The following is a 105,389-nucleotide window of genomic DNA, read 5'->3' on the forward strand; positions in this document are numbered from 1 at the left end:
TCAGTGGACTGATGGGTGAAATTTAATTTTTAAAATGTTTTACTGTTGTACATTCTTCAGTTTAAACTACTTTGAGAGACAGTCTTGCCTGAAAAGCTGTAGAGTTGTATAGCAATCTTTTAAATTTTTATTTTATATACATGCATATTTATGTATAGGGTAAAGGGTAAAGGGACCCCTGACCATTAGGTCCAGTTGTGACCGACTCTGGGGTTGCGCGCTCATCTCGCATTATTGGCCAAGGGAGCCGGCATATAGCTTCCAGGTCATGTGGCCAGCATGACAAAGCCGCTTCTGGCAAACCAGAGCAGCACATGGAAACGCCATTTACCTTCCCACTGTAGCGGTTCCTATTTATCTACTTGCATTTTGACGTGCTTTCGAACTGCTAGGTTGGCAGGAGCTGGGACCAAGCAACGGGAGCTCACCCCGTCACAGGGATTCGAACCGCCGACCTTCTGATTAGCAAGCCCTAGGCTCAGTGGTTTAACCCACAGCGCCACCTGGGTCCCTATGTATAGGGTACATAAGGATAATCCACTGGCTCTTCTTTGCTCTTTGCTAGTTTCTGGATTATACGATACTACACTGCACTAGCTAACACGATGCGTAATCAATCTATCACATGTTCTCTTTAAGAATCATTTGGTTACAAATCTGCTAAATATGCAACTGTTCCGTGAATTTATGCAGATAATTTTTTGCAAAGCACTTTCTTGTGACTGGGTCTTCTGCTTAATTCATACATATAGCAGTATGACAGCCCCTTTCAACACTGTATACAAACTCCTGTCAGAGCATTGAGTTGCCACTTGAAACAAGCTACATCCAGGGAGCCATTCGGAAATCAAGGAATTCCTAAGGGGCTTCAGAAAGAATCCATTACCCATAATACAAAAGTATTTTCAATGCTACTGCAGCGTTCTGACATGTACAGAATCACCTCCCCAAGTCAGATTATCTTCCTTGCTTGAAGATTTCACCAACACAATGAGACAGATTGGACAGAAAACTCGAAATCGAGGTGTAGAGGATGCCTGTTGGATATTATTTGTCAGGTACTCATGTCAAGCAATACAATCTCATGTGCCATTTTTAAAGCCTTTTGTTGTTGTTTTCGAATTTTTGCATGGTTCTCCTGCCCTTAAAATCATTGGTGGCTAAAAGGGCGTAGCCAGGATTTTGGGGGGGGCAGAACCCTCAGATTTCTATTGATTTTTATTGATTTAGGGAGGCGCCCCCCCGGCTACGCCCATGGGAGGCTATCCATTTTTAAACTCTCTCCCCCCCCCTTTTTAAATAGGGCATATCTAGCCTGATAAAGGAATGGAAAGTGTAGAAGAGGGGAGGACTTGGTTTTTGTACAAGGAAGTTGGAAGGTGTGCCCTGATCAGGGGAGTAGCTCATGAAACAAAGCAAAGTAAGACGAGCCAAGGAATAATCCTGACATAACTTGGTAGAGGCATAAAAGTGTTCAGGAAGGCATGGCGGCAGGTTTGTGCATCATGAAGAGGAGCAGTATTACTTACGTCACAATTTATATATCTACCGTATAGTCCGGCATATAAGACGGCTGGGCGTATAAGACGACCCCCAACTTTTCCAGTTAAAATACAGAGTTTGGGATATACTCACCGTCGACAACCTAAGGCCCATGGGCCACAACTGGCCCATGGGGGTCGTTTAACCGGCCCATGGACCCCTGCCGCCCGCTCGGTTGACTCCCGTGCACCGCGCTAAACCGGCGCGGAGCAGAGCGGGGACCACCTTCCGTGATGCTGGCCAGCTTCCCATTGGCCGCAGAAAACTCCTGCAGCCAATGGGAAGCTGCACACGCCTCCTCCGCGCCGGAAGCAGCGCCGGAAATAGCGTTTGTGTGTGCATGCGTGTGTGCGCACACACACACTCCAGGCCACTGCGCCTCTGCGGGACTGTGAACTGGCCCAAGCCACAAAAAATTTGCCGATCCCTGACTTAGGGGATTCAGTCCCTTGGGGAGTTGGGCAGCAAAGCCAACCACCCCCATTTTCTATATCACTAGGCATGGAAGAAATGGAAGTGTGGGCGAGCCCATAAGAATCCAAATGACTTTCCCCCTGCAGTCCCCGGATTCATTGAAAAAAATCTGGTAACCTTAGATTAGGATACTTGAAATATCATCTCACTCCTTATATGTTGTTGTTGTTTAGTCGTTTAGTCGTGTCCGACTCTTCGTGACCCCATGGACCATAGCACGCCAGGCACTCCTGTCTTGCACTGCCTCCCGTAGTTTGGTCAAACTCATGTTCGTAGCTTCGAGAACACTGTCCAACCATCTTGTCCTCTGTCGTCCCCTTCTCCTAGTGCCCTCCATCTTTCCCAACATCAGGGTCTTTTCCAAGGATTCTTCTCTTCTCATGAGGTGGCCAAAGGTTTGATCTTCTTGCAGTCCATGGGACTCTCAAGAGTCTCCTCCAGCACCATAATTCAAAAGCATCAATTCTTCGGCGATCAGCCTTCTTTATGGTCCAGCTCTCACTTCCATACATCACTACTGGGAAAACCATAGCTTTAACTATACGGACCTTTGTCGGCAAGGTGATGTCTCTGCTTTTTAAGATGCTGAGTTTGTATTGTATTATTTTATGTGCTGTGGCTTTCCGTTGTTTTATTGATTATAGTTTAGAAATTATTTATTGTAACTGTTGAGTGGATTTCTGTTTAACTTTTATATTTATATTTTATATTTTGATATTATTATTATTTTATACTGTCCTAATGATTGTTGCTCCTTCATGGCAAAGGGGCTTGAATAACTCAGAGAAGCTATGAGCTATGCCATGCAGGGCCACCCAAGATGGACAGGTCATAGTGGAGAGTTTTGACTAAACGTGATCCACCTGGAGAAGGAACTGGCAAGCCACTCCAGTATCCCTGCCAAGAAAACTCCATGGACAAAGACAACAGGCATATAAAAGTTATGACGCTGGAAGATGAGCCCCTCAGGTCAGAAGGCATCCAACATGCTACTGATGAAGAGCGGAGGACAAGTACAAGTAGATTCAGAGCTGATGAAGCGGCTGGGCCAAAGCCGAAAGGTTGCTCAGTTGCGGATATGCCTGGAAGCGAAAGGAAAGTCCGATGCTGTAAAGAAAAATATTGCATAGGAACCTGGAATGTAAGAACCATGAACCCTGGTAAGCTGGATGTGGTGAAAAATGAGATGGCAAGAATAAATAAATACTCTTACAAATCCCTTATAGGTGTAGAAAATGGGACACACTTCATTCAGCTTGGCTGGGGGGGGCAGTTGAATGGACCCAACTGAGAAGCATTGCATTTGGATTGGCTTTGGGGTAATATGAAAGTCATTCCTGTGTGCATATCCCCACTGAATCCAGCAATGATCAAATGAACATCAATACTAAGAGGAGCATGTTATCAAAAGTCAAAATCAATGTATTACATCCAGGACCAGAAGAGAAAGCTTTCTACAAACAGTGAACAATGCATACAGATAACATTGTGAAAGAAGACTGAAGAACAGAAAGCATTTTCTCTCATTCTTTAAGATGTGAAGATAAAATGATTGTGTGCTTCAGAATACCTTCCTACTACTTTTTTTGGTAGTAATTCCTATAATTTTGACAGAATTACAAGCCTGGTAGATGAAGGGAATGCTGTGGATGTAGCCTATCTTGATTTCAGCAAGGCCTTTGACAAGGTGCCCCATGATATTCTTGTAAAGAAGCTGGTAAAATGCGGGCTAGACAATGCTACCATTCAGTGGATTTGTAACTGGCTGACTGACCGAACCCAAAGGGTGCTCATCAATGGCTCCTCTTCATCCTGGAGAGAAGTGACTAGTGGGGTGCCACAGGGTTCTGTCTTGGGCCCAGTCTTATTCAACATCTTTATCAAGGACTTGGATGATGGGCTTGAGGGCATCCTGAGCAAGTTTGCAGATGACACCAAATTGGGAGGGGTGGCTAATACCCCAGAGGACAGGATTGCACTTCAAAATGCCAAGAAAACTCCATGGACAAAGATCACCTTGCCGACAAAGGTCCATATAGTTAAAGCTATGGTTTCCCCAGTAGTGATGTATGGAAGTGAGAGCTGGACCATAAAGAAGGCTGATCGCCGAAGAAATGATGCTTTTGAATTATGGTGCCAGAGGAGATTCTTGAGAGTCCCATGGACTGCAAGAAGATCAAACCTCTCCATTCTGAAGGAAATCAGCCCTGAGTGCTCACTGGGAGGACTGATCCTGAAGCCGAGGCTCCAAGACTTTGGCCACCTCATGAGAAGAGAAGACTCCCTGGAAAAGACCCTGATGTTGGGAAAGATGGAGGGCACAAGGAGAAGGGGATGACAGAGGACGAGATGGTTGGACAGTGTTCTCGAAGCTACGAACATGAGTTTGACCAAACTGCGGGGGGCAGTGGAAGACAGGAGTGCCTGGCGTGCTCTGGTCCATGGGGTCACGAAGTCGGACACGACTAAACGACTAAACAACAACAACGATTCTTGAATGTTACTTTTTTATGTAGGTTGCTTATTTTAAAGTTTTATTATTTTAAAGTTTTATTATCACATTTACTATTGCATTAGATTGTTATAAGATGTACATTTTTTGTTTCTTCAGCTTGTAAACCGCCTAGAGTATTGTAAGATAGAAAGACGGTATACAAATTAAAAAAGGAGGAGGAGGAAGGACAGGGTATAAATTTTAATAACAGCAATGGTAACAATGATGATGGTGATGATAGCCGCAACTGCCAGGGTGTTTACAAAGCTGGATCTTGAACGTAGTTAATTCCACTCTGGGGGGGGGGGGTTCTCCCCACTCCTCAAAGTCAGTGGAGAGAAAATTGCTTGGACCCATTGATTTGTGATAACTATAATCAAACCTGCCATTCTCTCAACTTAAGTTGGTCTTGGAGAACAGTGATACTTGGATCCATTCCAATCTAGTTTGTGGCCACAGCACTTTTAATATGCTCAACAAATTATTCAGGTTAATGATTTTTGGGTTTTCTTCCTTCAGATTGCTTTGTGCATTAACTGATTTTAAAAACCCACACGAAACTTAATTCAGTAGGAAGGTTTGCACAAGAGACCCTTTCAACAAATTGTGGCCAATTAGGAGTTTTGCAACTGTCTGGAATGTAAACCGTATTATGTTAAATTGAATAGCATAATGCCTATTCGTCATTTGTTGTGGTTGTGTGTGTGTGTGTGCACATATTAAATAATACCATTTCCCCTTTCAGATAAGAGGATTTTATTCCTTTTTTTCATACCTTTAAGGGCAATGCCTACAGCATACTCAAAATGTCTGTAACTTTACGATGACTGAACACTGAGATAAATGGCACTTTAGAAGGCTCCAAAATGGCTCTAATGAAGCATCATGAGAAATACATCTGGTGTCAGGCAAAGTAAAGGTTTGGAGATATATGGAGAGTTGACTTTATGGCACTGTATCTAGGTTATAGCTAGCTTTCTGGTTATCAAAACATGAGTGACAGAATGAAAATAGCTATTCAGGGAGCGAACCTGCCACAGTTAAGCCATGGGTAGGCAACCTAAGGCCTGGGGCCCAAATCTGGCCCCAATCGCCTTCTCAATCCTGCCCGCGGACGGTCCGGGAATCAGCATGTTTTTACATAAGTAGAATGTGTCCTTTTATTTAGAATCATAGAATCGTAGAGTTGGAAGAGACCACAAGGGCCATCCAATCCAACCCCCTGCCGAGCAGGAAACACCATCAAAGCATTCTTGACATATGCCTGTCAAGCCTCTGCTTAAAGACCTCCAAAGAAGGAGACTTCACCACACTCCTTGGTAGCAAATTCCACTGCCGAACAGCTCTTACTGTCAGGAAGTTCTTCCTAATGTTTAGGTGGAATCTTCTTTGTAATTTGAATCCATTGCTCCGTGTCCACTTCTCTGGAGCAGCAGAAAACAACCTTTCTCCCTCCTCTATATGACATCCTTTTATATATTTGAACATGGCTATCATATCACCCCTTAACCTTCTCTTCTCCAGGCTAAACATACCCAGCTCCCTAAGCAGTTCCTCATAAGGCATAGTTTCCAGGCCTTTGACCATTTTCGTTGCCCTCTTCTGGACACATTCCAGCTTGTCAGTATCCTTCTTGAACTGTGGTGCCCAGAACTGGACACAGTACTCCAGGTGAGGTCTGACCAGAGCAGAATACAGTGGTACTATTACTTCCCTTGATCTAGATGCTCTACTCCTATTGATGCAGCCCAGAATTGCATTGGCTTTTTTAGCTGCTGCATCACACTGCTGACCCATGTCAAGTCTGTGGTCTACCAAGACTCCTAGATCCTTTTCACATGTACTGCTCTCAAGCCAGGTGTCACCCATCCTGTATTCGTGCCTTTCATTTTTTTTGCCCAAGTGTAGTACTTTACATTTCTCCTTGTTAAAATTCATCTTGTTTGCTTTGGCCCAGTTGTCTAATCTGTTAAGGTCATTTTGAAGTGTGATCCTGTCCTCTGGGGTATTAGCCACCCCTCCCAATTTGGTGTCATCTGCAAACTTGCTCAGGATGCCCTCAAGCCCATCCAAGTCATTGATAAAGATGTTGAATAAGATTGGGCCCAAGACAGAACCCTGTGGCACCCCACTAGTCACTACTCTCCAGGATGAGAAGGAGCCATTTAAAATGCATCTCAGTGTTGTTTGTGGGGCATAGGAATTCATTCATTCCCCCCCCCCCAAAAAAATATAGTCTTGCCCCCCCAAAGGTCTGGGGGACAGTGGACTGGCCCCCTGCTGAAAAAGTTTGCTGACCCCTGGTTTAAGCCCTTGTAACTCGTAATTTACATCAGTGTAATCATACACATTTTTCTGGGAACAAATGCCCTGAACTCAATGGAATTTACTCCTGAGTAGACATGTATAAACTTGGTCTGCAAGTTATGCTGTACAGTATAGGATTGCACCTTGATAATGTTTAACTCAATGTGGATCATTAATTTGCAACAGTGTAACTTAATGCAGAATTGTTTCCTTCCTTCCTATAATAGTGATGAACAAACCTTTTAAACTACAGTCATACCTTGGGTTACAAACACCTCGGGTTACGAACTCCGCAAACCCGGACGTATTTTCGCCGTGCGTGCATTCTGCACATGCGCAGAAGCGATGCGCGCGGTTTGTGCATCTGCAAACCGCGAAAATTGCAGAAATTGTGCTTTGCGCATGCGCAAAACGGCGCTTCGGGTTACGGCCATTTCGGGTTGCGAACCGCGTCCCGGAACGGATCGTGTTCATAACCCGAGGTACCACTGTAAAGGCTGTCTCCATAATAGGAAGTATAATCTATTCCTATTTGCAATGGCCTGACTAGTGGTAGATCAAAGGAGACCTGAATCCCTTAGTCAATTAAAAAAATACAAATATAAAAAATAAGTAGATTATCCCCTATTCATTATTATTCCCAAAATTCATAATACTATGTGTTCTGGAGTGTCTTGTGAAATCAGGTGATTGATATTGCTGGAAGTCTTTCTGCCCTAACCCAAATTTATTGGCATAATTAAAAAAAAAACGAACCTGACTCTTCCTGGGTATCTAACAAAAACTGCTTTCTCAAGCCTTTGTTTTGCATAATACAAATAGCAAATAAGAGGCACTTAGGTGTGTGTGTGTGTACAGAGTCAGGTTTTATTGATGAATAGCAAAAAATACATGTTTTGATCTTCTTTATTGCTATCTCCTTATAGAAACTGAAAGCAATACAAAGGTATTTTAAAACTGTTGAATTGACTGACTCTGCTCCCGATACTCATGCAACAAATGTGAGAAGCTTCCTGACAACAAGTTGGAAGGCATCAGATTAGAAATCAATGGCTACATCTCCAGTCAGGTAAATTATTAGGCCTTGAAGTGCACAGCCATTCTGAGAGTTAATTGTATTCTTCTATAGTATAGTGTGTACTGCATTATGCAAGTCAGCTGACCCAGCCAGGCAGCGGAGTAGAACTGAATATTTTGTTTGACATCTGGCTCCTCAGCTTTTCTCAAAAAGCCCATACAATCTAATTGGAGGCAGTTTTGCTTTTTCAAATATATATTTTTTTCTGTACTGTTTACATGCATAACTGATGCTCTAGGGAACACAAAAAGTATTCTGATTAGTTGTCCTGTAGTCCTCTTACTAGTTGTCTTAGTACAAAAGCAATCTCTTACTTAGAACATTGTAGTTGCCTTAATAATAAAAATAAATGAAAAGACTGCACTTTTAGCAGAAAATATAATTAGAATCTAGTAGGGTGATTTGAGCAGAGGGCTCCCCCACCCCACCTTTTTAATTTGGAGCTGGTAAGACTGATATATTTTTATGTGTAGACCTTATACCCCCTCCCCTACCAAAGCACTTTTTATATTTCTCAAATTTATCTCTTTCCCTTAAATGACCTATAAGTGGTTCCTTAGGAATATGGAAAGGAGTTTGCTTCTCTTTTAGAAATTTCTATTACCAGATGCCAACTTTGTGGCATTGTCCAGTATTTGGCTTTTTGTATTTGGTACACCCATACAATTGCACTGATTTCAAACAAGGGAACGGCTAGGAGAAAAAACACAGAGGAGTGGGCAGAGAAAGGCCCAAGTATGCCCTGTGCTGTTTTTAGGGGGAAATGCAACAAGCTTATTTGCCCACTCATCCGTTGCAGTGTCAGCTGCATCCACTTGCCAATTCTGCCAACTACAATTTACAGTGGGAGACTGTGTGTGTGTGTGTGTGTGTGATTATTCAAGGCACTGTTGACTCAAGTCCTGCTGAAAGTAAAGGAGGTCGTAAAGGTAAAGGGACCCCTGACCATTAGGTCCAGTCGTGACTGACTCTGGGGTTGCGGCGCTCATCTCGCGTTATTGGCTGAGGGAGCCGGCGTACAGCTTCCATGTCATGTGGCCAGCATGACTAAGCCGCTTCTGGCAAACCAGAGCAGCGTACGGAAATGTTGTTTACTTTCTCGCTGTAGCGGTACCTATTTATCTACTTGCACTTTGACGTGCTTTCGAACTGCTAGGTTGGCAGGAGCATGGACCAAGCAACGGGAGCTCACCCCGGCGTGGGGATTCGAACCGCTGACCTTCTGATCGGCAAGCTCTAGGCTTAGTGGTTTAATCCACAGTGCCACCTGCGTCTCACAAAATACAGTGGCAATATTCCCTGTTCCCTAATATGCAGGACTTGACCGCCAATTCCAATTAATTCTGAAAATTATCAGGGGTAGGAAAGACTCGCCCACTCTGCATGTGACCTCCTCCTTCTTCTTTGGCTCACTCGTAGCCGGGTAAAATTGTCTTCCATAAACACAGTTTTAACAGTGAGTGCCTAAGTGACTCTGGAGGCCAATTCTGGATCCACACGTCCTTCCACAGTGGGGACATAAGTTTCCGGGCGGGAGTTGATTATGGTGAAGGTTTGCCAAGCATGCCTTCCTCTTAGCACATTTCTTCCTTTTGTCCTGAGTTCGAGTGTAGTCAAAGTCCAGGACACCTTTGATAAAGGCTGTTCTCCACTTGGAGCACTCACAGGCCAGCATTTCCCAGTTGTCGGTGTTTATACTACATTTTTTAAAGATTTCCCTGGGGAGAGCCCTTAAACCTCGTTTGTTGACCACCGGCATTACGCTTTCCATTTTTAAGTTTGGAACAGAGTACTGTAGTTGCTTTGGAAGATGATAATCAAGTATCCAAACAACATGACTAATCCAACGAAGTTGATGTTGAAGACTCATTGCTTCAACACTGGTGATCTTTGCTTCTTCCAGCACACAGATATTAGTTCGCCTGTCTTCCCAAGTGATGTGTACAAATTTTCGGAGACACCGTTGATGGAATCTTTCGAGGAGTTGGAGATGGCGCTTATAAGTGGTCCATGTTTCACAAGCATACAGCAAGGCTGGCATAGCTTTGTAAACAAGCGTTTAGGTTTCCCTGCTGCGAATGTCGTGGTCTTCACCCCGCGATTCAATCGGGAGAAAAGCTGCACCCGCAGAGCTCGGGCGATGCTGGATTTCGGGGTCAATGTCGGCCCTTGTGGGAAGGAGAAGTATATGTGTGACAGCAACCGCGGCGAGCCTCTTGTGCTTGCAAACGGGATGCTTGAGGTCGAAGAGCGCCTCCCCGCCGCGCGCTCCCGCCTTCCCGCGCTCCCTCCCGCCCCTTCTGCTTTTCGGGCACTTTCGCCAGGCAGGAACCAGAAGACCAACGCCTGCCTGGAGCTCCTCCCGCGCCTCCTCCTCCTCCTCCCGGCCTCCGTTCTTGGCGAAGCGTCTGGGCCGCTTCGCGAGCGGGGAGAGCGACGGCGCCGCCATATGCGCCGCACTGCGCCCCAGACGCCGCCGCCGCCGGAGGAGCCGTGCCCCTGACAGCGCGGTTCAATGGGCAGCTCCCACCTCCTCAACAAGGGCTTGCCGCTCGGTAAGGACCACCCCCCAACCCGGCCTGGCCCTGCCTTGCCTTTGCCCGCCGCCCGGCCTGCCTGCCTCCCTCCCTCCTCGGTCGTGGCGCGGCCGGCGGGTGCTTGGAGAGGCCGGCGAGGCTCCCTTCCCTTCCCCCCCTCGCCGCCGCGGCGCGCGCCCGCCCGCCGGGCTTTGTGCGGCGCGGCATTGTGCGTCTCGGGGCGCCTTTCGGAGGCTGGAGCCAGGCCCCCCTGCGTCTCCTGCGGGCGCGCAAAAGGGGGCATTCGGAGGCCGAGGGGGGACTTGGAGAGGCTCCAGCGCGCGCGCGGGTCTCGTCTGTGCGGTGAGAGGGAAAGGCGGCGAGGAGGGGCGGCCCTGGCTTCCCCGAGGGCGGGCGAGGTGGTCGGGGCCGCGGCTGGAGAGGGAGAACAAGGCCCACCCGCCGCCGCCGCCGGCGCCTTGCCCGGCCAGGTTCCTTCCCCGCGCGCGCAGGAAAGGCCGGCTGCCGGGCGCGGCGGAGAGGAGGAAGGAAGGAAGTTGAGAGGGGACGCCGTGTCCCTGCTATTACAGTCTCACGAATGGGAAAGGGTGGTTTAAGGCCTTCGGGGCTGCGTTTGGGGTGGCCTTCTGGAGTGGGCGGGCGGCCCCGCGTGTGCGTGTGTATGCGTGGACCCGGGTGCAGCTGGCGGGCTTCTGGTCCGCCGACGTTCCGGAGGACGCGTTTGTTGCGGAGAGCGCTGGCTTGAAAGGGCCGCGATGGGAACCTGCGCCCCAAAGCCCCACTGGCTGTGCTTGCCTCCGTCTCTGCTCGGATGCTCCGCTGCTCCTAACCCTGCAGTTAGGATGAGGTGTTGACACCACATGGATGGAAGGAGGCTGTAGAAAGGAAAGGGGTACAATTCCCCTCCCCCCCCCGACTCGAAACTCTTTGTAATAGATGGCATGCTGTATAAGGCAGTGAGGGGCTGGTGCTGCCCTTTTGGTTAGGGAATAAGGCAGGAACCATGCTTTGAAAATATTGTTTTTTGAGATACTTTTAACGATTGCCAGAAAGACATTCGTTTAGTTAGTTTTTAAAAATTAAGCATGATGAATCGGGTGGAGGGATTTGTTGTTGTGTGCCACCGTCCCCTTCTATTTTTTGCAATGAAGCAAATGAAATTTGGTGATGGCGGTTTTGAAGCTGAGCGACTCTGCTGCACCATCGCTTATGAAATGATTCATGCACCTTATACTCAGCAGGGCCTGTGTTCCGTGATATTATCGAGTTCAGCCTATTCGCAAAGCGAAGGAACAGAAAGAACCACGCCGATTTAAACAAATAATTCGCAGCAGTTTGGAAAGATCTCCTAGCATGGCATACTTTCAAGCTGTTCAGTAAATAACAGTTGAGGAACTCCTCCAGCTGACAAGAGAGAGCTTGTCTAATTCTAATCTGATTAAGTGGTGTATCTGCACTGTGACACCGCTAACAGTGGACAAGGCTAATATTAGCAACACAGCATAGCTGCTTTAAAAATACTGTGCTCTATAAAATATTCTGATCAATCACTACAATGAACGTATTTTATACTTTTTGTGTGTTAACAAGCTTTGATGTTTACTATATAAACTGGACAGATTTATCTACTACCTTTTTGCACAGCAGCTTCCTATATCAAATGATGCGCTTTTATTTATTTATGTTCTAATAGGGAAAGTAATCTTCATGCAGTGATTTAAAATTCAGACTTTGCCCGCTTGCTTTATTTTCTAAAATGTAGACAGTTGTTGCTATATTAGGTTGGGTTATTATTGATTAAACATAGCCAGTATCTCCACAGAAGCATCTGATCTGATGCTTATAACTGCAGTTATATACAACTTCATTTTAAAAGCACATTTCAAGAACTTTTTTTAAAAAAAATACATGGCATAGTAATACTGTACAGTAAATGCCTAACACAACAGTATCAAGCTGCTTCTTAGAAATTCTTGCTCCAAGATTTTTTAAAAAAATTACACTTGAAATGTGGATTCTGATCTTTTTTTTAAGGAGATACATAATGATTGCTCCTTTTTATATGGAATATGGTATCTAGGATTAAAATTATTAATATGCAGGTGCCATGGGTAAACTCCTAATGTTTTTTTGTGTTGCAATCAATTTGTCACATTCACAAGAAGAAAATCTGTCTTCATTTATGTTTAAGCAGTGCACCCCAAGAATACCTTAGGAAAGGATTCCATATATGTATGTTATTATTTAGTGGGTAGGTGTTACCTAAATACTCAACGTTCCCATTTATTTTGTAACTTACAAGAACAAGTTAATAGAGTTTCATATTTTAATTAGTGCATTAAATTACAAAGGGAAATCCCCTATTCACTACAGTAAAATGGCCTGGAAACAATATATGAATGCTAGAAGAACCAATCCAGGATTGTATTAGCTGATAAAGTTGTCTAGAATGATCGAGATATTAAAGGATGACAAAGCATCTTGTATAAGGTACGGTAGCATTAAAAAAGGAGGAGGAAACAAATGCAGAAAGGGTAAGAAATATAGTTGGGTATAATAAAGGAAATCTAAATCAATGCAATGAAAAACATTCTAAGAAGGGCGACTCCACTATTTTTCTTAGAACAGGCCCATAGATTCAGATTCAGATTCATTTATTATTACGGTCGAGGACCAGCTCTTAGAAGTAAAATAAAATAAGAATAAAATAAGAATAAAACGGATCCCTTTGAAAAACAGTTTCCGGGAGCATAACGTATAAAAGTTGCTTTGAACAAGATTTAAAAGAAAATTATTAATTATATAACAGTGCTAAAAGTTTAACCCTTAAAAAAGTGGCTGCAGAAAGCTGAGCCTAGCTCGCTCGGGGTGCCATTGAGGAAAAAATCAGATGGGCTGGGAAGAAAGTCTGTGTCTGCATATTTGGGCACAGAATCTGGCGACCGCCCTGGTTGTTTTCAGGTCTTTGCCTAGCAAGAGCAGGTTGTATAATTGCTTTTCCGGGAGACTTGCTAAGCTCACCAGTATGGGGTCCAGGATCTCCCTTCGAGCTTCTTCATAGAGGGGGCATCTGAAGAACAGATGCTCAGGGCTTCCTACTTCCCCCAATGGGCATACGCAGAGTCTTTGGGCGTATGGGGTTTTTTTGTAAAGCCCCTCCAGCACAGGCGTGGGCAATGCCGCGCTTCTGGCAAGTGTAAAAGCCCTTCTTGTGTTTTTTGACAAGAGATAGGAGAGGTAAGGTGCCGGGGCGGCTATGTATCTCTCGATTTCTCCAGTTCTGTATTCAGGGCATCTTGAGCGAACAGGCCCATATTTTCTTTACAGCTAAGGCCAGTTCTTCTAACTAGTCAGATATTTTGATGATGTGCAGAGCATGAAAATCTTGATTTCCTTTAAGTTATGTTCAGCCACCCTTTTACACAACCAGGCTCGATGCAGTCTGCCCCTAGAATTAAACTGGCATATCTAACTATTATAGCCAAAAGAAATTGTTGAACATTAGTTTCACACCTGAATTGGTTTCACACCTTTAGCACTGATTAGAAGATTACCTGCATCCTTTTTAGTTGCTGAATTAGCTGAAGTTGGATGCATCCCCCCCCCCCAAAGAGACTGAATCAATCCTAAGGATGGCTTTCACTGCCTTGATGTAATGATTCTAGACATTGTGCAGGGTTTTGAAACCATGGATCTGGAAAGGCGGGCAGAATTTCTAAAGCAAACCAGATTGGGAGTAGAGTAGCTCTTGCATCAAATATATTAACTAAAATTGCATTTGCAAGATTACCAGTCCTACTTTAAATCCACGCTCTTGTCCTAATGCAGAAAATGAATTATTTGACCACTTAATAAGTTGGACACTGGTGGGTTTCAGACTCTGCTCCTTAGAAGCTTATCAAGGGTTCTAAATTGGCAGTGACAGACAAGTTGCCCAAAAGAGAGCTTTTCCGTCATTACCAATATTCTTTGCAATGTGCAGTCATTTGGGGGGGGGCATGGGGTTAGGAGCAGAACACCCTCTCAGTTATGTGGAACCACAGTTGTGTTGAAAAGGCTCCTGGAAAATACTTCAGAAACTTTACAAGCAGGGATTCTGTGGGGTTACTCAAACATGGGTTACCCAGCAGAAGAATTACTGTGGAAAGATTTACTTGGTCATTTCAGTTTTGAAAGCCATTTATGCAGGGCATGGATGTTTTTCTAGCAAAACCTACAACAATATTGTTCCAAGTCGAGGTCAGTAGATCCCTAGTGGACTGCCATGAAATTTTGTGTAAAACAGAATTCTGCTTGAAATTTGGATTTGCAGTGGGGCTGGACTAGTTTTCAAAAGAGCTGGCCAACCCAGCTGAATTGTAAATTCCCAACAACAACAAAAAAGAATTTCCCCAAGGGGCAAGGTGAACTGCACAGCTTCCAAGAGGAAATGATTATTTTGAAAGCTTACAGTTCCTATGGAATTTCTGGATAAATCTGCATTAGAGTGGAGACTATAGTTCCACAGAAGTCATACATCATTTTCTAAGCTCTCCTTTTTGCCAGGCACTCCCAGCTGTGGCTGCAGTTAGAGAGCTCCAAAAATTAGCAGCAGGTGCTGAATAGCTTGAGTTGGGACAGATGGGACAGATAATTAATAATAGTCCATTTTTTAAAAACTGCATTTTTGTGCTGATAGTCAGTTGCGCACCAGGGGACCTTAAGTCAAGGATGATAACGTTTGGGCTTTTATTTCACGGTCTAGAACACTGAAGTGGTGATGCACTCGGCTTCTGGGCTTGCAGCATTTCAAGATTGTAAAATCCTGCAGTAGTTGGCAGTGCAAGGAGCACTGCAGTCAAAACCCAGAGCTTCTTAAAACCTCCTGTGCCCGGCCAATATTTGTTTAATGAAAATGTAGTAAAGCATTACACAAGCAGGATGCAGCAGAGTCTAGAGCAGGAGGAGAACATGAAAATCCACAGTTATAAAGTTGGAACAATAAGAGTAGTCAGTTGATTTCTATATTGCAAAACAATGCCATTTGCATTTGGGACGGCTTCCAGCTGAACATGAAAAATGAGTATCTGATAAATCTTCATAAGCCTTATGGGGAAAAATGTCTTTAAAACGTTAACATAATAAAAGTACTAAGAATTATTCCCATTCCTGCTCCTGTTTTGGGATGGAGGAAGTGGATGAATGCCTTACGTTGCCAAACCTTTGTTAGGCATTACAAATACAGGCCATCATAAAACATCCATATATACAATTTTAAAATATATGTAAATAAACAGCCACATAAAATATGTAATAACAAGGATTTTCATTGGAGTGGAGGATGAAAACCAACTTTTGAATTTTTTTTTTGGAGTCATAATCTTGTTTTTAAAGTGTTTAGGAAAATGAATGAAGGCCTGGATCTAGATTTGAAAAGCATTTCTTTTATCCTGGCATATTATATAAAAGATACTTTGTATTGGATATGAACTTTTGTATATCTTTGGATAAGTATTATTAATAATAAAAGGTATTTAAAATAAAAAGGAAAGGGACATGATACAGGTCTATGCAGTTATGCACGCTTGGGAAGAAATTGGCAGAGAGAGACACACCCACCCACCTTGTCAGATAATACCAGAACTTGGGGTCATCAAAAAACATCGATTGACCACAGTTTCATAAAAAAGGAACAACTTTTTCTCACAATGCAAACTTAAATTCTGGAAATATTTGCGATAGGATGTGATGATGTCAATTAGCTTAGATAACTTTTAAGTGGGAACTGGGCAAGTATAGCTGCAGCGTGCAGTTCAATTGCTGAAGAACAACAGTCGGACAGGGCTTTTGCCATTCTTCAGGTTCCTGAACGCATCTGCTTGGGCCACTGTGGGAAACAGCAAGCTGGACTGGCACCAGCAGGGGTTTCCCCCACATTCATGGCATGTGATGTGACATGGGGTTGGGAGAGGCCTGCCATTCAAAGGAGGAAAATCTATCCATTCTACTTGGCACAGCACAAACCTTGACCATGTCTGAAGTAGCACTCTGGGTCCTGTAAAAAAATGCAGAGTCCTTCAACAATTATGGCTAGTACAGTGGTACATCTGCTTACGGACTTAATTCATTCCGGAGGGCCGTTCTTAAGCTGAAACCGTTCTTACCCTGAGGAGCCTTCGGCTGCGGCATGCAATTTCCGTTCGCATCCTGGGGCAAAGCTCGCAACCAGGAGCAGCTACTTCCGGGTTAGCAGAGCTCGTAACCAGAAGCGTTCGTAACCAGAGGTACCACTGTATCACAGTGCTTTGATTCCCGACTGGGATGTGTGTACTGTATGTACTGCCATCTGATAAGACGGAGATTGATTCACAGCCTGGCAGTAATTTCAGCTCATGATTTCCGCGGGTGGCGTGGCCGTTGGTGATGCATGCAACCTTGAATGCCGCTTCATTCATTCCCTGATCCATGCAACATGTTTTGCGCTCTATTCATAGCTCAGTGGCTTTTGAACCTCAACAGATTTCCAGGTAGCATGTGCGCCGTGCCATATTCTTTTCATCAGTATTTTAGCCAAGAAGGCTGAGTGAGCCATGTCCAAGAAAAAGAAACCATATCTGCATAGCAGTCTTTTGTTATCCATCATTAGTTTCCTCTCTCTTAAGATGGAGGGATACATGGGGAAATCCAGATTTCTGGGGCACAATGCTGGGATAAAACTGCCACAATAATAAGTATTTGTTCTACCCAGATTGGCATCTGTCTTTGGGGGGAAATGGTGCCCACGGCAGCATCAGCTTGCAGTAAAATGTGCTGTGACTCATTTTTAGAGCAGCTGACGGAGAGCAATCCGCAGCAGTGTTGCTGCTGGTCCGTATCCAATGCAGCAGCTGGCACAGAGAAAACGCAACAGCATTGCATCTGTCCTATGTGCTCATAGAGCAACTGCCTTGGATTGAAGATGCAACATGTTGGCCTGCATGAATTCTGGTATCCGTTTTTGCATGGAGTTTCCAAACGAGACAGGTTTCCTGGTTTGGCACTGATAAAAAGCCTGTCTTCAGATTATTCCGACATTTAAAATATCATAATTAAATTAACAGGGATTAAATGTGTCATCTTCATCTTAACGTCGTACATTTCTGCCATTATTACCAATTCCCTTCATTCGTTTAATCTACTTTGCAAATAACTTTAATGTTTGCTGCTGCATATCTCTTCTCATATCACTGGCTTTCCTGTTCATAAGATGAGATAAATAATTGGATTTGCTGGTATAAATTTTATGTGTGTTTTTATGCATTTCTGCACCTGGAGGAATATTCAGACTGGTACAAATGGAGGTGATGCCAGCTGGTCACTAGGTTTGGAGTTGACGATTGCTGCTGCTTTCTGATGGTGGTAGTTTTATAGGTGCGATTTGGTTTTTAGGGCTTTAAAACCAAGAAAGTTACTTGAATGCAGCCCAATGTATTTTAAATCCACCTGCTTAGATAAAGAGAACATTTGAGAATTCCAGAGGGGAAAGCTTAACGATAATGTGTTCATTGTACTGTTTGTGTAGGAAATAACTAATTCAGTACAGGGGCGGTTTGGGAGTGCAGTAGATAATCTTCTTGATTCCCCAGTGTACTGTAAAGTTTCTGAAACATTCACAATGGGATTAGATTCACCTCAGCATTTTCAAAGGATCACGTATTAGTTTCCAGTAGCTTTACCTTTCTTCTGTTTGTCTGTTCTGACCAAGATGAAACAATTTATTTTTTTAAAAAACTGCTTTCTCTGTAAACAAAGGAAAACTCTCCTGTGAAAGTGAAAAGGTGAGAACTTGGCTATATATCCACACATGCCTGCATTCATTCATTCATTCATTCATTCATCTATTACAATAATATAGCACTTTTCTGCCAAGTCTTCATCTCAATTTCTGCAAGCTATTCCATTCAGGAACATTTCCCTTGTTTTAAGCATCCCCTGAGAGTAAAATTGACCAGATCAAAAACTTGTATATGGTCTAGTCCGGTAATGGCCAAACTTGGCCCTCCAGCTGTTTTGGGACTACAATTCCCATCATCCCTGACCACTGGCCCTGTTAGCTAGGGGTGATGGGAGTTGTAGTCCCCAAAACAGCTGGAGGGCCGAGTTTGGCCATCACTGGTCTAGTCAACTTTGCACTCTACTTAGTACTTATAATGGACTGCAATGGGATGTTAAGATAGGAACAGTCTCTTTCTGACGGTTGGTATTCATCTGTCTCAAGAGACAATGGAGGGGGGTGCCTTCAGGGATTGAGAGTTTGCAGGGCCTGCTGCATAGCTGCCAAGTTATCCCTTTTTTAAGGGATTTTCCCTTATGCTGAATAGGCTTCCTCGCGAGAAAAGGGAAAACTTGGCAGCTATGGCCTGCTGTGGCTGTAGGGCCAACACAGAGGAGACATGCTTTGTTGCAGTGGGGCAGGTGAAGTTTGTGCTGGTGCAGGTGGACTTTTCTTGGTTCTGTGCTCCTCCCAGTGGTCATTTCTCCTCTGGTCAGTTCTGTGGATACACAACATGACATGAGGGAGGCACTAATTTCCTGCATAATGTCTCTATGGTTATTACGTTAAATTGGAGCATTAAGGAGGAATTTGTGCCTGTTGCCTCGGTCCTGTATTCCACCCCCTTGTTCAGCCTGGACACTGAGGTCCAGCTCTGAGGGCCTTCTGGCGGTTCCCTCATTGTGAGAAGTGAAGTTACAGGGAACCAGGCAGAGGGACTTCTCGGTAGTGGCACTCGCCCTGTGGAACGCCCTCCCATCAGATGTCAAGGAAATAAACAACTATCTGACTTTCAGACGATGTCTGAAGGCAGCCCTGTTGAGGGATGCTTTTAATATGTGATGTTTTACTGTGGTTTTATAATTTGTTGAAAGCTGCCCAGGGTGACTGGGGCAACCCAGTCAGATGGGTGGCATATAAATTATCATTATTTATGGATGGAATAATAATAATAATAATAGTTTTTATTATTAATCTGTGCACAACCAGGTGGGAAGGTGACTGTCCTGTTTCAGTGATGCTCAGTGTTTCTTAAGCTGTGCTTTCTGTTACTTTACCGAGAAATGAGAGCACATACACGGAGCCCATAATTAGCTGATACTTAGAATAATAAAATTGTAGAGTTGGAAAGGGCCATGAGGACCCCCTGCAATGCAGGGAACACTTCAAAATCCACCCAACCTCTGCTTCAAAACCTCCAAGGAGAATCCATCGCCTCCCAAGTGTGTCCAGTTCCGCTATTGAACCGCTCTTACTGTCAGAAAAGTATTTCCTGACGTTTAGTCGGGAATCTCCTTCCTTGTAACTTGAATCCATTGGTTTGGGTCCTACCCTCCAGAGCAAGAGGAAACCAGCTTGTTCCACGTGACAGCCCTTTTGGATATTTGAAGATGGCTATCGTGCATGTTATTCCCCAGCTAAAGAAACTGGCAAAACAACCACGATGATGTCATCTTTCCCCATATCTTTGTAGCCTGGGGCCATTGGTAATTAGCCCAGGAAAAGATATGAATGATGATTGCATGGTTGTAACAGTCGGTTTGAACTTTTTAAAGTATGCGTGAGAGATGAGAAGGCTGGGGGCAGGGCTGGGATTCATTTCCTGTGGCCGGGTTTATTTTTTCCTTTGCTGGAAGAGCCCAAAATTGCTTCTTCCTTTTACAATCCACGTTTTTGATGGCTCTGAGACTGGTTGTAGAATTGTAGAGTTGGAAGGGACCCCAAGGGCCATCTAGCCCAGCCCCCTGCAACCCCCTTGATACTTTGGAAATACATACAGTAGGTGTCGTACCCAAGTTACACTGAAGTTATACTGTGGGGTGGAGAATCACTTCGACCCTGAACAGATGGCTGGTTTCGAAGTCTGATAGTGTCAGTCGTGTCTGTATAGATGCATGCTTGAAGTTGCTCCATTATTAAACATTCTTCTCATAGTCTTAATAGATAAGAACTATGGGTGGGGTGGGTGAACGCTGCAAATTCAAAGGAAGCTATGCATATTGGGAGGGGAAGGGGGCCTTTATGATTCCAGAGAAGCTGAAGTGGTCAGTGCTGCAGTAGTTATCATTGATGCTGATTCAGAGCCTTCCTGAAAAGTATAGCAGGATGGAGGATGGCCCATGTACCGAGTCAGATTTTGGCCTAGCTAGCCTAGGGACGTCTGTTCTGCCAGGCAACAGCTCTAAAAGGTCTTAGGCAGAGCTTGATAGTGGCAAAATGTGTAGTAGACCTAGAATCATAGAGTTGGAAGAGACCACAAGGGCCACCCAGTCCAACCCCCTGCCAAGCAGGAAACACCATCAAAGCATTCCTGACATATGGCTGTCAAGCCTCTGCTTAAAGACCTCCAAAGAAGGAGTTTCCACCCCACTCCTTGGTAGCAAATTCCACTGTCGAACAACTCTTACTGTCAGGAAGTTCTTCCTAATGTTTAGGTGGAATCTTCTTTCTTGTAGTTTGAATCCATTGCTCTGTATCCACTTCTCTGGAGCAGCGGAAAACAATCTTTCTCCCTCCTCTATATGACATCCTTTTATATATTTGAACATGTCTATCATATCACCCCTTAACCTTCTCTTCTCCAGGCTAAACATACCCAGCTCCCTAAGCCGTTCCTCATAAGGCATCGTTTCCAGGCCTTTGACCATTTTGGTTGCCCTCTTCTGGACATGTTCCAGCTTGTCAGTATCCTTATTGAACTGTGGTGCCCAGAACTGGATACAGTACAGTACTCCAGGTGAGGTCTGACCAGAGCCAAATACTGTACAGTGGTAACCTCTGTGTTCGTTATGGGGGGCTGCAGTCCTGTGTTCTGTAAGGTGCAGGATCCCCTGATTATTTGTAAAGGGTGGTATATAAATTTAATATATAAAATAAATGGAACACTGGTGGGCTTACTCTGAGTAAAAATGCACTGTTCTGTGCGTAGTCGGGGAAATTTAATAATGTCTTAACACAAATAACATTTAAACTATAGCTAAACTATTCCTAAAATTTGTTCTACCAGGAATCACTTTTCTGGTGTCCATCCTTTGCAAACCACCAGATTTTCCCCCACTACCACACAGGAGGATGTCTGAAAGCCTGTCGAACAAATACGCTGCTTTCTCTTCTGGTGCAGCTTCACTGTACAGTGGTACCTCTGGTTACGAACTTAATTCGTTCCGGAGATCCGTTCTTAACCTGAAGCCGTTCTTAACCTAAGGCACCACTTTAGCTCATGGGGCCTCCCGCTGCCACCAGCGCGTGATTTCTGTTCTTATCCTGGGGCAAAGTTATTAACCCGGGGTACTACTTCCGGGTTAGCGGAGTCTGTAACCTGAAGTGTTTGTAACCCGAGGTACCACTGTACACCAAAAGAACAAAATGATTGGAAAGTGAACTATGTTGCTGTAGTTAGTCTCGTGACAAACTAAGTGGATGCTTGCTTTAATGGCCTCTAGGCGATACCTATATTCCGGTGGCCGGAAGTGCTGGAAAAGAAACCTTCAGACCAACAGCATCGTACCACCTTTGTCTTTTAAATAAAGTATTGTAGATCATCTGAAAGCATTCTGAGGACACTGATCTGAGCTAAACAAGAGATATCGACACTTGGTCTTAGCCAAAAGACCGAGAAGCGTTGAGTAACCCAGAGCAAGTCCTTAGAGCAAACAGATACCTTTGTGGTCTTTCTTTGAAGATGCTGCAGATTTTCCTGATGTTTATGAGACACTTTCCTCCCTTTATGTTAAGCCTCTCTCTCTGCCCTCAGGGAAAAGATGGCCAGCCGAGTTAAAATTTTGCTGGCTTTTTTTTGGCAGCAAAATATTAATTCCCTGACAAGCTTTCTCATAGCTAAATAAATCAGTTCCTGCATTGCAAGGGGGGGGGTTCGCTAGATGACCTTTGGGTCCCCTTCCAACTCTACAGTTCTATGATCCTAAATTTCTCAAAAGGAAACTGTACTGTAATTAATAGCAGGGCCTTAAGAGGTTTTTATAATGAGCTTGCGTTTAGATGTCAGGTTGAAGTTAACTGGCAGTTCTGTAATGCAGCGGCTGATGGTTAGGTCTCCACGTACCAAACTAAGCTACTCTTCAGCCACCGCAACCGGCAAGAAGAAAGTAACTAAAATAACTTTAAAGCTCACTTGTAAATGGGTAAATAAACAACTTTTGCAACCAGAGTTGCCCTCTTTTTATACGTCTACAGTGGTGCCTTGCAAGACGAATTAAATTCGTTCCGCGAGTCAATTCGTTTTGCGAAAAATTCGTCTTGCGAATCGCGGTTTCCCATAGGAATGCATTGAAATTTCTTTTTTTTTGCCCATAGGAACGCATTAATTAAATCTCAATGCATTCCTATGGGAAACCGTGAATCGCAAGACGAATTTTTCGCAAAACGAATTCGTCTTGCGAGTCACCATCAGATCGCAAGATGCATTCGTCTTGCGAAAAATTCGTCTTGCAGGGCATTCGTCTTGCGAGGTACCACTGTACTAAGAGGTTAGCAGCCCGCATTTCCACAGCCAGAATGGAAATGTAGGATAGCAGCTTTTTAACAGGCAAAAGCCTTCTACTGAGCAGTAGAACATGGAGAACCCAAGTTGACTGATGCCAGTGGAATGGAGAGATCCAGCCCTCTTTCACCAGCAAACTCGCTTGCATGGAATTCCTTGTTGCCTGTGGCTACCAGGCAAATGGTTAAGCAAGGGTGTGTGTGTGGGGGGGAATCTCTGCTTACGTGGGGCTTCCGTTCCCAACCACTGCACATGTCAGCAGGGCGCATGCAAGTCTGTCCTGTCCCCTTTTCAGTGCTGAAAACAGTGGTTGTGCCAGCGGTTGTGCTTGTGTGCTTGTGCTGATCGGGCACAAGTGGGGAGGTGCCTATGGAAGTCTACGTCTACACTGAACCAAAAGTATCTGAACGGAATATGGAGAAGCCAGACCTTCTCCAAATGTCCATCGCGTGGGGATGAGGATGCATAATCCCATAGAACCATAGCTGTTTGTGCAAAGGCAGGGCCAGTGCAGTAGATGTGACAGGATGTGGTCAGCAGCGGTTCTCCCCCCCCCACCTTCTTTTACATATGGGAAATTGTTGATCGGGGCTCATGCAGATCAAAGAATTCCAATTTAGCTTTGTCTAAAATGGCCCGACTTACATCTTTGCAGCTGTGCCGTATTTGAATAAGCACACAAGCTGTCAAGTTTTTTCAGAGTTTAGATTTTAACAGTGTATTAAAATCTTTGGAGCGTCTTAGCAAATACGACACAAAATGTTCAGTGTGCTGCATCTTGAAACCCTCCCATCGAAACATAAGTACGTTTTGATGATTGCATAATCATAAATGGTGCACAGAAAGTAAATAGGTCAGCACTATATGCAGGGTTGGCTGATTTTAATCAAGGAGCCTTAAGTTGTTATTTAAATAAGAAAATAGAATTAAATAATGAATTTAAATCATTTCACTTACAATAATATTTATTTATTAATTGCTTGCTAGGACAATGAAAATGTATTAGTTTACTTGTGTATTGCACAATTATATGTGATTTAGAGAAAGGAAGCAGGTGTGAAATGGAGAGCTTTCTGTCTGGTTTTCTTTGAACGTACAAGGACATCAAGCTGGATCACTGACTTGAAGAGCCAGAACATAGCACAGTTAAATGTGTTGGATAGTGCTTTGAGTGCCCATAACTTCCCCAGAGGGCGGCTGGTAATTTCTAGTTAAAAGCCGTTCTTCAATATGAAATGCAATTGCTTGGAGAAATATTTCCCCCACAGTGTTTTCCCCCCTTGTGCGCAAAGCAAGCATTAATGCAGCATGTTTGATAGAGCTTGGTTCAAGAGATGAATTGTGGATTTAATAAAGGGTCATGAGCCCATACAGCCAAATGGATCCAAACATGTCTTTTCTGATGCTCTCTCTTACCTAATGGATTTACGGTGGTTTAGATTATGAGTTAAACATCTGGCCAGTTCAGATAACAACTTTGAGCTAGGCTAAGAACTTTGAGAACTTAAAGAAGAAAAGTCACTTGATCCAGGGACAGCCCACATATATATTGACGTCAATTCCGACCACTTTTTCGTAATGGCGACATGAACCGTTCATAATGTAAGAATATTCTTCATAACTGTGACCAGGGCAGTGGGGTGGGGTAAGTGAAGAGAAGTGACGACAGTTAACTAGAATGTTGTTCACCACTCTTGCCCAGACTGGCCAGAAAAAGCATTTTGGTTCCTGAAATTCATCCTGGTGCCCAGGCATCATCACTTGGCTGCAAATGGCTGATAGCCAAGTGGGAAATGCGCCTGGCGCCTGGCTAATTGTGAACAACGATTAGATGGCACATACGACAGTAGCCTCCGTCAACCTGGTGCCATCCAGATGTTTTGGGCTGCAGCTTCCTTCAGCCCTGACCCTTGGCTGTGGTTGATGGGGGAAGATGGGAATTACAGTCCAAAACATCTGGAGGGCACTGCGCGTACAAAGGCTGTTCCATAGTAAATTCTGGTGCGTTTCCATTTTGTACATGGTTGTCTGACTCTACCCCACTTCCTTTGATTTGCAGGATTGTAGGGCCCAGTTTCACAAGAATAACATCAAGCACTTAATCACAGAAAGTGATTTTAATAGGCTCAGATGGCATCAGGGACTAACGGTGGGGTTTGCTAGATGATTTTAAATGTAACATTTTTCTTTTTATCTATTCTGCCACAAATAGCAAGTTTAGCTAAGGGGGAGATGAATCACAGCGAAAGCTTTGCTACAGAGAAAACCTTCATAAGTTGATGTCTCAAGAAAAGGAAAGTGTCTCCTTCAGATCAGATGAATTAGCTGAATGTGCCACTCGAAATCAGAAGTACAAAACAGGTTTGATTTTGGGAAAACGCAGATGAAGTACTCAGCTTGTTTTTGTTTTGTTTTTGTAAAACCAGCTGGGATTGGATTGTGTAATAATAATATGATCCTTCCAGGTGCCACTCTGCTGCTCCCTAACATTTCTGCTTGAGTCATGGATGTAGAAACCCAGATATAGACCCTGATCGAACTGTACAGCTCTACAACCAGTTTGCATGTCTGAAACCATTTCAGGCATTACAGTGCAGCCGTAATTATTCAAATCAGCTGATTGATGGGAAAAGTGTTGAGCAGGTGGGGACTTAATCCCCCTCTCTGAATAGTTGGTGGATGCCATTATTCCTCACAGTGAAGACAAATACAGTGGTACCTCTACTTACGAATTTAATGTGTTCCGAACTCACATTCGTAAGTCGAAAAAAATTGTAAGTTGAATCCCATAGGAATGCATTGGGAGAAAAAATTCGTAAGTCGAAGCAACCCTATCTAAAAATTCGTAAGCAGAAAAAATCCTATCTAAACCACATCCAAGATAGCGGACAGAGCTCCATTCGTAAGTAGAAACATTCGTAAGTAGAGTTATTCGTAAGTAGAGGTACCACTGTAGTTCAATATGTTTAAAGTTATTCATTAAAGGGGGAAAAAAACCTCTGTTCAAGGTGTGTTCAAACTTGTTCTGAGGTGATAGGATGAGCGCCGCTTTTTAGGAAATGATGTCACCAGAAACAAAACGAGTGCTGTGATTGACAGTTGATGTATGAAGGTCATGCCCCCTTCTTTCATTGGTAATAGAGGGGAAACCTTTGCTTCCTTTTATTTATCTCTTTTTGGTTCTTTTGTGCTATTTATCTGAAAATTTTGGGAAGGAATTTGGAATGTCCTTGAGGAGACCCTGCTTTCATGTGGCCTTATGTTAGCCAAAACAATAAATGTAAGAAAAATCATACTCGTGCTTTTCAGGCTTTTATCCATAACTCTGTGCAAGTAGATTGGAGATCTAAGCGGAACATTCAAAGGATCAGTTGACCATGACTTTTCCTTACCTGCAGTGATAAATGCCTTTGTAGTGTTCTCCATATTTGAGTGGGATGGCAGAAGAAACCTTACAAGAGTGTCAGTGGTATTCTCCTGCATGGTATTGTGTGTTGCGCAGCTCTATGTTGGGAGTCGCAAACGTTTTTTGGACCGGTGGGCACATTGTGAATTTTGAAGGTGCTTTGGGTGCCAGTCAGAAATGGGGGGCATGGCCTATCTAAATTAGATAAGAGTACAATCATTGAACTACCTCATGCTTGTCGGGGGAAGTAGTCTGTCTCCTACTGTTCCTGATTTGCATACATCACACAATACTGGTTTTGCACACACACACACACACACACACACACACACACACACACACACTTATGCTGTTGCTCTCAAATAACAGGGAACATTCTCCAGTACCAGGAAAAATAACACACACACAAACCCAGAAACACAATCTCTCTCACACACTTATACAGTGGTGCCTCGCTAGGCGAATTTAATTCGTTCCATGGGTCAATTTGTATAACGAAAAATTTGTCTAGCGAATCCCATAGGAATGCATTGAATTTATTTATTTATTTATTTGCCCATAGGAACGCATTAATTGAATTTCAGTGCATTCCTATGGGAAACCGCGATTCGCTAGACGAATTGTTCACAAAACGAATTAGTCTTGCGAGGCAACCTCCGCTAGAAAAATATCTTCGTTAAGCGAAAAATTCGTCTTACAGGGCATTCGTCTAGTGAGGCACCACTGTACACTTTGCATAGTGACAAACTACACATCCCCCTCTCCCTCTCTCTGCCCAAGCGAATCCCTCTCAGTCATGCACACACAGAACACCCACCCATTGACAATTTCAGAAAAGTGTGACGGAAGCAACTTCTAGTTCCAAAAAACAACAACACAAGGGCCACCAGCCTGGCACCTATGGGCATTCAGTTGGAAGTCTCTGCTCTGTGCTACCCTCTTAACGTTTCGTTTTAAATCGCAGGGGTCAGCACACTTTTTCAGCAGGGGGCCGGTCCACTGTCCCTCAGACCTTGTGGGGGGCCGGACTATATATTTTTTGGGGGGGGGATGAACAAATTCTTATGCCCCACAAATAACCCAGAGATGGATTTTAAATAAAAGCGCACATTCTACTCGTGTCAAAACACGCTGATTCCTGGATCGTCCGCGGGCCGGATTAAGGTGGTGATGGGCCCAGATCCGGCCCCTGGGCCTTAGGTTGCCTACCCATGAAATAGAGCCATAGACTTGTAGAGTTGAGAGTTGCTTCCAGGGATCATGAGGGTGAACCCCCTGAAGTGTGTGATGTTGTGTAGATACAGAAATGATCCACCAGGCAGAGAATTACATTGGATCCTATGCAGACATACAGTACTGTACTTAGAATGCGTTTGCACGTTAATCCAGGGGCACTCCCAGATGTCTGCTTTGTCCAGTCATTGAGAGTCATTGAGGTGCCTTTGGAGACAACTTGCAAGACAGACACTCACAAGACAGGTGTCAGCTGTGCCTGTTGCTCTGCTTACTTGCTGCTAACATGAACACAATGACAGGGTCAGTGTTGGGGCAAAACAATCAAGTACCTCCTAGGCTCCGTAGCAATAGGTATCCTGCCCGTTAGCTGTTTTTCTACATTTTGTGGAGCTTTTGCAAAAGAGGAAGCTAACATCTGGAGCACTTTAAATAACTACTTAGAATAAGAGATTCACCAGGTTATCATTGTTTTTAAAGCACCCAGACATATAAGCAGTAAATGATACTGTAAATGATTTACAATCTTCAGGTGCTTGGAAGAATTGGTAGCCTAGTGGGATGGAATTAAGGGATCACAGGGAACATATTACAAGTAGGACTGCAAGACTTTTCTGAGTGTCTAGCATATGTTCAGTGCCAGCAATGCCATCTCTAAAAAGTATTTGTTTTTAAATGTTTGAATAATGCATGTTAATTTCAAAACAAAAAACCCCATAGTTCATTGCATGTTAAAGCAAAAGTAAACCTCTGAAAAAGGCAGTGCCCACAAGGAATTTATGAAGATTAAGAATCCTAAGACATTTGTGCAAGATAACTTCTATCGAAGTGAAAACATGGAACTCTGTTCTGTTATGTTACCCTTCATTTCACACACTTGCTGGCTTGTAATTTATAGGGTTACTCATAAGTGTTGTGCTTTTTTGGCATTTATATATTTTTCAGAAAAAGGAGAATTCAAGCATTTGTTTTGAGGAAAAAAGAAAAAAATACTTTGGACTTTGCAAACAGATGTTAAAAAATGAAAGGTAGGTCAAATGTTGGGCCTACAGATCATGAATCAGAGGGATGCAGTGAGCAATGTAATTATAGTGGTCTGTGGAGAAGTGGCATACAAATCAATTTTAAATTTAACTCTAAATTGTGCATTTCATTCCATGCAGACATGGGTTGAAATGATATTGGCCAAATCCAGAGAAAGTTACTCGAAGCAATAAGACCAGTGAGTTGCAACTAATTTATGTCCCATTAATTTCAATGGAACACCATATACCGGTAATCCTATTCATATTTACTTAAATAAGCTCACATATTTCACACAGAAGGCGCCACTACTGAGAAGGCCCTCTGCCTGGTTCCTGCTTCTCACAGTGAGGGAACTGTCAGGAGGCCCTCAGAGCTGGACCACAGTGTCTAGGCCAGGGGTCCCCAGACTTACGGAGCGGCGGGCCGGTGCCCGCCGCGCCGACCGCGCGGTGGGCTGGACTGCAGGGGAGTGCGCGCGCAGCGGGCCGGAGGGCGGGGGAGTGCTCGCCCGTGCGCATGCGCACACGCACACGGGCGGAAAAAAAATCGGCGAAAATCGCTTGTGCGCATGCGTATGGGCCTCCCCCGACCCGGAAGTGCACCAGAAATGACCTCTTCCGGGTCGGGAGAGGCCCGTACGCATGCGCACAAAGGATTTTCGGCGATTTTTTGCCGATTTTTCAGATCGCCGCTGCGCCGCGCGCCGTGAGAGCGGGCGGCGGCAGCGGGCGGCGGGGGTCGTCGCGGGCCGGATTGGAAGGCCGATTGGGCCGCATCCGGCCCGGGGGCCGTAGTTTGGGGACCCCTGGTCTAGGCTGAACAATGGGATGGAGATGCTTCTTCAGGTATACAGAGCCGAGGCCATTTAGGGCTTTAAAGGTCAGCACCAACACTTTGAATTGTGGTCAGAAATGTACCGGGAGCCAAAGTAGATCTTTCAGAACCTGTGTTATGTGGTCTCGGCGGCCGCTCCCAGTCACCAGTCTGGCAGCTGCATTCTGGATTAGCTGTAGTTTCCGAGTCACCTTCAAAGGTAGCCCCACGTAGAGCGCATTGCAGTAGTCCAAGTGAGAGATAACTAGAGCATGCACCACTCTGGCTAGACAGTCTGAGAGCAGGTAGGGTCTCAGCCTGCGTACCAGATGGAGCTGGTAGACGGCCGCCCTGGACACAGAGTTGACCTGCACCTCCATGGACATCTGTGAGTTCAACATAACCCCAAGACTGTGCACTTGGTTCTTTAGGGGCACAGTTGTCCCATTCAGGACCAGGGAGCCCTCCACACCTGCCCGCCTCCTGTCTCCCAGAAACAGTACTTCTGTATTGTTTGGATTCAGCCTCAATCCATTGATCACCCTCCAACTGTCTCCAGGCACTCACACAGGACCTTCACTGGTTCCAACTGAAAAGAGAATTAGAGCTGGGTATCATCTGCATCCTGATGCACAGCTAGCCCAACCCCCCTGATGATCTCCAACAGCAGTTTCATCTAGATATTTAAAAGCATAGGGGAGAGGACGGAGCCCCGGGGCATCCCATAAGTGAGAACCCAGGGGTCCAAACACCAATCTCCCAGAGGAAGCACTGTATAGCAGTGCCTCCAATTCCCAACCCTCTTAGATGGTCTAGATTAGGATACCGTGCTTGAAGTGTAGTAGGATTGCAGCCTATCTCCCTCTGGATTTGTGCTATTGTTTAGAGAAAACAACTTTTTAAAAAATAGTAATATGATTTTCAATATTCAAATTTTTAATATTTAGAATAGCACCTAAAACATTTGCTGAAGAGCCTTGCAATTATGCCTTCAATGCACTGCTCAGAATTTAATCAGAATATAATAAAATATAATACCGGTAAAACCATCCCGTTTAAACCACAGTGTGTTGCATTAAAACTAATCAATAGCAGGGTATAAGGGGTGCTATCGTCAGATCAAGGTGTGATGGGAATTTTTGTGTGAAGAGGTTTTGCTTCAGGAATTTGTTGATTAATCTGTTCTGTATCAGAAAACAAAATCATTGTTATGAGCCCACGAAATTTATTGTGATTCCACTCACCCTTAATTCCCTGGCGGGGGGATGGGGGGGGCACAATTTTGTGGTTTATCTCTGGTGCCAAAATGTTTTGGGCTGGCCCTGTATATTGGTGAAAGATTGTTCTTGTCCTTGATTTCTACTAAATATCACATATCAAGAAAAGTTTTTAATGTTTCAAAAATCTGTTAAATGGTTAACAGTAGGATAGTTTGCAGAATATCTTGAATGACAAATATACCCACAATGTAACTGGCTGTGTTTGACTCTATAAATTCCTTTATACAGCATATAAACATAACTCACACAACTCTTTTCACATTATCTAATTTAGTAAATGCAAATGCAGATGTGGAACATTACAAAGAAAAGTTCATCTTTTGCAAGTACTGCTCCTTAAAGTTGTTACATTACTTGTATTCGCTAAGACATACGTGGAACACAAAAAGCTTTTATTTGGACACTACGTTAAAAAAAACTGATTCATTTGTACATACGTGGTACACAAAAGCTTCTATTTGGACATTACGTTTAAAAGAACTGATCTGTTTGTATTTCCTGTTCTAAATGTTGGTCCTTGATTGCTTCTACTCAATTAGATAATGTGAAAAGAGTTGTGTGAGTTATGTTTATATGCTGTATAAAGAATTTATATAGTCAAACACAGCCAGTTACGTTGTGGGTATATTTGTCAGTTGAATTTACGTAACTATTGGTTTGATAGTGTTGTGTAAGAATATCTTGAATGGGCTGACAATGCCCTAAATCCCCAGCATTTACCACTGCAAAAGAATGTGGGAGTGGTTAAATATTATCCTTGGATCATATATACATGCCTGGTAGGGTTATGCTAGTGGTCTCTTTCATCAGTGGTCAGTAGACCAAAAGCAGTTTAATAATTGCATTCTTAGATACATAATTAAAAATACATTTTGAAGACATTAAGGGTTTAACCCAGGCATAGGCAAACTCCGGCCCTCCAGATGTTTGGGACTACAATTCCCATCATCCCTAGCTAACAGGACCAGTGGTCAGGGATGATGGGAATTGTAGTCCCAAACATCTGGAGGGCCGGAGTTTGCCTGTGCCTGGTTTAACTTCATTCCCTGTGTACAGGAAATTCAAAGTTAAGCCTTCTCACTGGATCTTTAGTTCCTACAGCTGCAGCAAACTTACTAAGGTCATGTGCTGAATCTTCACATGCCTCCCAGTTCGTAAAACATGTTTCAATGCATTTATAAAATATCTACCGAACCCCTCCAAGTACTGTTGAGTTGTATATATTTATAAACGTACACACAGGCACACACGATGTCATTTTTAAACATCGCTATTGCCTCTCCAAAATGTGTTCTACAGATCTTACAAAGAAAAAGCTTTTCAGTTGATAACATAAGCTAATGCCACCCTCTGCTGTCAATCACAGTTTGCTCCTCTCAGTGAGTGTGGGCCATTCAGCGGTTCTTGCACTATTTTCCTTTCTGCTTTCCTTCTAGAACATGCATCCCCAAACTTCGGCCCTCCAGATATTTTGGACTACAAATCCCATGTTCCCCAAGCACTGGTCCTGTTAGCTAGGGATCATGGGAGTTGTGGGCCAAAACATCTGGAGGGCCGCAGTTTGGGGATGCCTGTTCTAGAAGGTAGGCTCAAGTGCACTGGCAACAATCTTCAAGCAACATGAAAAAGTGTGTGTGTTGTTGTTTCTAACTTTTGTGTTTAATAATAATAATAATAATTCCCGGTTTAAAAACTGGGCTCAGGGCGGCTAACAGCAAATATAAAACATTGATTAAAATGTGACTTAAAAACAGCATAAAACAACATAAGTTACAACATAAAATGCAGAATCAATATCAATAAAGTTAAAAAATTCAGGGGTCATTTTTTTGGGTGGGGGAATTAGCTCACTCTATGGATAGGTGTTAATTTAACCTAAAGTAGCAGGGGCTAAACCAGGCATAGGCAAACTCCGGCCCTCCAGATGTTTGGGACTACAATTACCATCATCCCTGACCACCGCTCCTGTTAGTTAGGGATGATGGGAATTGTAGTCCCAAACATCTGGAGGGCCGGAGTTTGCCTATTCCTGGGCTAAACAATGCCATGTTTCCATCAGCACTTAAATTGTCTTCCTGTTCTGCTCATTTGCAGCTGGAAAGTGGATTCAGTGAGAACTTTTAAAGTTTGAACTTGCTGGCTTTTGCAGTTGTCAGACCCTTAATGTTGTCTTACTGTATTTTGTTTGTTTTTTAATTTTTTAGTAAAAATTTGAACTCGAGCCCCAAGATACAGAGCTTGCACAGTGGATAAGAAGTTTTAAAAGCTTTGGTTCAAGATTGCAGGAGGCTGAAAGAAAAATTAAAGACATGAGAAGGAGGATCAAATGACAGGTTGCTGTGTTGACTTCCAGTACTGAAGATTGTAAATAGCTGAGAAGTGGAATTAATGACTCTGGAACTGAAACCCAGTTTAAGAAATGTCAGGTTGGTTGGGGTTCCTAGAACTCTGGAACTAGTTTACAACTGTTTTTAATCAACTTTGACTTTGTTTTTAAGGAAATGCTTGTTCAGCTATGGAAACTTAAATGCTTGCTTGTGGCTAAAGTTCTATTCTTAATTTAATTTAATCTTCGGTTCTTGCAAGTTGTGTTGCAGTGAGGGTTTGATCTGCATCATATTTATGGCCATCGTTGTGTTTGGGACTTTTCAGACACAACCCTAAGCTTCCTGGAGTTCCCTGCTACGTCTGAACGTAGAGGAACTCTGGTTTGTTCAAACAAATGAGGATAAATCCATGGTTAATTATCCTCACTGGCTATAATTGAAACCAGCAGTGGGAAATAGTTTTTTGTCCAGCACCACAGTCCCTTGGGGTAATTTTGTTTGGGGGCTTTGGAGCCAAAAGTGATTGAGCACCCCATTTCCTTTCTCTTAACAAATAAAGAAATTTATTGATACTCATTCAAAGATACACACCTATTACAAATTATCTTTGTATGATATACCGAGATAAAGCGGCTGCTTAGTCTAAAAGAGAGCAAAGTCAGAAGGAAGAAAAGACAAGGAGAGGAGAATGCTAAGGAAAGAATGCTAAGGAAACAGAAAGCAAGAGAAAAGGAGAAGAAAGAAAAAACAGATATTCAGGGTTCCTCACTGTCAGAGGTGGGATTTGAACCTGCATTTCCCCATTTTTCACAAGTCTGCAATAGCAGTATTGCTGGTCTTTGACTGGTGGGTCACTCTGATTGACACCACAACCTCCTTTTAGAGCGAGAGGAAGACAGAGGGGAGCATCATTCTAATTGGGTTCTGTATTTCAGATTTGTTTGTTGGCCGTTAAAACCCTGGGTTTTAATTTTGAATGTTTGCATTGTGCTTCTGCTTCTGAAGGCAGCTGTTTCTAAGGCAGCCTGTATCCTCCATGTTCCTATTCGTAAGTTTAATGTGTCTGGACAGTCCTAGACTAGAGCCTGTGATATGCAACTTTCCAGGATGCTGTCTGTTCCACAGATCTTTGTGGGATTTTTTCCCTGAATGACTGGGAACAAAACTCAGTAATTGTGTGTGTGTGTGTGTGTGTGTGTGTGTGTGTGAGAGAGAGAGAGAGAGAGAGAGAGAGAGAGAGAACGACAGAACCATCTGGACAAATAATGACAACTAAATAGCAAAATAACTATTAAAAACTTCTAGGGAAGGCGACAAAGCACCCAAGTTGCAGTACCCACCGCTGCCCCAGTCCCTTTACCCATCCCACAGCAAGAGCAGTGAGCTAAATGATGGCGAGAGGGGTGGGGAGATACTGCTGAGGTGGGGAGAACTCTTTTCCAGCTCACCTTTCCATAATTTGAGTCGTTCTCATTGCCATTGTCACAAGGGGAACAGCGAGAAGGACCGGGCTTAGCCTATTCCTAACCCTGAGCTTGCAGGGAAGTTTGTGCTCTCTTTTAATTGAATTTCAGCGAAGCCAGGGAGAGCGAGGTTGTGTCCACCAGGCCACCCGGTAGTCTGAGAGCACGCAAAAGATTTTACTTCCCCTGCGAATACTGTGTCCTGTGCGGCTCCCCAAGTGAGCACAGCCCTGGGAGGTATGGTGGCAGAGGCTCTGTGCCCACCAGGAATGTCCACTGCTTGTGGAATGTGAGGCTAACCCTCAAGACCTTCCCCAGGGCGTTGGCTGGGTGTCTTTTTCGCTTTTAATGGACTGTAATGCTCGGGTGCGGGTGGCGCCATGGTCTAAACCACTGAGCCTAGGGCTTGCCGATCGGAAGGTCGGCAGTTCGAATCCCCCCGACGGGGTGAGCTCCTGATGCTCGGTCCCAGCTCCTGCCAACCTAGCAGTTCAAAAGCACGTCAAAGTGCAAGTAGATAAATAGGTACCGTTCCAGCGGGAAGGTAAACGGGGTTTCCGTGTGCTGCTCTGGTTTGCCAGAAGCGGCTTTGTCATGCTGGCCACATGACCTGGAAAATAGCGAGATGAGCGCCGCAACCCCAGCGTCGTCCGCAACTGGACTTAACTGTCAGGGGTCCCTTTACCTTTATCTTTAATGCTTGGAAGAGAAAAGAGCTGCAGCACTTTGTCCCCCCACCTCCCCTCGTGCATATCCCAGGCATTAGCCTATATTGAGTCATAATACGTCTTTATTGTAAATTGAACTCTTGGGATATTTGGGAAATAGACATGCTTTTGACAGAAGGCTTCTTGGTCAGGTCATTCACATGTGTTACGCATCCAAAAAATGACAAATTGCAGAATACGAATTGCATTTACAAGGTTTGCGCAGGTATCTTAACAGCCGTCAAATCTGGGCTGCTAACTACGGTAGGTTCCGAAAGCACTGTTAAGAATCCATGATTAGCTCTGCTTAACTGAAACTATGTTGAAAAAATTCCCCATACCTAGCACTGGGAGAGACAGATTGAGGAACAAGCTCCATTCACTTGGCTTCATGTCTGGCTGATAATAATAATAATAATAATAATAATTATTATTATTATTATTATTATTATTATTATTATTTCTATGCTGCTTTTTATTCAAATAAATCCCAAACAGCTTACAAACAAAAGATATAAATAACATAATGGAACATCACGAATACAGCATAAATTGCATAGAATACTTAACAAATCATCAGTAAAACATTCACAAATCACAAATAATTGCCATCTATATAACACTATTAACAACGAAAAAATAAGCTAAACATCACAGTTACACCAAAAATCACATTATAGGATTCACAAAGCACAACAGCGTTCATATCTATAAAACAATATTAACAGCATTAACATAATAGCAAACAAACAAAGCCCTGTTGAATTTGTACACGTGTGTCTTCCTCAGTTGGTTAGAGCTTGGTGCTGAGAACGCCAAGGTTGCAGGTTCGATCCTTGTATGGGACAGCTGCATATACCTGCATTTCAGGGGGTTGGACTAGATGATCCTCAGGGTCCCTTCCAACTCTACAGTTCTATGATTCTGTTATTCTCAGGAGCTCAATGAAATTGGGAAAGTTGAACGTGGTTGGGTGATTCTAACCAGCTGTTGCCTCTGGTTCCGTAAGCTTCATCAACCATACCTGCTTTTTCCCTATCAGTGTGATTGTAGAAGACTCGTAAAATGCTTGTGCCTGGAAGTATACCTTACAGTGGGGGAGTATTATTTCTTTCTTTTTACAAAGGGCAAAATAAATTTTGTTCTTATTTAATTAGACTGGTTTTTATATCGTAGTGCCACAGATCAATGCATTATAGTACTGCAGGAAAACCTCCCCTCTGGTCATTAGAATTCAAAATGAAGCTTTTAAACTGAATAGAATTCACTAATTAAATGCAATATAACCACAAACAGGAATATCGCCAATTGCCCTCTTTGGTTATTCATTTTTCTTCATTCTGTCATGTATGCCAGCTTATTGCGCAGCAAAGTATGTGTGGGGTTTCAGGGGGGCAGTGTGTGTTAAATAAAGACTAGGTAATCTCTCATGACAGGGATCCTACTAAAATATCATTTCAAAGCATTGAAGCGTCACTTTATTGCGCTGCTTGTAAATAAGTCCCCCTAAGTCCCTAGCCTGCTTGCCCGCATGTGCCATTGTGGGCAATGTGGGCAATGCCTTGTCACCTGAAGGGGATTTTTTAGTTCCCCAGGTGTTGGGGTGAGCAGGGCCGAATTGAGGTTTGATGAGGCCCTCAGCTCCTGAAGGTAATGGGGCCCTTTATATGTCCAGCTGTCCTTTGTCAACAACAAATTGTCGCTGTTTTTGTGTGTTGAATATATGGTAATTTATGGACCTAGTAAAGGTAAAGGGACCCCTAACCATTATGTCCAGTCGTGACTGACTCTGGGGTTGCGCGCTCATCTCGCATTATTGGCCGAGGGAGCCGGCGTATAGCTTCCAGGTCATGTGGCCAGCATGACAAAGCCGCTTCTGGCAAACCAGAGCAGCACACGGAAACGCCGTTTACCTTCCCGCTGTAGCGGTTCCTATTTATCTACTTGCATTTTGACGTGCTTTCGAACTGCTAGGTTGGCAGGAGCTGGGACCAAGCAACGGGAGCTCACCCCGTCACAGGGATTCGAACCGCTGACCTTCTGCTCAGCAAGCCCTAGGCTCAGGGTTTAACCACAGCGCCACCTGGGTCCCTAATAGGTATTTATGGACCTAATAGGTATCTAAAGCCATTTGCACATAACAAAATATGTATTTTATCAAAGTAATTTTATTTTATTTGTTATTTATCTTACATTTTGGAAATGTACACCCAGGGTTTTTTTTTTCCTTTAAATTTTTTGGGACCCCCAAGGGTCTGGGGCCCTAAGCTTTAGCTTATACGTAAATCTGGCAGGGGGGGGTGAGTGGCTTTATACATGTAATAAGTGCAACGAGAGAATATTCTTGGTGACTCTTTGTATCGTGTCTTTGCAATTTCACAACCTGAAGTCCATAGTCTGGGATTTGAGGTGATTCTCTTATTATTTCCATTTTCTCATATGACTTCAAAAGAAGTCTGTTTTTAAGGTCTGCCAGCCACTAAATACCTTTTTCTTTGCTTCAACCACTCAGAATTCAGTCTCTCTGCCACCCCGGTCATTACTTCTGATGAGCTGTAAGCTGTTGAAGAAAGATATTTTGTTTACATGATTTCCCTTGGAGATGTAATTGAGCATGTGGTATAAAGCACCGCTTCCCCTTTTCGTTTCAGGCATTCGACCACCAATCATGAACGGGCCTATGCATCCACGTCCTTTGGTAGCACTGCTGGATGGCCGGGACTGCACGGTGGAAATGCCAATCTTGAAGGACGTCGCCACTGTTGCATTTTGCGATGCACAGTCCACGCAAGAAATTCACGAAAAGGTGCAGCTGAACATTTACAGTCATACCTTGGGTTACAGACGCTTCAGGTTGCTTCTTTTCAGGTTACTTCCGGGTTTCGGCGCATGCGCATAAGCGCCGAATCACGACCCACGCGTGCGCAGCTGCAGGTTGCGAACGTGCCTCCCGCACGGATCACGTTCACAACCCGAGCGTCCACTGTAATTTAGTTACCCGTCTAGGAAGTATTGTGAACACCGTGTACCACTACCACTTTCCCCATTTTCTGTGCAGCACCTGAAAGGATAATCTAAAATGGCAGGCTGTTTTACAGATAATGGGCAGAGGAGTATACAGCCCTGGGCAGAATCTCAAAAATCCTGGCAAATCTCAACAACCTTAAGCAGGTTTCCTCAACCTCGGCCCTCCAGATATGTTTGACCTACAACTCCCATGATCCCTAGCTAGCAGGACCAGTGGACAGGGATGATGGGAATTGTAGTCTCCAAACATCTGGAGGGCCGAGGTTGAGGAAGCCTGACCTTAAACTTAATTAATACAGTCGTACCTTGGAAGTCGGAACAGAATCCTTTCCGGAAGTCTGTTTGACTTCCAAAACATTTGGAAACCAAAGCGTGGCTTCTGATTGGCTGCAGGAAGCTCCTGCAGCCAATCGGAAGCCCCATCGGACATTCGGCTTCCGAAAATGGTTTGCAAACCGGAACAGTCACTTCCGGGTGTTGGGGAGACAAAATGTCCCAAGTACCAAGGCATTTGGGATCCAAGGTACGAGTGTAAATATTTAGGAGACTCAGATATCCTGGCACTGGTGGCATGCTCTTTCAGACTGGGGAAGCCAGCCCTGGCTACGAGCTGCTCTCTTTCCTGGTTGGATGGTTTGGTGATTGCTCCGACCAATTGCAATGATAACAGGAGAAGGAGGAAGAGTCAGGGTTCTAAACTGGGCGAGGGTTTATGAGTGCAAACCCAGAAATTCTGCTTTGTTGATGATCCCTCTAGGTCTTCCAAGAGCCATGCACATGCTTAATGATTTCAGGGAAGGGGAACCAGAGGCCAAATGCTCCCCTCTGTACCAGTTCCTGGCCTTCTCAGCTCTCCTCAGGCCACAGCCACTCTCAGCACCCTCTTGTAGTGCGTTTACTTGCCTGCAATGCATTGCTGAACTATGTTAAGGGCCTGTTACTCGCCTGGATGGAGGATAGAGGATGGAAATGGGGTTTTGTGTTTATAAACCTATGACTTCTGTGCGGCTGGAATATAGCCCACCCTACAAATATCAGCGCCAGGTGGGGCTTCTGTGCCCCCTTTTTGCCTTTGGCACTGCTGACCACTAGCATGCAACTCCCAGAAACTTGCCTTTGAGGAAGAAAGTTGAAAATAAGGCTGGAAATAAGACCCATCCCGATTTATAGCAATGCTGGCCTTGCAGAGGGTTTCTTAGAGGCTGTTGGGACAGTGTACATTTTTAAACACATGAAATGTGCTGCAAGAACGCTAAACATTTGCTTTTTTGAACAGCCCAACACATAAATGAAGAAGTGTGCATGCACACAAAAGCTCATACCAAAATATAAACTTAGTTGGTCTTTAAGGTGCTACTGAAGGAATTTTTTATTTTACATAAATGGCTAGTCTCTCTGCAGAATAAATGTGAACTAGTATTGAACTATAGATCTGGATCTATCTGTGAAGTCTCATAAAAAAAAGGTTCCCCACCAAACAAATTAGTGTAATTTCTATAAACTGCTAATGGCTGACCTTTTCAGAGAAATGTCAGGTTTGTTTCCTCTAATAGATGGAAGATTTCACCAAAGATGTTGGCAGCATCTCACAGGATAACTTGCTTCAGATTGTAGCTCGTCAGAAGCACTCAAATGTTTCCACTCCAATATGGGCGACTGACCTTTAAATCCAAGGTTACCATAGGTCAGACCTCATTTTTCCTAAAGATAAGCACATTCAGTTTTCTAATTCAGTGAAGGGAGGATGTTCGGCATTGCGCTATTTCTCCTACCTAATTTTTTTTATTGGGGCGGGCAGGGAATCAGGGCCTCTCAGACGAGATGCTGCTTCAAAGTCGTAGAATTGTAGAGTCAGAAGGAATCCCATCTAGACCAAACCCCTGCAATGCAGGGCTGTAGACAATAGACTCACTTTCAGCTCCCCTAACACGGTTGCCTGTTGTCTTTGTCCATGGAGTTTTCTTGGCAGGGATACTGGAGTGGCTTGCCAGTTCCTTCTCCAGGTGGATCACGTTTAGTCAAAACTCTCCACTATGACCTGTCCATCTTGGGTGGCCCTGCATGGCATAGCTCATAGCTTCTCTGAGTTATTCAAGCCCCTTCGCCACGACAAGGCATTGATCCATGAAGGCATTTCAAGGCATTGATCCATGAAAGCTAGAGAGTTCCAGAAAAACGTCTACTTCTGCTTCATTGACTATGCAAAAGCCTTTGACTGTGTCGACCACAGCAAACTATGGCAAGTTCTTAAAGAAATGGGAGTGCCTGATCACCTCATCTGTCTCCTGAGAAATCTCTATGTGGGACAAGAAGCTACAGTTAGAACTGGATATGGAACAACTGATTGGTTCAAAATTGGGAAAGGATTACGACAAGGTTGTATATTGTCTCCCTGCTTATTTAACTTATATGCAGAATTCATCATGCGAAAGGCTGGACTAGATGAATCCCAAGCAGGAATTAAGATTGCCGGAAGAAATATCAACAACCTCAGATATGCAGATGACACAACCTTGATGGCAGAAAGTGAGGAGGAATTAAAGAACCTTTTAATGAGGGTGAAAGAGGAGAGCGCAAAATATGGTCTGAAGCTGAACATCAAAAAAACCAAGATCATGGCCACTGGTCCCATCACCTCCTGGCAAATAGAAGGGGAAGAAATGGAGGCAGTGAGAGATTTTACTTTCTTGGGCTCCTTGATCACTGCAGATGGTGACAGCAGTCACGAAATTAAAAGACCCCTGCTTCTTGGGAGAAAAGCAATGACAAATCTAGACAGCATCTTAAAAAGCAGAGACATCACCTTGCCGACAAAGGTCCGTATAGTTAAAGCTATGGTTTTCCCAGTAGTGATGTATGGAAGTGAGAGCTGGACCATAAAGAAGGCTGATCGCCGAAGAATTGATGCTTTTGAATTATGGTGCTGGAGGAGACTCTTGAGAGTCCCATGGACTGCTAGAAGATCAAACCTATCAATTATTAAGGAAATCAGCCCTGAGTGCTCCCTGGAAGGACAGATCGTGAAGCTGAGGCTCCAATACTTTGGCCACCTGATGAGAAGAGAAGAATCCTTGGAAAAGACCCTGATGTTGGGAAAGATTGAGGGCACTAGGAGAAGGGGACGACAGAGGACAAGATGGTTGGACAGTGTTCTCGAAGCTACGAACATGAGTTTGACCAAACTACGGGAGGCAGTGCAAGACAGGAGTGCCTGGCGTGCTCTGGTCCATGGAGTCATGAAGAGTCGGACACGACTAAACGACTAAACAACAACAAACACGGTTGCTGCTAAATACCCTTTCCTACACGCGACTCATGTGGCCTAAAGAGGAGCTGGGTTCAAGGAAGCAGCATAGACAACAACTGGAATGCAAACATTAAAAAAGCTTTGGTCAGATTTCATTACAAGTTTCTGGACTGGTGCAACCCATTGCTTTCAGGAAGTGGGTGACTTTGGGACGGCTGAGAGTGGTGGAATAGCAAAGGCCATAGGTGGCAGAGTGCCCATATTTGCATAGAGCTTCTGGGCGAGATCACCCGTGTGATACAGCGTGTGATAGCTTTGATATGCTGATGACAATATATTATTACCCTAGGAACGCGGGTGGCGCTGTGGTCTAAACCACTGAGCCTCTTGGGCTTGCCGAATGGAAGGTTGGTGGTTCAAATCCCTGCGATGGAGTGAGCTCCCATTGCTCTGTCCCTGCTCCTGCCAACCTAGCAGTTTGAAAGCACACCAGTCCAAGTAGATAAATAGGCACCGCTGTGGCGGGAAGGTAAACGACGTTTCCGTGCGCTCTGGCTTACGTCACGGTGTTCCGTTGTGCCAGAAGCAGAAAGAAGGCACATGGCCCGGAAAGCTGTCTGCGGACAAACGCCGGCTCCCTCGGCTTGTAAAGCGAGATGAGTGGCGCAACCCCAGAGTCACCTTTGACTGGACTTAACCATCCAGGGGTCCTTTACCTTTGCCTATTAATACCCTGGTATCAGTGAATGCTGCCTATTGTTATTGGACAATAACAGCTTATCCCCCCCCCCCCGGTGTGTGTTTAGAAAATCAATATTATGTGATTGTCACAAACACAGGACATAGAATTGACTTCCCATGGTAAGCATGAGATTGGGCAAAGGCAGTCAGCAGCAACTCTCTAATTTTGTGCAATGCTTTGCCTTCACAGAAGATGCACCCCGCAGTGGCCTTTTTGTGACCGGTGCCGTTGGCACTATTCACAGTTTTTATTTTGTATTTTTATCAATGTTTTAATTAAACGTTTGTCACAAGTTCAGTAGGGAGGGGAAGAGAGGCATTTTATAATTGATCAGAATATGAGTACAGTGGTACCTCGACTTACGAAGGCGATCCGTTCCGCGGCGCTCTTCGTAAGTCTAAACCTTCGGATGTCGAAGCGTCCATTTTGCGCATGCGCAGACCGCGCGCCCCGCTTCTGCACAGGCGCAGAACGCGCACGCGGCGAAAATACTTCCGGGTTTGGCGACTTCGTAAGTCGAAACCTTCGGAAGTTGAGGCATTCGGAAGTCGAGGTACCACTGTACTGGTACCCACACCTACACCCCAAAAAACAATGCCCTTAATATGGTACATTATTTTCATTTGCTTTGTACCCCATCTCAAGAGCTTTTAGTGAGCCATCTGGAAGCTTAGGGCTAAAATGTAAAGAGATGAGGCCTGTGCAGAAGATAATGAATGATTTGGAAAGTGCTTCTTTAATGCACGTCCCGCTGGGTGGGAGTCCCTGGGGGGAAAGAATTTATATTTGGGGGAGCTCCCATGCTGTGCTTTCTTTTGCTTTTCTGAAACAAGCTGTAGGCTTTCTTCAGCCTCCTGGGTGCAGGTAAAGTTGGCAGCCGAAAGAAGAGGCTAAGGGGAACCTCTGCTGAAGAATGGAGAACAGCCATATAGGTGTGCATTAAGCCTAGCAGCCAATCCTCTTCATCTCTTCTGTATCTGTGCACAGTGGCTGTATCAAGAGTTTGATGGAAACAAGGTGGAATGGGAGATGGCAAAACCCTAATTGGTGCCAGTTGTGCCATTTGATATGCTTATGGCAACTTTGATCCTTGTACCGTAGAGGTGGTTTGTTTTTTGTTTGTTACTCTTTTCGAGAAATAAGGAAACTATTGACAGCAAGAGAACATCTTGCCAGACGTCCACTTATTGGGGAGCTGATGGGAAATTCTTCATGACCTTAGATGCCTCTCGTATAAATTGACACCAGATGATGTTTTCGGAACATAAAATCTTGGCTCGCTTTGGAGCTCTTTGCATAATGCCTATCTCCAGAGTTAGTTTACTTTGAAGGATTGGTGGGATAGGTAGGAATGACCTTTCCCTACCTTTCGGTAGTTTTATTTGTGTTACGCTTTTTAGAAAAAGTTAAAGGATCAGAAAGGAACAACCATTCTTCACAGTATTAATAGCTCCACAAGAAAACACTTCAATTGCTTTGCTCTATTTTTCTATTTTGCTTTATTTTCCCAAAGGCTTTTTTTCTTCTTGGCTTAAACAACTAGGGTACAATCAAGTTCAGTGAAACCTGAAAAATGTCTTGAGATTTGCCACGATACTAAAATCGAAACCTGCACCACAGACCGTTGGCAGGCACCAGGCCCAGAGCAGTCAGATTACCAAGTACAGTACATAACATCTTAATCCATGGTATTTTGCCAGGTTAAAACAGCACAAAGGAAGTAAGTGTAAATCCTGTGCTCTGTGTCTTCAGAAGTCAGATCCATTGCATTCAGAGGGGCTTACTCTGACATGTACGAGCACATTGCATTGCAGCCTGGTTTTCCCACTGAAGTGTCAGGGCTGAGAATGTGTTCAGCCGTCGGCTAAACTCTTATGCTTCAGTGTTACTTGGTGATTAACAATGAATAATAAGTAAGGGCCCATTCAGACTGCCATTTTATTATGGGTGTATTGCAATGACATGCCGTTGATGGGCCTGCATTATTACACCCACACTCTGCCCATTCCATAGCCCCTGTTCCTGCCTGGTTCACCTCCCAGGTAAAGGGACCCCTGACCATTAGGTCCAGTCGCGGACAACTCTGGGATTGCGGCGCTCATCTTGCTTTACTGGCCGAGGGAGCCGGCGTACAGCTTCCAGGTCATGTGGCCAGCATGACTAAACCACTCCTGGCGAACCAGAGCAACGCACAGAAACACTGTTTACCTTCCCACCAGAGCAGTACCTATTTATCTACTTGCACTTTGATGTGCTTTCAAACTGCTAGGTTGGCAGAAGCAGGGACCGAGCAACAGGAGCTCACCCCGTCGCGGGGATTTGAACCACCGACCTTCCAGTCGGCAAAACCTAGGCTCAGTGGTTTAACCCACAGCACCACCCGCGTCCCTCACCTCCCAGGGGGAAGTAGCAAAATAGAGTAGCATTTGTGAACAGGTCTCTCAAGTGAACGGTAAGTCTCAGACAATCATTTTGCTACACATTCTGCTACAACCACACCTTGAATTTCTCCCTCGAGAGATGACCAGACTATTGGGGGCGATGGCATGCACCCCAGGAATTTGAATTCTGGAGGGCGTGTTGAGAACGTAACTGAATTGTGTTTGCCTTTGCTTTTCAGGTACTAAATGAAGCAGTGGGTGCCCTGATGTATCACACCATCACTTTAACCCGTGAAGACCTGGAGAAGTTTAAAGCACTTCGAATAATCGTTAGAATTGGAAGTGGTTTTGATAACATTGATATTAAATCTGCTGGCGATTTAGGTACAGTATAGCCTTAATTCACGTCTGTGAAATTTTATGTAGGGTTGGTATTCTGTATTTAAAATTAATTGAATAACTCAAGTAAGGGTAATCCAGTTGGTGCTCACAAAAAGGCCTTTGACCCAACGTATGGATTTGCTAATGGAAGAGGAGGGGGGGGGATTTTTTGCCAGTTTGCCCTTCCCCCCTAGCCATGGCACCTTCCATTCTGCTGGAGGGTCCCCCAACTCTGCAGTAAGTCTTCAGCATTCGATGTGAACTGGGGGCTGCAGGGGAAAGGGGGAATGACCTTCCTTTCTTCTGTTAGTGGAGCCGTGCACTGGATCAAAGGCACTTCTGTGAACACAAGGGGGTTCCACTATTTGTATTTAGCCATTCGTTGCTTTGTACTGACTTATGCTGCCCCCTCCAAGCGCACTCTTGCTCCTTACATCCACATAAATCTCTGGCTGTGGACCTTGATTCAAAAACTACAAAATGTTTTGCTGTGGTAAAAGGGACCCCTGACCATTAGGTCCAGTAGCAGATGACTCTGGGGTTGCAGCGCTCATCTCGCTTTACTGGCCAAGAGAGCCGGCGTACAGATTCTTGTAGCCAGCAGGACTAAGCCGCTTCTGGGAAAACCAGAGCAGCACACGGAAATGCCGTTTACCTTCCTGCCAGAGTGGTACCTATTTATCTACTTGCACTTGGACATGCTTTTGAACTGCTAGGTGGGCAGGAGCCGGGACCGAGCAACGGGAGCTCACCCTGTTGTGGGGATTCGAACTGCCAACCTTCCGATCGGCAAGCACTAGGCTCAGTGGTTTAGACCATTGCTGTTAAATGTAGCACAGCTTCATTGCATATTTGTGTCGTCTCTGTTGCAGACAGCGAAGGTATAGGTGGCCACCGTGGGCCTTCCCACTCCTGGGCTGCCCTACCCATTAACCCTGACCATGAGCCATGCTTACCGGCTGGGGCTGGTAAGAGTTGGGAATGTGGAGATGGCTCAGCCAGTAGAGCATGGGACTCTTAATCTCAAGGCCATAGGTTTGAGCCCCATGTTGGGCAAAAGATTCTTGCACTACTGGAGATTGGACTAAATGATCCTTGGGGTTGCTTCCAAACTCTGTGATTCCATGATCCGGAGCAGTGCTGGCTCTGGGTTTTGAAGGGCTCTTGGGCAAGCCATCCTCCACGCCACTTCCACGACTCCCAGCTCCTCACTGCCCCACGTCATGGAGGGTTCTTGAGCCCTCAGCAGATGGCTGAGCATGCCGACCATTGGTGCCAGCCCTGGTCTGGAGGGCCACAGGTTCGCTATGCCTGGATCACAACCTTGGAGCATTCTAGAAACTAAATTCTGGCAAATGAGCCTCGTTCCCATCCCTAGAGCAACTACTTACACCCAGCTCCACTCTCCCCTGCCCTACCCAAAGCAAGAGTTTATTCCACAACCCCTCTATTTCTCTTACGCTTTTCTTGTGCATGACTTGTTTTAGATGGTTGAAGCAGCAAGTGGGGACTGTCCATTTTTTAATCATTGGAAAGGTGCATAGTCTTGCTTTAGGTCAAGGATAGGCAAACTCTTTTTTTGAACTTCATTTTTTATTGTTTCCATTTATCATACAAGTAGTTTGTTAAATCAATATACAAATAAACTGCCATGCATCTGGTAATACATGTCAATTACATTTTGTTTCACAAATAAATAAATAAATATAGAGTGAAACAAAAGTTGTTTTCCAAACATACCAATGTATCATTTCTTATTTACACCTCCTTTGATCCTCCTATATATTCTTATCATCTAGACTTGTTCTCTCGAACTAGGCTTCCTCTTTCTTTTCTCTTGGTTTTATTTACCCTCTTCCACGTTCTGCGTTTTATCTTTTCTTGTCCGTCATTCACCTCAAACATTTCCATACATGTGTGGTTGACAATGACTATATGCTTTTTGTGTTGTATTTTCAAAACAATCCTACTAGTGTTTTAGTATTTTAACAATATTCCTTTAGATATTCTACAAACTTTCCCCATTCTTCCTGATACCTTTGTTCCTTCTGATCTCTTATTCTTCCTGTCAACCTCGCCAATTCTAAGTATCTCCGTCAATTTCTCCCTCCATTCGTCTACAGTTGGGATTTCTGGAGTTCTCCACCTCTGTGCTAGAATCATTCTAGCAGCCGTAGTGGCATACATGAACAGCTTTTGGTCCTCCTTTTTAATTTCTCTTCCCATTAATCCCAAAAGTATGGCTTCCGGTTTCTTTGGGAAGGTATACCTTAACATCCTATTTAACTCATTATAAATTGAGTCCCAAAATACTTTCACCTTATCACACCGCCACCACATATGGTAAAAGTCCCCATCTTTGTTGTTACATTTCCAACATTTTTTGTTATTTGATTTATAGATTTTTGCAAGCTTGATGGGCGTTAGATGCCATCGGTATATCATTTTCATGATGTTTTCCTTTAATGTTATGCAGGCAGTGAATTTAATGTGATGGTTCCACAGTTGGTGCCACTGATCAAAATCAATGTTGTATCCTAAGTCAACTGCCCACTTTAGTATTCCACTCTAATAGGAGATCGTACATTTTAGTCATCAATTTTTCTTTACCTTCTACTATCTCTATTTGAAACCTGGATTTTTTGTTTTCAAAGCCATAATTCTTTTTGTCATCCTTGAACAGATCATGGATCTGGTGGTATTGCAACCACCCTATCCCTTTTTCTTTTAGCTGTTCATATGTTTTTATTTTCCAAAGGAAAGGCAAACTCGGCCCTCCAGATGTTTTGGGACTACAACTCCCAGCATCCCTAGCTAACAGGGCCAGTGGTCAGGGATGATGGGAATTGTAGTCCCAAAACATCTGGAGGGCCGAGTTTGCCTCTGAGGGCCATGGCCTGGTTGAATTCATAAAGATGCTAAGCCAGAGGCAAACATGCCCCCCCCCCGGGGGGAGGCATTCCGTGGGATTCTGGAGCCACCCCAGGATTCAACACATTGTGCGTTTTTTGAATACTTTTTTAAGGGATTGCAGTGTGCAATGTTCCGGCTGCATCCGTGGAAGAGACAGCAGACTCTACAATGTGCCACATCTTGAACCTGTACAGACGAACCACCTGGCTTCATCAGGCCTTGCGAGAAGGCACGAGGGTGCAGAGCGTGGAGCAGATCCGGGAAGTTGCTTCTGGGGCTGCAAGAATCCGAGGGGAGACCCTGGGCATTATTGGGTTAGGTATGCCAACGCTATTGTCTGTTTGTTAGTTAAATGCATCCACTGTTGTGACTTAAGGCTAATTGGGACCCTAACAAACTGCTAGGGATGACGGTATCCTATTTAGAATCGCTGGCCTGGGTTAGCTAGTGCCCTAAGATGCTCCGAAACTATTGTCTGCATTACCAGGACCAGATATCTACCCCTCTACAGTGGTACCTCTGTTTAAGAACAGTCCTGTTTACAAACAATTCGGTTTACGAGCTCCGCAAAACCGGAAGTAGTGTCCCAGTTTGCGAACTTTACCTCGGTCTACAAATGGAAACCGAGCGGTGGAAGGGCACTGGTGATGGGAGCCCTCACTAGGGAAAGCGTGCCTCGGTTTAAGAACAGATAGGTTTAAGAATGGACTTCAGGAACAGATTAGGTTCGTAAAACGAGGTACCACTGTATTTTGCTCGGTAGTTCATTTCTAAAACGTATTCCAGAACCGCCCTGTCACTCTGCAGCAGAAATAAGTTTGTTGAACCATAGTGGGCAAGAGTCTACACAAAGTTTGGGGAGGGGTGGAAGAGTAACAGTGATGTTTTCCTAATGGAACTGGAAATTTCTCCCCTCCATTCCCTGCCCCCATGTTTCATTAGAACTCTTTAAGTGTGTACATACTCTGTGATCTCCTTCTGACGTAACAGTAAACTATGGCTTAGCATTATATGAATGACCCTCTGCTTTGTGAGCTCCCCTCTCTTCTTCTGCCACCATGAGGAGGAGGAGAGGGGAAAGTTTTGCTTCCACTTGCAACTAATTATGGCCATGCGGTATCCTTGGACCCAGATAAACTGGATATTCTTAACCATGGTTTAGGGAAAGAAGCAAACGTCAAACCTTGGTTTACGATTCTGCTAAACCAGTGTTCTTCAGCCTTGGGTCGCCAGATGTTGTTGGACAGTATCCTCGGCCTGCTTAGCTGAAGGCGGGATCCATAATCGAAGAACACTGTCCTAAACCATATTTAAGATTCAGCTTTGGGGATAATGATATAATAAACTATGGTTAATTGAAAGCAGAAGCAAAACCTTTTCCTTATGGCCGCACCAGAAAAGAGATAGTTTAACATTGCGTCCAAACCCTATCTGTGCATGAATGGGTGGGTTGCTTTATTTTTTGTAATATTTGTTGTAAGAGGAAAAAAATTTCCCCTCCCTGCAGGACGAGTTGGCCAAGCGGTTGCACTACGTGCAAAAGCCTTTGGCTTCAATGTCATTTTCTATGACCCGTACCTCTCAGATGGCATGGAACGTGCTCTTGGACTTCAGCGGGTGACGACTTTGCAGGATTTGTTGTTTCACAGCGACTGCGTCACCCTCCACTGCAGCCTAAACGAACACAACCACCATCTTATTAACGACTTCACCATTAAACAGGTAAGTTTCAGGTAATGTCACAGTGACGATAAGAGTTAGCATTTATTCAGCAATTTTTGTGTGTTCTAAGCACTTCACAAACATCTCCTTAGGGATACTTACAACAGCCCTGCGTGGCAGACCAGTGATGTCACCCCCATATTGCAGATATATTGTTATGATGTGTATTGAGAGGCGAGCAGTTCTGCCATGCAACCAGGTATCAATTGGTATCAATATTGTCTGCCGTCTGTCCTATTGATAGGTCCTACTTGGTGAAGAAATGTTACATCCTACCACTGCAGTTTAATCACGTGGATCTTTGTTTACTTGTGAACTGAAAAGTTGCCTTCCGATAAAATTTCTACACATCTCAATTCGTAGATTAAGTGGCTACTGCCCCCTTGTGTTCAGTGCTAATATACACAAGCGTTCCCCTCCCAATTTATTTGTCAGGCTACTGGTGGAGGAGAGTGCTTGAAATAATTTTGGACTTCCAACTGAAATGTTTGCAAATCACCCATAGCCTTTACAGCCGTAACTTAGTTTTTATTGAACTTATGTTATCAGAAGTGTACGCTTGCCGATCAAAACAACCATTCCTTAGTTCTACAGGCAGAGAACTGCCTACAGAATAATGGCAGTCTTCAATTAGTCACATCCTAGACGACACTACCTTGATGGCAGAAAGTGAGGAGGAATTAAAGAACCTTTTAATGAGGGTGAAAGAGGAGAGCGCAAAATAAGGTCTGAAGCTCAACATCAAAAAAACCAAGATCATGGCCACTGGTCCCATCACCTCCTGGCAAATAGAAGGGGAAGAAATGGAGGCAGTGAGAGATTTTACTTTCTTGGGCTCCTTGATCACTGCAGATGGTGACAGCAGTCACGAAATTAAAAGACACCTGCTTCTTGGGAGAAAAGCAGTGACAAAGCTAGACAGCATCTTAAAAAGCAGAGACATCACCTTGCCGACAAAGGTCCGTATAGTTAAAGCTATAGTTTTCCCAGTAGTGATGTATGGAAGTGAGATCTGGACCATAAAGAAGGCTGATCGCCAAAGAATTGATGCTTTTGAATTATGGTGCTGGAGGAGACTCTTGAGAGTCCCATGGACTGCAAGAAGATCAAACCTATCCATTCTGAAGGAAATCAGCCCTGAGTGCTCACTGGAAGGACAGGTCCTGAAGCTGAGGCTCCAAGATTGACCACTTCATGAGAAGAGAAGACTCCCTGAAAAAGACCCTGATGTTGGGAAAGATGGAGGGCACAAGGAAAGGGGACGACAGAGGACGACATGGTTGGACAGTGTTCTCGACGCCACTAACATGAGTCTGACCAAACTGTGGGAGGCAGTGGAAGACAGGAGTGCCCGGCGTGCTCTGGTCCATGGGGTCATGAAGAGTCAGACACGACTAAACGACTAAACAACAACAACAGTTGTATTCTGCAGCCACTTCTCTGAGCTATGGTGATCAAACCATCCACCTGATGTAGTGGCACCTAGTTCATGAAAGCTTGTGTCGCAATAATTCCAAGAATCTCTTTTTGATCTGTGAACCTGCATGAGAACATGAGAATTCAATCCACTTCTGGGTGCCCCCTTTCTGCCCCCCCACCCCCCACGTTAAGGGGTCTGGCGATTGGGCAGAAAAGCTTTTCAGCCCTGATGAACAGAATATGGAATAGCCACTGGCTGCCTCATGGCCCCTATTTAGACAGGTTGCAAAACCGCCTTTATCTCAGCAGGCATTTTCAGGGCACATTAGTTTTTCAACTGATTTTAGAGTTGGGCTTTGATTCCCAGGGAACGGTGTATTAACATTTAGAAAAGCTGCTCTGAGATGTCTTGAGCCCATGGGACAGAGCAAGATGTCAAATAAAGAAATATAAACATGTTAGTTAACCTATTGATATTCTTGCTGCTCCTGCAATTGTATGAGGTACTTCAAATTGTTGTTTTATTCTTTTTTATATTAATTACAGTGTCAATTCTGTTTTTAAAAATGGTGCTGCAGAAATGTTGGTATAAATGAATGCTCTGGTCTTTAAGGTGACATAAACCTTTTCTTTTCTTTATTGCAACCAACAGAATTTGCTGTGGAGATAATTCTATGGATTCTCTGTTGAGACAGTTCATGATTTGTCTTTTATCTAGACATATGCTTCACATAAACTTGTTTCTACAGCTTTCTGGGTTTTCAAGTTAATTGGGTTTCAACAAGCAATAAACCTCAACATTACGGTGTGGCTGTTTGTTGAATTACATTAACATATTTACGGATATGTTAGCTTGCAAGTTTCTGAAAGCCATGAAACTTCTTGATGAAACAGAAAACCGACATAAGTGTATTACTGAGAGCTACAATTGTCTGTGTCAGTCTTATAATTTAGTAAATATTTCCGCTTTCCTAAAGGATCTTGGAATGCAAAGGTGTTCTGATAAGTTATTAATATGTCACTTATTATTTTTATGTCGACAGCTGTGCTGTTCTACTTGGTACAACTTTAAATGTTTCCATTGATATGTGAAGGCAAGTAGAAAATTATGTTATTGCATCAGTAAGCAAACACATTTTGTTTGCTAATGGGTGCTTGTTTTCACACGTCTTCGTTTTTAGTAATTTCTATTCACTTTCCCTTAAAATATTTTTTTTGCAGTAAATCAGTTCAGTTTCTTGTGAAAGGTAGAGGAAACAGTCTGTGCGCTTTCTCCAAAGCCATGGCAGTTCCTTTCAGCGACTCAGAGTCTTAAATTTCATAAACTGTAATCTGACTTCAATGCAGTACAACAGGGCACAAATTTTAAAGTCCTGTTAACTAGATGGAAAGTATTTTTAAAGCATCAAACTGCCCATATTTTTAAGGTTTGCTTTCAGTATTGCCTTAGGCTACATTATAGCATTTAAACGCAGACAGAACATCTGTCAAATGCAAAAATTAATCTATTTAATGTCGTCGTGGCCCCCCCCCCCCGGGCCGGGCCTTCTTCATTTTAACAGTGATAAAGATGCAGTTTTGCTTGGCTATTTACACCTTTTAAGCTTCATTTATAAGAAGATTTTTGTAGCATTTCCCCCATGTGTAGTAGTAAGGCAAGTGGTCCATTTTGGGGTGTAGGCTAGTCCAATGACGGCTGGTTCCTTTACTAACATCAACTTTATTTTGTGCGTTTTTAATCTTGGCATGCATCCTTTTAACTTCCTGCAGATGCGACAGGGAGCCTTCCTTGTGAACATGGCTCGAGGAGGGCTAGTAGATGAAAAAGCACTTGCACAGGCCCTGAAGGAAGGAAGGATACGAGGGGCAGCCTTGGACGTACACGAGTCAGAACCGTTCAGGTGATTTTGTTTCCTGTTTAGTGCCTGTTCTATCACAAAACAAAAATGGCTCCTTCCAAATGAAGATGCTCTGGTCCTTCCTAGAGTGTTCCAAGTGTCTCATATACTTGCACCTCTGGATTATTCAGAATAAGCAGTGACCCAGAATATGTTGTTTCCCACTATTTATTAAAAAGAAAATACCAGTTATATGCCCCTGGTGACCAGCCTTTGCTCACCTTCGCACCCTCTGGCTTGAGTAGCAGCAGGTTCAACTCGCCCTTGCTTCCGAATAGTAGGAAATTAATGGTTCTACACCATCTTCCAAGGGTAATAGGCGTATTTCGTAGCAAAAATACGTTCCCGCCTGACTTCTTGGCCTGTCCTCCATCTATATTCTCTGTCCTGCAGGGCTCTGAGATACTGGTCATGTTTTTGGGTGATGCATGAGCACCTAGCAGGCCTACACAAAAGCTTCAGCAACACCTTGAAAGCTTCCGTGGGTTCAGTCAGCAGTGAGGTTGTGAGGAACAGATACCTCAAAGATGCTGTTTGATACCTTTCCACTATCAAGTTTTGGCCTGGGGAGCCCACTCACCCCAGTATACAGCTCAGTCATACTTTCAAAAACTTTTTGGGGCACAAAGATATTGACCTGGTTGAGGCTCGATACGAAGGCAGGGAGAAGCTGTTTAAATGAACCGCGTGCCTCTCACGTTACCACAGAACCGGCAACTCCACAACTAGTGCTCCCAAAAGTTTACCATAGATACTTCTCTCTGTATCTAGGCAAATGGCTGTCTTACTGTTTTATTACATATACAGTGTGGTCCCTCGACTTACGAACTTAATCCGTTCTGAATGCACATTCGTAGGTTGAAAAGTTCAGAAGTTGAAACGCGGTTTCCCATAGGGGGAAAAAATATTCGGAAAAAATCGTAAGCTGAGGAAACCGCATGTAAAAATTTGTAAGTCGGGGAAACTGCATTTGAAACCGCAAACGGTTTCCGTTCGGATGTAGAAAAATTCGTAAGCGTGCAGCCATTCGTCCCGTTCGTAAGTCGAAACCTACGGGTGTCAAGTAATTCATAAGTCGAGGGACCACTGTATCTTCCTCCGGCGAACTCTGTGGAAACACCTGCTCTGGGCTTTCAAACCCCATCTCAATACTGTTTCCTCAAATGCACAAGTTGTTGTTCCCATAATCCTCAGAACTGGCTGTGCTGTTGAGAAATGGGTGGGTGTTTGCAGTTCATTTTTGGCTGCGTATTATTAATTCTTAATAAACACACGAAACCCTCTGTTCACGAAGATCATGAGGATGATTAATTACAGTGCAAGATGTAATGTATAAGATACCTTTCTTTACTTTTTCTCTCAGCTTTAGTCAGGGTCCCCTGAAGGATGCGCCAAATCTGATCTGTACGCCCCACGCTGCCTGGTACAGTGAGCAAGCCTCAATAGAGATGCGGGAGGAAGCGGCCCGAGAGATCCGGAAAGCCATCACAGGTACCAGCCACATCCCCCTCAGTGTTCCCTTACCGACTGTTCCTTTGGCTTAAGGAGCATGCTGTTCTTCTGTATCTAGAACAGGCATCCCCAAACTGCGGCCCTCCAGATGTTTTAGCCTACAACTCCCATGATCCCTAGCTAACAGGACCAGTGGTCAGGGATGGTGGGAATTGTAGTCCAAAACATCTGGAGGGCCAAAGTTTGGGGATGCCTGATCTAGAACATCAGTAGTACAAAGGGGACACCAAACTGGCTTGGAATAACATTTGCTAAGTACAGCATTGCTAACTTTGCAAACGATGGATGGTGGCTAACAGATTGAGGTTGAATCCTGACAAGACAGAATTACTGTTTGTGGGGGACAGGAGGCAGGCAGGTGTGGAGGACCCCCTGGTTCTGAATGGGGTAACTGTGCCCCTGAAGGACCAGGTGCGCAGCCTGGGAGTCATTTTGGACTCACAGCTGTCCATAGAGGCGCAGGTCAATTCTGTGTCCCGGGCAGCTGTCTATCAGCTCCATCTGGTACGCAGGCTGAGACCCTACCTGCCTGCAGACTGTCTAGCCAGAGTGGTGCATGCTCTAGTTATCTCCCGCTTGGACTACTGCAATGCGCTCTACGTGGAGCTACCTTTGAAGGTGACTAGGAAACTACAACTAATCCAGAATGCGGCAGCTAGACTGGTGACTGGGAGCAGCCGCCGAGACCACATAACACCGGTCTTGAAAGATCTACATTGGCTCCTAGTACGTTTCCGAGCACAATTCAAAGTGTTGGTGCTGACCTTTAAAGCCCTAAATGGCCTCGGTTCAGTATACCTGAAGGAGCGTCTCCACCTCCATCATTCTGCCCGGACACTGAGGTCCAGCACCAAAGGCCTTCTGGCAGTTCCCTCGTTGCGAGAAGCCAAGTTGCGGGGAACTAGGCAGAGGGCCTTCTCGGTGGTGGCGCCTGCCCTGTGGAAACCCTCCCAACAGATGTCAAAAAGGAAAACAACTACCAGACTTTTAGAAGACATCTGAAGGCAGCCCTGTTCAGGGAGGCTTTTAATGTTTAATAGATTACTCTGTTCTATTTTTCTGTTGGAAGCCGCCCAGAGTGGCTGGGGAGACCCAGCCAGATGGGCGGGGTATAAATAATAAATTATGATGATGATGATGATGATGTTGACACTGAATGTGAATTTAACACCACTGTGGTTACAAAGCTGTTGGAGCCTCACCAAAGTCAGGTTGTGTGACGTCATTTTGTTGCGGCAGTTTGAGGGTGTGGACCAGGTGCACACCTGACCCTATGTGTATTACAGTAGAACCTCTGGTTATGAACTTAATTCATTCTAGAGGTCTGTTCTTAATCTGAAACTGTTCTTAACTAGAGGCATGCTTTCGCTAATGGGGCCTCCTGCTGCCCCTGCGCCACCGGCACACGATTTCTGTTCTCATCCTGGGGCAAAGTTCTCAACTGGAGGTAACTCTTCCAGGTTAGCGGAGTTTGTAACCCGAAGCGTTTGTAACCTGAGGCATTTGTAACTCGAGGTACCACTGCAGACCCTTGCGCTTCATAGCCATTAATATCTGGTCAGAGAAATTAAACGAAGGAGAGAGCATGCCAAATGGTGAACTGGTAACAGCCAGTGAAAAACGGCCATTATTAACATGTCACACACATTTTATTTTTAATCTGACATTATTTGCACATGCTTATGCTGCGGTATTTAACTGTCTGAGTAGGTCGCATTCCGGACAACCTGAGGAACTGTGTCAACAAAGAACATTTGACTGCAGCTACGCATTGGGCCAGTATGGACCCAGGAGTTGTTCACCCAGAGCTCAATGGCGCTGCGTACAGGTAAGATTGTGGCGGTGGCAGAAGTTTCTCTCGACGCCAGTTTAATGGCGTTCCCTTTTGTCTGCTCTAGACAGTATCCGCTATGTATATCTCTTGACATGCTGACAGTGAGCTGTCATTGTGAGGCGTCAACTCGGGGAAAAGAGATTCAGAAGGCTGTTAACATTTTGAGTCAAATGCCAATCCCATCAAATGCTATTGCTATTACTACTAAATCTCTTGTGGACATTTCATTGGGGGATGCACTATTGACTGTTCTCCCATGCAATCGCTGTTAAATTGGGAGGGGGGCACAACTCTATAACCTCCGCACCCCACCCCAAGAGGCAGCAAGGTCATCTGCAAGAGTGTCAGAATAGTTAACAGCCCTCCTTTAGTAAGCGAGCAATTAAATGTGGCTTTAAGCTACAGTGGTACCTCGCAAGACGAATTCCTCGCACAACGAAAAACTCACAAGACAAACGAGTTTTGCGTTGCGCGAGGGATTCGCAAGACGACGAGGTTTTCTATGGCCGCTGCTTCCTCTTGCGAAGCATGGCCATAGAATGTAGCGCGGGAAGGCGGCAACGGAAGATCAGCTGTCAGCGCGGGAACCTGACAGCTGATCTTCCTTCGCCTTCTTCCCGTGCTACAGCTGGTGGCAGCAGCCCCGGCAACCAGCGCCCGCCGCGCTTCGGGGGATGGAGCCGAAGCGCGGCGGTGTGGGGGCTGCCACGGCCTGTCTTCCCCTCAGGGAAGCCAGGTGGCGGCAGCCCCGGCAACCAGCGCCCGGAGCCAGGTGTCCGTGGCAGGGGGGGGGGGGAAGTGGAGAATAACTCCCTTATTCTCCGCTTCTCCCCCCCCCCCCCCCGCCACCTCGCACACAGCAGACATCGGTTCGCGGTTTCCCATAGGAATGCATTGAAACTTAATCAATGCGTTCCTATGGGCTCCGGGGGACTGGCGGCGGCAGCGGCGCTTGCTCTCTTGGCTCGGGGAAGGCAGGCAGGCAGTTCCGGGGCTGTTGCCGCCTGCAAGCGCCGCTGCCACCGCCAGTCCCCTGGAGCCAATAGGAATGCATTGATTAAGTTTCAATGCATTCCTATGGGAAACGGCGACTCACAAGACGAATTTTTCGTAGGACGAATTGAGTACAGTGGTGCCTCGCTAGACGAAATTAATTCATTCCAGGACTCAATTCGACCTACGAAAATTTCGTATAGCGAGGCACCGTTTCCCATAGGAATGCATTAAAAGTCAATTAATGCGTTCCTATGGGCTCCGGGGGAACTGGTGGCAGCGGCGGCGCTTGCTCTCTTGGCTCGGGGAAGGCAGGCAGGCAGGCGCTTCCCCGAGCCAAGAAAGCAAGCGCCGCTGCTGCCAACGACAGAGCCAGATCGGACAAAGCTTCAGAAGCTTCGTCGGATCCGGCTCTGTCGGGAGGGGTGGGGGAAAGGCGAAGGAACGATCCTGCGCCTTTCCCCCACCGCCGCCAAACCAGTGCCAGAGCCGAAGTGTGGCGCTGCGGCCAGGTTTTTTTGCAGTTTGCCTCCCCCTTGGCTCGGGGAAGGCAAATGGCAAAAAGCCCCCCGCAGCGCCTGCCTCCCCCGACACTGAACGCAACTTCGGAGACCCGAAGTTGCGCTCTGTGCCGGGGGTGCGGGGCGAGAGGCGGTGGGGGGGGGAACACCTCCCGCCGCCTGCCTCCCCCGCCACTCGACTTTCTCAGGGAACATAAGCGGGCGGGCTAGGTGTCCCCCGCTTGCGTTCCCTGAGAAAGCCGTGCGCTTTCTCGGCGAAGACAAGCGGGCGGGCTAGGTGTCCCCCGCTTGCCTTCGCTGAGAAAGCCGGGTGCCTTCTCAGGGAACGCAAGCGGGGGACACCTAGCCCGCCCCCTTGCTTTCCCTGAGAAAGTGGCAGCGCAAAGCCGGCATGGGGGGCAGTTTCGGAGGCTTCCGAAGCTGCACCCCATGCCGGCTTTGCGCTGTGAGAAGCGGCGGCGGGAGAAGCTTCTCCTGCCGCCGCTTCTCACAGCGCTAAGCCGGCATGGGGTGCAGCCTCGGAAGCCTCCGAAACTGCACTCCATGCCGGCTTTACACGGCGAGAAGCGGCGGCGGGAGAAGCTTCTCCTGCCGCCGCTTCTCACAGCGCTAAGCCGGCATGGGGTGCAGCCTCGGAAGCCTCCGAAACTGCACTCCATGCCAGCTTTACACGGCGAGAAGCGGCGGCGGGAGAAGCTTCTCCCGCCGCCGCTTCTCACAGCGCTAAGCCGGCATGGGGTGCAGCCTCGGAAGCCTCCGAAACTGCACTCCATGCCGGCTTTACACGGCGAGTAGCGGCGGCGGGAGAAGCTTCTCCCGCCCCCGCTTCTCACAGCGCTAAGCCGGCATGGGGTGCAGTTTCGGAGGCTTCCGAAACTGCCCCCCATGCCAGCTTTGCGCTGCCACTTTCTCAGGGAAAGCAAGGGGGCGGGCTAGGTGTCCCCCGCTTGCGTTCCGTGAGAAGGCACCCGGCTTTCTCAGCGAAGGCAAGTGGGGGACACCTAGCCCGCCCGCTTGTCTTTGCCGAGAAAGCGCACGGCTTTCTCAGGGAACGCAAGCGGGGGACACCTAGCCCGCCTGCTTGCGTTCCCTGAGAAAGCCGAGTGGCGGGGGAGGCGGCGGGGTTTTTTCGTTGTTTGCCTCCCCCTTGGGGGAACGCAAGCGGCGAAAACCCCCCGCTGCTAACTGCCTTTGGCTGGGGTCTGGTGGCGATAGCGGCAAGAAGGGGTCCTCCCCTTCTTGCCGCTGTCAGGCCAGACCCCAAGCAGTTCCTCCACTTCTCCCCCCCTTCTTCCCGCGCTACAGCCCTTTGTGCTCCGCTGGTCTCTGCCAGTTGCCCCTCACCGGCAGAGACCAGCGGAACACAAAGGGGAACGAACTGCAGCTGCCGGAAGAAGGCAAAGGAAGATCAGTTGGGAGGCGGTGACAGCTGTCAGCGCTTCTCAGCTGGTCTTCCTTTGCCTTCTTTCTGTGCTGCAGCTCGTTCCCCTTTGCTAGACGAATGCCCCTTTAGGTTTTGCAGTCGGAGGTTTTTATGGCCACACTTCGCAAGACGAAGCGGTGGCCATAAAAAAACTCATCGTCTTGCGAGGCAACCTCCGATCGCAAAACCTATTCGTATAGCGGAAAATTCTTCTTACAGGGCATTCGTCTAGCGAGGCACCACTGTACTTTCTCTTTTTTTAATGGGATTTCTACTTCTTGCTACCTATTTACACGGTAGCACTCCCTTGCAAGATTGCATTTCTAATTAAAAGCTTAAAAGTTGCTGGTTGGAGATCTTTTGTTAATGTTCATGCATTCAGTGAATCTGACTTCCAGGTAGATAGATATGCTTTAGGCAACAGATACCATGTGCTACAAGTTACTCTTCCTTAAATTTTGTAGTAAAACTTCACACACACACACACACACACACACAAAAAGCCACACTGGATCTCAACAGATCTCTGATGCATGCTCTCCTTTCTCTCAGCAGGTATCCTCCCGGGGTTGTAAGCGTGGCTCCGCCTGGCCTACCTACCGCAGTAGAAGGAATAGTCCCCAACGCCATGTCCTTATCGCATGGGCTTCCTCCTGCTGCCCACCCTCCCCACGCTCCTTCTCCTGGCCAGACAGTCAAACCGGAAGCCGATAGAGACCACCCTAACGACCAATTGTAGCCTAAGAAAACATCATTCCCAACACAGGCAACTTTGGAAAGCGTGCGGAAAACCGATTGGACTTTGAATAGATGCAAAATCATGAACACACAGAGGAGGCCATATTATGTTTTTAGAAAGTGGTCCAATATGCAGTATAATGAGAAATGGTGGGAAGATGAAAGATTTGAAAACTTTATTCCTCCATATAAAATGTAGTTTGTCCCTGTTCAGTGACCTGATTCACTGTTTCTGTGTCCTATGGGTTCTTTGTTAAGCCAGAGAAGTTAGTAGTTTAATTATATCATGAATGTACTTGTCTGTGTACAGTTTTTAGAACATTAACAAGGGTTTGTTTGCTTAGTTGTCAACAAGAAAAAAAAATATATAAGGGAGGCATTCGACAAACCATTTTTGAGATTCGGGATCCTTTGTTTTTTATATGTTTAAAAATGCCTAAAAACGAAGCAGTTGGTGAACTTCTCAGGACAACGATTTTTCCCATTTTTCTTTCTATGCCACACAGTGCATTGTTTTTTCTACCTTCTTGTCTTATTTTTTTAGAATAATTTAATAAAGTAAAAAACAGTTTCTCCTAATTTCGGCACAAATTCCCCTTATTTCAGAATGAAGACATTTCAAAGAGATTTTGAGGTGCAAAATAAAGGTTTTTTATAAACGAGCATTATGCTTTTGTCACCGGTTAATATATATTATTGGTGGGATGCAGAGAGAGAGAGAGAGAGAGAGATTGAGAGAGGCACTAGACTACTGAAAAGTAGCTGCATTTCATTGCCTACATGGATTCCTTCCTGGTAATGTGGTAGGCTAGCAATATTTTGGGTTAAAATCATGTTTGTGACTGTGTCCATTTGTATGAATTATTATTTTCAAGAAATAAAAATTCCAAACAAATACCATGTGCACCATATATATGTATATATACATATTTATTTCTGGGTGGTTGCTCATCTTTTATGAGGATTAAGGGATACTTCATGCCTAGGATTATTTTGCTCTGATTGTTGTAATGCTTTCTCGGAAGAACAACAACATAATTAAATGCAGTTCTTTTAAATACAGTATTTTACAACAAGGATAGGGATATGTTTGGCCTTCAGCTCAGACTCCCACCCACCTTTGTAGTCATTGTCAGTGGTTAAGGAAAACGGAAGCTGAAATCTAACAGCAAATGGAAAATGACAGCTTCTGCATCCCTGTTTTTACTGACTGGAAAACTGGAAATGATGTATTGGAAAAGAACTGCTTTCGTTTCATTTTTTCTATCTATGCGAATCAGTTTTCTTATATCTTGGGACATAAAGATAGTTTTGGTTTTGAAAGAGCATCAACCAGCCACAGAACAGCCAGTTTTATATATATATTTCTCATTGCAAACCAATATAACAATAGTGGCATAAACATTTCGTGTGCATGTTAAAAAACTAGTTTGGCTGAATAAATGGATTAAATATGGAACACAATCCTACTGGAAATGTTTCCATATTTCATACACCCTTCTCCCCATCCTTTCTTCACCTCAATCAGCCACTGAAGCAAATTATGGTGAAATAAAAACCTGGTGAAAGGCTCACTATTTTACACTTATTTTCTGCAAAAAGAGCAGCCTGCAATACTGTTCGGTTTTGAATATGCTCTTTCGGTGCCCATAAATGTTCATTTTTCTTCTTCTTACCCTTAGATCTTGTAATTACATTCCTCTCTTTCGATTAAATAATGGCATCCACATTTTTGCGTTATGGCTCTGTCCCTCCCTTTCCTAACTACCTCTTAACCCTCATCCCTCAAGATTATTTAGATTTCAGACAATCTACTTTATATTTGGAAAGTGGTTTGTCCGCCTGCCCATCTATTTTCCATAGGCTTGGCTGCCTCTCAAGATGTTGCCAGAAAACTCAGCACAGGGTTCATCACCATTTGTATGTGAGCTGCCATTTTGTATCAAGATGGCGGTCGAAAATGTCACTTGTGTGTGACTTTACCCATTTTCTGGCATAGGTTCAAACGCATCTCAATATACTGTATTGTCACCAAGCTTGGCATGAGGGTCCCCAAGGTAGGGGTGGCAATCTTTGCCAGCATTTGGACACTGGCCCTGTTTTGAACCAAGATGGTAGACCAAAATGTCACTTTGGCCAAACTCGGCAGACGGGGGCAGGAGAGGGCTTTGTCGCCACGTGGACGCCACGTGCCATTTTGATTAAAGCTGGCAAACCGAAACATGAGTTTGGCAAGGCGCCGCCTAATTTTTGACAAGACCAGTCCAAACTCACAAATTATACTATCTGTTGGAAACAAAAACCAAAACCCTCAAATGCCTTTTGCTTTCTACAGATTCCCCAGGCAGCCCAGTCTCTACCCACTAGTCCTTTTATTTTAGGAAGTGTGGAACTGGTTATCATTACATCCCAGAGTCAACTTCAGCTAAGAAATGGTTTCGTTTGATTCTGAATGATGGATCTTGTGGCGGTCCTGAAGCTTGTCTGAAAAAGTACATTGGTACCTGTCACAGTGGCCGGAGTGGACTACTTCAGAGTAACGACGCTACGCAGCTCTGCATTTTATTCTTTTATTGGTGCTGCGTATTTACAGTGCTCAAGTCATTGCTATTTACACGGAGCGATGTTGTCAGTCGGTTTCAGAACCTCCTAATGGCTTTTGGCGCGTCTTTCTCCAACACAAAAGCTTTGGCAGACCCATCCTCTTGCCCCTCCTCTTCCTGCGTAATTCTGGAGTTGGAGGGATGGGTCTTCCCCCCTTGCTTGCCCCTTCCTGTCCCACCTGGGACCCTGGCTCCTCTACCTTGCCTGAGCCTCGGACACGACTTCCTGCTTCCCCACTGGAATCGGAACTCTCCCTGCTTTCCCCTTTGCTCGGGGACGGGCTTGAACTCAGGAGGGGAGGGACTTCGCGATATCCCCTGTCCCTCACATCCACCCCCCTCCCAAGCTCTCCTTCACCCCTCCCCAGGCCCCCCCCATGTGTCGGTGACGACTGGAAGCCTAAGAACTCAGTGCTCTCCGAGCCCGTTGGTGTGAATACCTCCCCCCAGTCCTGCGAGCCCCCCCCTTCCGCCTGGGCGGACGGGAATCCCAAAAAGTCCGTGGCGTCAGAGCTGGTGGGGGTAAAAACGTTCTGCCAATCTGCTCCTTCCTCTGACTGGGTGGATCTCGGTGACACCCATACCTCATCCTCTGGTTCCTCAAACTCCGCTTCCCAGCGCCATGGTGAGCTGCTCTCCCGTGCCTCCTCCTCCTCCCCCTCCCTTTCCATGTGCCAGGGCTTGGGTCTGTGGGGAAAGAGGGCGTGAAATTCTTCCACCAAGAATTCCTCCTGTATCTGAGTGGCTGGGACCCATTCATTCTGGGACGGTGGAGCATCCTCCCATGCCATGAGGTACTCCAGGCCCCCCACCCCCCACCTTGAATCCAGGATGGCCGTGGCCTCATTGAGTTGCTCCCTGCCTTCCCTCTCCCCCCCTCCCTCGGGGGTTTGTTCGCTGTCTCGGAGCCTGCTGCTTTCCCTGTACGGCGACAGCAGCGATCTATGAAACACTGGATGCACCCTCATGTCCTCTGGCAGTGCCAGCCTGTATGCCACCGGGTTTACCTGTTGCGTGACCGTGAAGGGGCCCAGCCTTTTGGGTGCCAGCTTTTTGCACCTCCCTCTGGTGGGAAGGCCCTCCGAGGACAACCACACCTTGTCCCCCACCCTGATGACCTCCCCTTGTCGCCTGTGGCGATCTGCCCCCTTTTTGTACGCTTCCTTGGCCCTCTCCAAGTGTTCTCTGAGCTGCTGGTGCACCGTCTCCAGTTCCTCTGCCCAATCCTCAGCCTGTGGGCCCTCCTCCTCCTCCTCCTCCCTCTCCCTCTCTGGGAAAGATCTGAGGTCGCGCCCGTAATTGGCCTTAAAGGGCGACACCCCTGTGGAGACGTGCACTGCATTGTTGTAGGCAAATTCTGCTAGTGGCAAGCGATCCACCCAGTCCGTTTGCCGCTGGCTGACGTAGCATCTCAGGTACTGCTGCAGAATGGCGTTGACCCTCTCCGCTTGTCCGTTGGTCTGCGGGTGTCTAGCCGTCGACAAGCTGACCTCCACCTGCAGGAGGTTCATGAGCCGCCGCCAGAACCTGGAAACAAATTGGCGGCCACGATCCGAAATAACCCTTAAAGGTAATCCATGCAGTCTGAAAATGTGATCAACAAACAGTTTGGCTGTCTCTTCTGCCGAGACTGCCCTGGCACACGGTATAAAGTGACACATTTTGGACATAAGGTCCACCACCACCAACACTGCAGTCTTACCCCTGGACGAAGGCAGATCTGTGATGAAGTCCATGGACACCACTTCCCACGGCCTGTGTGGTGTGGCTAAGGGCTCCAGCAACCCTGGTGGCGCTGCTCTGACCACCTTCGCCCGCTGGCAGGTGGTACAGCCCCTTACATAGTCTCGAACATCTTCCCGCACCCCTGGCCACCAGAAGTGTCTCATGACTAGGTGAGCGGTTTTGTCCCTTCCAAAATGCCCCGCTGTAGGGTTGTCGTGCATCTGCTTGAGGACCGTACGTCGAAGCTGGGTGGTGGGTAGGTACAGCGCACCCTTGTAGAAAAGCAGCCCTCTGCGTTCTGCAAAGTCTTTTGCCTGCTCCCTCCCCCCTCTCAGTTCTCTGAAGATGCGGTTGGCAAATTCATCCGCTGCCGTCAGTGCTGTGAGTTCTGCCTCGCTCACCACAGCTGCTCCGCAGGACCATGCCGACGGGGGGAAAATGTGCCTTGGGGCTGGTGGCGCCTCCTCCTCCATGTACTCTGGCTTGCGGGAGAGGGCATCCGCCCTGACATTCTGCTCCCCCGGGATGTAGTGGATGGAGAAGTTGAAGTTCGAGAAGAACTCTGCCCACCGTATCTGCCGCTGGTTGAGCACCCTGGCAGTTCTCCAGAACTCCAGGTTCTTGTGGTCTGTGCACACCTGGATGGGGTGCTTCGCGCCCACCAGGAAGTGTCGCCAGTGCTGGAACGCAGCGTAGATCGCAAGAAGTTCCCTATCAAACACTGTGTAGTTGCGTTCAGGCTGTGTCAGCTTCCTGGAGAAGAAGGCACAGGGTCTCCACTCCCTGTTGGCGTCCAGTTGCAACAAAATTGCGCCCACAGCTTTTTCAGAAGCATCTGTCTCAATGCGTAGGGGCGCGTCCTGCACCACATGGAACAGGTTTTGGTCTGAGGCGAACACTCTCTTGAGGCTTTCGAACGCTGCTTGCGCCTCTGGTGTCCACTTGAACTTCTGCTTGCCTCTCAGGCAGTCCGTGATGGGAGCCGTAACGCGAGAGAAGTTCTTGATGAACTTCCTGTAGAAGTTAGCGAAGCCTAGTAGGCGTTGGGCATCTTTGCGCGTCCTGGGGCTGTGCCAGTCCAGGATGGCCTGCACCTTGTCCTTGTCCATCGCCAGCCCCTTGTCTGACAGCTTGTAGCCCAGGAAGTCCACCTCTTTGGTGTGAAACTTGCACTTCTCCAGCTTCACATACAGGTGGTGCTCCTTCAGGCGTTGCAACACCTCTCTGACATCTTTCACATGCTGCACTGGGTCATTCGAGTAGATAAGGATGTCATCTAGGAAGACCAAGCATTTCCTGAAGAGGAGGGACCCCAGGACGTGGTGCATGAAGGCCTGGAAGCATGCTGAGCCCCCTTGCAAACCGAAGGGCATCACCAGATATTCAAAAGAGCCCAGAGGCGTGAACATCGTGGTTTTCCATTCATCTCCTTCCCGGATCCTGATCAAGTTGTACGCCCCCCTTAGGTCCAGCTTGGTGAAAATCTTGCCCCTGCGTGCCGCTGTCAGGAGATCATCCACTCTGGGCATGGGGAAAGCCACGGGCTCTGTCACCGAATTCAGCCGTCTAAAGTCCACCACAAGACGGCGCTGTTGCGTGTCTTTCTTGTCCACCCAGAAGACCGGGCTGCCCCCTGCTGCCTTGCTTTCCCTTATGAACCCCCGCTTGAGGTTCTTGTCGATGAAAGCGCGCAGATCCTCCAGCTCCTGGTCTGACATGGCGTACAGCTTGGCTGGGGGTATCGTCGCCCCTGGCACCAGGTTGATCTGGCAGTCAAAAGGCCTGTGCGGGGGTAGGTGGTCGGACTCCGCTTCGCTGAAGACCTCCTGCAGGTCCCAGTACTGCTTGGGTATTGCCTCACCCCCTTTGATATGCATGGTGGCCACCGTGGCTATCGGAGGCCCCTCCCCTGGTTGGTGCTGCATGCAATGTTCCAGACAAAAGTCTGACCCAAACGTGATGCACCTCTGGTGCCAACTGATGGAGGGGTCGTGGCGCGCCAGCCAGCTCATGCCCAAGACGATGGGGGGGTCTGAGATGGTGGTGACGTTGAACGCCAGTGTCTCTGAGTGCCTTCCCACCGTCATTCTCATGGGGGGGGTTTGATGTGTGATGGCCCCTCCCAGCAGCTCCCTGCCGTCAATGGTTGCTACGTGCAGAGGAAAATCCAACTGCAAAAGCTGGATTTGGTGCTCTTCTGCAAAGCTTCTCGAGAAGAAGTTGGCGGACGCCCCACTGTCAATTAAGGCGAGGACCGTCAGGGGATAGCCATTTGGGAGCGTTAGCGTCACTTCTAGAACCACTCCTGCTCTGGGAGGGGTGGGCTGGCTCTGCACCTCTCTGTGCGGGTGGGCGGGGTGGGGCTGTTGTCTGCTGACTGTGCCTGGCTGCTGCCCCTTGTCTCCTGCAGCCAGGCTTTCCCGTTTCCCTGCTGTGGTGCTGCGTCAGTGGGGGAGGGCACCACCGTTCCCGCCTTTCCTTGCCACTCCCTGCGATGTGGGCAGTCTCTGACGAGATGCTGGGGTGAGTTGCAGAGAAAGCACTTCCCGCCCCTTCCCTCCTTGCGTCTTGGCGCCGCTGGGGTTTGAAAAGCCCGCGCGCGCGCGCTATCAATCTGCATGGGCTCCTGGTCCTGGCTGGCTCCAGGCGTGGCCTGAAAGGGTTGTTGAGGGAGTGGCTTCTCCTGCGACCGTGGGAACCCAGCCCGCTTTGCGCGCGTCGCTTGCTTGTCGTTCCACCGGGATTCCTGCCTCACCCCCACCGCCAGAGCTGCTTTGCTCAGCTGATCCATAGTACTGGGCTTTGGACCTCTCGAGAGTTCATCCTTCACCTCCTCGCTCAAACCCAAGTAAAACGCAGCTTGCATGGGAGGCGAATCCAAAACCCACCCCAGTCTGTGCACCAGCATGGTGAATTTCGCCCAATATGCGCGAACTGTCATATTTCCTTGGCGTAAATTATGCAGTTCCTCCTTAGTCTGGTCCAAATGACTATCGGACGAATACATCGTCCTCAAACCTTCTAGAAATTGTTGGACATTTTTCATGCAAGGATTCTTGGTTGCGATTAATGGTCTTAGCCACTCCCTGGCTGCTCCGGTGAGATGTTCCACAATAAACGCTACTCTGTGCTCATCATCGGGGAACTCATTCTGGTGCAGCTCAAGAGCATACACGATCTCAGTCTCAAAGCCCTGAAACTCCTTCGGGTCTCCATTGAACTTGCTTACAAGGGTCCCTGCTCTCCTTCCTGGCAGCACTTGGACTTGGGGAGCCCCTCCCGCCTTGTTTTTCTCTGCATCCAGCTTGTTTTGGAGGTCTACCGCCACCGCCCTTAAATGCTGCTCTTTTTCCTGGAGCTCTCTCACCTGTTCCGCAAGTTGTAGCCGGTCGTCCTGGACCTTCTTAGTCTCCTCTTTAGCTGCCTTCAATTCTCCCTGCGCCTGCAGCGACAGCTGTTGCAGTTCTAGCTGGGCTTGCTCAGCGATCTGCCGCCACTTCTCCGCCTCGGACACGCTCATCCCGGCAACTCCGAAGTAGCCCAAAAATGATTAGGAGGTTGCTGTCACAGTGGCCGGAGTGGACTACTTCAGAGTAACGACGCTACGCAGCTCTGCATTTTATTCTTTTATTGGTGCTGCGTATTTACAGTGCTCAAGTCATTGCTATTTACACGGAGCGATGTTGTCAGTCGGTTTCAGAACCTCCTAATGGCTTTTGGCGCGTCTTTCGCCAACACAAAAGCTTTGGCAGACCCATCCTCTTGCCCCTCCTCTTCCTGCGTAATTCTGGAGTTGGAGGGATGGGTCTTCCCCCCTTGCTTGCCCCTTCCTGTCCCACCTGGGACCCTGGCTCCTCTACCTTGCCTGAGCCTCGGACACGACTTCCTGCTTCCCCACTGGAATCGGAACTCTCCCTGCTTTCCCCTTTGCTCGGGGACGGGCTTGAACTCAGGAGGGGAGGGACTTCGCGATATCCCCTGTCCCTCACAGTACCTCTACTTACGAATAACTCTACTTACGAATAACTCTACTTACGAACGGAGCTCCGTCCGCCATCTTGGATGCGGTTTAGATAGGGTTGCTTCTACTTACGAATTTTTAGATAGGGTTGCTTCGACTTAAGAATTTTTTCTCCCAATGCATTCCTATGGGATTTACAAATTTTTCGACTTACGAATGTGCATTCGGAACGCATTAAATTCGTAAGTAGAGGTACCACTGTACTGAACTTTGGCAGGATCATGCCACGTATTTCCTATTTTTCCCTTCATAAAGGTGGAGATGCTAAAAATCTTTATCTAAGTTATTGGTAGTTACCACTAGGTGGCAAAAATACTGTATTAATGTATTGATGCTGAGCTACATTACAAAATCATCTGATTTTGGGGTGCAACACACAATCAGTAATTAGAATATATTCTTTGCAGCCGGCATTTTACATGTTAAAAGATGCCCGAGACCTATTGAGACAAGAAGGCAGATTGACTGTTACCAATCATCAGCAACTTGACAAAAGAGAGACTAACCTTTCTTCTGTCCTGATGTGATTTTGCATGTCCTGGAAGCTTGATAGATTTCCCCACCTTATCCAGAGCAGAAGAAGCAAAATCACTTCCAACCTAATTTCTCAGGTCCGGCTTAGCTGTAAATGAGAAAAAGACCAACATGTGAAAGTGTTCCATACCCTTGTACTTCTTTAGATACCTTTAAGCAGTTTTCTTCTTTCCCATTTAACTTAAGGATATGAAGAGTAAACCTGTTCCAGCTTGTGTGGCTGCAGCAATAATAATAATAATAATAATAATAATAATAATAATAATAATAATAATAATAATAAATCAAGATGAAAAAATGAAAGGCACAAATACAGGATGGGAGACACCTGGCTTGAGAGCAGTACATGTGAAAAGGATCTAGGAGTCCTGGTAGACCACAAACCTGACATGAGTCAACAGTGTGATGCAGCAGCTAAAAAAGCCAATGCAATTCTGGGCTGCATCAATAGGAGTATAGCGTCTAGATCAGGGGTCCCCAGACTTACCGAGCGGCGGGCCGGTGCCCGCCGCGCCGACCGCGCGGTGGGCCGGACTGGAGGGGAGTGCGCGCGCAGCGGGCCGGAGGGCGGGGGAGTGCGCGCCCGTGCGCATGCGCACACGCACACGGGCGGAAAAAAATCGGCGAAAATCGCTTGTGCGCATGCGTATGGGCCTCCCCCGACCCGGAAGTGCACCAGAAATGACCTCTTCCGGGTCGGGAGAGGCCCGTACGCATGCGCACAAGCGATTTTCGGCGATTTTTTGCCGATTTTTCAGATCGCCGCTGCGCCGCGCGCCGTGAGAGCGGGCGGCGGCAGCGGGCGGCGGGGGTCGTCGCGGGCCGGATTGGAAGGCCGATTGGGCCGCATCCGGCCCGGGGGCCGTAGTTTGGGGACCCCTGGTCTAGATCAAGGGAAGTAATAGTACCACTGTATTCTGCTTTGGTCAGACCTCACCTGGAGTACTGTGTCCAGTTCTGGGCACCACAGTTCAAGAAGGATACTGACAAGCTGGAACGTGTCCAGAAGAGGGCAACCAAAATGGTCAAAGGCCTGGAAACGATGCCTTATGAGGAACGGCTTAGGGAGCTGGGTATGTTTAGCCTGGAGAAGAGAAGGTTAAGGGGTGATATGATAGCCATGTTCAAATATATAAAAAGATGTCATATAGAGAAGGGTGAAAGGTTGTTTTCTGCTGCTCCAGAGAAGCGGACACGGAGCAATGGATTCAAACTACAAGAAAGAAGATTCCACCTAAACATTAGGAAGAACTTCCTGACAGTAAGAGCTGTTCGGCAGTGGAATTTGCTGCCAAGAAGTGTGGTGGAGTCTCCTTCTTTGGAGGTCTTTAAGCAGAGGCTTGACAGACATATGTCAAGAATGCTTTGATGGTGTTTCCTGCTTGGCAGGGGGTTGGACTGGATGGCCCTTGTGGTCTCTTCCAACTCTATGATTCTATGATTCTAAGATAGCAACCAAGGCTAAGTAAGAAAGTATTGCACAATTCTTTTGATATGGGTACCAGCGGTGGAGCAAGCTGATTGGGCGCCACCCATGGGGCAGGGCCAGCCGAGGCAGGACGCTCTGCAGGGCCTCCGAGGTGCCTGCCCTCCTCCTCCCACTCAGCCGCCCTACAGCTGAGGGGAAGGTGGCAGGCAGACCATTTGGGGCAGTGTGGGTGCCCAAGCCACCGTGACACTCCCAAGAGAGACGCGTGGCTCGGGTGCGTTGCAGGCCCCACGGTGAGTGCCACCCGGCGTTTTGTCACACACACACCCAGTGGTGACACCCGGGGCTGCCTGCCTCCACCGCACCCCCTTTCTCTGCCCCGATGGCAACTGCATTAAAGAAGAAAGGAGGATATTAAAGACATAGGGAGTTAACAAATCGTCTGGAGGGAGCCCGGCATATGCTTGGTCTACTCCAGGCAGCAAAATGCCTTGGGCCTGCTGGAATGCTGTCGAGTATGCAATTGCTAATCCCTGCTTATTTGTGTATGAATTGCCAAAGAGCAAGCAGTAATATGGGGGTGGGGTGGGGGAGTAAATACAAAGACTGCAACCTGAAAATGGACATTTTTTATTTATTTAAAAATTATGAATGTATACGCGAATGTTCATGTTGCCAAGTAACACTGCATTCGCATCTGGCTCCAACTACTGGAAAAGACACCCACTCTCTTAGCAGAGAAATGGCTCCTGGCATGTATTGCCTGCTTCACACAAACTGTTCTCCCAGCAGACGTGTGTTCACAAACACGGAATTTGTGAGAGAGGCAGAGCTCAGCATTCCCTTCCTCTGATTCTTCCTCTCTACATACACCGTTTTTCCTTAATTGAATAAGCACTGGAGTATAGTTTTAGTCCCACATTACATTATCGCCATAGCTGTTTCATTTGAGCGAAGCAAGTAAGAGGACGAACTATCACCCTGCAGGATGGCACATAAAAAGCCACCAGAATCTGGGACTTCTCTGCTCTTGGCTTAGACAGAAAACACTGGTCACGTAAAAGTCCCCACCATGAGGGGATTTCGGCCTCTGTTTCAGCTGTTTCTTCACGTGATGCAAACTGAGTTGGCACGGATGCAGACTTATCTACACCTAACCTAGAATTAAATGCAGTGTACACATAATGTGAGTTGTTGTTACTCTTTTGCCATGAAGTTAATTCTGAAATGCAGTCCTGAGTTTGTCTGCCGCCTGAGAGCTGAAGTGCATTGCTGCAGCAGAGGAAGGCAGGCAAGCGGGGATGGAGGAGAACTGCGGAGAAACCAGCAATGTTTGATGCCTTCAATGCTTGAACTTCCTATCCCAGCTGGTCATTAGAGGATAGGGTTTTTACTCCTTCTGTATGTTTCCGAGCACAATTCAAAGTGAAGGAGCATCTCCACCCCCATCGTTCAGCCCGGACACTGAGGTCCAGTTCCGAGGGCCTTCTGGCGGTTCCCTCGCTGCGAGAAGTGAGGTTACAGGGAACCAGGCAGAGGGCCTTCTCGGTAGCGGCGCCCACCCTATGGAATGCCCTCCCATCAGATGTCAAGGAAATAAACAACTATCTGACTTTTAGAAGACATTTGAAGGCAGCCCTGTTTAGGGATGTTTTTAATGCTTTGAACTTTTGTTGTATTTTTAGTATCCTGTTGGAAGCCGCCTAGAGTGGCTGGGGAGGCCCGGCCAGATGGGCGGGGTATAAGTAATAATAATAATTATTATTATATTATCCAAGAGGCTATAGCCCAGGCTTCCTCCAGATGTTTTGAGACTATAACTCCCAGCATCCCTGACCACTGGTCCTGCTAGCTAGGGATCATGGGAATTATAGGCCAAAAACATCTGGAGGGCTGAAGTTGAGGAAGCCTGCTATAGCCTCTCTCTGTAACAATTGAAATAATAAAGGACTGTAAGAAACTTTTCCTTTTCTTTATAATTCCTGGGCAAACAGCCGGGAACCACTGATGGCATCCCGACACTGACAACATGCAATTCCAGTGTTGTGGGAGCTGCCCTGGCTATCTAAAAGGGTATGGGAGAATGGGATGCTAATGTCCAATACTAAGATGAAGGTTTACCGGATTTGCGTGTTGAGCATGCTGCTTTATGGAAGTGAGCCACAGGCAATTTACAACCGGCAGGAGTGATGCCCATAGCTGCCAAGTCTCCTGTTTTCCCCGGGAAATCCCCGTTTTTCCAGCTGTTCCTAGCTGAAAAAACGAATTTTTTGTTTTTTCCTTGTTTATTCTGGCGCGGCGGCCATTTTGGAACTGGGCGGAGCATGCTCAGAAGCGACTTTTGATGCTGCTCTGCCCAGTTCCAAAATGGCTGAACTGCGACTTCTGGCACGGCGGCCATTTTGGAACTGGGCAAAGCAGCATCAAAAGTCACTTCTGAGCATGCTCCGCCCAGTTCCAAAATGGCGGCAGCGCTACTTCCGCTCTGCTATTTCCGGCCTGGTCCCTTATTTCTCTGACAGCAACTTGGCAGCAATGGTGACGCCTCATTGCTTTCTATATGCGCTGTGTCAGGAAGATTTTGGACATCACATGGCAGGACAGAGTCTCAAGCAAAGATGTGCTCTTCCAAGCCCACATTCCCAGCATGTTCGCACTCCTGTCTCACTGTCTACACTGGCTGGTCATGTCCGCAGAATGGAAGATGGCTGGATCCCCAAGGACGTGCTCTATGGAGAGCTGGCTTCAGGCCCCAGGCCCGTTGGCAGACCAACTCTGTGTTGCAAAGACATATGCAAACATGACACGAACCCTGCATCAGCAGAACCGAGACACCTTCATCGACTGCAACAAAACATGTCTCTCCCGTATCAATCTCTACAGCCATAGGCGCTGCAACCTTCAAAACAGTCGGACTTCACCCCCAAAGGCACAGTTTTCCATTGTCTCCCGAGATGGATGTTGACCACTGGCTGGCAGTACTCTGCTATACATACGAGTATGAAGACTTAAACAACCTGGGGTCTATGTACTCAAATGATTGCCTTATTCACTCTGCCTTGTCCGATAATTGTGATCTCACTGAGGCACATCTAACACTGCATTTAATGGGGTGGTGGCCCTGGTTTCATCCCACCTAATGGGATCGGGCTGGCTCCCTCTATTTCTATAATGAGTCTTAGGTGCCAACTTTAGACTGTATTATTTCAGCAAGCTTCCTTATGAAAACGATATTTTAATAATATTGTCAGATGACCCATTTTGTACTTCTGTTTCTTTAATAAATTTTACTGTGATTTTATTTGTTATGTACTTTTGGTCTGAGATTCTGAGCGCTGCACTGCATAGATATATTTGCATGTGCATTTGTGATATAGAAATAAAAAAAAACCGAACACAAATAAAACAATGACCTGTAAACCTAAAAAGACAATGGGAGGAAGACATAGGATATGAAATCAACCCTACCCAATGGACTAGAATGTGGTCAAAACCCCCCTTCAAATCTATATCAATGAAAAGAAAAGAACTCTCGTTGAAACTAACTTACAGATGGTACCTGACTCCAAGGAAACTAGCACTAATACATTCAGGAACCTCATCGAAATGTTGGAGAGGATGCACCTCCATAGGCACATATCTCCACATGTGGTGGGAGTGCCCTAAAATCCAATCATTCTGGATGACACCCATGCAAGAAATCTGTAAGATAACTAAGCAAGTGCTAGATATTACCCAGAATTGGTTTTACTAAATATCTTTCAAGATAACAACGCTCACTCAGATCACAAAGAACAAGAAACATCATAGCCAGGCACTGGAGGGACCTGTCAGGGGTAAGCATGGACCAATGGTACCAAGTTGTATGGGAAACGGCCCTACTAGAAAAACTAACCAGTAAGCTGAAATTGACACGGGGACAAACAGAAGAAGACACCTTCACCCAGTATGGTTCCCCTTCATCACTTATACAGCCCAACAAGACAACAACAAAAACTTACCGCCAGCATACAAATCAATATGGCTAACCTAATCAAAACACCCTCCCTCCCCACTCACACAAGAAACTAAGGATCACCACGGCCAACCACAAATGAACAATCACACCCTAAGACAAATCCTGACCTCTCTCACCAACAAAGAAGCACGAACAAACAACAGAGAACCTGCACAAACGACGCTGACGCCGAACCCCTACACATATCAAGAAAAACAGAAACTGACAATCCACCACACCCAACTCCCCATCCCACTCACCTCTTTCCCCCCTTCCTCATAATGTCTCAACAAGTAAAATTGATGTGTAAAAATGATGCATGAGACACTGCACTACCTTTGTAACCCACGAAAATCCTTAATAAAAATAATTATTAAAAAAAAACGACCTGTAACTAAGAACTTGTTTACTTCTTCCACAATCTGTTTTCCTTCTGTGTCATGGCTGTAATCTTGAGGGCAGGGACTGACTGGCTGAAGAGGAGTTTAATAAATAAAATAAAATAATAATAATAATAATAATAATAATAATAATAATAATATAGTATGTTGCATGTCCAGCAGAAAAGCACCTATCAATTAAAGTTGAATTGTTGCTATGGCTTGGAAATTCTTTCAATAGGTCCCTCTCTCCCTGGAGTGGAATCACTTTCCTCTTTCAAGTATTTTAGGGGGAAATCCACCTTGGCTTTTCTCTGTTTTTCATGGCATGAAAAAGTGCACTTCGAGGTGAAACCTCCTCAGCAATGCTCTCAATGTCCTTTGCATCTGGAGAGCATATTCGAGGGCCTCTGGGGCAACCGGCCTTGACTAAAGACATAATTGTGAGATGAATCTTGCTCTGGAAACCTACTCAAGACGCAATTGCCAGTTGGCCTTTCCCTGCTCAGAGACTTACGTCGTCTCCTCCTTAGCATATGATTAGAAAAACAGTCCAGCAGCAACATTTAAGGCACTGCTGCACAGAATAAAAGTTTACCTGGGTTTACTAAGACAGTTACTCGTAGATCCAATGGCTGGCTGATCAATCACCTTGTAGCAGAATGGGACACAGCAATAGAAAGGGGGCAATGTTTTTAAATTAAAGCTGATTTCACCTTCTTCTGCAAACCCAGGACATGTGCTTGAGCAATATATGTGAGGGGGAAAACAATGTTTGTGCAATCTTTATTGCAGTGAATGATTTAGGGTTGCTTCATCACCCATTGCAGGCACAGAGCAAAGGCCCCACTTCTCGAAAATTGTTATTGATAGTTATTCTCTTGAAGGTGTCCCATGGCCGGATTTAGGTTTGATGAAGCCCTAAGCTACTGAAGTTAATGGGGCTCTTTTTATGTCCAGCTGTCCTTTGTCAACAACAAATGGTTGCTATTTTTTGTGTTGAATATATGCCAGGCATCCCCAAACTTCGGCCCTCCAGATGTTTTGGACTACAATTCCCATCATCCCTGACCACTGGTCCTGTTAGCTAGGGATCATGGGAGTTGTAGGCCAAAACATCTGGAGGGCCGCAGTTTGGGGATGCCTGATATATGCTACATGGTCATTTATGGACCTAACAGGTATCTAAAGCCATTTGCACATAACAAAATAGGAGCCTACACAACACAAAACACTGTTGCTGTACGTAGGTTCCATTTTATTTGTTTTTTATCTTACATTTAGGAAATGTACATCCAGTTTTTTCCTCCTTTAATTTTTTTGGGGGGCCCCCAAGAGAGTGGGGCCCTAAGCTATAGCTTGCTTAGCTTATACGTAAATCCGGCACTGAAGGTGTCTTGCGCCAATAGTGTCCTGCCTCAACGGCTTCCTGCTCTCACTTGCTTTTACTGTGTTTGCAACATCCCATCCCACCGGTAATTATTCAGCCATCCTCCCCCATTAAGCTTCTCTGACCTCAGACTTTTGGGGAAGACAAGCTTTAAAGTCAGGCAAGGTTAGAAGCACGTTGCCTGCATATAAAATCAGTTTATCGTGTCGGTTACTCCACAATTTCTACATTCCAAGCACTTGTAGGCCAAATCAAACCATAATATGAGTGATGGAGTGTGTGGACTAGCAGGGGCGGCGGCGGCGGGGGGGGGGAAGAGACCTTCCATAACAAATGGGGCGATTAGGGGGCTTTAACCCTTTGCCCCCTGCTGTGGTCTAGATCCAGTGCAGTATACAGTGCTACTCCTGAAACCATGCCAGCTCCTGCCTGCTACATTAGGGTGGGGAAATGGTTTTTTTTATATATATACAGTGGTACCTCTACTTACTAATTTAATGCGTTCCGAACACACATTCATAAGTAGAAAAAAATTGTAAGTCGAATCCCATAGGAATGCATTGGGAGAACAAATTCGTAAGTCGAAGCAACCCTATCTAAAAATTCGTAAGTAGAAAAAATCCTATCTAAACCGCATCCAAGATGGCGGACGGAGCTCCATTTGTAAGTAGAAACATTCGTAAGTAGAGTTATTCGTAAGTAGAGGTACCACTGTACGGTTAAAAAAAAGCTTTTTATTAATTTTCTTACTGAATAAGCTCTTCATTAAGCTATTGTGTAAGCTAAACATACACAATAAGAACACCAAGACAATAAAATGACAACCAGAAACGAAGATATAAAAAAATAAGAAAACAAAAAGAAAGAGAAAATAAAAATAAAAAACATACATACAAGCATAAATCCGCAAGTTCTTGCATACGGACTTATGTCACCATATTCTTTAAAGCTAACTCCTTTTCTTCTCAAATAGACTTCCATCTTCCTCTAAGCAGGTCTATTTTAACTACTTGTTAAACTGTTCCTTTTGTGGATTTTTTCTTTGGCTGGTGGGCCAGCTCCAAGCTATCCCAGCTAAAGGATCCACAGATAGAGTCTGTATTGAAATCCTCTGGTGGGATGTCCTGAAATGCCCTGTTTCAGGGTTTTTTTTTGTCCACTTTGATCAGAGGCCGGACCTTCACCCCAAAAGACTCCCCCCTCCCCATCCTCCAGGGGAGAGGTGAGAGAGCTGCCTCCTAACTGCAGCCCCCCCCCCAAATCATCAACAACAGGGAGTCAGAACTGCAGCCTTATGAAACCTTTCTAGCAGAAGCCCTCCAAGCAAGCTATTGTGAAGGCAGAACTATTTATATCTCCAATGTAACAAAGGCAGAAAAAGCATCCGTCAGCTTCAAGTCAAGCAAGCAAGTCTATTTTCTGGCAATAAACTCTAGCTCACTGTTATGTCACGAAGAGTCGGACACGACTAAATGACTAAACAACAACAACAACAAGGGAGCTAGTTACATAATTAAAAACAAAACAAACCATAACCAAAATGTAAAAACACACACACCATATAACTCATTGTGAATCCTGGTTAGCTGCATCGGGTAACTAAATATAAAGCTGATTTCAAAGAGAAGACAGACAGACTGTAAAATGTTGAAAGTCCCAACATAATCTTTATCAAGGTTTTCTGCAGCTTTTAACAACCAGGGGCTTCATCCTGTGCATTGAAGCCAAATTATAGCTCATTGGGTTTTTCTTTCTTTCCTGGAATAGGTGGTCTAGGCTAGCCTGGCGTATTTGCTACACTGCTACTTCCTTTGACATTTATTCTCTTTTAATTTCAACCTCTTTCAGCATGGGTGAACAAAAATCTCAGCACACGCCTCCCCTGAGGGGTGCCATGTCCCATTGCATCCACCCTGCCCCTACCAAAGCCTTGCTTACTGGGGTTTACACTCTTCTTCCAGGGTTTTCCCCTTCTTCCTTTTCTTTTAAATCTCAGGTCACCTGTGAGCTTCTGACGCAGCCACACCTGTTTCTTCAGATGCCTCCCACTTTTCTTTCTTGTTGGAATGGCTTGCAATTGTTCCTGAAATATCTCACCTTTGGAAACTCCCACCCATCTTCGTCTCCCTTCTCTTTGGGATCTCACCCCGTAGTTGCTTGAGCTTTCTGAAATCAGCTTTGTTGAGCAGTCAGGAGCTGCTACTGCAACACTGTGCTCTCCCATCCCACCCACCTTGTGTGTTATTCTGTTTCTCAAAGCTTGCTACAGCTAGGGTGCCTGCATCTGTTTGAAAATTAAACTGTCAATTGATGAGCGGCAGACGAAAACGATGGACTATGCGGAATTAGCAAGACTGACTAGCAGGATCCGAAACCAGGGAGAGTAAAGGTTCCAAAAGGACTGGAGTAAATTTGTGGACTATATGGAGAAGAACTGCAGAAGTTTAAAGACACTTGCAGGACTGAAATAAATCCTACGAATTGACTTTAAGTAGAAGGAATAAAGAAACTGTGAGATAGGAGTGGACAAGAAAACCGAGTGGGGGGAAGGAGGGAAGTCAAAGCTTGGCAGAGCAAAGAAAATTGTAATAATTGACAAGATGTTAGAAGAAAAAAATTGTGTTTATTATTTTTACTATGTGTTGTTGTGTCTGTGGTTGTATGTGTGGTTTGTTTTTGTTTAAATGTGCTTAATTGGAAAATTTAATAAATTGCTTTAAAAAGAAAAGAAAATTAAACTGTCAAAAGATCTCTTGTGCTCTTTCGCAAGCCATTGTGTGTGTGTGCTTTTCATTTTCCATTCACGGTCTACATTCTCCTCTTGTCCCTATTAAGCAGTCAAGCTTCACATCCATTTCTGTACGTTTATACATATGAGAAAGAACTACATGAGACATATACGGTATCTTCCTTAATTTTGGGGGTGATCCATTTCTGATACGAGATTAATCACTGAAGCAGAACTCCCATAGGAGTTCTCCCTTTGCAACTTTCTCGGGCCCGCAGATCATCATGAGCAAGGTTTCTTGCTAGGGAGAGATTGCGTTCTTCAGGAAAAGCTCAACAGATTTTACAAGCTATGACGCAAGCGACGAAGAATTTTAGCAGTGGTACAACGCAGACAGATTTATGGAAGCTGGAGGAATCAAGGATTAAACCCTCTTCTGGTTGGTGTAAAACAGCCTGATCTTTCCAGCCAGCTGGAAAAGGGAGATTGTGGTAATGGCCAACCAAAGAAAATTAATCTATTTTCATAGGGCAGTGAAGTCTAGAGATGACGACAGGCAGCCGTTGTGGAGACAAACAAATGGAGTTTATTGCTTATATGCACAGGGGTCAACAACAAAAACCCAAGGTGTGTTAATTTTGTTATATTGGCGGTGGTGGGAACCAGAAAATGTCCAGAAGAGGGCAACCAAAATGGTCAAAGGCCTGGAAACGATGCCTTTTGAGGAACGGCTTAGGGAGCTAGGTATGTTTAGCCTGGAGGAGAGAAGGTTAAGGGGTGATATGATAGCCATGTTCAAATATATGAAAGGATGTCATATGGAGGAGGGAGAAAGATTGTTTTCTGCTGCTCCAGAGAAGCGGACTTGGAGCAATGGATTCAAACTTCAAGAAAGAAGATTCCACCTAAACATTAGGAAGAACTTCCTGACAGTAAGAGCTGTTCGGCAGTGGAATTTGCTACCAAGGAGTGTGGTGGAGTCTCCTTCTTTGGAGGTCTTTAAGCAGAGGCTTGACAGCCATATGTCAAGAATGCTTTGATGGTGTTTCCTGCTTGGCAGGGGGTTGGACTGGAGGGCCCTTGTGGTCTCTTCCAACTCTATGATTCTATGATTCTATGAATATAAGTAACGTCTTCACTAACTGAGGTGTATTTGAGGAGGGGCAGAATCTCTGCTGCGTGGGAGACACACATCGTGCTGCTTCTAGAGTAGTTCCCCCATCTTGGATCCCCACCCTGCTCTCAGCTTGCATTCATGGCTCCTATGGCCACACATTGAGAAACAGCTTTGACTGGCTGTCTAAAGCAGGTGAGGGTAGCTGATGAGTTAGGGACTTGCCAGTGAGTTAGGGAATTGTCCATCCCCTGCATGTGAAGACAGGACCCAGCAGAGACTAATAGTGGGCCCAATGGTCAAGAAGGCGGTTACTGCACCTGCTGTAGGGGGAAATGAGGGGCAGATGGGGTTTGTCCACCTGGAAAGGTAGCCCATCTAGGAGAAGGAATATTCTGATCCTAAACCTCCGCTGCCTTGCGGCTATTCTCATTCATGGGAAAGGCTTTGGGAGTATACCCTGAGGAACAATTCATACTGGCTGCCGTGTGGGACATCTTCAGGAGAAGAAAAGGCTAAGGTCCAGAGTGGAGTCCCTAAGGCTGTTGGATGATGCCTTCCAGAAATTCCTGCAATCAAGCTGGTGCCAAATGTACTGCTCTCCTTTGGACCACATCTACAAGGCCGAGAGGGGCAGCTGGGCAGCCCAGGACTGCCGCACACACTGCCCAAGCTTGCGTCCCAAAGAAGTCACTTCAATGTTGCTAATGCAGCAAAAACAATGTGAGAGGTAACAGTTATGAGTTATGAGCTCAACCTGATTGGCATAAAGTACGAGCACTAGGGTGATGACTTTCTAATTTTTTTTCTCAAAAATTATTTCCTGTAGCACAAATGGATGAACTTTTGCCTATTAATGACTGAAATGAGGAAAATTCCATTGAAATATTTTAAAAGGTTACGCACAAACCGTTTTTTAATTTTTTTGTATGCCGTTTTACCATTTCATAAAATTGTAGTAACAATTCTATATATATATATATATTTCATATCAAATTTGGACACAACACCACATTCCACAATGGGGAGTGTTCTTAGCAACATAGGGTATACAAATGTCACACCTGCGCAAGGTAAAAGCCCCTTTTGGGGACCTCAAAACTCAGCCAGCAGACCCTGCCGGACATGCTGGGAAAAGAACCTACAGGAGAGGTAGCAAAACATCGTCCTCTAGCGGTGTCTATACTGTTACTGCAGCGAAAAAAAGCTTCCTTGTGTGTTTGATGACCCTAGATCAGGCATCCCCAAACTTCGGCCCTCCAGATGTTTTGGACTACAATTCCCATCTTCCCCGACCACTGGTCCTGTTAGCAAGGGATCAGCGGAGTTGTAGGCCAAAACATCTGGAGGGCCGCAGTTTGGGGATGCCTGCCCTAGATAATGTTGTATATATGTGACTCTAAAGCTTGGGTTCAATTTTATATCTGCTTACAGTGACTTCAAATATGGTCAAAAAACTGATAAATAAAATGTTTAAAACCATTTTGTGCGTGAGGTTTTTTAAAATCAAATCTCTTTGAAAGTAAGATTTTATCTAATCTTTAATGAAATCTCATCAAATTATGATACAGGGAAATGAGGTTGTAAAAAAGTCATCACCCTAACAAGCACTACAGGTTGCCTTTGCCAGTGGTATCTCACTGGTCGGATCCACAAGGACATGCTCTACCGGGAGATAGATTCAGGCCTGTTGGCTGACCAATTCTGTGTTATAAAGATGTCTGCAAACATGACATGGAGGCTGGCAATATAATGGGAATCCCTTGCGGACGACTGCAGGGCCTGGAGGTGGTGTCCCCACAGCAGTGACCAGAGGAGGAGTGACTGCTGGGAGGAGCGCAGAGAGAAGCTGCATCAGCACAACTAGACGCCTTCATCTGCCCCAACTGCAACAAAACATGTCTCTCCTGTATTGGTTTCTACAGCCACAGCAGGAGGTTATGTAGAGGGCAAAGGAAGAAAGGTAAGATGGATCGGGTGGAGGAGTGGAGCAGGTAAATACCTTCTTCTGGAGGAAGTCACAGCCCACCTGATAATGTTAAAAGCTTTGGGGGTAATTTCTGGATCTAGCTCTGCCACTGAAGGATAGCGAACCACGCAGTTCCCCGGGGTGACCTGAGGCATATAGCTCTGAACGTCAGTTGTAAAAAGGACAGTAACCTGGAGCAGCCATTTTCAGTAGTGGCAAAGAAACTCCCTTTCTAGAGAGATTTATTTGCAGGTGAGGTCAGAAGGCTGGTAAAAGACCTTCCTGTTTTAGAACCACCTTTGTACAGTATTTCCAGATCTCTGTGTTATCTGTCGATATTGTTCATCAGTGGTCTTTTCTGTTTAAAACTAGTATGTTAATCTTTTCTTCTTCTTCTTTTTATTTTGCTGCCTGTCTAGGGTGCCGTTGCAGCCATGAGTACTGTAGCCAGATTTTTTTATACCATGGTTACAGAAATCCTAAACGGACTCTGCTTTTGCAATATGGTGGATTGCATAATCTTTTCCTGACACAATCATTTTTCCTGATGTGCTTAGACTCATTCTGTTCATTAATGTTCCTTTCACAAAAAAGGCTTCTTCAAAAAACAACAACTATAAATGCTTTGCCAGCCAGTTTACAAACTGTGATTGTCATTCATTCAAACTGCTCTCTGTGTATTTGGCTGAGGTTTTCTGGAGATTTATTCCACTTCCCCTGAAATAACCTTTACTTTCTCTTGCTACTCCTCTAGAGAAAAAGATTAGTGACAGACTGCGACCATGTAGTGTAACAGAGGTATTTGCCACCATGATCAGAAACAGGAAAGAGAGAGTGATCTCTGACCTGCAAGTCCTTTGGAATATAACACTAGGATCATCCCACAACAGGCTTCACCCATGTTCCACACTAAAGCAAAGATAACAGTGTTGATGATAAATTATGAAATGGGTCTGATGTTCTTTATGGATTTCCCCTTTCCCTAGAAGCTCTGTATCCTTCAGTCACACCCCTGTTCAATACTCAGCTTGGAAGGAGGGAGAGTCAGCATTGGTTCCAAAATGTCCTTTTATTTATTAACAACAGAGTTATGAGCAACCCATGCTGCATGTGAGCCTGCCCGAGTCAGACTAACTGCCGCGCGCCAAAACTGTTCCCTTAAAGGGGAACTGCCCGCTCGTTAGCCTGCTTCTAATTGGGTTGTTCGCCTCCAACCCCAAACCCATGAAACCCTTTTAATGAAACTGAATTGGCATGACAGCATATTTTAATCTTAATCGACGAGTTAGTTTTTCTTGCCATCTGCTCTTCTATCATTTATGATGGCACAAGGAACGTATTTTGCAACCACGTCAGTAAAGTAAAGCCTAAATGACTGAAATAATGCAATTCTGATTTTGTGGGTCTTCATAAAGAGTGCCATCCAGATGCCAATAAGACACACTTACTCATTCCTTCAGGCAGAAATGGATACTTTCTGAAGCTTAAGATGTCACCAGGGCTGTTAATTTATTGCGGCAAAAAAGGTTGTTCATAAGGGAAAGTTCCACTGAATGTAAAACTATCTGCCACAGCATGCTGGCAGTACACCTAAAAACTAAAGCTTTAATGTTACAAAATATTGGAGGGCAGAGACAGCCACCCTTCTTTTCAATCGACTTTGGGAAATGAATGCTTCCTACCGTGTTTCTCACAAAATAAGACACCATCTTATATTTATTTTTCCTCCAAAAAACACACCATGGCTTATTTTCAGGGGATGTCTTTTTTTTTGTTAAGCTTTTTTATTTTTTACCGGTATTAAGCTTTCAGTGAGTTTTGCTGGGTCGGGGCTCAGCGCGGCGCATGCTGCTGCCCTTGCCGGGTCCCGCTCAGTCGGGGCTTGTCGCAGCATGCGCTGTGCCAAGACAATGACCAGAGCTGAGAATTGAGTTATATAAGTAGGCAGGCTGCAGGCTGGGCAGCTGGGAGACAGAGCTATGCTTGATTTCTGTTGGAATCCAATGCTGTCACTATGGGAGAAGCAAGACCCCCTTGGGGTGTGAATGCTGTGAACCCTTCCATTGTAGGCTCAGTGTAAATAAACCATATATCACAAAGACACCGCAGTCTCTGCTGTGCCTCATTCCCGAATGGAAACATGAATCCCGGGCAAGTGCACGGAACCTTTGGTGTCTCGCATTGCTCAGAGATTGGGGTGCCATGCAGCAATATGTTTAAAATTGGCTAGCTATTGAGGTTTTTCCCAGTAGTGATGTATGGAAGTGAGAGCTGGACCATCAAGAAGGCTGATCGCCGAAGAATGGATGCTTTTGAATTATGGTGCTGGAGGAGACTCTTGAGAGTCCCATGGACTGCAAGAAGATCAAACCTATCCATTCTAAAGGAAATCAGCCCTGAGTGCTCACTGGAAGGACAGATCGTGAAGCTGAGGCTCCAATACTTTTGGCCACCTCATGAGAAGAGAAGACTCCCTGGAAAAGACCCTGACGTTGGGAAAGATTGAGGGTGCAAGGAGGACGAGATGGTTGGACAGTGTTCTCGAAGCTACGAACATGAGTTTGACCAAACTGCGGGAGGCAGTGGAAGACAGGAGTGCCTGGCGTGCTCTGGTCCATGGGGTCACGAAGAGTCAGACACAACTAAACGACTAAACAACAACAGGTATTGAGCTCCTGCTTTGGGCTGTCACTGTCAATGCACTTCATCACTCACACCCACACCCACACCCTGCCCCCCGTATTCAATTCTGAAGCTTTAAGCATTTTAGGTTGAAAGCTCAAATTCAAGGCTGCTATACTGCATAGAGTGAAAAGACACTTACAGAGCAAGAGGATGGAAAGAACCTGGCAGATAGCAAGTAGCATATTAATTGTTTGAAATTTGATGATTTTTTATGTTGTGTTATTTAAGCTGCCTTGAATTCACTTGGTTAAGCAAAGTGGGGTGTAAGTTTTTTAATTAATGAATACATTTAATCCCCCCCACACACATAAGAGCCTCACATTTATTTTAAATTACCCTATTGAATATTTGCAGCCCTCGTTTAATTTGTACATGACTTTACAAATTTCCCAACCACTCCTTTATTCAAGTAATTGATAAATGGATAAAAGTTGTTATATAGGAAATGTGTTTTGAAATCAGCATTGTCCTGCTCTTCCCTTTAAGGGACAGCAAGGGGGTTCTGTGTTTACATATGAATTCCGTAAAAGGCAGGCATTCAATGAGAACTGCCAAGTGATGTGTTAATCTGTTTCAAAGATGTCAGCTGCTGAACAGAATGGAATATAATGGGCCATTTTCCTACTCTGAAAACTAAGACGTAGGGCAGCTTAGCATTACCCTGTGTGTGTGTGTGTGTGTGTGTGTGTGTGTGTGTGTGTGGAAATTTGTGGATACTCTGTTATTTTGCTGGCTTGTTTAATATTCTGCCTTTACGTAATTGCTCAAGGCAGCTCACAATATTGATGAAAACAATTTATAAACAAATAAATTAAACTAAATAGACTCAAAACCCGCAAATATTAAAACAAAAACATTAGAAACCAGAGTACATTCTTCCTTCCCTCTAACTAAAATGGCTTTTCAAGAGGGGTAGTCTTTGAGGGGCACCTAAAATCAGGAAGAGGGAAAGACTTCTCCAGAAGTGGGGCAGTTGGCAAGAAAGCCCTGCTCCTAACTGACAACTTAGCTTCCCCCAAACGAGGCATGCAGGGTAGAGAGGTCACAGTGCATTTCTAAGATCATTTGGTCAAACTTGTGGAAGGATTTAAAGATAAGAACCAGCACCTTAAGCGAGACCACGAAATGGAAGGGCAGCTAGTTGGCATAGGAGCCAACTCCTAGGGGCCGAGGTCCCTTCAGCCCCCTCCAATAAAATACCCCGCTCCCCAGTTGATGGGCATTGCCATTCAAATGGTGTGCATGTGCTACGTCATGTGATTTTGCAGGGCGGGGTTTACCTGCCCCCCCCAATATTTTATTCAAGTTGGCACCCCTGCTAACTGGATATGTTCCCAGGAGGCAGAGTCCACCAACTACCGAAAGAGGATTCTTGGAAATTCTTGTTTAATTTACAAACCTGTTCGGCTCAGGAAATTAATCACTGTTTCCTAGAAGACTACTAAAGGCAGGGTTGCCATACGCCTGGAATTTCCTGGAATACCACCCCTGTCCCAACGACAGACGACACACGACGGCCTAGCAAGGCCAAGTGCACAAACCCTAAAAATAGGGAGAGGTGGGCAGGTGTTCCGATGCACTGACCAAAAGAGGAAGCTCTGGGTCACGTGCATGGGCATATATAGGTCCCTTGATCCATTTGGCTAGTGTCCCATTGGCCTGATTAAACCCAGCATCAAGGGACCTACCAATAGGGTGTTGTGGCTATCCAATCGTACCCACCCACAACACGGGGTTTGGTTGCCAGGTCGCACTGCAACACATGCCCTCTTTAAGGGAGTACACGATTTGGGGGGGGGAGGCTTTTCTGTCCAGATTTTCACTTTTTGAAATATGGCAACCCAACTAAAGGGTTCTGATAACTAGGCGAGTCTGCACAAGCACAGCATACTCTCTATTGCAAACTTTTGGCATGAATATACGGTATGTAAGGAGTCATGCAGCAACAGGGGCTGGGCTAAAGTCGTGGCCCCTCGTTGAGAAGGGCAACAAGTTATTCTAGATACCGAACCCCACATCCTATTTTCATTTGGCTACCTCTCTGGTTTCTTAGATTTCAATAGGCAATGCCCACACAATTTCAAGCATATCGTCAGAGCCCATAGAAGCTAGAAGACTGATTTGCTTTTAATGAAGGCTGAGATTGTCTGCTATTTTCTTCGTCCTGTACCACATTCTACACCAGGCATCCCCAAACTGCGGCCCTCCAGATGTTTTGGCCTACAACTCCCATGATCCCTAGCTAACAGGACCAGTGGTCAGGGATGATGGGAATTGTAGTCGAAAACATCTGGAGGGCCGAAGTTTGGGGATGCCTGTTCTACACTGTTTCAGCACAGTCGAGGAATAACGATCTATGCAACAGTTTTGCCTGTTAGTTCCTTAAATATATATATATATTCCATTTCCTTTACTTTCTATCATGGCAAAAAAAATTATCGATGGGTGAACCTCCCTTAGCCACATTCAGAACTGGGCTTTGCAAATTATTGCACAAATAAGAAGGCAGGGATAGAGCCCGGTATCCAACCAAGTTTTACACAGAGCAGACACACTGGAATTAATTAACATGGGTAACTTAGGTCCCATTTATTTAACTGCACTTCCGGTTACATCATATATCAGTGCAATGGGCCAGTATTCTGCTCCTAGTGCCCCACCTATTTTCCCCTGGCGGTAACAGTGGCAGTAAAACATAGGCAACTTTCTTTCCAAGGGTAACAACACAAGCTGTCTTGATATAATTATTAGGATAGCACAGCTCCAAAGATCACATCGCAACAGGCACATAAATAGTTTTAGAATGTCTTTATCAATACATTATAAGGGACAAAAGTAACTCAGTTTCTGTAGAACTGAAAACAAATACTTTCCGAATCTGGTCCAGTTAAGCAAAACATTTCTGTAGAAAATTTTATTGCAGGAAACGTTCAAACCTCTTTGATTAATAGCAAACTTCAAGGGGCTATAAAACAACTCATTTTCTGGAACACTGCCACTGTTAAGTTTTTGTTACAGACGCAATTTTGAAGATTATATAAAACCAGTGCTTTTTTTCCTGGGGGTTTTCCTAGAAGAAAAGCACTGTTTAAAAGTGTCGCACCTACTGTAATAACATCATGGTGAGTACCAACACCATTTTCTAGAAGAAAAGCATTGTATAAAACATACAGGACTGCTTAATTCTGAAATTGTGCAGAAACATTCAGATCAGGCCTATTTTTTCCCTGGGTCAGTGAAATCTTGAGAAGTTCACTGTTCTGTACATGTTCATCTTTTGATCACATTATTGTCATTCAAACTGTGTTTGCATTTTGTTGAATCTGTATGATCATTGCCCCACTATGGCAATTTGCAAAAATAATGTTATTCTGTTTGAGTCTATAGAGCAGGAAGTAGCAACCTTTTTCAGCCATGGGCCAGTCCACCATCCCTCAGACCATGTGGTAGGCCAGACTATATTTTGGGGGGATGAACGAATTCCTATGCCCCGCAAATAACCCAGAGATGCATTTTAAATAAAAGCACATATTCGACTCATGTAAAAACACCAGGCAGGTCCCATAAATAACCCAGAGATGCATTTTAAATAAAAGGACACATTATACTCATGTAAAAACACACTGATTCCCGGACCGTCCGCGGGCCGGATTGAGAAAGCGATTGGGCCACATCCGGTCCCCAGGCCTTAGGTTGCCTACCCCTGCTATAGAGGATGGCACAATCACCTTTTACATATTGTTATATTCCTTTTAAATTTTTCTTTGCTATTTACAGTGCTGCCACTGCTATCGAGTGCCCCGTCATCAAATAGCTATCTGCCCCCAGGCTGTTTTTAAGCCTTATTTACTTAGGGAGGGAAATGAAAAGAAAAAGTTTGAAATCGTTGTGTGAATGACGCAGATCAAGGCAGCCCCGTGGGGGGGGGGGGGACACATTGCAACACAGCAACAAATCCTTCTTGCACAGCTTTAAATGGACACATGTAGATGAAAGGTTGCCAAGGGCAATTGCTGCAAGATGCAGAGAAAAACGGACCAATATTTTGGATTAGGTTGCATGTGTGTGTCTGGGACAGGATGATGCTCATGAATGACAATGATGATAGGAAGGACATTAAACACATGGTTCAGATTACATCTGCCCCCAGCCCCCAAAACCGACAATGAAATGATGCAGAGGTTTGATTAACTGGGGGTGGCTGATTTTTTCCACAGTATTTTTCAATACGGAAACCAACATGGTTTTTGTTATGAGACTCTGACTCTGAGAATGCATTTATAAAAAGCACAGTGACTTGTTAATAATCGCATAGTCGATAGCATAATCATACCGCTTATATACCCATATATTGTATTCTGTCACTGTTTCAAACACTTTCCCTCCTTTCTTTGTTTTTGTTTTGATTTTTCTTCACCTTTTTCACTTTTCCCCCTCTATTGAAAACTTTCAATAAAATATAATTTTTTAAAAAAAATAATCTAGCTTCCCCCCTGAAATTCAAGAACCTTCCCCCCCAAAAGTCAGTAATTGAAATATATGCAGAAGAAGAATAAAAGTATGCCTTTTACAGGCTGATTACAGCAACACATTCAATGCTGTGTGGATTTATTTAGTTTTATATGGTGTACTGTATTGGAATAATTGTCTGCTGCAATCTATGGATGGCGCTGCCCGCCTGCCATCGCTATGGCATTAGGCGAAGCCTTCTCATTTGCCAGGCAGGGTTTGCAGGGACCAGCAATCAGCTGGTTGGTGGACCTTGCCAACGCCACTTCCTGCCCCTGGGTGGGCCATTTGGAATCAAAGGGAAAGGGAAAGGGGCCCCTGACCATCAGGTCCAGTCGTGTCCGACTCTGGAGTTGCGGCACTCATCTCGCTCTATAGGCTGTTTGTCCACAGACAGCTTCCGGGTCATGTGGCCAGCATGACAAAGCTGCTTCTGGCGAACCAGAGCAGCGCACGGAAACGCCGTTTACCTTCCCGCCGGAGCAGTCCCTATTTATCTACTTGCACTTTGATGTGCTTTCAAACTGCTAGGTGGGCAGGAGCTGGGACCGAGCAACGGGAGCTCACCCTGTTGCAGGGATTCGAACCGCCGACCTTCTGATCAGCAAGCCCTAGACTCTGTGGTTTAACCCACAGCGCTACCTGGGTCCCTATTTGGAATCAAACTACCAAACTACTGTACAAAGATAAGCATCACGTCCATTGCTAAGCCCACTTCACTCACTTTGTCACGTCCATGAGGGTCTGGGCCCTTTGTTCCCCCCTCTTGCTTTATCAGATCTTTTCAGCGCTACACAGGTGAGATAGGAATGATCTAGGCTGCTTCATCCTTAGGAAAATGCTGTGATCCCGGCAATGCCATGGGCACGAATGGCAATTTTCACAGGCGCCCTCAAACCCCTAGTGAACCTTAGTATCAGCCCCCTGGTAGTATCCATATACAACACTAAGATAAATGGCCTCCTAGAGTGCAAAAACTTCAGGATATACCCATAGAAGGGAGAGCAAATAAGCCAGGCATCCCCAAACTTCGGCCCTCCAGATGTTTTGGACTACAATTCCCATCTTCCCTGACCACTGGTCCTGTTAGTTAGGGATCATGGGAGTTGTAGGCCAAAACATCTGGAAGGCCGCAGTTTGGGGGTGCCTGAAATAAGCTTTGCTTCAATACCTGAAGCTAAAAGCTCCAACCAAAGATGTTCTGTGCTAGCAACCATAGAAGAATAATGCATAAAGTATAATTTGCTCTTGGAGTGGCATACAAAAGATGAACAGGTTAAATCTGTAATGATACGATGGGCAAAAGAATTGGGACATAAAATAGAATTGGGAGAGGCTATGGAAAACAGAACTGAAATTCACAGCATGTTGTTCACTGAAAGAAAATTACATGAAAGTGATGTGGAGGTGGTATTTGACACCTGTCAAGTTAGCAAAAATGTATAGAACAAGTTCAAATATTTGCTGGAAATGTAAAGAAAAAGAAGGTACATTTTATCATATGTGGTGGATGTGTAAAGCAAGCATAGGCAAACTCCGGCCCTCCAGATGTTTGGAACTACAATTCCCACCAACCCTGACCACTGGTCCTGTTAGCTAGGAATGATGGGAGTTGTAGTCCCAAACATCTGGAGGGCTGGAGTTTGCTTATGCCTGGTATAAAGTAACAAAAAAAATTCTGGGAGATGATATATAATGAAATGAAAAAAATGTTTAACATAACTTCTGTTAAAAAACCTGAAGCTTTTTTTTTTACTATAGGTATTTTACTATAGGTATAGGAATTATAGGTAGCGAGATACCAAAGGACCATAAAAGATTGTTTATGTATGCAACAACAGCTGCACGGATGCTACTAGCCCAGAGATGGAAGGAAGAAACTATCCTGACCAGAGAATAATGGCAAACGAAGTTGATGGACTATGCCGAAATGGCAAAATTAACTGGGAAGCTCAGAAATCAAGAAGACAAGAACTTGAATAAGGAATGGGGGAAGTTCACAATTTATTTATGAGACCACTGTAAGCAGGTTAAAACATTAGTAGGATTTTAACCACACTTGTAAAGTAATGAAAAGTATGGATAATTTAGAAGATTAAAATTTTTGATAAGTATTGATATGCAGTTGTAAATAATACTGTTAGGACCCATGGAAGGGATGGGGGGGAAGTCAGGAGATCCAGAGTAATCTCGATATTTGGATAGGGAATTGTTTTTTGTTGTTGCATGTTTATACTTGTTAAAACCAAAGGAAAAAAATCATATTGAGGTGCTATACGTTCAGCCTCCTTTGTCTTCTGTGCTCCACCCTCTCCTCTGCTTTCCTTCAATCTCCAAAGACATATATGGGTGGAAAGAACTTTGCTTAATGAGATGACATTATTAGCAATTAATGGATGTAATAGGCAACCTATTGAAACCAATGGGAGGAGTTACATGGGTTTTTAAAGAAGGTAAGTTATAGGAAAAGTTTATATATAATTATTTTTTTCTGTTAAAAGTTTATTTGAAACAGGACAACCGCGACACTTTTTCCAGAGGGGTGTCCTAGTGGCACCTTGTCAAACAAGGGTACAGCTCCTCCAGATAGTGTACCGTACAGCAATCAAAATGTACACAGTGTATAATTGTTTTCCTAATGCATATTTGTAGCGACAATCTTTTCCTTAGGCACCTTTGGTTTTCTTCCTCTAGCTGAGACATGTGCATATGGGTGAATTAGAGGGGAGTGCTTTCAGTCAATACTTGAAAAAGCCACCTGCCGACCAATAAAACTTACAAAAATGTGCTTCTCATCTAAATCTCTTCCGCGAGAAAGGCTTTGTGTTTGGAAGCAATTTGTCCTTAGTTTCGGGGCACGAAAGCAAGAACAAAGAAATGCACAGTCTTCAGAATCCTTGAACTGATGGCAATAACATAGGTTCTCTAAAATCTTGCTTTATCTGTTCAGCACCACAATTTCAATAGTTTTTTATAATTATTATCATTAATTCTCATGAAACAGCGAAAACGTTTCAAACAAGGACAAGATGCATTCAGCTCATCTAGTCTAAAGGTTGCAATCAGCGTTGGACCAAAGGGACCTACTTCTGGCATAAATAGCAGCAAGCACTCTGGTTTCTTCCTTTTCAGTGGCAGAACTGCTCAGCTGCGAGCACAAGCAAGGGCTCTTAACTTTCCAGGGCTTCACAGAAAACACCACCCAGTAAGTGTGAAATATTTGTATGTATTACTAATGTACATTCCTACTATCTTAGCTGATGTTTTTAATTCTGTCCAATTCTTAAAGCAAAGAAGTTTTAAAAATAATGTTAAAAGTTATTGTTTTAAGCAATCATAGTTTGGTATCTTATTATCTAATGCCTTGTAAAATGTGCCCACCCCCCTAATTTCTGCATCAAGGGACCTAGCAGCTAGATTATGCCTTAAATTTGCATGTACTAACTCCGACCTACAGTGTTGTGCCAAGAAGCAGTTTTTAAACTCTATTTCCCAAGGAAGTATGTCTCTGGGCAAAATGACATGCAACTTAATATTTTAAAACGTATATACCATACGCACCAAAACATTTGCTAACATAATTGGGCCAAGATGCGATTCCAATAAGATTGAAAAAGCAAAACTATAAACGGATCTTGAAAAAACACGTCGCCAGAAACATGTTTCGTTTCCCAATCGGAAACATTTGTTTGGGGTACTGTTACAACTTCAAATTATCCGAAAGTCTTACGATTCTTAAATGCAGCAAGGTTTTTGGCAGCTGACTTTCTGCATGCTCAGAGTCTAACTGTATCAAGCTTTCATTTATTTAACCCGCAGAGACGAATGTGGAGGGCTTTCTGTACGGGCAAGGAAATGGAAAACTTGATCGCTGTCTCCAGCTCCTATAGAATCATCACAGCATTGCTTTTCACTGTTCTGAGCTTTGTTAACTGTTTGCCTCTTGAGGAAGACTCTGTTTGCACAGCAGAAGAACTTGCAAGGTACAACATTATTTTCACAGGAAAGTGGAGCCAGGCATCATTCCCTAAGCAGTACCCTCTGTACAGGCCTCCGGCACAATGGTCATCACTTCTGGGTAAGTGAAGCTCCTGCAGTTACTAAAGGCAAGCTAACTCTCTAAAAACTGTACCATCTTTTCTCCCCCCCCCTTTTTTGTAATCAAGTTACATCTAAGTTCATATGACTGAGAGACCAAACATGCACTATCAGTAAGCGCAGTGTTATACAATGTGGGGCTGGTTTCTCCAGCTAGCTTCTGTTTCCAATTTTGCTGGAGCTAAAGTAAACAGCATACCTTATTTCTTTAAACATAGCTTGTTCCACTTCAGAAAGAGAGGAGAAGAACAGCATACAGTATATTATTAAGCAAATCTAAACCAGACTTCTTTTGCCTGCTGCAATGTCTTCCCTTCAACAGGCGCTGCCCATAACTCTGACTACAACATGTGGAAAATGAACGAGTTTGCCAGCAACGGGATGCGTGACTTTGCCGAAAGAGGTGAACCCTGGGCATTAATGAAGGAAATAGAAGCAGCTGGGGAAAAAATCCAAAGCATTCACGGAATATTCTCCGCTCCTGCCATTTCCACTGGCACGGGGCAAACGACTGCAGACTTGGAGCTCCACCCAAGACACCCGCTGGTAAGTAGGGGAAATGCTCATTTGCCTATTTTTTTTGCAAAAAAAAAATAAAAAAAAATAGAGCCATCACCTGATTAAAGAAATGGAAGTCGGTTACTTAAAACAAGTGTGTTATTCAATCAATTGCTTCCCCCCCAAAATTGCATGCAATTAAAACAATGGTTTTCAATAACCAGGCATCCTTAAATTTTAGATGTGTACATCACAGCAAGCACCTTTGAGGAGAGGCATGTCGTTGTGTGTCTGTCTGCAGGGGGAATACCTCTTTTAAGATGGTTCCTGCCATCTTCGTATGGTTTTTTTTAAATATAAGTAGTTACATCTAAAATAAAGGCTTTTTAAAAAAGACTGTGTTGGCCAATTAATTGGGGTGTCAACAGGCCCGTGCAGACCTTGTGTGATGCCCGGGGTGAGAGTCTTGTTAGAATAAAGTTATAAACCCAAACAAAAGAAAACATCTGGCCTTGTTACATTAGATGGGAAGGTAGCTCAGATAAACCAGTTTGTTGCACTAGACACGCGGCTCCGACAGCCCAGGACATGCGCCACTGCGGTGGCGGCAGTGCCTAATCAGATCCTAATCTGCTAGTATACAGTAACGCAGGTCCAGATTTTACTATCAAAGTCTTGCAGCACATGAAGTCCCCAGCCAGCTGGGAGGTACAGGTCCAGTGGAAGATTTACTAAACTGCGACCAGATTGGTTATGCTGGGCATAGAGCCTTGGGGTGGCATTGTGGTCTAAACCGCTGAGCCTCTTAGGCTTGCCAATCAGGAGGTCGGTGGTTCAAATCCCCACAACAGGGTGAGCTTCCGTTGCTCTGTCCCAGCTCTTGCCAACCTAGCAGTTCAAAAGCACGCCAGTGCAAGTAGCTAAATACAGTGGTGCCTCGCTAGACGAATTTAATTCATTCCATGGGTCTTTTCTTATAACGAAAAATTCGTCTAGCGAATCCCATAGGAATGCATTGAATTTTTTTTTTTTGCCCATAGGAACACATTAATTGAATTTCAATGCATTCCTATGGGAAACCGCGATTTGCTAGACGAATTTGTCGAAAAACAAATTTGTCTAGTGAGGCAACCTCCGCTCGAAAAATCATTTCATTAAGCGGAAATTTCGTTAAGCAGGGCATTCGTTAAGCGAGGCACCACTGTAGGTACCGCTGCGGCGGGAAGGTAAACGGCATTTCCATGCGCTCTGGTTTCCGTCATGGTGCTCTGTTGCAACATAAGTGGTTTAGTCACGCTGGCCACATGACCCGGAAAGCTGTCTGTGGACACACACCGGCTCCCTTGGCCTGAAAGCGAGATGAGCGCCGCAACCCCATAGTCGCTTTTGCCTGGGCTTAACCATCTGGGGGTCCTTTAGCTTCACCTTTTAGAGCCTTGGGGGTGGCGCAACTACGATTCAGAATGGAGCGGAAGAGGACTTGCACGGGGTGCTGCCGAAATTTGAAACCCCAAGGTTTCAATGACAGGGCATTCTTGGCATGACAGCCTAAGTTTGGCAGGTCCCTGGCAGAGGCCCCTGAACCAGCTTAGCCCTCCAAGGCCTATTACAAGTGTACCCAGCTGCCCCCCTCCCCCTGCATAGGCCTGAGTGTCAATTGAGCCATCTAACTGATTCGTCAATCAAAGGTTGCAGCTCTTGGAAGCATGGGTGGAATTGCGTGAGCAGACGTCACCTTCCTCTTTTCACCCACTGCAGATTTTGAGGGTGGAGCAGAGACTGCCGGAAGGAGGAGAGGAAGGCAACGTCCCATTGCCTAAGAAGTTTGCTCCACTCCTGCACGAATAGCTTTGTACACAGCCCAATATGTGCAGGACTGAAACTATTTGAAGAAACGTCTCTCGTATAAGTGCCACAGAGTTTAATATATTTGACTCAAGAGGCCACCAAGTGTGATGTGGGAAAGGGCCATATTGTGCAATATAAATAAAAATAAATATATTATTTCTAAAACAGGATTTTGACAGACCCTCCAAGTGTCCCTATTTTCCAGTGACAGTCCTGGTTTTACAGAAGACGTCCTGGGCTCTGATCTGATCCCAGAAAGTCCCGCTTTTCCTTAGGACATCCCTATTTTAATCAGAGAAATGTTGGAGGGTATGGAGTTATGCGACCCCCTGAGCCAAGGAGATAAGTAACTATACAACCTTTAAAAGGTAAAGGTAAAGGGACCCCAAACCATTAGGTCCAGTCGTAACCGACTCTGGGGTTGCGTGCTAATCTTGCATTATTGGCCGAGGGAGCCGGCGTATAGCTTCCAGGTCATGTGGCCAGCATGACAAAGCCACTTCTGGCAAACCAGAGCAGCACATGGAAACGCCGTTTACCTTCCCGCTGTAGCGGTTCCTATTTATCTACTTGCATTTTGACGTGCTTTCGAACTGCTAGGTTGGCAGGAGCTGGGACCGAGCAACGGGAGCTCACCCCATCGCAGGGATTCGAACCGCCGACCTTCTGATCAGCAAGCCCTAGGCTCAGTGGTTTAACCACAGCGCCACCTGCGTCCCAGCCTGTATAGGGATGTTTTTTAATGTTTCATGGGTGGCATATAGACAATCAACTTATTATGATTATTGAATAAGACACCCCTATTTCCATCGGAGAACCGTTGGAGAGTATATTATGATATTACGGTTACACTGGTTTATTTACACGTGAAGTTGTGATGCAATAATCTAAGGAGGCTTAATCTAATGTGCTTAATTCAGTTTTTTTTTTTAAAAAAATTGCTAGGTGTCCATTGCAGTGCGAATTGTGCCCAGCCCTGACTGGTTCGTGGGCATTGACAGTTTAAACCTGTGCGAAAAAGACCACTGGAAACAGAAAGTATCTTTGGATCTTTTCCCGTATGATGCTGGCACTGACAGCGGCTTCACGTTTTCCTCCCCCAATTTTGCCACTATCCCACAGGATCCCGTCACAGAGGTAAGTTTATGAGCCGTTCCTTGACTGGTCAAACACACAATTCCATTCAACATGAATGTGATCATTATTTTACATCACAGCTGCAATTGTGATGAATGCAACGTTCTATATGTTGAGTGCACCTGTACTCAGTGTTGTCCGTCCCATTTCTTAAGCAGAAGGACATGCTGTGCCATAACTTTATTGTTCCACGCTTCAGTTGAACCATGCTCTGCTGCATTGTTTTGTGGCGGGAAGAAGGTTCGGTCAAAAAAGTGTGAAGCAACCCAATCAAAATTATTGTTTAATTGATTAATCTACATTAATTAATTCTAAAAGGTAAAGGGACCCCTGACCATTAGGTCCAGTCGTGACCGACTCTGGGGTTGCGCACTCATCTCACATTATTGGCCGAGGGAGCCAGCGTATAGCTTCCAGGTAATGTGGCCAGCATGACAAAGCCGCTTCTGGCAAACCAGAGCAGCACATGGAAACGCCGTTTACCTTCCCGCTGTAGCGGTTCCTATTTATCTACTTGCATTTTGACGTGCTTTCGAACTGCTAGGTTGGCAGGAGCTGGGACCAAGCAACGGGAGCTCACCCCGTCACAGGGATTCAAAATTAATTAATTCTACTTACTCAATTAATTCAACTTAGTTACCTAATAATGAATTCTAGTGAAAAGAAAGCTAATATGGAAATTAAATTTGCTGGCATTATTTGACTGTTGGCTTATATTTTGGAAAAATAAATTATATAGAAACCTTAACATTTAATGATATAGGGACTCTTATTTTTCTGTAAGACCTTGATGGTGAAATCAGGGGTATCCCCCCCCCGCCTTCCCATTTCCGCCTTTTCCATTATGGATGCATCTTAATAAAATTTTAAAATCCCCAAAGCACACAAGAGCTTTACGCAGATTTGACTTAAGCCAGGGAGGTTGGGATCATGCCTGTTTCCTCTGTCCCTCAGTGTCTACGATGTCTATATTTTGGGGAGTTTCTGCATGGGCTGTAGAGGGAAGTGTGGGGCAGATGGGGCTCATCAAGTGGGGAAGGTAACTCATCTGGGAGAGGGAAAACTCTAGTCCTAAACCTCCGCTGCCTTGAGGGATATCTTTGGGATATTGTCATGTGGGCAGCCCAGGACCTCCATACACTCTGCTCAGGAAGTGACTTGGGAGGTCGCTTTGGTGCACTAATCCAGCAAATACAATGCAGGAGGGAGCAGTTACGAGTTACTGCTGGTCTCTGCAGCCACAGCAAATGCTGCGAATCTTCGGCGGTTCGACTTCATCCCCAGAGGCGCACTCCATTGTCTCTCGAGACAGACGGATGCCAAAAACAACAAGAGGCGTTCATTGGACATCTGTACGGAGGTCAAATCACATAAGCCTCTTTCACAAGAGCACTACCTCCTGATTTTAAGAGTTAGGAATTGAGGGCATCAAGCAATGCACACAACTCTGTGTATGTAGGCTCCCAGTCAAATGTGACGTCATAATGTAGGGTGTTTTTTTTTTTTGTAGCTCCAGAACAGGTTGATCAAACCCAGTGCATACTCTGGAGTTGGCCCTTTGTCTGCTGAGAGCTAAGTTGCGGCAGTTCTTACTCCTAGTCAAAATCCCAAATCTGGTGTTTCATCCCACACTGGCCCTTGTTTCTACAAACCTATGGATTATAGCCCCACTTCTAAACCCCTTTGCAGTTATCTGAATCTTTTTGCTGTCTAAAACTGCCTAGTATCTCTTTGGAGGGCAGGCTATGCTGCTTACGATCAATAATCCCTCTTCCTGTCCCCGCCAAATGCTATTCCTCTTTTGACACTTCTATAATTCTGTTTTTAAAAGAGCATTCCAGAAGCAAGAGCTTTTTGCTGCAACAGATATTTCCAATTTATTTTTTTTTCTTTCTACATGGTGCTCCCTGCCATGCACAGAGGTCTGCACACTGATACCTGTTTTTAGGGAAGCAGCAAAATTTCACATCTAAGGCCATTCTAAGGCTGTAACATGCAACCCACCCATAGGATACCATGTGAGGGGGGAGCTTATTGTTTTTAAATTCTTAAAATTCATGGCACTCCCCCCTTCAAAAAATCAATTTGTTTATGCAGGTGCAACCCCCCCCCCTTACTAATGGCCCTGGTATGCACATACTTAATAGTGTTTTTCTTAGCATTTTTGCCTTTTCGAAAAACCTTCAACTCTGCCGACTGTGCTCCTACAGTTGAGAAACGAACCATATTAGAGCATGGTTTGTTGCTCAGACAAACCATGATCAATGAGTCAAGAACATACCTTAACTACAGATCATGGTTTGTTCAGAGAGTAACAAACCAGTTCAGACAGAACACTAAGCATGGTTTGTTTCACCTGTACTCTAGCAGGCAGGAACAGAGTGGCTAAGATTGGCATGTTGACATTAATATGGTTTACTGTGATGTGTGAACAAGGCCACTCAAGTCATTGCCCTGCTATGGGAAAGAAGCAGGCAACTTTGTCAATAGCTGCCGGCTACTTCGGAGAAGGTGTAACCTCAGGTACAGCTTTGTTATTGGTTTAAAACTGTTTTATGTATTTACTGAAACACTTTCACAAAGCTTCAAACACACATTGCACTAAGCAACAAAAAACAATGCTGAAACCACAATAAAACCACTAGGGCTGTGCAGAGATCCCTGATCTGATTTATAACCCTGATTTGTAATTCTGGATTGGGCCAGATTCAGCCAATCCCAGAACTGAACCCAGTTTGTGATCCAGAAATGACAGATCCCCAGAAATCTTACTGCAAAACCAAAAGAGCTTTCTTGTTTCTTCACATAGAGGCATGAACTGCGGAGCTGTGGTTGCTGCAACAGAGGCACAGATGAGTAGCTGTAGGGGGTTGCATTCTAGCTCCTACGACTGTTCCCCGCCCCCTGCTTTTGATAGTTCTGGATTGCCCTGGGTGGATCTAATCTGCCCCAGGGCTATCCTGGGCTCCTGCTATCCACTCTGGCTTAATCCCAGTTCAGTTCAAATTGGGACAATTTGGTTCACTGGCATTTGTTGGCACGTTGACATTGTGGGCACACTTCTTCAGTGTGCATGCACACGAAAACTCATACGAATAACAAACTTAGTTGGTCTCTAAGGTGCTACTGGAAGGATTTTATTTTATTTTTTTTTGAGAATAATCTCTCTCACTGATGGAGGCAACCTGTAGTGCTCATACTTTATGCCAGTCAAGTTGAGCTTAGTACTTGTACCTGCTGCCTTCCACACACCGAAGTGACATCTCTGGGGTGCAACGCTTTTAATCTCGCAAGATTGATTTGGCTGTATTTGAGGGACGATTCCACCAGATTCCACACAAAAACCGCTTATATCCCTGTGGAGATGGCAGTACCGAATTGGTGGCACATGCCCTTCTGGCTTGCACTCTTTATAAAGACTTGAGGAATGAGATTATCACCCCTCTTTTATTGTCCATTCCGGGTGTCCCAAACACTGCCACAGTGTCCTTTCTCTTGGCAGATCAAGATGAGCAGGTGACAGCGAAGGTGGCAAGGTTTTTAGCTGGGGCAATCAGAATAAGACCCACTATTTGACTATTGATTCAAAACCCCAAAATGTATTTTATATAATTGACTTTTTATTTCTATCCTTTGTATATCGTATCTTTGTTTTAATGCTATGGCTGATGGAAATAAAGATTCATTCATTCTCTGAAAGCCTAGGCAGTGTGCATGGAGGTCTTGAGCTACCCAGACCACAAGACTGGCATATATTTGTCCAGAACCAGTGCACTCCCCTAATATATACTGGGAGCTATACTAATAGTTCTTGTCCTTATGCAGCCCAAACGTGCCATCTATTCACCAGCAGATTTGATGGAACCCCAAGATATGTAAAAGATCAAAAAGACACCTTTAGGGAAAAATGAGCTAGTTCAATGGGTGCAGAACTATGATGGGTGATGATGGGACAAAATGGATGTGGTGGAACCCTGTGCAGGGGCAACCCACACTGGAACATTTTGCTGCAGATTCCCTTTGTGATACTAAATTGGTATCTTTTGTATATGTGTTTCAATTCACAGATCACTTCTTCCACTCCGAGTCACCCAGCAAACTCGTTTTATTACCCCAAGCTTAAAAAATTACCACCTATCGCTCGAGTAACCATGATAAAAGTGAAAAGAGGCAAACTAGGATTTCCTCTTCCTCAGCCCAACGTGACTGCAATCAGGAATGAAATCGATGATTCTGTTTCAGGTAAGTGCTTAACACACGGGTGTCAAACACAAGGCCCGGGGGCCTAATCCGGCCCGCCAGACCTCGTCATGTGGCCCGCGTAGCCGCTGCCGACAGTAGCCGCTGACAGTAGTTCTGGAGCCTGCGATTGGCCGAGGGTCAAAACCGGGAGCGGGGCTGCAGGCGGAGGCCGGGGCGCTGGAGCCGCGCTGACGGCCTTGGCCAGGGAATTTCAATTTCGAATGAGGCTGAGGGAGGCGGTGGCACAGCAGCCAGACGGGGAAGTGAGATGCAGGAGGAGGAGGAGGAAGCCCGCCGAGGAGGTAGGAAAGCCCTACAGGCGCCGCCGGCAAAGTTGGTGCCAGGATGGAGCAGCGTTGCATTTTTTTTTGGCGGGCTTTGCTGTTGTCTCCAAGAGCGAGTGAGGCAGCACTGGGGAGCCGCCGCCCGCCGCTTCCCTTCCTCTCCTCGGCTGCATCCGGGAGGTGGGCAAGCGAGCGGGCAAAAGGGACGCGGAGTGAGCCTGAGGGCGAAGCGCAACAGCCGCTCTCTTGATGGATCCGGGTTTCTCTTCCCTCTTCCCCCGTTTTCTCCTCATAGACACTCGGGAGGGTCCCTGGCCTTTGCTCTGCCCCCCACCCCGAGCTGCCCTTTGGCTTCTCAGTTCCGGTGGAGCTGCTCCCCGGGGGGCGGCCGGGAGGGAGGCGGCGACGACGGCACGGGTTCCTGCTCTTCCCGCTCTGCCGCCACCTCCTCTCAGCCCCTCGTGATGTAGGGCTCCAGATGGAGTCGCCTCGCGGTTTGAGTAGGTGGGAGGGGAATTTTTTTTGGGGGGGAGGTTTTCAAGCCTCCTCTGCCTGCAGTCCCGGTAGGGAGAGGCGGCGGCGAAGACGACAACAGTGCGGGTGGGGGGAAGAGCAGCTCTGAGGCGAAGATGCACGTCCGCTGGGGCTGCCACCGCCTTCCTCCTCGGGAAACCCACTGCCCTCCCTCAGCGCGAGGGGAAGGGACTCTGGCGCTGAGGAGGGAAGATGCAAAAGCAAAGCAGGGAGTTGGCGCTGCACAGCATGTTCCTGCCCCTCTCCAAAGCATGGGGTGGGTTGCAGCGTGTGGCATCCTGCCTAGCGGGGTTTGGGTGTGCGCAGGGCGGGAGAGGGAAGCCCTCTTTCCATCTGCAGGTTTTTAATCCCAGCAGTGGCTTTCTCCTTCCTGCCGAAGGTTTAGTTGAGCCCCCCCCCCGGAAGCCATCGATCCCCACCTTTTGTTCAAATTTCCCTCATTTACATCCCCTCCCACACACGCGCCATGACACAGGAATGTGATCCGCGTGGGGGTGGGAATGACCTTACATTATTACAAAAAACAGTAATAATTGAATGCAGTGACAATAATTTATGATAATAAAGAGTGGACACATAGTCCTACAGACACAACCGGCCCTTTGAGGGTGACCAAACTGCTGATGCGGCCCCCGATGAATTTGAGTTTGACACCCCTGGCTTAACACTTTGATAACGCGGACTGCTTTGCTATAAGTAAGTATGTAATGTGGATAAATGAATGCACAGGGAGATCATATGGAGAAATGGCAAAAACAGATTTATATAGATAATCCCTGTGGGATAATTAATAAAAAGAATTGGCTGGATCCCTAGATCCAAAGTGCAAGGCTAAACATACTCTCCAGCAAAAAAAAAGACCCCCCCCCCAACAGACTTTAAAAACAGAATCATGCAGCAAAGTTAAGCAAGGGAATAATAGACCTTTTAAATATTCTGTTCTAGCTGCTTACAACGTTTCCCCTTTCTATCCCTCTCACAATGAACAGACCATACCATTAGTAAGTTTGAATGCTTTACTTACAAACACTGAAGGTCAGAAGGTCAGATTCACATGTTCTTCCATGCAGCAGCAAGTAGGCAGAAATCTTGGGATACAAAATATAGTGAAATAGCTCTAAGTGTGCATGCACACGAAAGCTCATACCAAAATAAAAACTTAGTTGGTCTTTAAGGTGCTACTGAAGGAATTTTTTATTTAGCTCTAAGTGAGTTCACTTGGTGAAAAAGGAACAAAGGAGGGAACTTAACTTCCTTCCAGGTGAGGGATGTTACCCAGCTGAGCCTAATAATGCAAATTTTGTGGCCTTAACCCCTTCATGCATCAACCAGCCCTCAACTTGCTAGTTACACTTGACTACAATTTCCCACACAATTTCCCTTCTGCAAGTGGTAATGAAGTTTACTTCCAAAGGCGTACAGCGGTACCTTGGTTCTCAAACTTAATCTGTTCCAGAAGTCCATTCCAAAACCAAAGCAATCCAAAACTAGGGCACGCTTTCCCATAGATAATGCAAAACGAATTAATGCAGGCTTTTAAAAACAACCTCTAAAACAGCAATTTAACATGAATTTTACTAACTTAACGAAACCATTGATCCATAAAATGGAAGCACTAATCAATGTACTGTACTATAAAATAAATAAGACAATATTGCAGATGATAAAAATAAAAATAATTTTTTTTCCTTATCTGCACTGGTGATAGTCAATGTTTGGAGGGGGGCTTTTTTCGCAGTCACACAGTCAATCAATCAGTAGCTGAACTGGGTTCCACACAGTCACAAAAACAGATTAACCAAAAAAAAGCCTCAAAAACCAAAAACCAAAATAAATAGCAAAAACAAAAGCACCAAACTTAATCCGTTCCAGAAGTCAGTTTGACTTCCGAAATGTTCAAAAACCAAGGCGCAGCTTCTGATTGGTGCAGGTGCCCCAGAAACAATAGCCGACAGCCGCGTCGGACATTCGGCTCCCGAAAAATGTTCGAAAACTGGAATACTTCCAGGTTTTCACCATTTGAGTACCCAGGCGTTTGAGAACCAAGGTACCACTGTATTGGCTAGAGTGGAATTTGATCGGGCAGATCACATGAAGTGCTTTTTGCTGATGCCACACATCTGCCGGCAGATTGCTGCCACTGCCCGCTGGACATTCATAGGACCAGCCACAACGAAGCGCAAAGCTGGTTTTTTAAAAAAGCTGCAGGTTCTGCAATGGTACCACAGGCATGTGGAAGGATGGCTTTTCTGCAACCAGCCCTCAGCGAGTGTGTTAAATTATTTGACTTGATGAAAGAGTGGCCATTAGTGCCTCTGCTTTACTTTGGTTAAAATCTGTGCAGACTGCTGCTTCATTCATGGCTTAGGGCAGAGGTCCTCTCCCAAACACCCCTGGGTCCACTGGAGAAGTTTCTTTTACCTTTAGCTAGTAAGTGTTGGAAACAGCATGGAAACAGAGTAATCCCCACTGAGTAAGCAAATTTTGCAACACGTCATGTACAATTTCCCTTGGACTTTCAGCCCCAGTGCTGCTTATGTTCAGTCAGATTTAGCCGACACTGGCATCATAATTTATCATTCCCATGCATTCTGGTGCTTGAGTGAACTTTCAATGGCCTTAACTCTTTCCTTGAACCAATGGTTGTTTGAGCCTAGGATTTCCATGCCTAGGAATTTCCTAAAAGGAAATTCAGGGCAATCATTTATGCATATTATACCTTTAGAAAGTGAAAGCATTTAGCACATATTCTCTTAGGAATCTTCATAGTTTATCCAGTAGTTCATAACAACAACAACAACAACAACAACAACAACAACAACAACAACAACAATTTATTATTTATACCCCGTCCATCTGGCTGGGTTTCCGCAGCCACTCTGGGCGGCTCCCAACAGAATTTTAAAAATGCAATAAAACATCAAACATTAAAAACTTCCCTCTACAGGGCTGCCTTCAGATGTCTTCTAAAAGTCAGATAGTTGTTTATTTCTTTGACATCTGGTGGGAGGGTGTTCCACAGGGTGGGCGCCACTACTGAGAAGGCCCTCTGCCTGGTTCCATGTAAGCTCACTTCTCGCAGTGAGGAAACCACCAGAAGGCCCTTGGAGCTGGACCTCAGTGTCCGGGCTGAATTATGGGGATGGAGACGCTCCTTCAGGTATACTGGGCTGAGTGTTATATGGTCTCGGTGGCCACTCCCAGTCACCAGTCTAGCTGCTGCATTCTGGATTAGTTGTAGTTTCCAGGTCACCTTCAAAGGTAGCCCCATGTAGAGTGCATTGCAGTAGTCCAAGCGGGAGATAACCAGCTGCCCTGGACACAGAATTAACCTGTGCCTCCATGGACAGATGCGAGTCCAAAATGACTCCCATGTTGCGCACCTGGTCCTTCAAGGGCACAGTTACCCCATTCAGGACCAGGGAGTCCCCAACACATGCCCACCCCCCGTCCCCCAAAACAGTACTTCTGTCTCGTCAGGATTCAACCTCAAAGAAAACTTTCTGAGCCTACAATGTATTCCATTGTTGCTTAGCTTTGAGAGTGAGGGGATCACAGCTAAGACAGGAAGGCTGATGCAAACCTTGGACTGTAGACCACTGCTATCAGAAACAGTGAACTGAGAGATATCAAAAGAGATGTTAGAACAGATCGCTAGAGGAAATAAGCCAAACCCAGCAAATCCCCCCACCTCTCTCTCCATAGACAATTTCA

General features: G+C 45.4%; 2 protein-coding genes across 6 annotated transcripts in view; both read left to right on the forward strand.

Annotated features, from left to right (window-relative positions):
• The first annotated feature begins 10,268 nt into the window (after positions 1–10,268).
• On the forward strand, positions 10,269–60,845 carry CTBP1 (C-terminal binding protein 1). Of its 5 annotated transcripts, XM_035137574.2 has the most exons (11): positions 10,270–10,450; positions 28,529–28,611; positions 32,907–33,128; positions 37,851–38,005; positions 44,836–44,980; positions 48,003–48,209; positions 49,398–49,612; positions 52,802–52,932; positions 54,293–54,420; positions 56,152–56,269; positions 59,765–60,845. In XM_035137574.2, exons 3-11 carry the CDS (start codon positions 33,122–33,124, stop codon positions 59,949–59,951), a joined length of 1,293 nt encoding a protein of 430 aa, XP_034993465.1. In that variant the 5' UTR covers positions 10,270–10,450; positions 28,529–28,611; positions 32,907–33,121; the 3' UTR covers positions 59,952–60,845. The 5 variants fall into 5 exon arrangements, with proteins under 5 accessions (XP_034993467.1, XP_034993463.1, XP_034993465.1 ...); XM_035137576.2 differs by lacking the exon at positions 32,907–33,128 and having other exon boundaries at positions 10,269–10,450; XM_035137575.2 differs by lacking the exon at positions 28,529–28,611.
• Positions 60,846–92,089: 31,244 nt separating this feature from the next.
• Positions 92,090–105,389, forward strand: part of SPON2 (spondin 2) — a 14,163-nt gene continuing 863 nt past the window's right edge. The window contains exons 1-5 of the mRNA XM_035137570.2: positions 92,090–92,239; positions 92,854–93,112; positions 93,455–93,678; positions 96,424–96,615; positions 100,683–100,857. Of these exons, the coding sequence (XP_034993461.1) occupies positions 92,860–93,112; positions 93,455–93,678; positions 96,424–96,615; positions 100,683–100,857 (844 nt within the window). The 5' untranslated portion in view covers positions 92,090–92,239; positions 92,854–92,859. The remainder of the gene's footprint in view (positions 92,240–92,853; positions 93,113–93,454; positions 93,679–96,423; positions 96,616–100,682; positions 100,858–105,389) is intronic.

This window comes from Zootoca vivipara, chromosome 5 (genome assembly GCF_963506605.1).
Source record: "Zootoca vivipara chromosome 5, rZooViv1.1, whole genome shotgun sequence".
Lineage (NCBI taxonomy): Eukaryota > Metazoa > Chordata > Lepidosauria > Squamata > Lacertidae > Zootoca > Zootoca vivipara.

Excerpts from the sequence above, each read along its gene's own strand:
- CTBP1 (XM_035137572.2), top strand. The coding sequence starts at position 10,411 with ATGGGCAGCTCCCACCTCCTCAACAAGGGCTTGCCGCTCG. Across the intron at positions 52,933-54,292 it reads CACGAGTCAGAACCGTTCAG|CTTTAGTCAGGGTCCCCTGA; the intron begins GTGATTTTGTTT and ends TTTTTCTCTCAG. Across the intron at positions 56,270-59,764 it reads CTCAATGGCGCTGCGTACAG|CAGGTATCCTCCCGGGGTTG; the intron begins GTAAGATTGTGG and ends CCTTTCTCTCAG.